Raw genomic sequence first — 116,327 nt, 5'->3', positions numbered from 1 at the left:
TTTGTGCCAATCAAACGCGCGCGTGGTGTTCAGGCATTCACGCGTTGATTAACGACACGCGCGACCATCCATTATGCTTATGAAACGCCCCAAAACTACCCGAATCCATTTTCCCAATGCCATTAAATTCTGATCCGCTGACCAGCGACCCTCTGCTCCGGAAAAGGGACCATAATCTGCCACCGGAGAGAGAGCCAGCTCGCTTTTCGCACCGCTGGTTGTTTATTTCATTGCGCACCATTTTGTATTTTTTGTTTTGTTTGGTTTCATTTGCTTGTCGAAGTTTTGCAGCGCGCTACGAAAAATGACAGCGTTGTACTAGCATCCCAGGCGGTGGTGAAAGAATTTTGCGGTTGTTTATAGATACCGGCAACCGGGAATGATGGATGGCGCTTGCACCTGGCACATTCCGCATCGAATTTATGCGTTTTTTTTCCCGCCCGTTCCGGAAGCACACCGAGAGCTCGAGACCTGGCTTGAGGCGAGCAAAATAGGGCAGAAATAAAAGATGACAAAGCGACGAAAAAAAGCACACACACACACACACACTGCGCTAGGATTGATGTTTGCTTTCTGCGCGCTTATCGTTCAGGTTCGTGACCTTCGGAAAAGCGCGCGCCCGCGCGCGACCTAACGGTTACGCTGGGTGCCTAGTTTCCAGCGCCAACTTGGACGTGATTTCGAGGAAGCATCCGCGTGCTGTCACGCGTACCCGATGCAGCTGCCATCCCATCATCTAATTGCAGTGGGCTTCGAGATCAAAGAATGCGGAAAATGTAATATCTCCCCACCCGGGTGCGGCAGGGTTTTGCACAACTTCCTTCCGGCGCACGAACGGGCACGAGTAGCTGCCAAATAGTAAGCCGTCCCGGTTGGAGAGTTCGTGAGGGAACCGGGCTGGGAGTTTCTTAATTTCGAAGAAACTCCCATCAGCCTACATTTGAGTGTGTGTTTGTAGTTAATTTGATTCAACCATACCGGCCCCAACCGTCAGCGTTATGGCACATCACAAGCACACCACTATAATCGCACCCTTACCGCATGGTGCACACTCACGGCAACCATTCATTAAGCTGGCTCCTGTGTGTCCTGCGATCAAAGTCACTTCCACCCGAAAGGCTCTTGGGTTCGAGGGCAGTACGCAAACTAACTCAAATTAGATCATTTGCGTATGGGCGGCTTTTTAGGGACGTGACAAACAACGACAAAACCGGAAGGCCGGAAGTCGAACGTGTCTGGGCGGAAAATTTTGCCCCCTCACCCACATGCTCTCGGGCGGTCACGGTTGCCAAGGGCACTTTTCACAGTGGCCTGTGGTTCGGTTCGATTATTTTGGTTGGCCGTCGTTCCCCGGGGGATTGTGTAACTAAACCGTGGAGGTCGAGCATGTGAACTTGCACCACAAATGGCAAATGGCCACACTCCGGGAGCGGAAGGTACGAACTGATCGAGACATAAAGTTGAACGTTTGCCAAATCGTTTTTCGGCCGTTTTTCCTCGCGTTTGCGGATGCTGCCAATGTCAGCAGCCCTGTTCGAGTACGGCCGGCCTGGAATGGACTCTTGTCGAGGAGAAAAACTCCACCAATTTAGCAGCAGCTTTCTTCTGGGGCTTGTAACACAAACCGGAAGTTCACTTCCGTCGGAGTACCAGCACTTCATTAGGAACGTGTACATGTGTTTGAAGCATTGATAATGCGAAAAATAATCACTCGAAAAATTCCATTTCCAGTTCCACCGTGTTCGCGGGGGTGTGTGCTTTGAAGTTCCCATCGATTGCATTGTTTGCAACCTCTTTCGTCCGCGTGATGCAGTGCCACGAGACTTTGCTTGGGACATCAAATAAAGGCGGATTTTTTTAAACCCCTATAAGCACACAACCCTCGCGGTTCGTATGGCGCATAACTTCAGCAAGAGTTTAGCTCCTGCGAATGTCACGATCCGTCGCACCCATGTTGCACCAAGATGGTTGAGTTCAACTTTGTTCCGTCGCGTGCTGTGAAGGATTGCTTAGCTCTCAAGCTATTGGGTCTTTAATCCTCGTCCTAGTGCGGTTCTTGAGAAAATCACCACCATTCACCACACAACCAATATGTCTCGATGAACTGACAAACTCGTTCATTGAATCCCTACTGAGATCGAGTAATTGGAAACAAAGTGTTATAAGTGATTTTGTTTTCTCCGCGTTAATGTCTGGTATTAAATTAGTTTGCTTGGGTTTCTTTTTCATGCATCACACCCACACCACATCCAGTTGTTTATGAGCAATGGCTTTTATGTGTAACTTTAATATCTGCTTAAATTCGCTATCAAACAACCTCAACTGTGGCTGTTTTCTGACGAAAGGTTATTTGGCCCTTTTGAGCGCTACCTTACGGGTGTTTGGTTTCAGCTGATAGAAATAGATCTAAAATAATTGATTTGTCTCGCTTGTTTGGCTTGGGATAGCAACGTCAGCGCTCGCGAATGTTTCGTCGCTCCGACAGCTCGATTCAGCATCCGTGGAACTAAAAACCTAAAGCTTCTAGAGCAGCTTATTTCTCGCTCACACCGGTTGCGATCGGTTGACGTACGGGTTACACGGATCAGGAAGGAAAAACAACCGCTGTTTGGTTCGCGGAAAGCACGCACTTATCGTACCATCGCGCGCGCTAGCAAACTTCTCGATTTTTCGCGGGTGAGCTCGAAAAAAAAGATGAAAAGAATCGCCTCGCAAAACGAATCGTAATCGTTTAATCAAAAACAAAGCTTAGCTTGAACAAAAAAAGGTGCAACATTTATTGGGAAACAAGGGTGGAAGGAAACCTGGTGCGGTGGTACGTTTTTGGGGTAAACAAGCGCCTATTTTGGAATGGGACGGATGCTGTGCAGGACTTGCGCAGGATCGATGGTATGATAAGAAAGCAGGTCAGCAGGGCAATGAACAGAATGGGCAGGTTCAGGCTTCTTGTTGACCAAATTTCCCAGCCACCGGTGTTGCGATAATTGCTACCTAGTAATTTCGAAAAACGTCTTAAGGACTTTACACACAAGTGAGAAAAAAATATTAGCTATTTAAAAAAAACCCGCTTAAAGATGCACCCGCTGTACATCCGGCAAGCAAGCAAGTTGCCTGAAGGTGCCGGCGGTCAGTGTGATCCCACAAAGATGCTCGGATTTTTTTGTCTGACTGTACAAAGGCCCGATTTCCACCAGCTTCCGGTGGGCACGTGGCACCCGTTACCGATCCGAACCGTGGGTGCTCATCTCAAACAGGCACAGACACACACACATTGCGGTCGAATTACTCGCGACAAAAGAGTAATCCTAAACGCTTTCGGCACCGGACCCAGCCCCAAAAACACACAATGCGCGGGCTGAGCGTGAAACCGAAGCCGATCGCGGTTTCGATAAATGTGCAACACGCGGCTCGCATGGTAAATGCAATGCTGTCAGGCTGGCCCGCTGCGGGTTACTTAATGTAACGCACGCCACACGAAACCGGTTGCGGTCGACGGTGCATGTGGCCCTGGTGTACCGTACTCGGCTTGAAACTGGACCCGCGCCCGTTGGCCTAAGGTCGAAGCTGCATCGTCTTCCGGTTCGGTTGAGCTTCTTCCACACGAGAACAGCACCCACCTTGGGCGGGAGATAAACCGCAGGCATTCATTATGCAATCACAACAATCACCCACGGCCCACCTGTCTCACTCGATGTCACCGCTGGAAGGCTGGTCGCCAGGCAGGCGACATTGTTTGCGACGATTTGGCGTACGGACCGTACCGGAGACCGGAAACTTACTGCGTGTTTGAGGCGTCTGCGATTGCAGAGGTTTCGGTTCCACCGGAAGTGGTTGCTTAGCCTTTAGCTCCACATATGCTGCAAAGTTTCACCTTTGCGGCTCTGGTTTTCAGTTTGTGCACGGTTTCGATTGCTTCACTCACGCACTTCCACAAGCAACCGGAAGGGGATGCTCCCGAACGAGCACCAGGTTCGTCCTTTGCCACGCGGTTTTGCGCGCGTACACTTTTCACAAGGACGCGCTCGGTAAACCCCCACCAACCGGCACACGAGTAATTTAATGGAAACAAAAAAAAACCCGTTCCGCGAGATCGAAACGGAAAGCGCACGTTTTTCCGGGAGTTCACAGGACGGACGTGGTGGACACGGTCACCACGCGGATGACAATCCACTAAGCGACCGGCGGATGGTTGCAGAATCCCTAACCCCGAGGGTGAGCACAAAACACACCCGGGACCCGTCGATGTGGACGATGTTCGCGCTCCGAGCGCCGGTTGCAGATTGACGATGGAAAATTGCCCTTTTAGGTCGAGCCTGCTCTAACTCGAACGCGACGCGACGCGCCGTGACGAGTTCGTCCTCCAGCGAAGTGGTTCGGGTCTCGGCTTCGGGATCGGATTCCACCGAACACCCTGAGTTGGGTGGGGGTGGCTCGCATTCGGCCCTTCGGATTTTCCACCCCACAAGGGCGCGGAAGACGGATTGGACAGGGGGTTTGTTGTTATAGTATTTTCCCTTCCTACTGCCACCCACTGGCTATAGGAGGGAGGGGAGGGGGGGGGGGGTCAGGGAAAAACCCACGAGCCCATTTTCGTCCGACGCCACAGGTTGGCTTTCGGAAGGGTGGTTTGATGGGAAAAGTTGACGATTGTTTTGTACCGACGAGTTCGTCCATCCTGGAGGCCGGATAGTTGCGTGTCTCGCCGAACAAAACCGAGCCTTTGTGGGTGGGGTCTTTTTCTTCTTCTTCTTTTCTCTCTCTCCTTTTCATCGCGTTTTTTCGCCAACCACCCCCCCCCCCCCCGCACCCCACCAACGCCCTCGTGGAAAGGGTTCGATCGGGCTCGGCTCAGCTGGTTTGAATTCGCGCCAGCACGTGTTGCATTTGTTCGCCAGCGTTCGGGTAGAAAAAAGTTTCGCGGCTCTCGGCTGGGAGTGGAAACTTGAGATGGTAAAATCTTACCCACGGAAACTTTACACCCAAAAATGAATCAAGCAAAAACACCCAAAAACAGAAAGAAAAGGTACCCTTTGCGAGAGAAAACGGTCAGGTTATTGGGTGCTTTTTTTTGTTGCTTGTTTTAAACGCTGCTGAAAGCGGGAAATATCGTAACCGTCGGAACCAATCGGTGGGCGAATGTTGTCACCCACTCCGCGTGAGGAGGTGGGTTTTTTTTCTTTGCTTTTACTTTACTTTTACATCTGCCCGGTCTCCATTTCGGCAGCTGTTGTCGTCGACCAGGGACATAACGTTAATTAGCATAAACACGTCCGTGCTTTGCCTACTTCCAGGCGCTTTTGCATTCGTCTGCTGTTGTTCGCGGTCTTGCTGTTAAGCAACAGCAAAAAAGCGGGCCAAGTAAACGGGGTGGCAATGATTTTCCCGCGCACACCACGCGTGTAGTCAATCCTTGGAGTGTGCTCGCTGGATTCGCTTGGGGCTGTCAAATTCTGTGCCGCAGGTTCACCGCAGAACCGTGCGGTTTCACCGATTGATGGGATGGGAAGCTGTGCAAACAAACATATCAGCGGATTTCCAACGCAAAGCAGGCAAGTTTCCACCTAGACAGCCGTAGACACGCGCTTCGGTGGCCAAAGAAAGTCCCTTCAAAGTTTGTGGCGATGCTCTTGGTGCTGGGAGTTCGCATTTCACTACTTGAAGGGTTTGGGGCGTTGAGTGAACTGTGAACAGTGGAGCATTTCCCACCGGCAGCCCGAGTTTGTGGCGTTTTTCCCCAACCCCACCAGGTGGGAATTGGATTATGGAAACGCAAACGCACCTCGCGCACGTGGATGGGGCAAAATTTTAAGCTTGTGCAATAAATTCTACCGCTAAATCGTGCCGTGTAAGCGAAGGCATGCGGCAATTTAATTTCGATCACCACGACCGTACCCACCTGGAATGTGAGATGAGTCGGAAATCGTAATGAAATCATTCCGTTTGCTGTGCCGAATTTAATCTACGCTGCAGTCTGCGGGGCGTGCATTAGCGTGAGCTGGCGCAGGACTCAGCCGAGATGAAAGAGGTTCGCATGGTTTTCCACCATTCGTTGTGATGTTGAATGGGGGTTTGGGTGTTCCGCGATTTCCGCAAGCGAAATATATGGGGCCGATTCTCGAAAGCCACCCGGAGTGGGCCATTTATTTCGCTCGTTCGCTCGGAAAAGTGTGCACGCTAATAAACTGGGCGTAAAGTTACCTGAGCGCAGCCGATCGTATTTAATTATTGCTCGCACAAAATGCGAACCGACTGCTCGCTGGTCGTCGCCATAATGGCTGCCCGGCATAATAAGCTGCGGCATTATCCACTCGAGTAGGAGGCTACCATGAGGCACGTTTGTTTTTGAAAGTTTTTTCCGAGAGCCGAGAGCTCACTTTTGCGCTTTGATGGGATTCTTCGAAGCTCGGTTAACCGGTTAAACGGTGGCTGGGGAGGTGAGTTTTCTGCTTTCCCAACATATCGCAATTACGCGCTACTGATCTGCTGAAGCTCAAAACCCTATTTTGCTGTAATTTGTAGTCATTATGGCAGCGGGAAAGAAGAGAAAGAAAAGAAAGGATAAATAAAACGCACAACCACAAAAGGATCGTCTTTTGGGGAAACTTTTCCCATTGAACCCTTCGCTAATGCAATTTAATCGGGCGAATTAGACGATCTCCGATCCGCTCCCGGCAGCGCTGCGTTAGCGAAATACATTTCGGGGGCAGCATCGGTGTGCTCCGGTGGCGTTTGCCCTCGTAGCTGCGTAGGAAATCTTTCAAAGGTTGCGAGAAAAAGTGGGTTAAAGACGGAGCAGTACGCGAATGGCGTACTACTATCTGCATCGTTGGAACCCGGGCGCGCTCGAGTTCGGTGGAGCCATCTCCTAATCCCCTTCGTTTCGGAAATATAATCAGGCTGGATTGTGATTGATGGGAGAAAAAAAAATCGCCCTTTCAGAACGAATCCCGCGCGTCCTTGGGAGTAAAGTCTGAGTAATTGACCGTGCATGGTCGTGGGGTATTTTGATTTCTTTCCTTTACTTTTCACTCCCCGAATCCACGCGTAATCCAGCGAACGAAACGAATGTCGGATGGCTGGCGAAACGAGCTACATTCAAGCTGGCATGTGTGCTGTGACATGCATGCCTGCGAAATATCAACCAACCCGATGCGATACCGTTCAATTAAAAAGGCATCAAATTTACATGAAGCTGTGCGTGTTGCCTACAACCAGGCGTATTCGGTGAGCCCGACCGACCAATTCCAACGATTACGCTTACCGGCGGGAAGAATGGCTCGATGGCTTAGCTGTTTTATCTGGAATGGGTGCTAATGATCGGTCGCAACGCCACCCTGTAACAGGTTAACAGTTCAAGATTAATGAGGGTCGTAAAAAGCGGTACCTTTGTTAACGGCGGCGCTCGAGCGTGGAAAGCCGCAGGCGATGGAGGCGCCCAGTTCCTCACGACGTCTCCGGTTCGAGAGCGATTCCGGGGAAAAATGGCGAAACCGGACCGAACAATGCTTCTTCCCCCGACCCGAGATGATGATAGTCTTGTCGAAGAATGGCCGGATTACGTAACAAGCAGCCCGGGCAGCCCTTCCTTATTCACGCCCTTGAACGTGTTCAGCTGGGCTCGAATTTGGTGCGTCCACAAAATTGCTACCGACTCGCACAGCAAGCGAGCAATCGACGCGTGAAGACAACCACAGCTGCGGGGATCCCCATTGAGAGGATTTCCCAACATCCTAACCGAAGGAAAGCTCCACTTTTGCACGAGCACTGGCCGCTAGTCGGGTCGCTCGTCACTCGGACAAGGAGGAGATTGTTCGGTGCCCAAGGAGCAGATCGCGACCGGCACCATCATTACGAGGTGATGTCCCTTGACCGGCCATTCGCGCGAGGTGCTACATAATTGAAGCTGCTGCTGGAGCGTTACGGTGTCTTTCCAGCATTTCCAAGCAGCGCACTGTCAACGGAACCCCGATTAGACTCACCCTGCCGTGGCCACCGCACGCTGGCACGTTCGATGGCGTTACGAGGACGCAAACGTCCACAAACGTTACGAAACAGTTCCGCCTCCCAACCCAAGGATGGCTCTAAAACCACGGAGCTTCCTGTTTCGATCGCATCGTGGGCTGCGATTCGGCTTGATTATGACATGTACACTTGAACAGTTGTGCCATTTGCATTCATCCACCGACTACAATGGCCCTCGAAGGTCTGGATCCCTTTCTTCGAGCATGTTTTTCACTTAATAATCTCCTTTTTATATTTACCGTCCTTTCCGTTCCTACCTCTCCGCCCCTCCTTCGGCAGGAGGGGAGGGTGGGATCCTTGCCATCTCCGCGTGGTGCGGAAAAATCTCTCTCTCGCGCGCGCGCATTCTATCTCTCCTGCTTGCGCTGTACGGCCTGCGGGCAGCGCGCGAAACCGGGCTTTCCTTTTCGCGTGTCCTTCGCACCAGCTGGAACGGGATCCATCAGGGGGGCGGTTTCCTTTTCAGGATCTGTAACATTATAATGCGCACTGCTCTGTCACTCGTGGGTGGATTCGACCACCCGCGGGGCCGTCGGAAATGTGGCCACAGAAACGGCCCCTTACAGCAGGCCAGGAAGGCCAGCAGAAATAAAAGAAGAGAGGAAAAAGCCACCCGAATGGAGTCGTGGTGGTGGGACTGTAGCCAGAGCCCTCCCTGTCCCACTCCACCCCCCGGGACCCATCCCCTACACATTGCGCTATTGCGTGTTTGAAGTGATTCTTGAACTGACCTTTCCGCCCGGACACACGGACTGGAAAACTGGCCCAACGGTGGTGAGGGGTGGAAAATCTTTTGGCTTTCAACAATGACGGTCCGGACTGCTGCTAACGCGTCGGAATGCGTGGAACCGTGGCGCCGTATATTGGAAAAGTTTCTTCACCATTCGTCAATGGCGGGAACACCGACGGGGGTGCGAGTACGCATGCATTGCACCTTGCCTACAACGACGGCTCGTTTGAGGCTCGTTATCCACCCCGGTGCCAGGTGATTCGAGCTCGCCCTTAATGGAGGTCGAAGGCGCACAGCGAGCACAGAGGATCTTGGATCGACTGCGAGGAAGGTTGCGGATATTTTAGTGAATTTGAGCTTCGTTTCACTGACGCGATAATTGCAGGCACCGAGACGCAGCCACCGAGAATGGACTCCACGACGCACCGGAACACGGGCAAATAATGTGCCGCCAGGATGGGCTGGGGACCTCTATAAAAGGGGCCGCTATAAAAGAGCACGGAAGCTTGAAATAGCCCGATGGAATCGAGGGGAGCGAAAAAAAGAATGCGGCGAATTTGCTCATGGAATTTTCACATCCTCTCGAGCCTAAGCCGTGCCGGGAGTGTGTGAGGCCATTTTCGGGGGGGAGGGACACACTGGCGCAACGGGCGACACGCGCGGCCAACAGAATGGGATCGTTCATCAATTATTAAAATCAATTTGATATAAGGCACATAATGACTACGCTTTTACTACGTTTCGCTATTACGGTGCAGTGTGGTTGGTTTTCTTTTGGCGGGCGCTTTTTGGCGGGAGGTTAGTTTCAACCGTGAACAATAAGATTTCGCTACCATGGTCCGGGTCGGGGTTGCGGTTGACGGAGTGAGCGAGATCCAGGTCGCCTTTTTCGCGTGCTTTTGGTGCTCGGAAAAAATGCCCGGCAACGGGTTTGTGACTTTGCTTGCGGTGGCGATAGTTCTCGTCCTCGGGTTCCTGCGGGATGGAAAGCCTGGATGGTTGGTTGCAGCGGCATTTCAATTATGTGACCTCCGTGGTGGGATAATTGAACATGAACCGTGGCGGGTGAACGGGCGCGTTCTAGGAGAAAATCGATTCCCGCACGGTTGATTAGCTGTGTGGCGCGTTCAACGGTCTAACGGTCGCGAATGGTTGTTCGAGGAAAAATCTTTTCACGATTCGCTTAAAGCTGCCGAATGGGTGCGAGAAAGCGATTGCGTCCTATTAGGCAGTCAACTTCTTTTTTTACTATTTTACCGTTCGGAGAAAGTTTTTCCTTTTTTTTTTTGCTTTTCCGTTACACCATTACGTGGAGCATGAAGTTTTCAGCAACGTCATTCGCACCATCAATAAGTAATGAGCAGGGGTGAGGTTTATGACCGGGGATCGTGGGACAGGCACTAAGATATGTTCAGTTGCTTCAAAAGCCCGCTTTTCCGGTCGGCCAGCAATTTTCGGACACCGGGCCTGGAATTCGGACACCTTCAATTGACGACCTTCTCATTTATTATGCCTTTTTTTGGGACCTTATCGAGCGAACAGCCATGGATCTTGTTGTGGGATGCTGCGGGTAATTTGAGAGATTAAGCAAATTTGTTTCAAGAATGTGTGTGTTTTTTTTTTCTTCACTGCAGTTTCTTTCCCACCTTACGGGAAGGTGAATCGATAAAATGATTATCAACACACAGCAGCTTAAAGGTATGCTTTTATTTACTACGCTTGAAACCGGGCGTACATTCAAGAGCATCAATACTTAATCGATGTATATAAACTCTCTTTCTCTACCTTTTCGGAGTTTGGAAGGCATTTTTTATTAAAATTATGAACTATTTGTCAGCAAAAATTTTGCAAGTTGTTACATGCACAGTTTTTGTACAGAGCTATGAAAAGCGCTTGTGCGTTGTTAATGAATGTAAGCATACTGTTTTTGGGGAATAATAAAAGTTGTTTTACTGTTTTAAAAATACGTGTTGTCAAATGAAACTAAATTACAGCTTACAAATAACGAAAAGTGACAAACAATTTCCTCTACTAAATGCCACCAAGTTATTCCGCCAAAAACGCGCTTAATTGTACAAATAAAGCAGTACACGCGCTGAGTTAATTTTGTTGACACCTTCACCGTAACGGACGTAATTCAGAAAGTATCGCTAAGGGGGATGGGTGTGATATAACAAATTGCCTATTAGCGTAAACTATCTCGTTTCCCAAATGAGCGTCACCCTTTGATGAGCGAAATCATGCACAATCCGTACCGTAGGTGTCTCTAATGAATGCGAGCACATCGAAACCGCCCTGACGTGGATGGGAATGCGTCAGGAATGGGAACGTATTTCGTTTCGTGAATTATTTCCGGTTAAATTATTTGCCATTTACCACCAGTGGCTGGGGAAACATACGGCAAAACGAACATTCGGCAACAAGCTCACCGGATTGGCGTAACGATGATAACCTTTTCCAGTTAAAAACGGCATGCATAAACGGATCCTAATGACTTGCAGCCAACGGTGACGGGGATGCGAGTTTATCAGCGCCAGTTTCGGGCAGAGCTGATGGGAGGCGTTAGTTTAGCTCGGCGCGAAACTTACACCAGTAACTTTTTCGCTTACCTCAAGCAACCGACGGTGAGAGAGAGAGAGGGAGAGAGAAAGTGAGACCCCGGAGTTGTGTGGATTCCGATTCCGGTCGAGTTTTCCGAGAGATCTCGACACCCTCGGGTGGTTTTTCCGAGGGCAACACGTGAGCAAGCGATATATGTCTGTTGAAACAGTGCGGGACTAATTCCCAAACCACCCGTCCAGCCAGCCACCCACGCCGGTGGTTTCGTAATCAGCGTAATTTGAAAGTGCCCCCAAGCGTGTCTAGTGCAATAATTAACATTTTTGCACATGATCGACCCCAGCGCGACATGTGGCCATTCGTCAGTTGCAGAATCAAGCCAAAACCTTGACCATCGTGCCCTTACGAAAAACCTGACGACAACGAGGCTGAAGAGAAGGTCGATCGACACATGGCCTCAGCAAGCTGTCAGTCGCTGCTGTAATAAGCATCGCTAACGAAACGCCCAGTAGCGCCTGTCCAGGCCACGGACACTAAAGCTATTTTCTGGAAAGCCATCCCGTGCCATGCGCCTCATCGAAAGCTTGTGGGGTTAACGGTCTAATAGACGTGTACAAGCTGTATCGGCACGCGTCGGTGTACTGGCGGTCTGTTGCTGACAAGCCAGGAATTGTTTTATGGTCATCTAGCTTGCCATTACAGCCGGAATGGGCTAAACGAGCGAATGCGCGCCCCGGCTCTCTGCACCATTGGCACCGCAATTTGGTTTATTTTCCCGGAGTTCGTTTTTTTTTCTCTCCTCCCATTGGGTTTCAGTTATACAGGCATCGTGGGTCGGAGAGTGGCATTACAGCAAAATAAAGCGACGCCACGGGTGGTGGAATGGTTTATCGGGCTGAAAACAAAAAAGGATGTACTAACGGCGAGAGGAAAACAAAACTAACATCAACTTTCTGCCACAATTTTGGCTTTTTTTTTGGCAGCTGTCAATGCGCGATCGGTACGGCGAATGGTGATTTGGTTTTTTTCGCATTTAGGCGACTCATTTACGGAGGTGTGTGATTGATTTGTGGATTCGAAGCGACTCCCGTTGCTTTGTGAAAATTGCTCAGGCATATTACGTTGGTTAAGCGTTGCTATCCAGCCTATCAATAACATGTAATAGCTAGTTCCACTATTTAAAAAATAGATGAAAAACCAAACAAAAAACTTGAAACACAGAACCAAATTTTTCAGTAGCAGGGCTGGTGGTTTGAAATTCGACAGATAATTGCTCAAAATTAACCTAACATCTAATGGAGTATTAGAAAGTGTTTGATCTTAGTTTGATTGATTTGTAATTTACGTAAAAGCTAATATAAAGGTAAAGTAATAATTGACGTTTTTTGCTAAGCCAAAATGGAAGAAGCCGGAAATGGTTGGCGGGAAATATAAAACATCCGTTTGAATTACAAACATCTGCCATCTTTTCTGCAACGAATATTAAAATCCTAGCATTTCTTTATTAAAGTAGCGCCAAGTAGTTCATTCCACCGGTGCCATATGCCATTATTATTTATACATTACTAAAAGTACTTCAAACAAGAAAGATATTGAAGGAATGACCATGAGACAATTAATTATAAATATTGCAGGTTTCTCAACACCCGCAATATCAGAAAATGAATTTGTATAACCTTTAAATTGTGCGATTTAATTGCTAAACAGTGCCTTAAAACAAGAGCCGTGTGCTTGTAAAGCTTTGTCAGCTGCTTGAAGTATGGAACGAACTCAGAAGTTGCACATTACGCAATATGCCAGAGTACTGCCAATCAGTGTTGCAGTTGTGCAGATTCTTGCATTTCCGAAGTACAACTATAAGTATGAAACGCTCATACTTGCTCCAAAACGTATAATTTCGCATTAGGTAACCTTCGGATGCATTGCAAGCGTTTCGAGCGGTTAACAAACACATCGTTCCAAGAAATACATCAAAGTGCAAGAATCCGAATACGCAGCTACCCATCAGGTGTTATAATTTCCGTGTGTGCAGAAATGTGTTTAAATGACATATTATTTTGTTATAAACAATGTTAGCTAAATATACACCCTCAAAATGATGCGTCATTTCCTCTACATCTCCTTTAAGTAACTCAAATAATCGATCTCCGTCACGACAAGCAGCATCACTTAAACGCCGAGAGGCACTTTTGTATTGACAATTAAAAAAAATCTGATCAGTTCTGGCAAAGTGCGGCTAAACTTGGAACCCCGCCGGCCCTAGGTGAAATGTGAGTCGGCTAGACGTGTAACGGTGTTCCAGCATTTCCCACTGTCAGTTTCCGGGCTGGGCGGTTCTCGCTTCTGCGGGGAAACCTGAACGGAAGCGATCGTCAACACATTCCACCATCTTCGTATTCGTCAAGTAGTCACGTGTAATGCGTTGAACGAACAACCGTTCAAGAATTTTTTCCCAAACTTCCGCCCCGGCTCGCACCGTGTCACGTGCCGAACTTTCCACCGGCACTTCTCTGTGTCCCTTTTTTTCACTTCTTCGTCGTCCTCTCATTTTCCCAGGTTGCTCCCATCGCAAACGTGAGGGCTTCCGGTTCAGGAACCATTCCACGAACCGTGTCCCACAATCCAGCCCGTGCTGTGCAGAATCCTCCGCCGGAACGTGGCTGGATCGAAATTAGGAAGCGGACGCGTCGCGGAGCAGAATTGGCCCAAGGTGACCAGATACTCACGCGAGCCACGGGCGTAATGTTCCATTGAAAATGTACCGTTCGGTTCGGTGCCAGTTTGCACTCTCGTGTTCCGTTTCGGGGTGTGCGATGTTTTTCCTCAGACAATGGAGGCTTTGCAGGGATTCCTTCGGTGTGAGCTTGCGAAGATGTTTGTTGAGGGCTGTACCAGCGCACAGATGAAGCAGCGCAGGTTTTGGAGTGGTTTGAAACAGTTAACCGTTCCGTAGCCAAGGTGAAGAAGAAGAAACAAATCGTCCGTGGAACCTTATTGTCCGTATAAAGGCGGCAGTGGAAAACGCACAATGGAAAAATTTTCAGGAATTCGCACCGAAAAAAAGGACGAGCATGACGTAGGTTTGCTAATGGTGCACGAACCCAAGTAAGTATTGTGCGGCCATGGTGGGAAAAAATTCACTCAACGGCGCGATGGAAATGAAAATTATCCGTTAACTGTGCCCGGCGCAGGCTCTATTGATCAGCTTTTGCTCGCTTTTACGTCTTGCTATATGAGTTTTGTGGGAAGTTGTACAATATGAATGAGCTGTTTATGGATTACGAATGTTTTGAGGAGTTTGTTTTGGAAGCAAAAAATCTTCAATGATCGAGAATATTCTAAAAAAAACTGTCGATTTCATTGAATCAAAAAAAGAAAAAGACTACGTAACATATTCACGAACCATTTCAAACTTTTAGAATATGAATTCCTCTAGAATTGGCCCATCTCTTCTAACGATTTCATATCCTAAAAAAGATATACAACAGGTTTGAAACTAGTGAAAATTCATAATTGAAAATAGAGATAGTTGCATTATAAATTAAAAATGGAAGAAGATCTAACGCATAAATAACCCATCACCGACTACGTATGTATCGCTTTCATTTCTCTTTAACCACATTGCAGTTATTACATTTCAATCAAATTTGTGTAATTTCCGTTGCTTCTCGTTTCGAAGTTGTCAACAATAATGAAACTAGTCCTCTAAATGGATTCCTAGTTCCTTTCATCACTATATTTACATATTACTTCTATTCCATCGTAAGATAACCTTGTAAACCATGAGAGTAAGCAACTGTTTCTGACGGACTTGGTGTGCTATGGGAGACCTGACCTGCTTATACTGAAAGTATGACAATACACTAACCTACAAAGCAAGCGTTTTGTAGAACAACTATTCAAGATTGACAAAAAAATCGTTACTTTCCATATAACCCAAGGATTTTAAGCCGCTTAACATTCGAATTCAGTCTATCGTGTTTCTTTGGAAAATGTACATGAATCTGAGACCCAAAACAATTTTAGAAACAAATTCTTGAAAATGTCCATATCAGTTAGCGAAATATATGTTTTATAAGCCTAAATATGAAACAATTGTAGGTGTAATCATAATAATTAAAAATTCCAACCGCCCTTTTCGTCAAAATGATCTGTCAAATCAAACCAATAGTAAACAAAGACGGCCATATTCGCGGCTTTGACGTTTGTCATTACGCAAGCCTATTAATTTCCGATGATCTAGTGATGCGCAATATACTGTGAAAAATCTAAGTAAAATTTGTATGAATTTAGAAATTTTAGGTGATAACTCGTGATATGCTTAGAATAAAGTTGTTCTAATAAATAACTTAGTGCAGTGGTATTGATTTGAGTGATTTTGTAGAGTGTCCATCGCGTGACCGGCAGGATTTACCGATCACTATACCATGTGACTATCCTCCGGCAGTAGGTAATTGATGATGTTTCTCTTTGGTGGATGCATCGCGATGCTTTTCGTGAAAATAATGTGTTTGGATTACTTTACGTCAATTTTCAGTGCCATGGTGAGGTTTTATTGATTCTTATATCGAATTGTAGTACTAATTACCACATTTTTCTGCACATTGTATGGCTGACAACAGAACCTCAAAGGACATCGTGGTATTATTATGCATTTTTGCTGCAGTTACTCACAATTCGTGATGCTTTTCTTTATAAAATACATGGAACTGAGTGGTGAGTACCTGTTTTTCTGCTATTAATTGTTGTTTATGTTGATAATAATGTCCTTTTTATTGCCCATTTTCTTTAGTTAGTTTTCGAATGTCCAATTATTTTGTGACAATACCGAAGCAAGATGAAACACAATTCGCTACTTCCTGATTAAAAAATATTGCATTTTTCTAGTACATATCGTAGAAGTCTCGTTTGTGGTGTAACGTTTGTATTACTCACCTTAGCTAAATCACTCGAAATTGTTTAGTCGAATTGTCCTAACGACTTCCTTCTACGTGATTATTGATCTGGAGAGCAAACATGTATGTTTTTTAGTATTGCGTTTTCTTGCAACTCTTAAAACTCCATCCTGCATCCTTGTGATTTTATGCGGGCCTAACATTACTGTTTTGTTCTTCTGTATGTTGAAAGAACTCTCTCTCAAATATACCTTCAACTGGTTTCTTGCACTCTTTCCCATATCTTCTATTTTAAATCTGTCTATTTCTTGTCCTTGTCTTGTCCTGATAACAAATTTGCGATACAATTTGGATTCTCTGTCACCTCTTCAATCCCTCTGTCCTGCCCTAAAGGTAAAGGTCGTCCCGCATATCTCGGGATATCTTTTAAATTAAATGTAATTTTGAGGGTTTTTGTCGATATTCTTTGAGGGAAGTTATATGAGTACCGCAATTTAGCGATCACTGGCTGACACTGCTCAACTTGTTGTAAAGATTAAATAGAAGTATGTGTCCCAAGTTTCCAGCAATTCAATCGTCATTTGAAATTTCTGAATTTTTTTTATTCTTAAAAGAAAGTTGCATGAAAATCCTCCTTTACTTTCCACCGTAAGAGCAGACATATCATAATGCAGTAGATTTGCCAAATTTCTACAAAATAGGTAGTTATTCTTATTTTTGATTTCGATTTTCCTATATTCTGGAAGGAAAGTTGTATGAGAGTCTCCGTCATTTTTGTTGTCAGGGATTTCCGTCATTTTTGTTGAATCGCTATAATTTATTTTATTAAACTGGAACGGTGCTGTAGAATGATCGTATATTAGGGGATGAAACTCATCAGCTTCACGAGTTGTTAGATTAAGCCAGTTTACAGAGTGTCTTAGCTCGACAGTATGAACGTTTGTATACAATTCATGCGTCGTATGCTGGTAATGTAGATTACGAACTATTTTAGAATTCCTGTACACAAATACACAAAGTACTCAAATGATGCGCAGTCAAAATCTGCGAATAATGGTAGAATCCTGTGTGATGAAATTGGTCTTCTTCACAAAGCTTTTGTCGTGTGGAGCGAGAGCATTGTTACGGAATGAAAGGAGACCCCAAAATGGGCTCTTGTAGTGCTCTTATTGGGCATTTTAAAAACACATAGGATTGCAAGTATTACATATATTCTCAGTCTGCTACTGAATGTGATCTTCAAAAATATTGATCATGAACTTGCCTGAAGGATAAGTATAAATGTGTCTATGGACTAACTGAAAATCAATCTAATTTTAGGAATTGACTATGATGATGAATTGTCACGAAAAAAGATGTATCCAAAGTCCAGGCTTTCTTGAGCGATGGGAACAAACGGATCTGAGAAATGTCCGCAATTAAACCCTGTTTTTCAAATATCGTACCATAACCGGCCGATGGTTCCACTGTGTCCGGAAGCTTTTGCTTCGCTAGGAAACCAACCAGAATGTTCGAATTTCGGATTCAACACCCAAACGCAGCGTCGCCCTCTGTACGGTGGCGCTGTACCGGAAGCTCTCCAGCAGCTCCAAAGCGAACACACACTGGAGCTTTCGAAAGCCTCCCGCGAATGAACACCACCCGAGCATACGGAGTACCGGCTCGGTGGAATGAACACGCGCCCAGCGCGAATGTCACCGAACGCCGGCCACGTGCAGACTCGCGGCGTTGGACACGAGTCAGCGCATTCGCCGTAGCGCCGGTGCGTTATCACCTGCCGGATCCGGTTCCTCCGCATGTTCGGTTCGGATCCCGGAAACCCCACCTTTTCGCCGGACCGCTGGGCCGACCACGTGCGAACCAATCACCGCCATGGCCCACCGGGATGAACTCGCGCGCGCGTGAACTCATCAGGAGATGAGCCGTGCCGGGATGCGATTTCTCGTCGAGCGGATCCGGATTGCGTTCATCCCCGCTGTGGTTGGGAACCCGTTGACCTTCTCGGCCCCAACCGTGCGGCTCCCCCCTGCCCAAAACAACAGTCCCGATCAACGGCGGGCGTTCATTCGGCGCCCGGAACCGGCCGGCAGCGTGGTACGCAACGGTTTTTCGGTTCGCGCACCCGACCGGTGCGTTCCACGGCTCAGTTCGTGGCCGCGGCTCAGCCAGTGTGGTTCGGTATTTTCGGCAGCGCTTTGCTTTGCCTTTTCCTATCGTGCTCTCTAGTTGCTCGCTCTCGCTCTCTCCCCCGCATCCGTGTGTTTGCGTTGTGCGTTTGGTTGTACGCGCGTCTCGCTCGTCTGGTCCGGTGGCTTTGGCGGGTTTGCCAGCCGACAGAGCGTCTGGCTGCGTGTGTGCGAGTGTTTGTACCTACCACCGGCAACCAACCAACCCCCCCTGCCCGTGGTGTCTGTGCGTGCGCGTGCGAGAGTGTATTTTTATCCCTGCGTGAGGGGAGCGCGATGGGTAGGGATTTGGAAGACGATGGGATTCGGCGCCGTGGCGTCACGCGGCCGGTGCGCGGGTGATAGCGTGGTCTTGTGCGCCGGTGTCCACTTCCCATCGTCTTGCGGGTCCTTCTTCTCCTTCGACCCCCACGAACCAGACACCGGCTGTCGGCAGAATCGCGATCGCGCTATGGACATCTTATGTTGTGAGCAGATGATCACGCTTTCGCGATCGTCCTCGCCTCGTGACACCCATTAGCAACCCCGTGTGTATGTGTGCTGTTGCTAGTCGCTCATCCCGACGCATTGTCTGGGACCGTGAGAATAGTTTTCCGCTGACAACGTGCGATAAAGCAGCATACCAACCCCCTGATCGAACAGACCGGAGAGAAAAAAATCACACACACACATATGCGAGCGCGCGCATCCGTGTACGATAATAGGGGCCCAAAATTAGAAGACAACGGGGAAATTTCGGCTGGGTTTAGTGCGTGTGCGTGCTGGTTGGGCGATGGTCGGGAAATGGATGAAATGGAAAGAGGAATTGCGAGGGAGGAGACTGCTCCCAAAATCTGAGGCCTTCTTGGGTCTTATCGCGTGGATCGAACCGGACTACTCATCTTACCTGGCACGGGAATGCGATAAAAATGATTCGAAGGAGGGCCAAAGCGACCCATCTCGTTCAATCATGGAATAGCTTTTTTTTTGTTGCATAATTGTTTTTGTTGGTTGACAATATTTACCATCGTGGTGTTGATGTATACGCCCCCATTTGCTTGCACCTTCCGGTTCACCATATTTGAGATAATTTGGGTCGGGATGCGATTTGAAATAAGGCCCATCTGAGGATACTCTCCCAGCAGGCTTTGGTATTAGGATGGTTCTTTGCTCGTCTCGACTTGCCGTTTGTAGTCATCGAACATCCTAGAAGGCCTCGGTTCAATTGTTTCTTCCTATTCCCTAGTGACAGTGCCCTGGTGCATGGTGATCGCGATACAAACGTTGCTCGTGTGAGTAGCGCGCTTAACAGGACGGAGTGCTAGTGGTTCTGTCCTTGTGTGTGTGTTTGTGTGTGTCTGTTCGTGTGCCTTTAACGTCGTACCACATCCCGACCAGTTGTTCCAGCCTGTTGTTGCAGCGGGCGACCTGCGCGAAAGCGATCAGTTTGCCGCCGCCTGGCGCAATGGCGGCCAACAGGTCCGGCCAGCGGGTGGTAGTGGCGAAGCTGCTGCTGCTGCTGTTGCTGCCCCTGCTCGTCACACTCGGAACGGATGCAACCCGCCAGCTACCGACCGTTGTGCAGAGCGAGGTAAGTGCCTGGGCGTGTTCGGAAGGAACGCGAATGCGGGAACGCACAGTGCGTGTCGCGACACTCGCGGAAAAGCAAACAGTGCTGCCCAATGTTGACAGAAGTGGGTTGAAGTGGGTCGCGGGAATGGGAGGGACCGCGTGGCCTCGTCGCACTTGCTGGCGAGCTGGTGCTGGATTTGGAGTACTACACGTCCCCGGCCTCACTCGTGCGTTAGAATGAGAATCTTTGTGGAAAAGGCTCGAGAACAAGTGGGAGCGTTAAAAAGCAAGAAAAAAAAGGTTATCAGGGAGGCCATGCCTTCCATCTGCCAGTGGCTCTCCACGGGTCTCGAGAGTGGCTGTACCAGCGCTCCATAAGGGCTTAAGGGCCGATGCAACAATGCACACCGAAGGGTGCCACACAGCGATCGCTTACCGAGGTGATCCAATTTGGTGACCCCATCGCCTGCCCAGGTTGTGTTTCTTCGCGATGTTTGGCCCCAGCACTTCGGCGCTACGATCTTGATTAAAAAATACACTACAGATTGTACCAACTGCCCGCGCTGGTGACGACGAACTTGTTGATAAGCGAAGCCCGCACGCCTTTGGTGCACAATTTTGTGGATGATGTAACTCGTCCAGAAGAGGAAGCGCGTACACACACGCAAACACACACCTGCATGCCTTTCGTATCGCGCGTCTCGGGTCTCGATAAGAGGTCCGTACCGTGGCGAAGATAAAGCATGGCGGGCGTCACTTTAGGCGTTAGGTGCGTTTTTGTTCGGTGCAGCTTAGGCACACTTGTGGGTTTCCTACATTAAGCTAGGCTTACCAGAAAGCTGTGTGCTCGATTGCAATGTGTTGGATTAATACTTCCTCGTTTACAAAATCAAGAATTTGTACAGCGATGCACTGACTGAAATTTGGAGCCCGAAATAATGTCAGTAGCTCTGAAGAAATATTTTGAGGGTTTCTTAAATGTTTTTAACAGATTGCTGCGAGTTACATGCAATCGTTTGCATTGTTTTGTGAATGTCCTACAGGTTCAATAAAAAACCGTCAAATTTGTTATAATTAGCATTTCCTTAGAACCATGCTAGAACCATGTTTTAAACAGCCTGTTCGAAGGCTAATAATACGTTGCCATGAAATTTAAATTGCTACAAGCCATCGGAGGTTATAAACCTTTAAATCATCGTAAAAGATGGTCCCGTCGTTGTAAGGCTCGCAATGCTGGTAACCGCAAAGAGCACAAGTGACTCCACTAAAAACCGTTCACCTTTGGATGCATTTCGCTGCGGATGAGTTTGCGTTTCGCAGCTGGAATGTCTGCAAACCCGCCTTTGTAGTTGGGAAGCAATGTCTGAAGGGCAAGACACACACCCCAAAATACCCATTTTCTTGGCCCAGCGTTTTATTGCCGCATGGCACCGAAACAGCGTCACCCTCGGTGGACTTCTCTCGGGGCGCAGTAGTCCGTTTGATTTTGTTTTGCTAAAAACCCCCCCAACAGTTTCGGAGAGCGCCAGCACAGAACCTGTTTTCAATTAACACTCTCTCCACCCCGGATCTCTTGGACCCGGCCCTACTGACAAAACCCGGACGGATTCTTCCGCCGAGCCGAGCGTTCGCACGAATTCGTCTGCATCTGGCTGTGGTTTTGTGGTGCGACGCCTGGCCGCCAATCCAATCCGGTGAAGCAATGCGAGAGCCAAGGAATTCGAGATGCCTCAAGGATAAGGTTTCTTCGGACCGATCCCCGAGGTCATCGCCGTACCGTAAGGGCCGTGCGGTTGCGAGCGAGCTGATGGTCAAGCGAAAAGGGGTATAAAAGCCCTTCCACGCAGCTTCCTACGTGGAATCGAACTAGTTCAACGCGAGTGTGCTAGCGGTAAGCGATCAGTCGCCAGCGAAAGTAGCGTCAGCGAGATTGAACCAACCGGATCAAAGCGCGTGGTACCAAAGATGCACGATTTAGCATTCAAAACTCGCCCCAATTGACCCCTTCGAGGGATCGCCACGTGGGATGGGGGAACGACACTCTTCACGACACGGGTGCACCCTTATTTGGTGCGTTTCACACCACGAGCACTGGACAAGGGCAGAAAAAAAACCGAGAGCAATCCTCATCGCTTGCGTCGGCGACAGGCGCTCACACAAAATCCAACTGGCCATTTATTCGTGCCTTATTCGGACACTCCGGATAGGTCGCCCAAATGGTGGCCTAAGGCCCCGGTCCGGCCAACTCCAGGCGCGAGCTGCGTTTGGCGCTAGTCGCGTGTGGTGGTTAAGTTTCACTGCTTCAACAGCAGCTGGCCGTGGCCTTTCGGAGTCGCGGTGTCTTTCATTTCATCGCGTAACCGATCGCTTAATTATCATATTATTACCGGCCGTTTTCCCGCCGGTGTCGGCCACGGAAGCGAACCATGCGGTGTGGTCCGTCCAGACAGGGTGCCAATCAATTCGTTCGATTGTGACGCACTCGAGAAGTGACATTTTTTGGCGCCTTTTCGCCAGAAAAGGGCTTAATGGGTGCGTGGTTGATGTGTGTGCGCCCTGTTGCGATGGTGGAGAACGAAGCCGGGCGGGCGAATGATTGAACGTTTTATTACTATCGCTGGTGTTTCCGTAAAACGCTCGAATTGGTTTCGAAAATAAAATTATGTCATACTCTAGTAGCGGAAAGATGACGGAATGTGGTATAGGAAATTCTCAGAAATCTTACACCAGTCACGCTGCTTGTACTCACGATTGTAAGTGCGCGCCATTCGAAACATGATTCAAACAGTTCTCGTTGAATGGTAATCCAAACAACCTAATCATACATGTCTTGCGAACGGCCCTCGGGCAGCACTTGTTCGACTTTAAGAGGGGCTTTACGGTTTCGAGCATCGTTGGAATTGTTTATCATTCGCCGGTGGTGGTACATTGTTGGTGCATTCATGTCGCGTTCCCTTCTAGGCGATTGAGTAATGGAACAGCTGTTTGAGTGGGCTCCGTTGGAATGATTTCCAATACGATTGTGTCTGCAGATTGCTGATCGCTCGAATGAATCAATTGTGCTTTTTTGTAGCTGTAATGGATAACATATTCTGCCGTCTGTTTGCATAGACATGCGACGGAACCATATGGAAATGAAAATGCGTGCCAATCTCGGCGAATGACGGGCTGAGAAAAATTAACATACCTTACCGATTCGGCTTGGGCAAGGGCAGTTTTTGGCATGGGTTTCATAAATAATTTCTTACGTCGACCGGTTCTTTACAAAGAGCAAAATTTAAGGTCGAGGCGATTTTTGTCAACCCTTTGTTGCGTGTGTTTATAATACAAGCATAGCTTGGGACATGAGAATGTTGATAAAAATTTGAGTGTTGACATGTTCTTGAGTTCTTGATTGTATTTCAATTCTATGCTTTTAACAGTTTATCAGTTAAACAACGATACTTGTTAGTTAAGAACGGTAACAATGCGTAACAAATTTTTATTTAAAAAAATCAGTACAATATTTTGACCTTCCTCCTTACATTGTTTATTTCACGTTTCAAAATTCTGACACCATGTTTGAGCTAAGTCATTAGCGCGTGCATAATTTAAGGAAGCGTGTAGCAAAAATCTCCGCTTGCACCGCTGCGATGTTCGTAGTAAACATTTTATCTGTGCTGCAGAGAGTGATGATTAATTTAAACAACCATAAAAACCGGCGAGATAAGTTTTTAATTCCGGCCAGTCGGTGCGGTTGAGCCGGAGAAAAGTCTGTTGCAGATTTAGTTTACATTTCCTCCCCAAAAATAGACCCCACCTGGCCATATGGGAAAGATTAGTAAAATTAGACGAACGCCGCTGAACAATGCCAGCCACTGGTCAGACCAGCCAAAAAGGACCGCCAATAATTAACATCTTTCACACTTTGCTAATTTATGAAACAGCGCTGATCCGCTTAAGGAAGGCTGATGCCGCCACTGTGTGGTTCGTGGTCGTCGTACAATGGCGTAGGACCTGGTGATGGCAGAATGATGCGTTCCGATTCCGATTTGGCGTTCGAGTGGAGAAAAATTATTCAAGTCTGTTGCAGTTAAAATTTAACCTCCAAACTTAAAGGCGTATCCGTTGTATTAAGTGAATATCAAAACGACATAAACATATGTTTCCTGCCTCGTATAATGGAAGAGATCTTTGATTCAATAGATTGCCCGGTTTAATGTCAATGATGATGTCACAGAGCTTAATTTTAGAGAGATATATATAAGCGCTAATGAAATTCCGAGTAATTTATTGAATGAAAACTGAAATCATTTTCACCCACCGCCGCAGCGTTATGTGTCGCGTTCGTGGCTGAGATGCGATCGGATGTAGGAGGATTGGATAGATTTGGCCGCAGTTTGACCATTTGTGTGGAGAGTTTCTTTTTCTTTTTTTGTTTCATCTCCCTACTCTCCTTCGAAGGCTGGATCGCCTTGACCGTAATGGCATCCAGCCCGTTCTTTGGTCGCTTCTCGGAGGGGTTGTTTGGTGGGCGAAAGTGGCCAGCAGCTTCGTTCCTTCTAGTTTCAGGTTGCTTGTTCGAACAAAACGATATAACTCACCCGTGTTTATCGTCGCGTTGAGCAAAGCTTATCTCCCAAAATCGACAGGTGAGATGAAGCAAAATTTAACACGGCTAAGGAAACCTTCGTACAACATCAGCAAGTTGCACCAAATTTTGATGGCTTTCCCTTGTGCCCACTGAAATCCCTGCGAATCCTCTGCATTGTGTGGTTCCCATCTTTTGGCACGCGATGAATTATTCAACAGATAATTAGATTTTTTTCTCTCTCGTTTTATTTCGTGTCTAATTTTTCCTAATTTGCCTTCCTGGGCGGGGTGGTTGCGTCTGGGCGGCTTGTCTTCTCGCGAATTCTTTTCCCCTTTTCCCTTTTTTTTTCTCGCAGCTTAACGAACATTTAAACCCAGCCAGCCGGCAGGACGGCGGATGTGTATTATGATGAATTTTTTTATAATCGCTCCTCCTAAATTACGCCGGCGAGCGCGTAGTACTGGACGGCAGACGAGCCAGTTAGACATTTATGCTTGGGCTGGTTTTATTGGACGTTGCGTCTTATTTGCGGGCCATTTTGACGGATTAGGCCGATTTTTTTGCTGCCGAGCAGGATGATATTTCTCAGTGCCAGTGTTGCGTTGGTTGTTGGGAAGAAATGGTCCGTTTTACGGTTTGTTGGGAAACTTTTTCTTAGTCTGAGTCGGCCTGCTGGTGGATGACTGTTTAATGGTTGTATGTCGGATTTTTGTATGAATCACGCAGAGGAGAGCTCTTGCTGCTTTTACGAGTTTAATTGTTTATTTTGTATGCACATTTCAGGTACAGGGGGGTTGCATTGGTTGTACGCATAAACGTATATTGTTTGCTTCTTGATTTCGGGCTTCTTCATCCCCTTGTCCAATGACTCGCAGCTTCCAACGGTATCCACCTACGCGTGGGCAAGCAGATACGGCTGAGCACGAATAAATGGGGTTGTATTTTTAAAACGATTATATTTCCCATCCCCAGTCGCGGCGGTGCTAGTTCGCTTCCCAAAAAAAAATAACAACTGATGTGACGTCGATTCGGTCGGATCGAAATTGAAAGGCAGCCAAAGTTTATGCACCCATTTCCCAGTCACATCCCGGAGAGCCTCGCTAGCCATCACTCATTCCGGCCGACCGTTTCGATTACGGGGCTCTAACTCGAATTTATTACCACCGTGACAGCCAAGCGCAACCGAAAGGCGACAGTAGAAAGGGGAGGATAGGATGGTGGCAAACAAATGAACGAAAAATCGTGCGCTTCAAAGGGCAGCCTTTTTTAAGTGGCAGGGCCACGTTTGCCGCCCGATCCGGAGGCGTTTGTGCGTGCTGCGTGGTTCTAATTTATGCACAGACTGCCGATAAATTAGGCAACATAATTAGACGCGATTAATTTGAGCCTTTTATGTTGTACCCCTTTTTTCGGGCAGAGGGCGCGTGGTTTCCCCGCAGTTGTCATGTTATTTGTAGGTGTTGTTTGTTGCAGCGACAGCTTGATGCAGTTGCACTTGTTGATCCGTGCTGATGCTGCGGTGATTGAGCTGCTGAGACTCCTTCCTCACGGTGCGATTGCTTAGGGTATGGCAGTTTCGTAAGCATGCTTGATCGTCGAATCCGTTTAATAGAAGGCATTTCGACGGTCTATTTCGCTCGTGATCTCGTCCGGCAATCGGATTGTGGTGGGACATTTGCATTCCGTGATCGAATTTACGAACGGGCGAGCCATCGCAGACCAAACAGACTGGGGAGTTGTTTATTTATCTTTGCGCTGGGGGGACCTTTTAGTTGCTATTTGCCGGCGGACCACACTGCTTGAGGAAATAAGTTTTTTTATGCTGACGTCATGCTTCCTTCTTCGTAGCCTTGTATTATTCTTATCAACACAGGTTCGTCGTTTCGTTGAACACTCTCGCAGGTGTGTAGTGAGCTGGTGGGAGTAGGAATTCTGAGAAATGATAGAAGTATTGAATTGTCATGCACGAAAAAAATATAGTAAAACGATATTTTTATAAGCTCTGATCGAACAGTTTTTATGTAATCATAAGTAAAAGTTTGTTACTATCTAATCCTTGCATAATCCTTGTCTATTCGTAATAAACTATATAAAATCTTATATTTTTTTTATCGATAAGAAATGATTTACCTCAAATAAGTATTTTTTAGTAATTTTTTTACTCGTACTCATTTATATTTTGATATTGAATTTGTTTGATTTGTTGTGTTATGTTATAGAATTCGTCTTTCGTTGTAAGCATATTAAAATATGGACAGCCTATTTTCATATAGGTATATGTTATTCACTACGACAATTCCTTACTGTCCAATCATATCGGTTTAGACAGGATAGCTCTGATGACGCCAGTACTGTTTCCGGTGTAAGTGTTTCGTTTCATTATTGCATAAATGTTACGAAATCCACCCCGCATCCACGTCACCGCTCATAATCTCACAAGCCACGACACACTCGAACACTTTGACAACTTTGTTCTCGTCCAGTTTGGGCCATTAATCATGCCGCGCAATGAATCAGAGAACAACTCGACGGAGAAGTTGCTGCCAGATTGTTTCCTTAATAATTGCAGCTACCGCACTCGGTGGCTTTACGGTGATAGATGAACCTTTTTTCTACCTTGCCTGATTTTACTTCGCTTTTTTTGTTGTTTCATTTCGCCCGGAAGATGGATTAACGTCGGAACGCCAGTCGGTGCTTTCCCTTGTTCCATTTTTCCGAGCGGGCGTGCATGGAAAATTGTTTGTATTGTTTGTGTTCGTTTTTGTCGAACCCGAGCCTGCGAGACCGGTCGGGGATGCAAACCGACTCATGTTTTGACGCATACACCGCCCCAGAGGGCTATAAACCGACCGGGACCACGGTGTCAGTTCACCGTTGTCGACCGAAGACAGGTCGAGATGAAGTTCGATCCCGAATGTTCGCCCTCTCATGTCGTATGTACGTCGGCACGTTCCGCTCGTTCCCTGGCGGTGAGAATCAATTAATTTTCTGGTTTCGGACCGCTGATAAAGTAGATTATCGTCTCCATCCGCGCCGAGCGGATCGGTGGGCTTCGGTGTTTTTGGTTCCGGGGGCTAAATCATCGCCGCCTAGGGGATGAAGGGTGAGTTTCATCGGTTAAGGGTGCAGCTTTGGCGATGCAACAGCACCGGAGCACAGCGTCTAGGGTGCGCTGAAAACCGGCTCCGTTCATCCGAACGTACGAAGGGAGTTGCCATCCGTAACCCGAGACTTGAGGCTGTGCTGCTGGAACGGTACCGCCGCCTTTTATGATTCCTTCACTGTGCTCGGGATCAAACTCCTCCCGAGAGAGAGCGTTGGGTCGAGACCGATCGATTCCCCTAGAGGTCCCCCAAAACGAGTGTCACGGGTGGGCCCGATTAGATTGATACAATCGATGCCGCCAATTGGCGCGTTCTCTTCTCCTGACGGTGCTTCATTTTGTGGTTGTGGGGAAAATCGGTCGGAAAATTGTTTTCCGACGGCGGAGCGTGACAAAACAGCATATAAAACCATGACCGGGAATGGATTCCATTGGGCCCTGAGGGTCCAGCTGATTGCTTCAAACGCGCGTCCACAATTGACCTCGGTCAATTAGATTGTTATCAGCGTATTATTGGCGTTTTTTTTTCTTCTCGCTGGGATTGTTTACTAGCTCGTAAGAATTAATTATTCAATCATGTCTTACGCAATGGCTAGGAAAACGGGACTCGCGTGGAAGATGCGTTTCGTTTCCTTTTGGTTTTGTTTATGCGGGTCAGATTGTCGAGCGGCGGGTCTGAAATGGAGAGTCAAGTAATGAAACTCCCCAAGACGTTCGTGTTCAAGGGTGTGGTAGATTCGTGCCAAAAAAAATCCAACCTATGAATGTGATGTTAATATTCCTATGATGCGAAGAGAAATGTAAAAATTCTTGCTTTGCCCCTCGGCACTAATTTTCGCCACGCCACACTATCGACATCACGATTGATGGATCACGATTCGAGCCATGACCGTGTGGCTGGCGAACCATCAATCAACGCCATATATCGAACCGTCGGACGTGTGTCGATTGTCTTCGCCGCTAAACGGCAAACCTACGATTGTTTCACATGCAAATATGCTTATAATGCAGCGTAAAATTAAATCGCGCCCGACCCACCGGTGGATTAGCATTTGAAGGCTGCACCCAGCCACGCACGGTGCATAGAGCTCTGGAACATGGCCAATCTGCCGGTCTAACCAACCGGTTTACTTTCTCTTCCCTATGGGGCCAGATTGGAGCAGCAAAAAGCATGCGCATGCATATTTTTTTATGCTGCAGACTGCCTCATGCTCAGCATAGCAGCACAATTACACGCCCATCGCCAGAACCGCCTGGAGTGAGATCGCACTGTTACAGTTTGCATTTGGTGGAGAGCGATCGACCCGGCGCATGTTGAGTCATGGCTTACGTCAACCACAGCCGGATGCTTCGGTTGAGTCGTGGCCACACTGCGCTTGTAACAATGTAAAAAAATATGGAGTCTGTCGTAAAGGAGCGGCCCACAGTCCAGATCGTTCATTAACGAGCGCGTCCCGACGACACAATGCGCGGAGCGATAAAATTAATGACAATAATTTAGCTCTCGCGCATCTCTGGCAAACTGCAGCGCGGTTGGGGGAGTTTGGAAAGGGCTCGTCTCCCAAAAAAGGAATATTTACAACTGCAACATAAATCAACAGGCTGGCTGGGCCGCGTTGAATCCTCCCGTTTCAACAAGCCAGTGCAGTGCCGTTGCAGTTTTATTTGCTTGTGATCGTCTCGTGGGATTTCCCTTTTTTTCTCTCTCTTTGTGAGTGAAGCGTTTTATGATACAAAACAAGAACACGAAAAATGCAGAACGCACCGAGCAGTTTTGGAGCCAATGACGAGTCAGAAAACTGGTGTCGGTGTCAATGCATCATTTGAACTGATGGTTTCGACTGGAGCACGGCGTATCGATCGTCGTTTTCCTCGGCTGACATTTTCGTCAGCAGACCAGGGCTGCAAAAGGGGGAACGTGAAACAAAACAACGCCCGAAACGCCCGAATGGGTTAGCGCAGATTGCGTTCCGAGAGGCCTCAGCAGCCAGGCAAGCCAACAAATATCGCACCACGTCGTCGGGGTGTGTATGCTTGGTTCGAATTTTGGACCTAGGGTTTCCGACATGTCTCCTTCGCCATTACCAGGGAAATCGGTTCGAAGCAAACTGGTCATTTGTTTATTAGTACGAGCGCAAGCAAAACCCGCTCAGCTCGGTTGCAGAGACGGTTGCATGATGTGTGTTCTGGTGCAGAAAAACAGTTGCGATCGGGCCAGCTGCCCGTGGGTGCAGAAGAAGAAAATATTGATTTAAGCTGCAGTCGGCATGTTGGCCGATGACCTAATGGCTAAATTCATCGCCACACCGCTGGTAGATTGTTTATGGGGTCGGAACAGAACTGGCGCTTAAAAGGTCGATTGCGAAGCATGATGAATGATTACTAAAATTTTAAACCTGTGAGAAGCTTAGTCGCGGCGTGCCCGTTTAATATTGCATCATTTTCGGTCGTCATGTGTGGCCGATGACTTATGAGAACTAATATGAACCACTTGTATTAGCTTCGAACTATGTGGAATGTTTGTGTTGTAAATCAGTTAACTGCAAATTGCTATTTTTTAGCATATGATTTGTAAATGTATGTTTTCAGTTATATATATATTTAGATTTCATCTTGATGGAAGCTATTTTTTCATTGGTAATACACAGCGTTCTAGAATGCATTGAGTTTTGGCACTTAAATGTTTCTCTTCTATAGTTTAAAACGGCTCAATCGAGTGAAAGCGTTTGAGATTGTTTTGCGAAAGTAACTATGAAAAAATGTTACAAATACCAAACTTGATACACTTCTCCAACACATCTAGGAGAAGGCAATCACGTCATCACGTCTCCCTTTGGGAAGGCGATTGAGAGCCTTTCACGATGATGTCATGGGACATTCGGCACTCATTTTCGCCGAAGCGCCAAGCGCACGATTTATTTTTCTGTCACTGCGCGGAAGAATGTGTGCTGTGTCTCTGGTTCGGTTCGTCATCGAGCGCGCATATGGGCGCGGTTGGTGTGCTGAAAGTTTTCCCCCGAACTCGGCCCTCTACGGGGAATGCCCTTTTTTCCCGGATGGCACAGTTTCACACGCCACGAAGCGTTCACCGCTCATCAGACCCATTATTTATGGGAGTTGCGGCAGAAACCCAAACGCGCCGTCGTTGTTGCAAACACCCCGCACGATCCTCGATTTGGCACAGTACGGTTTTTTGTTGGTGTGCTGTTGCCTTCTCTTTGTTTCAAATGGCTGCGATCATGAGATCACGTTCCCGATGGAGGACGCATGGGATCGGAAAAACGAAAGTGCACTGCATTGGGAATCCTGGGACCTGCTAAAAGGCTCGACCGACCTCGACACAATGAAGATAAAGCAGATTTAAACGACGTTTCCCGGGACGGGGGTTATTCATAAGAGGGTGCTAATTAACTCGCGCATTCTTAACACCCCGGAGCAGCTCGGATCAAAACACCAGGCAGCTCCATCGGCAATATCGACACTTCTGGATGTGGGTGATGTCGATGCGAAACGTTTATTGTAACGCGCAGCCCGTAGATCATCGCACTTTCTCTCATCGAATGTTTGAAGTGTAACGAATTGGGATACATTAATTTTGTGCCGCCACCTAAAATGGCCTCCCGTGGCGTGTGTTTGGATAGTGCTGATGATTCGTTTATACGACAGAATGCTCCACGGCGAAGGAAACTCTCACTAGTGACATACACGCTCTATGAATTTCGTAACATTTTTCGGTCTCTACATGAACCAGTTGTTCGTGGATTCCATTTTACACGATCGCGGATCGTGGGTTGGATTAAAAAACAAACGCAAAAATCCTCACGATCCAATTTTGGACGGCAATCCCTGGCAATGGAGCTCACCTCGGGCGAGTTAAAATCGTTCCAGAACACAACGTGTTTTTTGTTGTGTTATGTTTATTTCTTTCTCATATACCCAACGCAGGGTGATGCGAGGCGGGCTGTATCTTTTCTCACTCCCTGGGAGGGCAGACTGTTTATTTGTGTGTGGATTAAAAATGTAGCATAATCCCGCGGGTGAACCGCGTTTCCCTAGTCATTTGAGACGAGAAATTCTCGCTCTCTGTCCGGATTTGTTTCGTTGTTTTTCTCCCGAGAACCGGCTGAAATGCCGATCAGCTCCAGTTTTGCAGCGAGCTGATCGTAGGTGTAAAAAGAAACGCAAAACATGCGTGTATAAATTCGTCCGCAAGCGATGTTCACTTTTTGGCACACGAGGCTTGCACACCGGCGTGCTTAGACGATCATCGGTTTTACCCAACCGAGGGAAGTAGGAATGCTTACAAGGGATGCATTTCAGCGCTGTGTTGTGGGAAGTGCTCTCAACATCGCAATCGTGATCTTTAGCAGGCAGCAAGGCACCGGTTGTAAGGGTGAACCATGCAAGCGAGGTGGAGAATGTCGTGTAAATTGCCAAACCCGATGGCTGCAGAAGACGATGGCATCTTTAGCGCATGATGCGGCGTGGTTGACGTGTTTTAATTTATGTTGAGTCAGGATAACATCCGTTTGACGGGAGACGGTGAGAGACGGACAGAGGCGTAGGAGAGGAATTCAAAAGAAGCTTCGTTTATTTTTGGCGTTCACCATACTGTTTCGGGAGACCTGACGACACATGTTGAGAACGAGGCGAGTGTTGTTGGGACACTTTTTTTTATGATTGCTGTTTTGAGCGAACGTGTGAATCATATTTTCGAACGAAAATGAAACCCCATTGTAAATGTTTTGATTCTGTCTGAGAGACGTGAAAGGTTGTGAAAGACGACCGGATACATTTTTTAAGCCGTTCCGGAGTGATCGGTCTGAGATTAAATAGGACTACTTTGAGGTGTTTAACTTTGATTAATGCAAAATATTTTGCTTGTTCAAAAACACACACTTTAGTACGGTTAAGACATGTTGTTAAGCTGTTGGTGTTTTCTGTAACCAAATTTCATTTAACACCAAGTCTTGCTGTTATTTATCACACTCCCCTCTTCCCCATCACACTGCAAGTGAAAAGTTGATGACTTGCCGTTGGGCGCCTTTCTGTGCGCTGCGCATGGGACGCTTGATCGATGTCACTGTGTTCGTGTACATTCCGAACAGATGCAAAACACATGCAACGTTTGTGCAACATGCGCGAAAATATCTGCCTATCGTTGCGAGGAGGTAGAGTCGATCGGTTGGGGGGCGAGGATCCCGGCCTCCGAACATGATAAGCTGAGTGGAAAAGGTATCAAAAACCCCTCGGCGAAAAGAGCGAAGCTTGCCAAAACAATTATTTTGAACAAGGAATTTGTGCGAAACGAGCCGAGAGCTGTCGAGGTCGCTTTGCTGAAGAAGCAAATGGAAATAAAGTAACTGACACGGACAAAAGGACCAATATAGGGGCTCGTAAAAAATTGCACTTTTTGTATAGACGAGTAAATTGCCCAGGATGGAAACTAACATGAATGAATGATCGTTGAAGTGAATTAACGTTGAAATGATTTTTTTTTGTTAGTACTCAGCACCGGAATATTCTTTGCATGGGAATGGTATTTTTTATCGATTAGTTCAATTTTGCTAATTTTAGCACTGTGAATTAACCCTTTGCTATCCTGGCTGAAACAGAAACATACAATGTGGGTATTTTGGTAACAAAATTTGGTTGGATAATAGTTTAAAACAAAAATGGTTTAATAAATACCGTGCCAATATGAAGTAAATTATTACATTATTTGATATTGGATAATCAATGCGATGATCAAGTATTTACGTACCGATGCATGCAATGATTGCTGAAACATTAGCGATTGTTTCGCACGAAGGCTTGCGCTTCCTGGGTAAATGAAATCATAAAACATCTACAATGACGAATGGCAAACAGCATTGATATGCGCCTTCGCCGAGAAGCCAGCCTGCCAGGGGTTGATTTGTTCTCGTCTCGGCGCATTAATCCGTTCGAGCAGCACCAATGTTTGCGATCCGTGTGCTATGTTTGCATTTTTTCGAATCCCACCCCTGCAGAACGATCAAACGAATAATACACCCCTGCGATCGTGGCCGAGAGAGGACATGCACACACGCGTGCGTGTGATGTCATTGGCTGCGACGGCGACGGATGTTCTCGGGCTTCATGTTTTGTTTTTCATTCATTTTTCCTACCTACCCCCTCCCTCCTGGGGGGCCGCTTTACCTCCCACATCCCTCTTTCCATCGCGTTTCGAGAGCCGATTTGGTTTCTTGTTGGCGCGAACAAATTTGCTCACAGCCAACACAGGCATCCGCAACACTGTTGTCGGACACGACACGGCACGTTTCGGTTGTAATTTGCCTCTGGCCCTGTGTGTCCGATGGAAAGCCCGGGGAGCCCTTAAGGGGGGTGTGAGCAAAGACGTTCAAGGTGAAGACGCCGCCACCTAATACGCAAGCGATTAGGAATTCGGACACGCCACTACTGGGCGCCCTCGGGAGGGATATGATGGTGATGAACCGCGAGAGAGCCTTATGAATGGGCCACGGTGGCTAATTGGTATGTGTACGCAGTTTGCTTGTCGGTGGTTGTGTTTTAAAATTTGTTTAATCAGCGGGATTCACCCGACACGTCTTCGCGCGCGCCTCCCAAAAGGCCCGCATGTCTGGGACGCTTCGTCGATTCGGCGATGGCTGCGGTTTTGTTGCCCTCTCGCTGTTACTTGAGAGCTCATCCTGTTGCCGAGGGTCCCGGTTTCTTGCTGGGTCGAACCATGAGGTTGGCCTTGAACACGCGAAACAACCAAACTCAGACGGTTGGACGGTGGGACGCGAGAGAAAAAAAAAATGGCACGCATCGTACGATTCATTAGTCGCGCACCCTTCGGTGGCCACTCGAGTCTCCCGGAAAGTGGCTCGGGAAGTGGCCTGAAAATTGCACCTCTAGTTCCGATGGGAAGAGATAGGCTTGAGACCTTGCTGGCGGGTGCCTTTGGGTGGTATGCACGCAAATATACTCCGAGGCAAGCACGGAATCTTGCCGACCAGACAAACGTAACGAGTAAGCGCTGTGGTGTGGAAAAGCTGGCAGAATGGCCGGCGAGACGGGAAGCAGAACGACAAGACGAGAGCAAGCATATTTGTGAGCTCGGTTCCGTCACTGTTGACACGGGCGTAGTGTTTGTATGTGCATTAATGCACTTTTACGAGACTGCAGCGTCGGGGTTCTCCACGGTTTCGGATGCCTTCGAGGACGCATCTTTCGCGATAATCCGACGAACGAAACGAAAAAGGGAATTAATGGGCAAACGGTGGCGTTACAGTTCGTTGCCATATTTTTGTCACCATCGGAGCGCAGTGGGAAGTAATTATTACCGTGTGTTTGTCAGATAAATATTCTAAGGGTTCTTATTGTGATGAGTTACAATCAATTCTATCAATCAATCAATTATAATAAGAGCAAGAACCATAAAGTGGTTAATGTGTTTAGACTCGATTGAGGCGATTTGCAATAAAATGAATAATGCCCAAGTCCGCTGTAGATTAATCTTCAAAACCGGTTCAGTGAATCATCTCCAGGACGTCCGATCGGACGGAGAAAAGGTCGTAAAATCGTTACCAATTGTTTCTCGAGAACTGTAGACGACCACCGTCGGTGTGCCTTTCAGCTAGGCGCTTCGTTCGTCAGTGCGAAAAATGCATTCGCGACGGTGCGAGAAGCAAGAAGACGACCCCAACGAAACAACAAAGTTGAAGGCTTTTAGCGTGTCGTATTCCTATTCCTTCCCTCGTTTCAGTTTAGCTCTCACTCTCTCTCTCACACACACTTGCTCGCGCTCGTTCGCCCTGCTGTGGTGCTTAAAGAAGGGAAAGGACTCACCGCGGCTGTGCGCTTATGGGCTCTGCACCGGTTACAGCCCGGGCAAAAGAAGAAACCATAAGCATCCTCAATCATTTGCTTGATATCTGTGTCATAACGCGAGAGACCACTTCTGCGATGCTGTGGTGGCCGCTTCGGAAGAGAGGAGGGTGTGCGTTCAAAAAAGAAAAACCGACACACCACACCATGAACACGCTCTCATCTGCGGATTTTTCCGCTTAATTTAACCGCGCATAACGCTAAAGAGCATCGCCGACGGGCATCATCGTCGTCGTCGTCATGGTGACTCAGAGGTCGGCAAAACAGCACGTCTATGGCGCGTAGGCGAAGAACTGTCATAGCTTGCTTATGTACTGTTATATGCAGTCTGGGACTTACAGCCACAGAACCGGTTTGGCGGTGTAGCTTCAGCACACGGTGGGGTTGTTCAGGATGTCGCAGTTTTTTGAAAATCCTTCGTGCATCCTAGCAAGAAGTGTAGAGTGTTGCGTTATTAAGATGTTGTGTCCAATTGGGCTCAATTTGCTTAACTCAAATGACGCCCGCAAATACGCTGCCCCCAGCTTATTTGCAAAAAGTGCATATTTGGAGCGAGACAAAGTACATTTACTCCGATTAGTAGCATCACGCACGCGAGAAGCGCCGATGAAAATCGATTTTGATGGGAAAATTATGCAAACCCCGCCACCGCTTGCAAATAAAACAAAACGCATTCTGGCAGGAGGGTCGCACTGTTGCCGCAGCTCCCGGGAAGGATGGTAATGATGAATAAAATATATTCGCCCTGTTCGCTTGCCCAGCTATCGAAGGTAGGCGTGTGTTTAATATCGCGTCAGGCTGCTGGATGTTGTTCGCCTTTCGATCGCCTGACCGGCGATGCCGTTCGTCGCTTGATGACGCACCAAGTCGGGGGCCTTTAATCCTTTCTCGCCGACGCCACCGCACGGGGAAAGATGAAAAAAGAAAAAAGGTCAGTCCGTGTCAAAACAAGCCCTCGTCTCGGTGGAGAAAGAACAGCGGCCGCTGTGGGCGTGTGAGAGATTTTTGTTTTCGTTCACTCCATCGAAAGGGTTGCGAATCCTGCACGATCAGGTCCCGGGTTTCCTCCGCTCAAGGATCCTTTTTTGCCTGCCCCACGAGATCATCAGTCGTCTGGTGTGTTGTGTCTGCTTCGCGTGCTTGCTAATCGCTCGTTTCTCTGTTCGTTTGCAACGGATCAGAACGGGTTTGCTTTTCGCGCTCTTTCTTCGCCACTCTTCGGTTGCTTCGGTGGCGGCGAATTAATTTCTTTCGCCCTTTCGTAAATCAGCACACCCACGCTCCCACCCCGGCCAGGCGAGTCCCCAGCGTCCCCAAGAAGAAGGTTCCCGTTCTGAATGTGTTATTTTTAGAACCCGTTTGCGGAGCATTGTGCAACGTGTCCTGTTGGTGGATAGCGAAAACACCGTGTGCCGGTTTGCGTTATGTTGACCCGTTCTTAGCTCTCTTCGAACCGGTTGAACGTTAATTTGGCTGTTCCAGGTTGAGTCGAGCGATTCGCATGCGCGGGTGCGAAAGGGAAAATTCGCGGACCTCTCTGCAAGATCAATGCTTGATCGTGCCTTTGAAAAAGGGGCCTCCAAAAATACAACCACAAATAATTGCTAGATCAATAAATCATCCGAGCTTTGCTTTGACCTTTCGTTCGGTATGTTATGTTTCAATTTGTTATTCATATCCCGGCCACGCTTGGCTCATGCTGGCGATTCGCATCGATGGCATCATTCGTTCGTAATTTTGAGTGCCTCCTGGCCGGGATGATGCTGATGTGAACTTGTTGCTCGTACAGTTCTTTAGCTTTGTAAATGTTGCCACTTTTTCGGTTGCAACAAAGATGAAACAAAGCTATCACTTCAAAGAGCAGGCTCGATCGTTACGGGGCGCATTTGCCAATGTGGTTTTTCATTTGCTAGCGGATTTCACCAGCACACGTGTTTCTGTTTTCATGAAAAACCAACCCAAGCACCGTTCGATTGTTCGTTTAAGCGTATCACGACGTTCTGGCGAGATGGCACTGCTCTTCACGAATCCTTTCCCAATCGGTGGATTTGTTTGGTCACACGATCGAGCTCTGCGGAAAATGCTCACGGTTGGAAAGTGGTTCCGTGCATTGATCGCGCCCGGTGTGGGTGTTTGGTTATGGCGTAATGTGGTTCTTATGGTGCTTTGCGAATTACGAATGGGGTGTTTTGTTTGCCGCGCTGAGCACAAACATTGGCACCATACGAAACGCCAAACACTAAAGGAAACTAGCTGGGAAAACATCAAAGCCATCGGTTGATGAGAACGGTTTTCAATTGATGGCGTGCTATCGCAGGGAGGAATCGTGCCGATAAAACAAACTTCCCGATCATTAGGGTCAACGGCAGGGGGCCTACTAACTTGATTCGCCCGGTAGGCGCCCGTTACGGAGTCGTTCGACCAGGGGGCACCATGTGCGATCTATTTTAACGAGCCTTAAATGAAGTGGTAATGAGTTTTTCATTCGCCAACTTGAACGCGAGACTTGGACGCTTGCATGTCGCCGGGAACGTACGAAGAAGCTGATGAACGGCGGTTTGATTCGTGCTGATTGGTTGCCGCAATATTGTGCAATGTGTTTTAAATCGGTGGCACCAATTTCGGTTGATTAACTAACGATGAGGTGATGTGTATTTTGGGTGTGCTGTGTAATTTATAGAAATTTAAACATCTCTGGAACGATGTTACTTTCAGCAAATGCGCGTTTTTATTCTTGTCAAAACACTTACAATAGATTACTAACTAATAAGCATATGCTTTTACCGTAAGCTTCGAAAAGCTTTAGTTTCATTTCAAATTAGATTAAAAAACCAATCTCACCTCGCAAAATATAACAACAAATAGTCCTGCTGTAAATCGAATTTCTTACTCGTGTCCCAGGACGACAGGCTGGACGTGATATTGACTTTCTGCGAATCCGTTCAGTTTGCCAAATAAAACACATTCATCAATCTCAATTAATGATCGAAAACATTACAACGTCCGCAGCACAGTGATGAATGCCTGGGATGCAACCTCCGATGCGTGAGCACACGTACGTCTGGACGCTTCCAACATCCCCGAGAAACCGGGTGGCCGCAATTTGTTGGAGTAAATTTATATGTAAAAGACCTACACCCACCCCTACAACGGGGTCGACCTCTCTCGCACACCATAAAAGTAATTCGCTTGTTGTTATTCCACCAGGCACCCTCCTGAACACCACGATGGGAGAAGGAGAGAAGGATCAGCGACCGCAGGGTGTCAGAATGCCGCGAAGGAAGAAGAAAGACTCGCAAAAAAAATGAGCAACCAAAACTCATTCGATCCAAATTGGAGGCCCGGCCATTTTTTTCCACCCCCAAACCCCATCGCTTTTCCGGCTCGTGTGCTTCCAGCGCACGCTTTTCATTGTCTCCGTTGTTTCGTGGTGTCTGCACGCCGCCACATCGTGTGTGCCTGTGTGCGGTCGGTGACAGATTCCCGATGACCACATCGTACGCCCGAAAGGACGCGCCTCGATGCAATCGACATCAGCCGGTCCCGGGTTTGGGGCTTGACGCGGGTTCCGCTCGTGACGCCGTTGAAGGCATCGCGAATTTTGGTCACGTTTTCCTTGTTAAGTTCTTAAGCTTACCATTTTGGGTTTGCGGGTTCTCTGCCGGTGCTGTGCGCTCGTGCCACTCGTTACGGTTCCTGCGAGGTGCTGCTGCACTCGAGTGGAAGGTTTTTTTTTTATTCGCAGCACCGTAGGCCCCACTGGCCGGCTTCCTTATTTTTTTTTTCATGCGATCCATCGCCTGTCGTACACTTTGGCAAGTGCCTAAAAGATTGCAAAAATGTCCATTGGCGCTTGCCGTCGTGGAAGACAAGAAATCACGAGTCTTCGCGAGGCTCCAGCTATCATTATTCACCGTTCCTGGCTTGGGGAGGACCGGTGGTTGTGGGAAATATATTGAAGAAACGCCATTTTCCGCGCGACGATTACCAGGCTTTGAGCCATCGAGGCTCAGTAACAATGCATAATGCATGCGATCGATCGGCCGTTTGCGGTCTCGGCTGCTGGCCAATAATGCGAGCTAAAGAGTTTAGCAAAAGGCATTGGTTGGGCTTTAAGTTTGAAACCAAAAATCAAACAGGCACACCTAGCCGCGAAATCGTCGGTGGAATCGTTTCTAATAAGATTCTTCACGCGTACGCGTGGCTCGTTTCTACGGAAGAGCTCTCCCAAAAAGCATTTCCTTCTCGGCCACCTTCTTGGCTCGTTCTTCTACGGTCGTTTGGTCTATTACCCTTCTGTCTCAATGCTGCTGGTGCAAACTTTCGGGATTATTTAACGAACGAAGAACTAGCCAAAAAAAAAAGACAACCAAGGCTGAGTTGAAAAGTAAACGACATGAACTGGTTCGTAACGCCCTAATGGAGCTGGGCAAACGAGCGATGAGAGGTCCCTGAGCAGGAGGTAGGGCAATAAATTTTTATTTCCGACCAACTTGAACTTGAGCTCCGCCAGCGAAAGGGGTTCAGCTGCTTTCTGGTGGCTAGGGAAGTGGACGAACCAAACGATCCCGTTCGGAGGGAGAGCTCATTTTGGGGTAGTTAGTGAAAGAAAAATTAAGACCTAAGCTCTTCTCTGACAGTTTCATTCAGGGCAGCGAACGATGAGTTCGTCGTTGTTTATGGCGGGCTCGGAGGTAGAACTAACGCTCGTAGGATCGACACACCTTCTGAACATCCGACTGATGGGACGATACGGCTGATGGGATACTTTTGTAGGCCTTGCTAGAAACCATAGGAATCAGATTACATAATGTGTGATACATATTTAACAATTTTTAATGCATTATTCGAAGCATTATTTCTGTATTTCAATATTGGCATACTACAATAGATGCGATTAGTCACAGATGTCGACGTTAATTTTGTACAAAAAAATAACCTTCTCAAAAGACAATAAAAAATCGGTAAGAAAAAAGGAGCATTAAAAGAAATATATGGAGGCGCCCAGTAATCACAGTAATTGGAAGTGATTAGTGTGGTGAGAGAACTTACACACCTATAATGGAGATAGTTTTGAATCGCGCAGCAAACAACATAACACAGATTTTATCACCATCCTCCGTTGCGCTTCTTCGTGTGGCAGAAAGAACCAAGAACCTTCCATCATCACCGGTTGGCGCTTAATTTATTGGCCACTTTAATTAGAAATCCATCACTCACGCTTGACGGGCGAGGAAGCGACCGTATCATATCTACCACTCAACCGTGAGGTCGGGCCGGGATTTTACGAGTCATTTCATTCGCGGGAAATTGTCCCCCGAAAAACCAAAAAATAAAACGCAACCGAACGGGGGTGCAAAGCTGTTGACAGAACGCGCGCCATATTTTGTTTGCCCAAACCCAACCCCACCGGGGGCGCATTTGAATGCCGGCACGGATTTGCAATTCACGAACGAACGATTTCCGGTTCTCTCGACGCTCTCGATGGTTCGGCAAATTTGATCTTCGATCTCCGGCTCGAGTGGCGATTAGTTTTGGGTGGACACAAACCAACGCCCACTTCTGGGACAAACTAAAATCCCTGCCAACCGCCAATTTTACGACCAATCAACAGCTCGATGGCCATTAACGCGCGTTACGGTGGAAGCCGCCGGTTAGACAAACACCACCATCACCAACAGGATGGTGAAGACCCCGTCAATAGCACGCCAAGCTCTCGGATTTCGGAGTACATGCATCTCTGGGAGGTTCTCAGTGGTTGAGACGCAGCCACCACAACGGGGACATACACAGACCAGCCGGGGTGCGCCTAATTAGGGGAGTCAACTGTAGGGAAATGTTTTTCCTATTTTTTTCCTCCCACACACACACACACACCCACCATCACACGAGATGTGATACGCGCACGGTGCGGTGTTTTGATGAGGCAAATGTTTACCGATCCTCTATTTACCCACGGCCCGGCTCCATTTGAGGCATCATCGTAATCTCGGCCTGCTGCAGGCGTCGCATGCTCTTTTGCACGTCGCCTGCAAAGAGATACGACGACTCATGGAGCCATCGCTCCTTCCGAGGGGGACTGAAAGAAGGCACTTAAACGCGGTTGACCTCGCACCCCAGTCATAAAGTGCACCGTAGTGAGTGAGCAAATTTTGCGCTGCAGAAGGTGAGCTCACCTTGCAGTGCGGCGTGGTTATGTGTTTCGAGGTTTCGCGGGTGGTGGTGGAACCAAACATGATAAACTCACCACCCACCCACCCTCCCTGTCGTCTGGAAGGTCGTCTGAATTCGTGACGCATCGTACGAAAGCACGAGGTGCACTTTGACATTCGTCCAAAAATGGTACATCAGGCTGGTTTTGAAAAATAATCGTTCTACTGATTCGTGATTCCGAGCGTCAAAAACAAGCCGGCAAAAGACGCCCCGGCCGGTGTAGCGATGGTCGAAAACAAAAAAAAAACAGACAACGAAATCATCGATTTGCATAGTGTCGATGTCAGGTGGGCTCTCGAGGTGTCAATGGCAGCAGATAGGATGTTGCTGCTCATGACGCTAGCTCGCTGGCAACGAACACACACCGAACGGAAGCATTCCGATGTCGTCCCAAATTTAGCCATGTAACCTTGGAAAATAAGCTCATCGATGGATCATATCGATGCGCGGAACAGGTTTCGAAGCCACTGGACATTAATGTGATAAGCGCAGGGAAGGGTTGTCATTTGTTTTCCGCTTTCGGTGAATTCGGATGATCATTTAGGAGGCCAGTTATCATAAATCTTATTATGATTCCACCCAATACGGTCGTGTGCGTCGGCCAGCTGACGGGGGTTGATGGTATTTCGAACGAATTCGTGAAACGAACCATCCTGCAGCGTTATTCAATTTATGACATGATCCGGCTAAATGTTTCTCTCAATCCTGAACCAGCAAAGTTGTTTAAGGCTCTGTAAATCTCACTTCGCTTGAGTGGGTAGAACACTCAAAAAGATACATTTCAGCATTAGGTAATACGATATGGTAAAACGAGTATAAGTGGAAAAGCGACGGGAATCGCTTTTGCAAACCCCAACATATTTTGTAATCTTATCACATATTTTTCTTATCAAAATACTACGAAACGCATTTCGTTGGGGGTTTGGTTTTTCATCCCAATGGCTACGATTAGTGTATCTTTTTTTTAATTGTTTTCTTCACTTATCTCGCACCTGAAGGAAATAAATTTAACGCAGCAATGTTACAAGGTTTTCCTGCAAGTTTTCGTAACTACCAGTTCACGCATGAAACAAGAGCTTCATGGTCGTTCCGAGAGGATCCGTCCGCTTGTTTGTATGGCAAACATAAGCGCGTTAACAAATCGAACCGCTCTCATACATACGAGCTGCTAGTTTACTAATCACCGTCCTTGGGATATTGAACGAAATGTGAAGGAAGAAAATACATCCACTTAACCAAACATGCATCGATGGGTGCCGTTTGGTAGCGCCTGAAGCACATGAAAATGGTTATCGTATGGTGGTGTGAAGTTCCTGTGTTCCTCTGCCATCGTAACGAATGCCAAGAGTAGAGGGTGTTGTAGAAAAAAGAGCATAAAGGAAATCTGCAGCGAAATCGATTTTAAGCCACTTGAGAAAATTTTAGCACTTTTTCGAACCATTTTCTCTGCTTCATTTCGGGATCGCGGGATTCAGTAGCGCTATTTTTAAGGCAAATGCGCATTTTATCAGATGCCACAGTATGTTAGTTTTGATTTTTGCTCACCACCCAATCGAGGGCACTTAACATTGCTAGCTTCTAGACCCCCAAAATGCTGACCCAGTGGCGTTAGTTTGACCTCTCAGCTATTAAAATCGAAACACACCGATGAGCGAGTGATAAAATCCACAACCAGCACCACGAGGTTGCATTACATCACGCAGCCATGATGGATGACGTTGAGTCGCGATTCCAACAATATCCCACACCACTATCCTTTCGTTTGGGTGGCTCAGCTTCGGGACCAAACACCTCATGACATCAGCGGTCGACATCTCACCAACACACCCGTAACGGGAGGGAGGCCCATGGCGTGTGAAAGAAAATGTGCGTACGATCGTTAAAAATCATTCGGGAACGGGAGATTTCCCTCGGTTTGCACTCGTGTGCAATTTCCACGGGACCGTATCCATTTCCCTGCACGGCACCGAATGTGCCGAGCAGGCGGCATTTAAGCGGCGCGATCGTTTTGGGTCGACATAATGCCGGTAATAATAATGCCCCGAAGCCGCCGAAGCTTGGTTCTAGTTCTTAATTACGGCTCGTTTAAATGTTGAGTCAGCCGTATGCGGTTTAGTGGCGCGATCAACCCAGGGGAGCGAGCGAGCGATTTGATGGCAGAAGTCAATGGCAATAAATTACGAATATCAAGTGTCGCTTGGGGAGACCAACCATGACATCATCTTACAGCTCGAGCACAGAACTTGGTGGGCCGATATGTGAACGGTCCATTTTTATCCGCCAACAACGCGTGGCTCGATTGCTGGCGCGAGCGTGAACAGGTTATTGGAATACCTTTCCAGATGGTCGACGGATTAATCGAGATTTGCACGTGCAACCGAGCATATGATCGGAAAATACGCACCCCTAGAAATGATCTCCGTGATGACACTTGAAGGTGTTGATTGGAGATTAGTGCGTTCGATCGGAGCTCAAGCTACAAATAAATCGATTGTTGTCCCGCGGGAACGTGAACCTTCCCAACCGACACATACGTGAAAAGGTGCGATTGTTCTCTTTACCCGAATCGGAACGGAACCGGGGCGGATTTGTGAGAAACGTTTACACTAGCGCATCGGCTGGAAGCGTAACAACCTGCCGGAACCTGCCGCCCGTAAGTCAACACCGTCACAAGCCGACAAATCGATCGCCCCGGATGAGGCGTGTATCTTTTCCGGGGCTGCGATTTCCCTGCCGTTTCCGTGCATCCCGCGTGGGGTCACACACATATGCACCCGGATTTCCCGCACTGTTTAAAATAGCGCATGGACGAACTCGCACTATTTATAGCGCCGATTCTCGCGCCCTACATACGGGGCGAGATGTCGGGAAATTTTCTCCACCAGCAGGAGCCGGGACCCCCTACTAGACGGGGCAATGGGTTTGATGAACCTATTCAACAACTCCCTTGCACATCTGAAGCACGGTGCCGACAGAGATGCATCGGGGTTGCACCGAGGGAGGCATCTTCGCACGTGATATGGTCGACACACGAGAGAGAAGCCAATTGATCAGGCCGCGTTATATAGAGAAGCGTGCGCTTCATCACGCGGCCACGATCGCCACTTTGAGGCACTTTATCTCCATTTCGGTGCTGACAAAGTGGCTGCTTCCGGGCGCCCGTTGGGCAGGAACCGGATGCGGGTCGACTCGAACCGAGTGTTGGATGATATCATGCCACTTTGCGACACGGTGTCCAGTGTTGCCATGCGATTTGATTAGCGACGCGCGCGCGCGCCTAACGTCCTTTCCCAACGTTCGCGATCGTCCCGTGCGGCGGAAAATTGTTGTGCCGTGTCAATTTACTTGCAGACCACGCAGCTTTCTTGATCGTGTGTGCGCTCCAACCGATCTGCGTGTCCGGTTCTGATTCGTTCTGTTTGCGTTTTGCATTTACATATATTTCACCGTCGTCGCTTAGTTAACGTCGCCACCGTCGCCGCGGGTGATGATAGGTCGTCCTACGGAGCTGGTCGGTTGGAGGTGTTGGCTTTGTTCATTTGTTTGTCCGTGCTCGGAGTTGTCCATGCGGTTGGGCGAGAGTTGATCCGGATCTTCTTACACAGTGAGGACGAAAAAACAATATTGGATGTTCGCTTACGTGCTGCTTTTTTCCTTAGAAATCCTTGAATAGAATTTATTGAATACTAGTTTGATGAAAACTTTGTACATGTTGATTAATTTAAAAAGACCATTTTTTACACTTCGAAGAAAAATTCGAAAAAGGTAATGAATCATTTTTTTTTAATTTCAAAAATGTGTTTGAGATCGTTATACTTTGCGAAACAAACTCACATTTTCACGGCTTTGTGACAGAAATGAGCAAATGAAATTGAATTGGAATTGAACAACATTCCAAAAGCAAGTAACATTGTATCGGCAAGATATGTATAGATTGTACATGTTGATTGTATCAGTTTGTATCGTCAATTATTTGCTCATCATTTCAATTGACGTGCAATATTGTGCAATCGACTCATCACACCAATTTAGTAAATTCTTTTCCTCTTAGTCCATTCCGCATCGTCCATTTTCCCGTGTATCTTCGAGACAACCGTAATATATATGCCTTTGTTTTAACGGCAGTTTTTATCATAAGGAAAAGCATACAGCAGACACTGTCGTATCATACGTTCATTGTGAATGATTGGCTTCAATTCACGGGGGGCTCAGCAGAACCAATGATGAGCCTGTTCAATTTTGTGCGCCATTATTTCATCTTGTCTTCGAACATAAAACCACGCGTTTGGAGACATTGTATTTTTTGTTGTTCCTTTTTTTCCCCAAGACCGTCCTGGTAGGTCCCGACCAATATCGCCCGTGTGTCGCCTTTCTGTGGGGCACACTGTAAGGGACCGGTATTTTACTTTTCATTCGCAATGCATGCCACTCCTCAGACTCTGCACCATGCTAATCGTCGTGTGCTAGCCGACGCTGCGTATGGCGATTGAGCGTGGAAAAGCTTTTTGCCGTTGTGCAACTCCGTAATGCGTCTACAAATGCTAATCGTAAAAAAAAGTACAGATGTTCCTGGCAGGGGGTGGCTACGAACGGGTGGTGTGAGATTATTTTATGTGCGCCGCCGCCATCCAGTGCTGGGATCAGTGCAAAGAATCGCCGCTGCTGGGGATCGGATGGAGACCGGAGTTTGGGATCGTGGTGTAAAGTCAGAGCTGTAAACCGAACCATATGCGCCGTTTGCCCTTTTTAAGCCTGCCGTTTGGCCCTACGACGAAGGCAAATGGATAAATTATCCATTTTTTTTCTTCTTTGTTTTAATTCCGCAATGGCACCGTTGGTCCATAATTGTCCCATTTGACCTATTTCGACCATGTGTTCTACCACTTAACGAAACTGCATGCAATTCATTCGTTTATACACGTCCCACAGCTCGCGGGTCGTAACGGATGGTGCGTGGATGGCGATTAAAGACGACATCAAATCGAAATATGTTGCGGAGAAAAAAAGACGAGCAGCGCAATAATCGAATGTCTCGTTTGTCACGTGAACAGACTATTTTTGTTTCCTCAAACTATCGCATTTGCGAAAAGGAACACGAAGGAAGAAGTATCATGTCGCTCGTTGTCTCAAGCACCGCTTTGCTTTGATTTCCACCATCGCTTTCCAGCAGCTTGCATCATCATTGTTATTGTTGTTATTATCATTTCGTCCATGTTTACAGTCCATTCACGGCGGGAATTCCTCCCCCACATAAAATGGCTTGCAATTCATTTTCGGAGAAGCATAAAAAAAACAACATAAAGCAACCCCCGACCCAGCAACGGAGCCAACGTGTTGTATTAATGATCCTCAAACGACCGCTTTTGAGACGTGTCCGCGCACCATCCCTTCGCGGTTGGGTGGGGTGGTTTTTCTTCGCTTCGAACGTCGTTTCGCCTCATAAACACCGTGTACGGGAGGCGAGGCGTAGGGCAGACAAAATCATCAAACGGTGGCACATTTTCACCCCCGCCCACGCACTACCCTGGAAAGCCCGGTGTCGCGGTGCTTGCAAACATTAGCAACCATCATCATCCCGTTCTCTCCCAGACATTGATGCTAGTAGCCGCGGGAGTGCAATTGTGCACTTTCCACGGGCTGTTGTTGTTGTTGGTCAAGCAGAGGGCTGTCGTGCATTCTTGATCAGTGCCTCGAGCAGCATGCATTGTGCATTCGCCATGCATCGTCATGGACGGAGCTTTGTGCACGAAGCGCTTCAATCTGTGCACATTTGGATCTCTTACAAGTGCACGCCCAGGCAGCACGATGATGAAGGAGAGAGCCAGATAGATCTCACAAATAAAATTGATATTAATCTGAATCGGTACGACGGCAGTGGATCCAAACATCGCCTGTTTGAGCACTGGTTTTGTGCCGAAAGTGTTTTTCTCAACAAACCAAGCTAATAAAGTTGTTTATCATCAACACCATCCCATCCTTCCATGCTAGGTCGATGTTTCGGACACGCTCCCTTCGCGGTTGCTCTACCCAAAACCCGAAAAGCTCCCAAACCCGGCAGCGTGTTCTTCCATGGCACGTGCGGAAGCAACAGCACGGCTGAAAGTGGCTGGCGAAAGAACCGTCCGCGTCCTGGACCGGCAAGTGTGGCGTTCATTGCCATCGGTTCCGGCCGCACCGTTTCACCTCAGCTGCAAGTCCCCTTCAACGTCGAACGTCATGGCGCACACCTAATAAACGAGCGAAAAATGAGCGCGTCGTGATGCCGGCGGTTAAAATTGCTGTCGCGTGCCCGGAATATTTGATTAAATGTGGCTGTTTCTGGCCACGATCCGCCGCGTCCGGGAGTGGGTGAACGCGGCCAGCGAAAGTATCGGCAAGAAGATGGGTCCTTCAACTTTCGGGAGATGCTTGGGTTGGGGCTTTCGTGCGGGATGCAATCCTGAACCTGAAGGATCCAGTTGTCTTCTCCTTCCCCATTTATTAGTGTTTCACTACCAGCTAGAATAAAGCGACGTCCCGCTTCGTGCGGTCAGTGTGTTGGGGATCGATTTTTGTGCTTGATTTGAAAAAGTTTTTAACTTCGCGAGACACGAGAAATTAACGATGGTTTTTGTCACTTACATCGCTAGACGGCTAGGCGTTTAATTAAACAGAAAAAAAAACTTTCGAACTTTCTTCCTCGTTTTGAATAGCAATGAATATATAAGAAAAATTTTTTTCTCCATTGTACAAAGATTGCTCATTTTCTGTTCTTGTTTTTTTTCGGTTCCAGAATTCACACGACAGCGATCTAGTGTTTGAAGATGACAGACCTAATGTTGATCGGCTGGACATGGAGAATCAGCGAAACCTCCGGTGGTCGATGTCAGCGCAGTCCAAGCCCGCGCTCGAACCCTCCGATGTTTCGCCCGTCTTCGAGGGGCCACTCGGCAGCGATGAGCTGTCCTACGTGTCCGACGATGTCCGTGAACAGGACGACGGCGACTACGACGAAGACGAGAACGAGGAGGACTTTGAAGATGAGCGCGAGAACGAGCTGTCCTCGCCCGGGGACGAACAGGAGCAGAGCTGGTTGATGCGTAGCGTAAAACGCATCAAGCGCAGCTTCGACAGCCTGTGGATTGATTCGAAATCTAGCCAAGGTGGTGACGACACCGAACGGGTGCACAGCAACGGAACCAAGCAGGGCAAACACAAGAAGAAAGCAAAAGGCGACGGAAAGCCCGGAAAAGCGAAAGGCAGCAAGCATCTAACAAAGGAAGAACGCCAGCGCAGACGGGAGCAGAAGGAAGCAAAATCTAACATTGCCACACAGGAACTGGCGGGCGGTTTAGGAACCGGCTCCAAACCTCACGAACGTCTGATCCCGGCGGTAGCTCAAAACTCAATTTCGTCGAGCACGGATAAAGAATTCAAGTTCAGTGCAAGTCGGCTGAAGCGGCATTTTGACGATGGTCCCATCGACAACGAGGGCAGTGGTTTCGATGGATCCGGTGAGCCAGGAACGGGCGACGAGAGCTGGACCTACTGTGAGTCGTTTAGTTGATATTTTGAGAGGGCACATTTTCAATGAGGCACATCGGTTTTGATCCTTTACAGACAAAATGACGATCACGCTGGACGAACCGTTCAGTAACAGCATGCGCGATCCGCACAAAAATGCCGCGATGCTGTCGGAAGTGAAGGCAATCGTCAAGCGGCTGATCGACGATGCGCTGCGGACTGACTTTGTGGTGACAGCGAAACGATTCGAGTAAGTTTTGGGTAGCCCAGTCCCAACAGCTGTGGAAAGCGTTGTGGGGAACCAAAATGAGGGAACCAGCAAAAGTAAACACAGAAGGGGTGCAATTTTAAATTTCATAACACATTTTGCGTCCCTTTGGTGGGGAGCAACAAAAATAAACAGACATTCAAAACAAATACCCGAATGTGAATCCGAACGCGAATAATGAATCGAGCGGGAGAAAATGAACTCACGATTATGCTGTTGCATGCAATATTGCAAGCATACGGCTAAGCTTTCGCGGTGGTTCATCCGTGAGGATAAATTCGATTAAAGTCATCCGTGAGATTAGTCGCCTTCGTGATCTCACGATGAATTTCATTTACGTGTTCATTTTTCTCACTTGCTCTCTCGTGCGCATTTCATGAGGTTCATGCTACGCTCGGGAGTTTCCTTGCGGAATTGTGGCGCAATTTTCCCATGAGCACGTGTTCTTCGGTGAACGTCGAAGAAAACGTGTTACCTCAAATTTAGTGTGGTTGATGGAAATGAGTGTATGAAATTGTTCGGAATGGATGGTGGATAATAAGCGGACACAACATCTTACTGTTGTCGAAAGAACTATAGGCAAAAAGGCAGATTACCGAAAATCATAATTGTTTGTGCTGATAAATTAGTCTAATGCCTATACAGTCAAGTTAAGTGACTCCTTTATGTGTTTATTTGTTTACTTTTAGCCCGTACCCATCCGACAATCGATTGACGCTAATAACGCTAGAACTGAATGCACCGAAGGATTTTAATTTGGACGAAATGGAGGACCGAATCAGAGCCCAGCTTCAAAACGGCCCCTATCAGCTGCGCGCCGATGGTCTTTCGTTGGTGCTAGCCGATGAAGCCGGTAAATCGATCGAATAATCCTTTTCTTAGCAGGTTTAATGTTTTATTGGAGCCCCTAGCGACATCCATACCATCCCTTTTCCAATTTTAGGAGCGTTTGGTTTAGCATACGAGTATGTGTGTATGAGATTGTGTGTCATTTCCAACCTTGATGTATTTATTTTTGAATCCAATGAGTTACCAGAAATATCAATGTCTTCCTCGTTACGCATCACTTGAGGAAACTATACTAGTTCAAGCTTTGTGACCCTCCTTGCGTGGCAGCTCGGTTTATTTTTTTTACTCCTGGTTTCTTGTTTTTGCTAATATACCCCTTGTTCCAACGTGTTTCCCTTCCGATTTCCGGGTTCCATCGCAGGCGTAGGGTCCGATCGTCCTAACTCGATCACGGAAGAGACCATCCTCGATCCGTTCCCAGATCGTACGCACTCCAGCAGCGGTGGTTTCGCAAACGAGGATGAGGAGGAAGAAGATGAAGAGGAATATGCTGAAGAAGATGTCACTGATCGGCCATCCCGCACAGAATCGCCGACTACGAAGAAGACTACCGTGAAGGGGCGCGTGTTAGATTTTGACGACGACGATGCGAACGGTGACCAAGATCACCGTATCCCTGGCAGATTCCCCGTCTTCAGAGAACCAGGCCGTCCTCTCTTCAGAGAACCAGTCCATGCTCCATCGCAAGATTTGTGCCGCGGTGACGATAAAGTTCCTTGTGGCCAGTCCTCCGTGTATATATGCGCGGTACAATGGTGCGACAATACTCCGGACTGTCCGAACGGCGAGGACGAAAACCCCGACGAGTGCCCCCCGAAAAGTTGGTTTTGTTTTATTTTATTCCCCTTTTTCGCTGATATTAACTTGTTTGCTGTTTGTTTCCATCTGCTGGCTTCTGTGGGATGTTCATCCATGTTTCGCTCTCTTCTGTGGCTTTAGTTCTTCGTCTGCTTATTTGCGGTCTTGATTTTGTTACGTCTGCGAAATATCTTTTCAAACCCTCATTTGGGATGCTTTGGTTTTGAACTCATTTCATCTTGTTTTGGGGAAATTAATAACAGAATAATCAAACATTTTTAAATATTGTTCCATCCGTGTGTGTTTGTGCGTGTGTAAGTGTGTGTGTGTGTGATGTAATGTACGCCACCATTGTGTTCATGTTTCATTTACTAACTCAGCTTTCATCTTTTCAACGTTTATGCAACCGTTGGTTGATGCAAGTAAAGCTACTTACATACATTGTGCTGTTCTTCATATTCCACAAATTGAACAAAAAAAAACTAGATAACTCAATCATTAATGAATCAAATTGTATCATCATTGAATCAATTAGGATGTACAATTTACACTTTCCGAGTATTTCATAACTAACTTCTACATCAGTAATTTTGAGTTCTATCATTACGTATGAATTCGAAAATTTTAATTGATTCGGCTATGTACAGATGCAGTTTTCATTACACATCACATTATGGTTGTACGGTGTTACATTGTGTTCATAAATAGTGTATACTCTACTTTATCGATATCAACTATCCGTTTCCAGTTTGTTTGATTGTCATTTTTGTGGTCGTTTCGGTACCATTTTCTTGTGTTTCCTCGCCTCCCCTATGCGTCTGTGCTTGTCTGCGTTTGTTGTTGAAACATGAAGGGCTTTGGAATCATAATTAACCCATCCATTATGTCGCAGAGCGTTCTGATGTCAGAACATCATAAAATAACCGGAGACGATCGTAGAAATAATCAGTACAAAGTGTGATACACGCCTCCGATGGTTTCATCGCGGATTCTAAACTGATTTTCATCGCATATCGCCTTAAAATGAACAAAAAAAAACACGCTTCATCGCATTACGGTTAACATCACAATTGAATTGCTAATGGTTGGTATCGTTTTTATGTGCGTCCGCTCTGTCCCAATAGGTTGTGCAAAGGATGAATTTCTCTGCGATGGAGCTACATGCATTCCGCTTTCCAAGAGGTGCGACGGTGAGTTTGATTGCGGCGATGACCAGGATGAAGCAAACTGTGATAAAAAGGGTGAGTGTTACTTCAGTTTGAATCCATATAATTTAACATATTAAGAGATACGATACGATGTGAGAAAACTGGTTCGAAGTGTTTGCCTCGATTAACACTTGCACACGGGTACTTGTGCCGAAAAGTTCTTTATTGCAACTAGCTCCCACTTCCAAACGACAGGAGGTGTAGGTTTTCTTTTCCATCATATTTTCGATTCATTAAAAACCCACATTCTATTTATGTTTCCGCAACGTGGTTCCACCGTACGAAGGCGTGTGGTTGCGCTCTACTAAATCTGGGTGACTAGTGGACAGTTTTGCTCCTTCAGGGACTGCCCGGGACTCATGAGTACCACCCACCGCGACAGCGTCGGGTGGCGACAGGAGCAAAACGTGGAAAAGGACACGCATAACATCGCATCTTCGTCCCGATGGCGTTGTTCGCACGCAAGGACGAGACGCGGAACATCATCACCCCGTGTACGAGCTTTTCGCTCGAGTGGGCAAAAGTTGACGCCCCATTTTGTGGCGTGTCGTTTGGTGTTCGTTAGCAGCTGCTCCAAGGAACGAGCGTAGGTCGGTTCCGTGAGGCTAGATCTCGTCCCTCGAGCACAAGGGTCGCAAGGGAACGCACAAATTCCCGACCAGCAGCATCCTTCCGGCCCGAGAGTCGAAGTCACTCGAGACGGTGACTTTTCCACCCTCTCGGGGTGCCCTCGCGTGTCTCCGTTTTCGCAGGGAGTGTGTGTGTGTTTGCCGGTTTTTCTTTCGTCCTCTTGTCCTCCTCCGATCGAGCAACCACGGGTCGGTTTCATCGATGCCGGGTCGTGGCGAGAACGCGCTTGGACACCCTTCAAGGCAAGCTCATTGCTCATGGACCACCCGCTGTGCGACTAATGCTACCGACTCTCGCTTCGTGCGAATGACTTTTCCGGTCCGGGTCGTGGGTCGGAATTATTATTACTTTTTTTTTCTCGTCCTCACCACTGCCCCCATGTACGCTCGTGTTAGTTGCGCACGTTACCATTGCGGCACCACGTGAAACGCCCCCCGCTTAAAGGCGGACTCTCCATTCGGTTTGAGCCGAAAACCACTGGGAAAACAAATATTGCTGCCCATTTTTTTATTTTGAATTATTTGGCGTGGTCGGTGGGATGTGCTGAATTTATTTACTTTTCGGTCGTCGTAAATCAAAATCGTGACGCCGTGTGCGGCTGCTTGGAAGAGGCCGGTGTGGGATGAAGAGGTTCATCGCTGCAAGTGGATTTTGCCCACATTAAACCTGGCCATTGCACGTTGCCGTGCACTTGACTTTGGCACGCCGCCGGTAACGATTGCAATCGTGTTCGCATTCTTGGTTTTTCACCCACCCCCATGGTGTAGTCGGATGGTACCGATTGTGGGAGAATTAGTAACAGCTAGTACCGTTCGTTTGAATCGGTTTTTGCAATGGTACACTATTTGAAGTACAAACCGTAGCCTGGCATTTGTTACTGTATTATTCGCACAGAACATTTACGTCAAAGCGCGGTCCCTTTTCAAACTTTGCCTTGCATCCAATAATCTCCCATTGGGGTTGACGCTTCAAAATTCCAATTGGAAATAGAATAGCATCGTGAATGGAAGCGCGAATCTGACACGATTTCCGTGTCCCGCTGCGGTACGTAAGCTTGCCTTCCAATCATGATGGCTGCTGGTAGCCGAAAATCCCATCCCCATACGCTGCTTCGCGTCCATCCGATCCGAGACGGGCTTTTTTCCCCGCTTGGATAGAAGCGTGCCGACGTCAAAAAGTCAATCGAACAAAGGTTGATCAGATTTTGCGTCCGGGTTTGGATTACTGGGTGTGAAATCGGGTACAACAAAGCTAATAAAAAGCTCCCCCAGTACGCTGCACGGGCAGTCGAACGTTGACTAAGGTTCGAAACCTTTTTTTTGTTGACGATATTTTGTGATGCATCATCCCCGTTACATCTAATTCTACCTCAGCGCAACATTGTACATTTTTTTTGTTTTGCCCGATCGTGTCCTTTCCCGACAGCGGCGTGTGTGATCATTTTGGGGCCAACTATTCGCTGCATCGATTTGGCGATTGGTGAAAGTGGAGAAGGATTTAATGTGACAAAAAGCTCCCATATTCATGCGCTTTGCGCTGCCTTGTGCAAGTGAGAAACAGCTGTAAAAGGAGTGAAAAACGAATGAATGAGAGAGCGAGAGAGAGAGAGAGAGAGAGAGAGAGAGAGAGAGAGAGAGCAATGGTAAAAACGCACTGAACCTGCAGGAGGGTAGCTTTTTTTTTAAGTGTGTCAATTTAAAATTCTCCTTGAAGTGCTCCTACCAGGTCGGAATACCTGGATGAAGGTGGCTATCCGGTGATGACGCCGGGTGTCGAAGCTATCACATAAATCCTTCGACACGTGCACGAAGCCATCTGACACCCAGCACCCGTCGAAGGGCGAGCAACGGGTACCACCGTGGGTGTGGGACGTTTCGAGGCCGGTTTGAAAAATGTTTGCTACGACGCGAGAATTCGGCCCATCTTCCTGATCCCTCGGGAGATTTTCCCGTTTTTCCGCGTGGGTGCGAAACGGGAGAAAAACGAATCACCCGGTGCCATTGGGGCAGGTCCGGGTTCACAAAAGCTGCCATTTCACCACCCGGTGATGGTTTGGAGTGAGTAATGTGCGAGGTGCATGTTGGTGAAGAAATAAGAGGGAGAATGTAAAATCACCACAATTCCAACTGGCGCATCTTCGCGAAGGGAATGTGGGTGTTTGCAGAGAAGGGATAGAAAATGTCGCAAATTTATATGCCCTGTGAAGATTCATAGATCAAACATGTTTCATTTACCGCTAACTGCTCGCACGCACCCGACCAGATGCACCCGGAAGTGAGATATGATCGCGCGCTGGCGTTAAGATAGGGCGCTAGGGAGTGCATCGTTTTTTTTCAAAGAGTTCCCGCTCATCTGCGCACCCTGAATGGGGGTCACTTTTCTCAGGACGTACCACAGGCCGTCGCCGTTCGTCATAGATGCATGCAAATGCAGAGTGCAATATACATAACGCTAATTGGTCGAATCTAATTACTGGATGTGCTTGCGCGCGCGTCGGCAGTCTTTTGCTGTGTTTCGGTGCCGTTAAGGGCTTTCGAGGAGATGGGAGCATCGCGAAGCTGTGTGAGACCACTTAAAGTCCCTCCGCGTAGCCTAGAAAGCAACGTGCACGTGAAACGGGTTTAAGTTTGCAAGAAAACAGAACGATGCTGTTAAAAGTCTGACCCGCGGTTCGAGCTCTCGAGTTGCGAGGGAACCATTTGAAGGCTTCACGAATGGAAAGTTGAAAATCGATGCTCGCCTCTCGATTCCTAGAACATAGTTGGTTCGGAGTTGGGAGCGCTTGAAAGGGCTAGGCGCCGTCGGTAGGTTTCAATCGAGCCGCGCTGAACGGCTGACTTGGCGTGCATTAATTTGCAGAAGCATGTCGATCGAAAATCTCCGACTAATCAACGCCGAGATCTTGGGCTACAAGCGCTTTGGGGATTCCATACAGGCGGATCAAGCTTCAGGGCCAGGTGGAATGTGTACGTCTTTTACTGATACAAAAATGTTGTTAGAATTTCAGTTTTTTCGTTTTTAACTGAATAAAACGCGCATTCTCTTTTAAATCATCGAACAGTTGGGCGCTTGTGTAAAAAGACATAGACGAAAGAAAATGAGTAATTTTCATCAGCTAAAATAAGTACAAGTGTACACGAACAATTATAAAGGTCTCACCGGAAAGGACAGGTATTTGTTTTGTCAAGTTTCACAAAATTTCCCGCGAAAGTAAAATGCCAAAGTACTCTCGGGAATCCGTATCCCGGGGCTCATTGGTTTGTCTACATTAGAAACGTTTTCTCTTATGATGTGGGACTAGTGTTTATCCAAGGACGACCCCAACATCGAACCTTTCAAAAAGTTCGTATGCGAGTAAGTGACTACCCGCGGAAGAGGATGAAAGGTGATAATTTAATTAGTGATTTTCCGTCTTTAACGCGTCAGCTTGTTCGGGAAAGAAAAATTGATGGATTACCTTTTGTAAAAAGCTAATAAAAAAAGATATGGTCAGAACAAAAAAACCCGATATATACGCATTAGCTATTGTTTAATTTATTATTTTTTGATTACTTTTCAATTATGATTATTCGTTTTACCCTAGTAACAGTAACAGCAAAGTCCAAAATCAATTGAGCACGAAATCGTACTTTAGGTTTGATAATAAGGCAAACGGTTGTTGATGAGGCATGAACAATAACATGCGTTTGGTATGAATCATGCATATTGCAGCTCATGATAGCCATCTCTCAAATGTGCCGTTCTGGAGATATAAAGCGGTGTTTAAAACACACCGCACGCTTCACATTGCACGGTCCGAGCTATGAAGCGGGGGAGGCAGCACTAGAAATGTAAAACAATGATTGAATTTAGCTATTTCTACACTTGTCCGTCTGTTTGGCTTCGGCCGTTTCCATGACCGAACCGGGCGGATGCAATCGAACAGTTGCGGCTCCCTTTTAGCACACGAAAATAGCCACCATACCGACGACCCGAGACCGTGCCGTTGATGCTGGCTCAACTTTTTCGAGATTTCATAGGTTTCATGCGTTTCATTACCGTTGCCCTGCGATTGCTGCTGATGAGTTATTACGCCATACACCCGCACGGGCGCGTTATAGAATACCAGAGCCAGATAGCCGAGTCCGTTGCCCGGGTGCCGTGTTTTCTGTGCGGGTGTGTTTATTCGAACTGCTGGCGTGTTGGCGGCTGGTTTGCGGGCGCTTTTTCCCTCCGGCTCGGGCGAGATGGGCGGAATTTACTGGCACGAAAATTCGAAATGTCGGTCGGCCAGCCAGCCAGGAGTTGGAATAATTAAACCAAACCGAACGATAAGCATGTAGACAAATATGCTATCTAGAATGTCTATAAAAATGTCATCAAGCCAAATGTCTGCGAGCAGCCCTGTGAGCCACGAACGTGGGGGGTTCCATTTTCTTGGGATGGGAAAAGCGGACGATATCGTGAACGGCACATCTAGCTCCACGCCACGCCACGCGAAGAAGCCCCTTCGCGGCCGATCAGCTCAGCCATAATGCCAATCTGCTGTAATCACGATAGGTTTTGGAAAATTTACTCATAGCCCCCGAATCGTTTTTGGCAAGTTTTGTTTGTTTCTTTTTCTTTTTGTTTTCGGCAACCGGAGCTCACAAATTGGCTCGCGGTGGCAATCGCTTTTTAAAAACTCCCCACCGAACCCAACCGGCTCAGGGGGTATTCGTTTTTGTTTCGTCCGATTTGGGTTTTCGATTGCGTGACTTAAAATATTTATTATGAACCGCACAGAAACTTTAGCCTAGCCCGCTCCGTGTGTGTGTATATGTGTGCGTGCCAGTGCCGTCGCAGGAAGGTCTAAGGTCTTTGGGTATCCGATTTCCCACTTTTCCCGGCAGTCCTGCCCATTTGTGTGAGCGAAATCGCTGTAAGGAAAAACTCATCGAGCAAAACTATTTCCCATGCAAGCGATTGGGCAAGCAAACGGAACACTACGCGCCACTCGGTGGTGTGTGCGCTTTACGGGACGATTCAGAACAAAACCCGGGGAACAATCCAGAAACAAACACCCCACCGGAAAACCCGGATGTGAACCGTTTGACGTGCCGCCGGATGGAAGGGCGGTTTCTCATTATGATGTGCAAATTTTTTGTGTTTTTTTTGTTCTTCGAGCTCGATCATTCATTGCTGGAATGATTTACCTGTTTGCACGCAATTCGCCTTCACCTGGAGAGGATTGTTTGAAGGCAAATCGCTATCGTACGGTTTGCGATGCATTTGGCTCGTATTGACTTAGCGCTAGCGTCGAAGAGGGAATATGAAAATTAATCATCGTAAGCTGCAGGAAAAATACTTTTTTTTTTCTCGCAGTATTGTTGTTTGAAAACGAGTAATCGGAAATACTTCAAAACCCCGCATGTGACCTTTTATGAGCTGCATTTGTTGTTACAGAAAATTAGGCACCCAGTTGGAAGACCTACTTGTCGGTGAGGTCAGTATTTTCGATGTAAAAGCCGTTGCTTTTGGGGGAAAGAGCTCGTGCGAATAAATGCAATTCGTAATCTAGTTTCGAAGAAGGTTGTTACGTGCCGACAATTATGGGATGTAAGTGGATTTTTTTCCTCCAAAAACCGCATGTACCCGAGGGCCGAGAAAACACTCCTAGCTACACATTGGCTGCAGTTCCGATACTAGCTCCACTAGCAGTGGGTGTTTCTCACACCCTTTTCCGGGCTATTAGATTCTCTAAGCACGCTGATATCATCGGCCAACTGGTGGCTGCATATTATTTACATTAAACGACACGATCTCGCCCCGATCGGGTCGATAGCGAGGGCACCGTATTTTTAGTGCGCTTACCGTACCACTCTGGAATGTCCCCCTGTGTGGATGGTGAGGGTGCGCCGATTCAGCTAGTTCCACCGGGCAACAACCCTTCCGTGGGTTAGATCCCACACCCCTTCTGTGCCGGCTGTGCAGAGTGTGATTGGTGGTGAATTGCCGAAATGCGGCCATACCGGTGCGTGCTCCTGACGCATGATTGATACGGCGACGCATGATAGCGCCTCCCGATTGGCAGTTCAATTGGTTCAATTGGGTTCGATTTGGCGCATAAGGCTTGCGGAGCCCGAGTTTAGAATATCAATCTAGCTCCTCGCTGGTGTGGCGGCCCATCTTACGCACCGCCCTCGGGTGGATGTGGAGCCCGAGAGAATCTCATAAAACGGAACATAAAAATGGGTGGCTGGGGGGGGGGGCAAAGAATCGACAATCGATAGCGCGACGCCTGGGTAAATTGGTGTTAAACGTTTTTTTTTTAAACTCGACGCCAGCTCGAAGAGACGCGTGCGTGATAATTTATGATGGTGCAAATTTGCTACAACAGCAAACCACCTCCTCCTCGCTGAATGGGAATGGCCGCGTTGGGATTGGGGGATGAGACCACCGAGAGACGCGAGGAGGTCCGTAAATTCATATATTTGCCTCGTGCCTCGAAAGTTGATGCTAGACGACAACCCCGTTTCTAGCCCGTGAAAGCATAGTTTGATCAATTCCATCGGAACCGTGCCGCCCAATCTCATCCCACTTCCCACCCCATGCGCCCCCATTCATTACGGGTCCGACCTAAGGCAGGCTTAAGGACAGGACACATTTCTCGAGCTCGAGCTCGAGCTGCTGCTCCTTTCAGGCGGGTCGCCGTTGTCAACACACTGCGGCTTGTTTTTTCTTTTTTTTTCATCGCCGACCGCTCATTTGCGGCCACCGAATCCCGAACTGATAAACGTACCGCGGTGTGGCACACGTTTGAGGGGAGAATGAAAAAAAAAGTGAAGGAAAAATGGTGCCACAGGGAGGGTGGCTCGTGACAGGAACCACCCCTCCCGGTTAAGGATGGCGACGGCATGCGAAACGGATTGTCTCCGGTCGGTGGTCGAAACGTGGAATCCCCCACTCCCGGGTGGTGAGGGATGTTATTAAATCGATAATTACATTAAAACCGCGCTCGACGAACCGGACGTCACTGGCGGCGCTCAATGGTGAGGCAAAAATATTAACCCTCTCTGCCGAAATGAAAGAAAAACTAACCTTACTCCTGTTTTGGGTGAATCGGTGCTACACTCAGTGACATTCGGGTCAGGTCCTTTTTTTTATGACTTACTTCACTAAACCTCTCGGACCTTTGAGAGGGAGTCCTGGAGGAGGGAGAGAGTCGTGCAGTTTCTCATCGGCTAATCGTGAGGCCCTGTTTAAAGTGTAGCCTGTCTTTTGCGTCAGGACGATGGAGAGTCTGCCATTTCGAGGCAGCGAACGCGCATCATGCCCACTGGAAATAAATATGCGATGGCTTAATTTATGATACCGGAATAAATTAAATCGCAAATTGAAACGCGGGTGCTGGTGCGTCGCCTAGATGCGGCCGCCATATGTCATCCCCCCTCCCCCTTTCCGCGAGAGAGATACCAATCCTCATCAAGGGTGCTGCACATTGGTTCTGTTTATTATTTCTGTTTGCTCTGGATGGGGCGGGGGAGGGCTTTTTTTGCATCCTCCCTGCCCCTGTGAAAGAATGCATCGCCGTGACTGGCTGCATCCCGGAGTGAGCGGAGGATGAAGGACGAACGGACGGACGGACGGATGGGGTGGTTCAAGGTTTTCGAGACATGCGGAACGATTGAATCACTTGACATTCCTGTGTGTGTGCTCGTTTTTTTTTTGTTTCCCTCATTGCTGCTCGACGAAATCTTTCGCATTTCTTCTCGCAAACATTCAACTGTTTCGTCGTGTGTGGAGGCGACAAGGGATTGCACACATATCCCCCCAGAGCGTTTAGTTTGCGATGGTAGCGCTGCAACGATTTCCACCCTTCGGCACGCTAACGATGGAATGTAAACACAAATCAACGCAACGTTTGCGGCGGGTGGCATCTTTTCGGTTCGTTTAGTGCGCTGCCCTTAGCGCACTCACCACGGGTTCTTTGGATCGGTGTCAGAGTCCTTGCCCTTGAATGGGTATGTTTTTTCGCTGGAATGGTGCGACTTGGTGGCAGGGAAAAAAAGGCACAAAGGTGGAGAAGAAAGAAGACAAAAAAAACAGACATTAAAAACACACCACCATCAGGACAGCAGGAGGCCCCCGCGAGAGATTGAATGCTAATCGTTTGTTGCGCCTCCCAACTGTCGTTAATTTCGCGCCACCCGAAGTATCCTGTCCATCCGAACGGCACTCGGGATATGAGGCGGCCGCGATGTGCGAGCGAGAAAGCGAACACCATCCGTGGTCGAGAGCCGCCGTTCATTTCCGTGGTCACTCCTGAGCGCGCGCGCTGTTCGAGTCGGCGCAACGATAGTAACCCGCGAGTCTGATACTGGTGGCCTAGTGTCGCGCTACTGCACTCGCCCACAGATCAGTTAGTGCCGGAAAATCGGTCGGTGCGGACGCGAACTCGGCGACTGGACCCTTTTCGGTGGGAAGCAAAATCTTCCACAGCATACGCGCGCTGCCAGGAGTGAGTGATCGGTGATCGTACCGCTTGAAGGGACGTGAAAGGACGTGTTGCGAGTTTTCCTGTTTTTCGCTGTTTAGTGTGCAGTGTTCAGTGTCGGGGTGGACGATTTTCCCGCTCGGTAACGACAATCACCCCATTTCGGGTGGTTGTGTTTTCGCCTGACACTTCATTCATCAGACGAGTACGCCCCTTTCATTTATGACCGTTGCAAACAAGCAGCGTCGTTCTCGTGCGTCGTTTCCGTGTGCTTTGCTGTGTATTTGATCGTGTGCACGTGTGTGGACGTGGGTGGATGTGGGGGGGCATAGGAGGACAGTCAGGGACGTGTCATGAGGGCTTACCTCATCTGGGACGAGGGGGTTCCATCTGCTGGACCTGCCGTGTTGCACATTTCTCATCAGAATCGAAGCTGGCAGAAGATGAAAAACGATCAGATGGGCGAGGGCAACCATGTACGATCGTTTTCCCTTCGTGGAAAAGCCATCACTATGGCGGCCATTCCATTGGTTGTTGTGGCATTCCGAACCGATCGGGTTGCGGTAACACCGACCGCCGGAGCTTGAGTTACGAGTTGTGAAACCGTTTTGTGCCTGCTATTGCACAAGAGCCTAACAAACAGGGGCCAGTCAATTTGTGCTGAATGTCGTACAGAAATTGTACGCCTCGAAAATATGCCCTGCCGTTTTTTTCCTTCTTTTCTTCTTATTGTTTCCGACGTTTCCGCCTAACGGGACATGCCTATTTTCCTGACGATCACTTCTAAGGCACAAGAGGATCTAAAAACGGACCCGGACCGGCCTGTTTTGTGCCTGCTGTTATCAGCGTAGCGTATATTCGGGAATGTCCAATGGACCGGTGACCTGGTTCGCTTACATTGACCTTGCCTTTGCTGGTGATAATGCCTTTGCGTAACATCGCTGATTTGCTTTTTCGGCAAGTTGTCGGCCTCGTGGCATGAAATGATTGGCCTCTGGAATCGGGCAGATCCTCACTCTGAAGCCTGACGCCTGAAGCGCAAAAGAGACGCGCCAGAACAAATCACCTCGTTGCATGGTGGCCTTTAGCGTGAACTAAAAATTAAATATATTCATATGACACATCACCTGTTGTTGGCGGCACGATAAGAATCGACCGGCGACTGCATTCGTGCGTTTCCGTAACCATCCTGCGAGCCGCCTACAGTGCATTAACTTCCATTACCGGCTGGTGTCACCCTGCGCTTTTTTGTTATTCTTTGCCACCATTTCCACTATCTGCTACCGGCGTTGCATCGTCAACATTATCGTGCGATGTCATCGCATTCGTTCATTAGCCGTGTGGCCAGGGCGCCGAAGGGTTCTTGCCGTACCGGGCGGAGGTTTTTTTTTAATCCTTCACAGCAGCAGCAGCAGCAGCACCACCGCATCAGCGAGGCGGAATAATGTCGCGCGCGAGAGAAAAATCAAAACAAAAACGTGATTAACAACCTGACCAAACATTTGTCCGCGTCGCCGGGCGGAAGTTGGCGTGTCTCCGTCGCCCTGTGTGCGACGAGCGACGTTTTACTCGAAGACGCTGGTGGTGGATAAAAGTTAAACTTTGTTACCGTTGCACTCGCGAACTGCTCTCGCCGCGTGTATTATGTTCTGTTTTCACTTCCAGCTCACGAGGGGTTTTTTCTTTTGCGCTTTTTCGGCTTTCGGATCATCCACGAAACCGCCCTGCTAAGCGAAACACCCCCGTGGTGTAGGAAAATTTTGGACCACCTCCCCCGTAGAACGACGCCGCGGAAAAGTGGATAAAAAAATGATTAAATTTTGCTGTCAATTTGTTTGCGCCGCTGATTCGACCGTGTGCGCTGAGTAGTCCGGGATGGGCGGAAAATGCCTCTACGGAGGAAGAAATGCACGACGCGCGCTGGTCGACACCGACGAAAGGTGGGGCAAGAAATGCGTCCAAAGGAGGAGACAAAAAAAATGTATATAAATGCAACATCAAAACATGCTCGCGGGTGGTGGTGGTACAGCGAAACGGAAAGCTTTTACTCGCCGCGTTCCGGGTTTTTCCTTCGTTCGATGGGTGGGAAAAACTGTGGGAAGAAATTTGATTTTCCTCCGCGCTGAGTCCGCTCTCGCACGCCAAACGGTATCGCTAATGGTTACTTAGTTGGGGCATGGTTCTACGCGAGTCGTACAGTTGAAGTATGTGCACACTTCTTACGCTGGAAGAACATACGGCGATGGACGGCGGCGATGATGTGTTGCGATGAATGATGGGCTCTTTTGGGAAGGTTGGACCCTTCCGCGGGTTGTAAAAATTGTTGCAAAAATATTTGTGGTTTTATTATGATCGTTTATCATTTCATCTCATCCCTCGCTCTGGGGGGCAGTATGTCCGGAAAATTGCCGTCCTCCTAATTGCTACGGGAAATAAATCACCCCACAAAGTGCACAACATTTTGCAACTTGAACGTTGCCCAACTTTACACATGGACTTTAGAGGCCTCTCGGCTAAGAACAAAAAATAAATAGTACACCCCACAAACACATTCCCCGACGGGTGATGGGTTTGCCTTGCGCCGATAACCTTTCGGCCGATTAACGATGGACCCCGAGCATGGTCGGTGAATAAGGGTTTTTTTTTGTGCGTTCCAACAACTCCACCGATAAGCGTAGGAAGTGCGACTGATCAGTCCCGCCTCTGGAGGCGACCGATCAACGGTTGGTTTCAAACACAAAAACTCTCAATGAACGGCCGGCGTGGCATTAGATCTTCATGTTCGACCCCAGCGCTTGATAGGAGCCAGCCATTATCTCTCGCGTTGGTCCACGCTCGGTTGCTATTTATTATTATTCTCATTTTCACGCCACACAGCGAGAAGGCCGCCCGTCAGGGCCGTATCCTTTTCCAAGGCGCTGCGGGCTCAGAAAGGAAAGCTCGAGAGGCCGGGTGGCAGCCGTGATGTCAAATGTCGGACTGTCGGTGTTCCATTAAAACCAATATACATCCGCCGGAGCGTGCTGATAGCGGTTATGATGCGTTCGCGCTTCTTCCGATTCCAGCATGGAGCAGATTAATTAAATTTAACCTTGCAGGCTCGCACATAGGCCCAGACGGAAAGTAGGTTGGTTTTGAGAGTACATATTTTTTATTTTATTTGCCATCGTGTGTGTTGTCTCATCACAATCCGCCAGGAGATTGGTTTTTGTGTGCTTCGTGTGTCGATTTGGAGGTTTCGAAATGATGAACAACCGTCAGTATGATGCGCATTGGTCGATGCGAAGGGCTGCTAATGAACATGCATCGAGTTTTAATCCACCGCATCTCAGACAATGTGGAGAAATGTGAGTGTGAAGGCTCGAGATGGGCTATTTTGCACAGCCCGTGTAATTGTCTCTTCGATCAATCAACGGGTGAAATAATAAATTAGCTTACCGAGAACCTCTGGCACAAAAAAAAACGTTTTTTTCCCCCAATAAGCTACTTCCTCTGGCCAATGCTGCTGGACGTGTAATGATCCTTAACCCCGGTTTCGGCAAAAAAAAAAGAAAAACTGACACACCATCGATTTTTGAACCGGTGCCACCTGGGCAGACGGTTCGGTGTAAAGGATTCCGTGCAACAACTATCACTGGCACGTCTGCGAGCGAAAATCAGCTTTGTAAGAACCAAGCCAAGCCCAAGCCCTGTCGCGCAGCGTCATCCTTAAGAGGATATTCCGGCACCGTCCCGGAAGTGGCTCCCGAAATAGCGCCACAAAATGCGTCTGCCAACGCACGAGGGCACCCTCAGCAGCCAGCTTTCCCGTCGGAATAATGACATTAAAAAGTTAATGGCCGCGCGGACACTAATTGACTTGAGGACTTCTGGGGAGGGAACGCCGCCACGCGTGGAAAAGGGATGCTGCACGAGGGGTGCGATTTTTAAACATCTTAAAGAAAAACAGTGCCCTTCCACAGCACGGACGAAACGTTGCGCCTGAAAGGCGTCGTTTTTTTCCCCCACTCGATATTCGCTCTTGAATCGGTCGCCCAGTTGCTGCGTGGCGTCCCAATCCAGCTTCCAGCATCATCGTGGGGCAAATATGGCGGAAAATAGCGTGAAGCGGACGCCTGGTACGATCATGACGCACTGCTCGAGATCACTCGCGGTATGCTATTTTCTGCATCAGAGTCACGTACGGCAAAATAGCATCGTGCGGGCACGGACAAAGTGCATCACTGTCACGGTGGCCATGTATTGGCGCCACAAAGTTCGCCGGCTTTAACGTCCGAGATCATCATCAACTGCGGTGGGTCTTGCGGCTGCTACTTGCTGGTGGTCAATGCTCACTGGATATAGATCGATCGAACGCAACGGCGCCAAACCCGACCGACCCCAAGGTCCGGGAGGAATCATAAATTACTCAATTGAAAGTAACGCAAACATTAGAAATGCACTTCAATTCGCGCCACGCCAGGCTCCGTGGAGGGTGGTTGAAATCAACTCACCTCCCCCCCAGCGCCACCAAGAGCACTTTTCCCTGGGATGAATCGGACCGGGTTGTTCCTTGGAGCTCGGTGCTGACGTGGAAAATGCCCGTTGATAAATTAATACAGATTATCTAGCTGCCGCAACTCGCCCCGGAGCAAAGCTGACGAGTTGACGGATGTCCGCACGCCCCCCGTCAGGCCAGGTCACAACCGGAAGAACGGTTCTCGGCCCCTTCCCAGGGTTGCGCGGTTAATTTTTGCCCGCTTTTCTTTTCGCCTCGCCACTTTCACGGAGAGGAAAGATGATTGGCCCAGGCTAAGGATTAGTGTGTCGGGGTCTTAACGAATCCCTCTTTAATGCGGCTGGCTTCAGCCAGCCCGCACACACCGGGTGCTGTGGGTGGCCGTTCGGTCCTAGTCACATCCGGCCCTTTTGCGTGGAAGGGCGGCTCAAAAATTGTGTAAATAATGGAAACTATTAATATTAATTGACCAGCCTGTGGGAGTGGGGGCGAAAAACTATCCACAATCGAGTTCGAGCTCTGGACATTCGCTCATCCAAGGGTTGGATGCTGATGTGCATACGCGTTTATTTTAAGCGACTGGTTGCGAGATCCTGTAATATTGACCGCGTCATGTGCTAGAAACCGGCTGGCTGGGTGGAAGTGACGGAAGCCAAAAATTCATCGCCTGCGAGTGTCTGTGTGTGTGTGTGTCTGTTTGTGAGTGTGTTACGACCGGGAGAGGGCGTTCTATTGTTTCTGGGTGGCCGTTGTTGCTGGGAAACAACCCGGTCGGGGTGCTGCTGTGGCCACCTTCGGTCCATGCTGGTGTGCCGGTGAATCACCCGACGAATCCAGGTCCCAGGTCCCGGGATTGTCCTAAACGACGGGCGTGTTCGGCGCCGCGGTGGATGAAAAATGCATTCCACACGTTGGCAAGCCGCCCTTTGGCTGGCCGTGCTGCTGCTGGCAGTTGTAGGATGCGCTCACGGACAAGGTAAGATGTTTTGTTCTCGAACGTGTGTTTGTGTGGGTATGGAGCAAGTGCAATGTGGTGTATTTAGGGGGTGAAGTTCTGCTGAATTCTGAACAAAAACTAAAAATCTGAAGAGGGTTTTTGTTCATCGCGTTGGTTAAAAAGATGAACACAGCGAGAGTTGATTGGATATGTTTTTCGTTTTCAACTTAACTAGTCAGTTATTCGAAATTTACAGTAGATGACTTATCATGTAAAGGACGAACATGTTTTTTTGTCATAAACATTCTTTAGTTAAAAATTCACTAGTAAATAATAAGCTGAGAAAATGTTACGTTTTTATTAATAATTTTAGACATCGGGACATAGGTGAAGAAAAGAAATGTTTTTACATTGAAATGAATAGTAGCAGTACGAAGCAAGAAATTACATATTTATTAATGAAAAGAAAAATTAATTACATGTGTACAAAAAATTACAAGTTTTCTATTGTAAACAATTATTCCAAATGATTTATTTTCCTGCTTTTATTAATGTCTTTTTCGTTTTGAACGTTATACGCTTTGAAACCCCATATAACGTCGGCATTTAATTTTGAAGAAAATTCGATATTCGATCCACCAGAAACGCTGCTGTTACACTTTAGTTCTACTTCGAATGGTTCCCAACTGAATACGACATACGATTTATAGATTTTGTTCTAACTGTTGCATTAAATTTGATCTTTTTTATTGTCCGGTGTTATATTTCAAAAAAAAATGGCGATGGGTTTCTGATAGGTTAAATGAAAGGCAGTATTATTAGAAGGTTGTTTCCCTGTTCCTCAAAATGCATTCTTTTTATTGCTGGAATCAATTTAAACAGCCTAGTAGCGCACTTCATATAATAATAATAATTTAAGTTGAACCTATAGCTTTCGCAACAACTGCAACACTTCTTCCATGCCGTCAAACAAACTCATCAATAGTAGCGCCCTACTAAAATGCCTTATGGTAAAACCTCACCCAAAACTCAAACTATTCACCGTACCCAGCTCAGGTGTACGGCGGCATTGCATTTCATCCGTCTGTGCATACCGTATGCCGAAATATGGCCGCATCAGGAGGGATATTTTAAGAAATTTCTCCTCCCCGAGGCAGAACGAAAAAGGCTCCCCTACGGTGTGCACTCGCATCTGCCAGCGATTTCGGTGTTCGATTTTTATTGCCCTAATCCCCAACCAGCGTTCAGTCAGCGTTCCTGATGACGCGGTTCAGGGCACTGCAAATGCACATATGCACCACAGAGGGCATGTACTGCAACAAAAGCGCCGGCAAACCATCCCATCCTACGCACCAGCGCACAGACAAACGTTCTCGCTTTTCTGGATGCGTAACGCGATTGAAACGCCGCGTGATGGAAAACAACAGAAATCAAAACAGCGCGCACCTACACGACGGGGTTTGCAACCAACCCACCGCCCGCCTCCCATACTCAGTGGGGGTGCATGAATAATTCAGAGACTGCACCCACACACACACACATGCCAATGGCGCGCGCGTCATCATTGTGGATGGCAGGACTGGCGCCCGAATGGTCACAGTCAAGCGGATCGCTAAGCATCTCTCCGGCGTGTGTCGTGATGGTTTTTTTTTTTTTTTTGGGGGTGTTTTCCACAAGCGACGAGTTATTTTGGGGCACTCTTACCCCAATTGCCTCTGCGCCTACAAGGCAACACTGGAATCCGAGGGCGAATTGGTGCTCATTTCTCAAACTAATCCTTTCTTCGCGCCCCGTGTGTGTGTGGTTTTGACTGGGCACATGGTGATGGGTTTTTAGCGATAGATTTTTGTTTCCGCGGCGGTTCATGTGCAGCAGTTGCATCCAGCGAAGAGTTTGAAAAGGGACACGCGCGTTCGCGGTTCGAGAATAGAGGGGTGAAGTCGAGACGACATCGATGTGTGGAACGACAATTCCGAGTGCAGGCAGCAACATCCCGAAAAAAAGGCCCAGGCGAAATCAATTAAAAATCAAGCCTCTCTATTTTAGTTTCACCTTTTTTTTTTCATTGTTCACCGAATCCTTTCACTCTCTGTGCTATCGATCCGGCGGCTAGTGTTGGCGGTGACCCTATCGGTCAATTTTTTTTCCATTCTCTCTCTTTCTCTCTCTCTCTCTCTCTTCCGGGTCGTTACTAGCACTTTTGCCGGTGCCAAAACAACAACTCCCCCTTTGCACGTGTTTCAATTGCACCAGAAAGCGTGCGGTCTTCATTCTTTTTCTGTTGCCGATGCTACCAATTCGTTACACACGGATTCTCGTCGCCGCCGCTCGATCGCTTACACTATTCGGTGCCTACAAATAGTAGGGGGCCAGTGTGCGGCCAATTTGATGAGCTAACGATTCCGATTCAACGCGCCATTTGTCGCATTTCATTAAAATCACATCACGCCGGTTGCCCTCCCATTTCCATCGCCTCGAGACCCGGGAGGGATTAGTTGTTCTGGTGTTGTAACTTGTCGCACTATCCCTACCGCTAGCTCTCCCCTTATGGCATGGTCACCGTTCCATGCCCATCGACGGCGCCACCATTCCCGTCCGGGGGATCCGAATCCGAATTGTGGGGGAGGGGATATATGGAAAATTCGTTCGCACACTACTCGAATGGAGAACTTGTGAGGGAGGAACTCCGATCTTCGCCACATTTTGGAACTAATTGACATTTTCTATTTCGGTTCGGTTTGAGAGGGCCTGGGAAGGTGGGCCTGGGAAATCCGAGCACCACCGCCGTGGGGGCGTATTCTGTTCGCCCTTCGCCCGCGACGGTAAATGATTAACTTTTCGCGCCATCCGACACCATCATCATCGTCTCGGTTGGCGTCTTCGTCAGTGGCGTTGGAACGTTGCTGTTTTTTTTCCCCCCCAACCAACCATACGAGTAGGCGACCGCCTTCGCCTTGTGTGTGGCGCCGAACCAGCGAGAAAAGCCATATTTATTTTCACACGAATGCAACACCATCACCATCAGTGGCGCGCTCGGAGGCGATCGCTTTTTTGTTTCAAATTTGGGACAGCAAAAATTCCTTCCATCTCCCTCGGGTTTGAGTGCTTCTCGCTATTTATTTATTTTTTTGTTGTTGCCGTTCTTGTTGCTCCTTCCGAATGGGCGGTTTTCGCTGATGGGAAAATGTGCATCGTGATCTAATTTCGAACTTTCCCTCCCACTTTCCCAAGCGACAGGTGTGTGAGGTGGCACTAGCGGGAAGGGGAACTAGCGCCATCTCGTGTCCATTCAAGTTTGATGGCTCCATCGGTCGTCGCGGGTGACCAAACCGCTAATGGATTCCGGATCGACACCCACGAATCCGTGCTCGGGCAGATGCCGAGGGTTGCCTCAATAATTCTTCATTAGTACAGATCAACTTTCGGTCTGTCAACTTTTGCCCGGGTGTGTTTGCCAACTCGCGGGACGAGATGGGAATAATTTAAAGCATATCTTTCAACCCTCGCAGATTGATGCTGCTCGCGCTTGTCATCTTTGGCCTGCGCTGGAAGGTGGCGTGATATGGGGATCCGTTCCGTTTTTATTTTAGTTGCTCCCTGTTCCGGATCGGATGAAGTGCTTAATGCGATCTTTGCCACATCGAATAGTTTTAATTTTATGTTCGTCACATCTCGGCTGCTGGAATGGTGAAAGTTGACGGTGGATTCGTGAAGAGATGGCAAAGCAAACGTTTTAAAATCAAAAAGATTTTTTTTTACCATTTCTTTTTTTCAAACACACCCGTTGGGTAACGTTTTTATGTAGAATGAAAATCCTTTCTTTTCGCCTCGAACAGCTGTGTGGTATTTTTTCGTTGTTGGTGATGCAGTACTGTAAAGTAAAGGGTTACGCCGCCAATCAACCAGAATAACGACTCTAAACAATCCTAACGAATTAAGTCAAAATATCGTATCCGATTACCGGTGGGCGGAAATCGAACGGACGACGGCTTTCACACAAACAACCTGTGATATGCAGCACATTTTTTCCCCCATTTTGCCTTTAGTTGCGTTTCTATGCGACGGGGAGTTTTTTTTTTGTTGCTACCATAAGCATATCCTAATGAGACTCAACAACACCGAATGTTCGTTGTTCATGAAATTCACCGAAGGATTGCAGGATTTCAACTCCGTTCTAGCAGGTGGGGAAAACATGCCAAAAATAAAACCCCCTCTTTGATTGGTAACAAAATGCGAAACAAATGGTTCCCGTAAAACTGTACCGTTAAATTGGAGTTCCGACGAAAGCAATCGTGGCTGTTCTGTTGCTACACTGATTTCCAGCACTGAATCAATTTCCCATCCCCCTAATGAAGTATGTTTTCTTCAGCTGCAACATACATGGGCGAATTGGGAGAAAAAGAAATTGATCCATAGTGCTACACGACGACGATGATGATGATGATGATGATGCTGCTGTTGTTGATGAAGATACAAATGACGTTAACCCTCCCGAAGTGCAGGATAATAGACAAACCTGTCCAGCTGGGCTGGTGTCCGCTCCCCCAGTGAAGTGGGCGTAGAGTGTGGGATGCATTTTCACACCCCCATGCGCTGGAATACACGGAAATGGCTGGGCTCGGTCACGTATTTAATAGAAAATGCAGCAGTCCGTTCGTTCGTTCCATCGTGTTGTGTTTAGGTCGCATCCGAGCGCCCGGGAATAATGATCTAATATTTATTCCATGCTTTCGCTACGACGAATGCACTGACGAAGGTGCGCTGGTGAGGTTGTGTGAGTGAGTGGGTGGGTTTTCGCTTTTCTTCCCGTGCATCGTTGGGACAAAACTTTATCCAATTACTTCCCGACTGGCGACCGTCCTCAGCAAGTTTAGGTTGGCTATCCAATTGGATAAATGGTGCACAGGATTTTCTCTTTTAAAATCACAGCCCTTTAGACCAGGTATGTGGTTCACTAAAAAATCCCCGCTTCAAAAAGATTATTATTTAAAAATCGAATGCAACCACTTCCGTTCGTCGCTCATTTTCATTACGTGCAATGAGCCCGATTTTGGTGTTTTGGTATAATTGATCCAACCATCGCTACTAAAGCACTTCCACTTCCTGGATCATATCCACTCACGGTCGTCGTCTAGACAAGGGAAAACCACCATTACCACGCGACCTAGTAAACAGTTTATCGTGTGCTGTTCGCGGTCTCTTCTCGCTCACCGGGAAAGGACTTCTGTCTGCATACATTCATAATCCTTACGGCGAATCGGTTGCTCGCTCGCGTCCAATTGCACCCACAGTACTGAGGGGCGCTTGATCCTTCCAACGGTTTCGATGATTTGTGGCAGCTTTACGTCGTCTTCCATTGTGACACTCACAGGGCGGCCACATGGATGGGTCGATTAATAGATGGCTCAACGGAAGCCACCCTCGGGACCGAGCAACGGCTGTCACCCCAACCCCCCGAGGGGAGGGAAATCCTTTTGATTTGCATTTAGTCGTCGATAAACAAATGTATTTGATATCCTCTAAAATTGTTTACAGTCACGTTATCGAATGTTCGCGGCGGTCGCACCGGGACCATGTTCGTGTCCGTTCGACCGTCCGTTTCCGGCGCAGGATCCTTCCGGTCGCAGGACATCGATGCTGCTCATTACTTTTTTCCAACCACCCCCCCCCCCCCCCTACCCATTACACGGTGGCTGCTTGGGAAAAAAAAGGAAAAAGGGGCCCCTAGGAAAGTCAAACGACCGCCACGGCCCAGGGCTGCGGTTCACTTATTATTTTTATCCGTTATCCTTAAATACGCGATCCACTATTCGGCATCCGCTTTTCCGGCTGGGTGGAGAGAACAGCGCGTACACGCTGATGTGATTTATAAATGTAGACATTTTAGCTACCGCCGCGAAAAGCACTTAGCGAAGAAAGGAGGTTTTTTTTTGTTCGCGCTCCAACCATTGTAGAGTAGGGCGGTAGATTTGGGTAGGTTTTTTTTTGTGTGTGGTTCCCCGTGTACTACTCGTCCGTGTAGTGCAACGACTGCTGGCAAGGATGGGGTCGTGAAGGATGATTTTTACGACAAATATTCATAATTTTTTTTTCTGCCCTTATCCCGGGGGGGTCGATCGATAGCAACGGTAGCGGTTGGTATGATGACGATAAAGAAGAATTATCATCATTAATGGGACGTGGTTTCGCGGGGAGTTTTGCGTAGATGTTAAGCGACGCGATGTGTTGCTTCCGTTTGTTGAGAAACGAACAGCATATTTGACTCGGAATGTACCGTTTGATCCGCTGTGTTGTGTTGGTATCGTTATTTTTTCATTAAGGTAAATGCTCGTGTACGAGACATATTGAGGCACTACTTAGTGTCTTGATTAAACTGCCGTTTCGATTCAATTCGAAGGTTTATCAATGTTTATTGGATATCCCCATTCGTCACAAAACTACGATTGGAATGGAATTATAACTATTCTTTTCATTGCTAAAAATATTGCTTTCCAAATGTGCTCATTACTTTCCAAATAAATATATATAGCAGATGCAGTTTTAGCGAATAGAGATGAAAATTTCCTACATTGCCTCAATCTTCAATCTAATCACGGTGTGTGCCAATTCGAATCGCTCCTAGAAAAATTCCATATCATCCCATCTCGGGCTTCGACATTCCGAAACAAACTTACGCTGGTAGATTTTTTTTAAATTCACACGAACATTCCTCTCCAACCGTGCAGCAACTCACACTGACGGTGGAACCGCGTCGAAGCGGCATGGATATGCTAATGTCAGCACAGTCAGTCCACCAGGTTGGCACTGTCGCGACCTGGACGGTTCTCGAACGACTTTCCAGGAAGAAACTAGATCAAAGCGGTCGAGCAAATGCGATAATTATTTCTCGCAGTCCCAACGTTCGGTTGGAATCTGCTTTTTCAACGATTTTCGCATATGTGCTGCGCCTGCAACGAGCCTCCTTGGCATCATCCCCTGGCCACCTACGCCACCGAAACCCTTAGCTTGGGGGGGTGTAAACCTGGCTTGGGTTAACGCTTCGCCGGAAGGTTAAAAGCGCAACGTGTGTACCGTACGCGACGATGGCTGGTCGGTGCTGCACTCGGTTTGAAAACAAAAAAAATGATGAGTCGGGAAAAAATCGAAGCACCCTCGCTTATGGGCCTTTCTCCAGATCGCGGCTCATCGTTGCAGTTGCGTTAAAGTAGGTAGCGTAACCGTAAGTGGGCCGTCTAGTGGAAAACAGTTTGTTTGCACTCGAAAATTAAATGACGAACGGCTTCAACAATTCGATCGATCCGCGTCTTCTGGGCAGCTTCTTTTGCGAAGACCGTTAAAGCACCAGACGAACCGGAGTACTAACTCTCGAGAAGTGAGTTGTCTCTGGCGGGTTATTATTATTAACGCTCGTTTAGGGTAGCTCAGCAAAATTTTCTATTTTGGTTTGGGTTTTTTTTTCTTCGTAAGCGTTAAAACGATTGTCTTTTAGGGCTTTATTTTTAGCTTTATACATAATTGTTTAGCCAATGAGTTAGCTCCAATATTCATTTTTATGATTATGGCAATTATGACAATCGAATATTGCTTGTAACAATGTTTAGCATTATTTACACACCAAAATCATCGCCTACTACACACCTTCGTTTGTGCCAGTCAGTCATTAAGTACGAACAGACTTATTCATTACGCTCGAACACTGCTAATGGCGTGATTCCACTCGATTCAATTTGATACAACAACTTCAATGTGGCAATTCTGGCTGACATATTTTCAATATCCTGTCAAACTTCCTGCCTGCTAATGGATTCGGACCGCTTCGTGCATGCATATGCTTATGTGCTTTCAAAATATGAAACAAAATTCGGATTGTTTTACCATTGTGCCACAATCCCATCCTGGAAGGACACGTGAATTTCCGTTCCATTTGCAGCTCGACTCAAAACACTCGTGTTGGAGTGGGGAACAAAGCAGGTGGACCAAACGGTACAAAAACACCCCAGCAAAACTCTTTCAGGCGAGCTTTGGCGGATGTAACAACACGTTACAGGACGGCACTGACAGCGCGCGCGAAACTCGAATCCCCGAAATGCGCTCTAATTGATGAAAAGTTTGAAGCGCAACGACGATTTGCAGCTCACCTCGCATAGTATCGCATTACTACTCCCGTGCCAGCCCGATTCTAAGGTCGGGAACTTTTCAGCACGTCGAGCCCCGGATCCGGTAAACGGACCCTCCCGGCGTGTCCGTATTTTCTAGAGAACAGCCAGCAAGGCTGCTGTGGTGGATGAAAGCTCAGGAAAGAAGTCCTCGGGAAAAGCGCACACACGACACACGAGCATGAGATGGAGCGGACCAAAAAATAAACCACCACCCCAAACACATCCAAACCCAAACCCCCGGTCGGACGGGAGCGCTCGAACAGAAGGGCGTCAGGTTGTGTTTTTTGTTTAAAGCTTCGTTTTTGGCTTGATTGAATTACACCGGCAGCGGAATTGTTCTTTTGACCGTACTTATCTAATGCCGATGTTGAGGTGGCGGGTTGAGTGCACGGACACCTTCCCAGGACCACCGACCATGGCGCCCGGACGTTCGTTTGGTTGTCGATGTTAGTCGGCTTCAACGCTCCGTGAAATAGGACACCATACCCCGCCGTGGTTCGGTCGTCCGCCGAGAGCGAGAAAGTACCGTATTTTCGTGTACGGGGAATGTTTCCGGAACCGGGTGAAAGTTTTGCGATGATCTAACTGACGAATGCGAGCCTTCCGACCAGGACGCATCCTTGTTTCTCTCGGGCTACCGTCAAAACAACAGGTGGGTGAGTACAATGAATCCATTTTTGCATCCTTCCGGTGAGTTAGGTGCATCTACAGGCCGTGTAATCGATTAAAAAATCATAAGAAGCCTACTCTGTGGTATAGACCGGATTAATGACGTGATATTGCTTGCATTCCCAACCACGAACGACCACCGTCAGGTCAAGCAGGATTCAGGATCCAAATTCAAAACAAGTTTTCCGACCAGGTTTCCAGTTCTGGTGCCGTGTTGCATCAGCGTCACGGGTCGAAATTTGAAGACATCCTTCTCGTTCCACGCAAGGCTTCCACCTGGAGGCAATAGTGGGATGAAGCAACGCTCACGATGTACCTGTATCTCTCGATGTTCTGCGGCCATAGCCTCCGCTTTTGTCGACTGAGCCGCGAGTGATGGAAGTATACAGGACGTGGAGTTTGGAACAATTTCGCACACGAGGCAAACTAACGGCGACCGAAAAAATCATCCCTTTCCAACCTCGAGTAGCGTTCGAAAACGCACTGTGTGCTAGAGGTCATTGGCGAGTTGTTCAAAATCTCTCAATCGAAGATATCAATCGATAACACGTTCGCGGCCATCAGTTTGGATGACATGGGTGTCTCCGTTTTTTTTTTTTCGTTGGCTGGCTCGCTTTCCCTTAAAACAGCATCAATCCTAGGGGGCTGAAAGATAACCCGCGCTTGATATCGAATATCAATGGTAAATCGGGCACTATCGGGCTGGCTAGTAGCATCATCGATGAGCGTGTGCTCCAGCAACCAGCTCCTGGTGGAAATGGACGCTCCACGAGATCAGATTGCTTCCGAAGTGGAACTTCACGTGAGTAGCGTGCTGTACTCGAAAGTTTTTGACTAGTTGGTAGGGCGATGGGACCACGTCCTTTTTTTTCGGCTGCAGCACGTTACAAGCCGAAACGTACTTGGCGGCGGAAAGTACCTCTCGTATCCGTCGCGTTCTATCAACTGGTGTGTCACCGTGCACAATAGCGGTGCCATTTGATCGAAGCGAACCGGTGGGTATGGGCGATGGTCGTTCGATTGATCGAGTGTCAAACGATACTAGAGAAGGTGATTGAAAGATTCCCTTATCCTAGGTTACGTTGAATTCAATACGTTACAGGAGTAAAAAAACGGGTCATGTTGAAGGTCGTAATGTGAAGAAACAAAAATTATTGTATATGGTTTCAATTGCACGATAACCTATCCTATAAGATCGGTCATAAAGTGGATAAAAAAACAACAGCGTAGGTGTTGATCGACACTGTTTGACCTTGCGGAATCTCAACCCACCTAAGATGCAGCGATATTTGCATGCTTAAATACCTCGACACACCGATCGCCAAGCCGATTAGTTTAAACGACATTTCGTAAGGGCGAACAAGCGCATTGATATCATCGGTGTTCCAATTAGCAACAATTAGCGCATGCCAGGGCGGCGTGAACCTGCCCTTCGCTAAATATTGGGTCATGGCTCGGTAGCACAATCGCAACACGCTTTCCATGCTGCGAATTGAGCATTTTGCAACTGGTTTCTTGTGGTTATCGATCCAAGCTATTTTTTTTCTTTATTCTGTGTCAGAGTTTTTCTATTGTTTTCATTAACAAAGTTTTATTTTTGTCTTTTTTTAAGACCACTTTTTTTTGATCACTGAATATTTATCTACATTCGACATAAACGTTATGTGATTAACCTGTCTATTTTGGCTATTTGTTTTCATTATTACTATGTTTTCACGGGTTTTAGTATTTTTGTTTTATATTACTTAGGACGGTCGATGACCGTATCCTTTGATTTTAAACTTCTCCTTGTGTTATATGTTACCGAAGCTTGACTTCAGTAAAGTTTTCTCCGTTAAAGATACGATTGCAGCAACGGCTTGATAAGATGTCGATAGCTTTTGGACAAAACCATTCAACGCTTAGTTTTACATTGCCAATTTTAAATTAAGTTTTTATTGACACACAAAAGTGATTGTTTTTTGGAATACGTTTTTTGCGCAATTAGTATGTTTCTAATCGTAAACCATCGTACTAGCTCTCAGTATTTTTTTATTTAAATTGCATATAAGGACAATTTTACAGTTTAAGAAATAAATTGATCGTCAAATTAAACTACAAACTTGTCGTAAACATTATGAATTTCAAAGCTTATCGTTTTTTCTTTAGCATATCTTTTGTCCTTAAGTATAAGAATATACAATTTTGTGCTTAATGGTTTGGTTAGCATTAGATTTGTCAGATACGATAAAAACATACCAAAATCTGGGCGACATTTCCCCCCTAACAAATTGCACCAAAGCCACAACCGCATAATTCGCTTGAAACGGCGGCAGAATCCGGAAAAGGATTTTGCCACAAGCTGCACAAGCTCTCCACTCACGATGTCGTTGGAAAATCCTACCACACACACACACACAAAGTGGCCAAGCGAGTCGGGTCGTTCTACAACCCCCATGGCACGGGCAGTGAGCTTCTTATTACTATTCCGTGCCCATGTAGCCGTCGCCAAAAAGACCCCGAAACAAAACGAATCGGAAACGGGCTGCTAAGCTGCCCACCGGAAGCTCCCACGCGATTGGTATTCGAAGCTGCCGACACCCGCGAAGTGTTGATTGTGTGGCCTTCCGGTCGATTTGGTCGGCCACCAGTCTAACAAGGGAGTTAGATCTCCTTTCGGGAGGAGCTTGAAAATCCACCACGATGAGCTCCGACCGAACTCTGGCGTGGGAACTGGGTGTGGAAAGGCTTTAGAAAAATCACCCCTTACTAACCGTCTACCTTCTTCACTTTTTTTTTCTCCACCAACAGAATGCCGCAACAACGAGTACACTTGTGCGGACGGTAGCTGCATCAGCGAGTCCCATCGCTGTGACGGATATGATCACTGCCCGGATGGTGACGACGAACTCGACTGCAGTAAGTGGTTGCTGGTGGTGCGTTAGTCCCGACCAGATCTGACCGGTTCCTTTCTTCTTTTACATGTCCAGCAACGGATTACCCTGCGTGCGATGAAACGAGCGAATTCCACTGCCAGATCGATGGATCCTGCATCCCAAAAAATGCCGTCTGCGACAACCACGTGGACTGCACGGATGGTGCGGACGAACGAGGATGCGGAGGTAAGTGCTAGTGGCCATCGGTCCATTTGAGACGGCCCACCGACGGTTGACCAACGAAATCGACCACGAGACTCCACGACTCCTTCGTGCGTAAACGTAAGCTTTCCAACTTTTTCGCGCATGCCGCATATTCCTGATTGGAAACTGACCGGAACCAACCACGCCGAAACTCAAGAAAAGGGCAGCAGTAAGGCACGCTTCTTCTGTCCGCTGGGCAAGTTCACGTGCGGTGATCGGTCCTGCGTGTCGATCCTTGGCCGATGCGACGGCAAAGTCGACTGCCCGCGGGATCACGCGGACGAGGATGAATGCCGTAGGTTGCGTTCCATTTTTCCCGTTCGATGACTAATTCCTCACGGAGGGGTTCGCTGGTCAATAAATGTGTGTTTTTCTCCTTCACGCACCCCGGACGCACGCACACTCAACAGCATGCCCGAGGAACACTTGGCAGTGCGATTACGGCCAGTGTATTCCGCTCGAGCAGAAGTGCGACGGAAACATCGACTGTCCGGACGACATATCCGACGAACGGGGCTGTCCCAGTAAGCGTCTCGCCTATTGCCTCGTGCTTTCCCAAGCCAAGGGAGGATGCACACACGTATCATTACCATTGCATTAACCGCTAGTGCACGTAGCGCAGAGTAACAGCATTGGTAGCTTGCTGCATGTCCACTTTTCTGGTAGCCCCATAGTTGTGTTCTTTCCATCCGGTTTGCATGCTTTTTTAAAAGTGGAACACCCACGGAACCGCCACCGGCCACCGGGCAAAGGTAAAACAATCAAACGAACTCCCCCTGGCACGATGATAATCAACCGCGCACTCCTTTTGCTGCACTCCATCTCCATCGGGCTGGGCGAAGGGTTTTCCACGGCTTCCAGGACACGTAGAGAGGACGCTTCGCTTCGATCAATATAATTTAACGCGCCCGCACGAAGGAGACGCGTGTGTTGCATGATTGAATTGAGTGGGTTTTGTGTGGCGGCGGCGGGTAAGCTAAGCCTTAGGGTAGTTTTGGGGATTCACATTTCGATCTATAGGTTCCACGCGATATGATTAGCTGCCCCGGATCCCGAGTGAAGTTGGTGCGTGCCTGTTGTCTGTGCTGTTAGGTTTTTTTTTTTGCTCCTACCAACTATCGGCAGACTAGTGGGGTGGCTCTGCATGGAAGCGAAAAATTGACGAGAAAAAACAACGGACGAAAAATTGGCATGGGAAAATGGAAATACGAAATACGGAAGAAACATACAAAAAAAAAAACGAACCCACGCAAAAATCCCCCACCGGAGGGAATATTAATTGACTTTCGTGCCGGGACTAATGGGGTTTTTCTTTTTTTGCTTTGCGAAGGGTGTTGGGTACGCGTGACGCTTGTGACTGCATCCCCGGCAGTTGCGTTCCCTCTGAAAAGCGGGAAAAACAGCCCCCTCTGTATGCTAGAAAAAAGTGCCCCTTTCGATTGATGGGCTCCCATCTCACTGGCATACGGTTGATTGAAACAGGACGTTTGATACGCATCGTTTAATGAGCTTTTTTTGAGCATGATTCCCCGTAATTCCACGGCGAGGCGTTGTGCCTCTCCCTCACCGTGTGGGTGTTGCGATTTTTCGGACATTTTTGGGGTGCAACTCCCCTCCAAAAAACGATTCACTGGGAATTTTCCACCCCTTTCGAAACACGCAAACGTAGACAAACGAACGCGACCGACGGTGCGGACACACGCAACACGTGCCGTAAATGGCGCGAAAACGCGAACAATTTTTCCGGCCCCATGTCGTCACTAATTCCTCACGTGTTTTAGACCCCCCGCGCCCGTGCTCGATCCGCGAGTTCGAGTGCCGGTGGGACAAGCGGTGTATACCGATCGAGAAAAAATGCGATAAGGTGTATGACTGTGAAGACCGAACCGACGAGCAAGTTTGCGGTAAGTGTGCATTTTTCGCCCACCGTTTGCCCACGTGTGCCTTCCACCCCCCTTACCCATTCCGAGCCGTGATCCTTCCGTTTACGTTTACGCCCACTCGTGTCCTTTGTCCTTTGTCCGTGACCGTGTGTTCTGTGCGTTCGCATTAGGGTTTTGATCCCCACGAGTTTTGATCTGGGGAGCATTTCGTCGTGAGCATCATTTCATCGTCAGAATTTAAATTCCTGCTCTGAAAAGAAGGTCTTGCAATCATGTATTCTTGATCCTTGACATTACATTCTTTGCTGACGCTGTCCATCCAAAGGTGTTGGTTGTAGAGTTAAATAAATGGTGGTGGTGAATGTTATTGATTTGCATCGTTTATTGTCAATTAGATTAAAACATTATAAATATTGATCACCTGCTGTTACTTCCAGGAGTAAGGTTGTAGAATTTCTTTAATGTTATTTTGTTCTTTATGGTAAACAATACCCCAATGCATTAGCGTGTAGATTGTTGTAATATTGTTTCAAATTCGATTCCTCAAGAATCAATTTGTTATTTGCCTCTTAGCTCTCCCTTTGTCCTGTTCCAGTACGTCCTCGGTGTGACTAACAAACTTTTGCGTTGTGACTCTTATTAACACTGCATCCCTGGAACCCGGAGCTGCGCTTGCTCTCTCGCTCGCTTGACCCATATACTAATCTGTGCGATGAATTATTTCTTTCTTTCCCTTCCCCCCAAATCGCCGCTAAACGTTAAACAAAAACGCTACTCACTTGCATGCCGCATGGTTCTTTTTTGCGCAAACAAAAAAATCACCACCAAAACCGTCATCTCTCGTCCCGCGCATGGCCGCGTTCCATCTAAATCTGTCTCGATTTCCACGTGGCGGCGTTCTCGTTCCCGACGGGCACGACGCTGCAGACTGCACCGAGCACGAGTTCCGTTGCGGAAACGGATACTGCATTCCGTTCGTCCAGCGCTGCGATCGCGTGCACCACTGTAACGACCGCTCGGATGAGTTGGGATGCGACTATGCAAGTATGTGATGCCGAAAATATGCACTCTGTCGGAACAGAGCTGGCTCTTTCTCGAGCTTTTTGCGATCGCCCAAGACAAATGGCCCCAGGCCAGTAGCAGCGAGTGTTTGCGTCGAAAAGAAAATGGCGCAAAAGAAAGAAAGCGACAACGCATTACCGAAATATTTTCTTTACATTTACTATCGTTTCTATCACTTATGTTGTTTGCAGCTTTTGTTGAGTATCATTTTCCTACGTTTATTGATACCATTTCGTTTGTATTTGTTTGTTTACATATGCTCCGATCCTATTTTGCGCCTAAACCATAGATCAACGATGCAGCAAGCACGAGTACCAATGTGGTAATGGAAATTGCATTCCCAAGGATGACATGTGCAATGGAATCGACGATTGTGATGATAATACCGACGAAACGGATCCATCTTGCGAAGAGTACATCCAATCGAACTGCGAATCGGACGAGGTGAGGGACGGCCGGGTACCACAAGCTGCAATCTTTGGTTTTGCGGCATTATTCGCTCCTCTTTCTTTTCTTTTCTCATTTTACATTATTATTTTTTTTCTCTCTCTCTTGCGTCCGTCATCCTTCACAACACCCACCGTTCGTTTTCGGTTGTGTCGATTGTAGTATACCTGTTACAATGGTGAATGCATACCGTACTCAAAAGTATGTGACAATCATCCCGATTGCTCGGACAACACCGACGAAATGTCCTGCGGTGGTAAGTGTGGGTCCGCATCGGTCCGCGTTGCGTCTCGTGAAATGAGCATTTCAAGGATCGAAAGAACGCGCACGATCATACAAACGAACGTCCTATCTCAAGCACGCGTCGTGCCCATTGCCTGTGTATGATCTCGTGCATCCAACCTCCTCCTATCTGTTTCATGTGACCGTTTGCTTCCTTTGGCTTCTGTCCGTGCAAAGTTTGAATGTGCCCATATTCATTGCGATCCTTGCGTGCCCATAAGTGTGTTTATGTGTATGTTGCATACATGTTCGCAGCGCCTTTTATGTGTAGTCGTAATCATCTAGTAGCCCGTGTGTATAGCTTTTCTGATCAGCCAAAAAAGGACGATATTTCTGTTACTTGTTGCCCCAAAGGCCAGTAAGAGCTTAGGGTCGTTTTTATCCCATGAAATTAAGTTACGTTATCCATGCAACTTTGACATTTCGGCGTTAGAACGAGACTTAGTTAGAATACAACGTTTTAAAATTACTTATTACTGAAAATGGCATTTGGTAGGAAAATTTGTATCAAATTTTGCCACGAAAAAGGCTACCCTCACATCGGGCTAGTTCCGTAAGGATGAGCTCATCAACCACGCACGACGCACGATTTAGAGCAATCTCTCATCGCAACCAACCATTCTTCCGTAGAACATACCCCACCGTTCAAATCGCTGAGCCGATGTGGCCAGGGCCAGTTCGAATGTAACGACGGCATATGCATTGCGGATTACAAGCACTGTAACGGCATCGTTGACTGCCACGATGAATCCGACGAGACTGGCTGCAACTCTGGTATACATGAACCCCTATTCTCAATACCGTTCTACGGCAGGTTTACGTAGATTATCTTTCTTTCTCTAATTCTACTGGAATGGGCTTTCATAATTGGTATGCCGTATGAGGTGTATTACTTTTAACCAAACTACAACTTTTGTAACCCATAACGGTGGATCCGTTCGGTGGGTGTTTTGTAACCCTTAGTGCTTGGAGTACGGTACAATTAGTAATTTACAAAATTTGAGTTCAGGTGGTTTGCTTTCTGCATGCATGGCACAATATACATCGAGCCGAAGCACACAGCATGTTAGGCAGCTATGAAAAGAATATCGTTTAATGCCTGCTAACAATTCGTCATACCGTTTGTTATGTTCCCTAACATTACTAACATAGCATTCATTCAGCACTGTGGAGGTAAAATTAATCTCACTAATACAATCGATTTCATATCATATTTTTATTCATCAGCATGATAGTCCAAAACAGAGTGCCCCAAAATGTTACCATGCGCAAATCAAGTAACGAAATTAACTTTAACCAAGGTTTCTGACTTGCGGTAGCGTTGAACTTCAACGTGTATAATTGCGCCAATTACAAATGTGGCAGCAGAAATAAAAGGTTTTGGTTTCTTCTGACGAAGGATAGAATACTTTATACCGGTAACAAATCGTAAATCTGTAACGACATTGCTAAAATGGTTACACAATTGTCATTTTTGGCTACAATCAAACGCTTCGCACTAAACGTGATAGTATGGCATACTAACGAACCTGCGACCCAGTGTGACGATGAATGAATAAAGCTCAAAGTTCTGACAGCAGGACTGAGCTTTTTTTCCTTTTCATTTCGCTTGGAAAACATGCTGGAGCAATACAGGGTTGTTCATGACTGATCAACTGTGTAGTCTGTTCCTTTTGGCTAAAATAAGAAATAACAAACCGAATAAATCAAAAACATCAACAGATGAGTGCAGTGCGAACGAGTTCTCGTGCGATGGCCAGTGCTATGAGCTGCGGGTGTACTGCAACGGCATCGCCGATTGTGCCGATGGCAAGGACGAACAGAACTGCATCACCTGCCACGGTGGTGCCTTCCAGTAAGTTGGCCGATGGAAGTGCCTTGAGCCCAGGAGCTCCTTTTGCGAGAGTCCTACGCAAGGGCACACATTGCAGCCTTCCCACAGCCTTCCCGGGTGTACATAGTCCTCACGTTTCGTTCTCTTATCTCTCTCTCCCCACCATTCCCTGCCCGATCGCCAATGGGCTCGCACCACCATCATGTACATATCATACGTATGCTTGCACCCTTCAATGTCGTACATTCTGCCACGTGCACGCACCGCTAACAGTTGCAAGAGTAATCAGTGCATCCTGCCGGAGAACCGTTGCGACGGAGAGGCGCATTGTAGCGACGGTAGTGACGAACATGGCTGTAGTAAGTGTCTATATGGGAATTTTGTGTGTTGTTACTCTTTGGTGCGGTACTAATTTGCCTGCGCAATCGCTCACTAACGCTAGCGAGATTGTTCCGGATCGCGTTTGCTTGTTGCTTTCGTTCTTGTAGTAGATGCTTAACTTACCGTTGTTTGATCTCGCGCGAAACGCCCAACGGGTTGGGGTTCGTTTTTCTGCTAACACACCCACAAACTGCAATAGACGTGTAACTGAATTCCACCATCGCTGTACTATTTGCTTTTCCATTCCGCGCACCCGCAGACAACAATACGAGCTGCAATCGGGGCGAGTGGCAGTGCAGAAACGGCATTTGCATAAACAGTGATTTCCGGTGCGATGGGTCGAGCGATTGCACTGACAACTCGGACGAGGAGGACTGCGAGAATGAAGGTAAGTCTGCTTCGTTAGATCGAGTGCACCGTACGCCGAAGTGTGGCCAGAGTTCCGGGAGCAGCGATGACATTTCGCAGCTTTCTCGTTTCCGGTTCTGCGGCACTTTGCGATCGCATTTGTGAATAACCGCTGCGTATACGTTGAGCTAGTTGCTAACCTTTGTGCGAGAGCTTTTTGTGCTGTTTATGACTAGCTGCACCAATAGTTTTGTTTTCATCTCACTCGCCAAAACACAAGGATATATGGATTAGAGCGCGGTTTCGCGAAGGCGAGTGACAACCACACGAACCGAACCTGCAAAGGACGCGCCCGCGTAAAGCTACTCCGGCAAATTTTAACGATTCGTTTGTTTCTGTTTTCCAATGTTTATCATCGACACAATGTTTCTGATCTGACCTTCCACTGTCTCTGCCCCTTGAAGTACGGCCCAGTGAGCGCTGCCGGGACGATGAATTCTATTGCGATGGCCGGTGCGTCGATGGCGATAGGCGATGCGATGGAAGGCAGGATTGCCACGACGGAACGGATGAGCACGACTGCCCAATGTCCCCGGAGGAACTTGAGGTAGTAACTCTGGGGGGGTGGGTAATTTTTCAGTTCACACAGTCACCTAATACGGCTCCATTACAGCGTTGTCCGGAGCTTGAGTGTCCCGATGGTAGCTGCTTCCTGCATTCGCAACGTTGCAACGGCCGACGAGACTGCGCGGATGGGTACGATGAGCAAAGCTGTCGTAAGTATGCTTTTCAGGCGAATCCTTGCCTCATTTTTGCGTGTGCCGTACTAATACTCCCACAACAATAGTTCATCCCACAACACGATGGGAAGACAGAGCTTGCCATCGAGTTTAGTTCTAGGTCGAAACGAACCGGCAAAATGAACCGGTGCTGCACCCATCTAAGCCTAACCGCTTCTTAACGATCTATTTTTTCTTTCTTTCTCTCCGTCATACTGTCCGCGTGCACGCGTGTGCACTGCGATGCAACCACCTTCTTTCACCTTCTCCGCACTGCCTTCGAAAACCAATTTACTCACCCCACCACCAATGCACCACTAATGCACCCGAGCAGGCACGTGCAATGAGACTGAGTTCACCTGCTTAGATGGGCACTTTTGCATAGACATCTCGCTACGGTGTGACAGTTTCTACGACTGCAAAGACTTCTCCGACGAGCAGAACTGTTTCGGTCAATAGTAGTACCTGTACAATATGAAACTTTCTTTCCTATCTATGTTTTTTGTTTGTGATTTTGCCATGCATATCATACACCCCAAAAAGTTGCCTTTACTTTTACTTTTTTTACTTTTGCGTTTTGATATGATTTACATTTCTTTTTAATATCTTTAGCATAATTGTTATTTTTATCATGCCAATATTTTGTGCATCGATGCCAATTTTGTCACTTTAATGCTGGATATTTTCAAAGTTAAATTTATTTTTTCTTCTGTTAAGCATTCTTTTGTTCTATTTTTCAATCCTTTTAAGCGTCAATTTAGCTTAGATATAGCTTATCGTTTGTTGCTGTCACCTAATGCATGATTTGTAATGGAAAACTTATATCTTCTATTCCATAACATTGCTGCACGAATGCCACTCCTATGAGACTTAATTTTTTCCCTAGTTTCTCGATCGATGGATCCTCACACTCATGTCAAACTATTATAGCCTTGCTCGAGATAATGTATGCAACATTAATTATTGCAGCTTGCCGATCGAACGAATTCACCTGCGGAGACGGCCTGTGCATCCCGAACTATCAACTGTGTGACAGGCGTCAGGACTGTGCCGATGGATCGGACGAACGAAACTGTAAGTGCGCTCGTGAAACTTCTGATCGCGAAACGATCAAGTCTCATATTCACCGTCCTTTTTGCCTATTTCCCTTAGGTTCCTGCGCGAGGAACGAGTTCCAATGCAGTACGGGCAAGTGTATTGATGAGAGCCGGCGCTGCGATCATCGGATCGACTGTTCCGACGGTTCGGACGAAAGAGATTGCAGTAAGTGGACAATGAACATCAATGTTTCAACGTCATTATTATTATTATTATTTTTGGTCACCGGATACACTCCGGAATTCATTTTAATTTCACTTTTACTTTTCTCCTCATTTCACATTTTCGTCCGTGCATCATTTTCTTTTCAACCCATCTTCATGACCAATTATTAACCTTCGCCATTGATTGTGCTGCCCCGGTTGGCATTGCACAGGGCCAGCGTCCTGTAGACCTAACGAATGGATGTGCCAAAGTGGCCAGTGCATCCGGCTCGACCAGCGATGCAATCGCCGGTACGATTGTCGGGATGGTAGTGATGAGTCGAGCTGCTGTAAGTTGCCTCCGTTTTTTTTTTACCCCCAGTAGTCCGTGTGTCCTTCTCGTCCGTTCTCTGTCACAACTCTTTAGGTCCGTTCGTCCTACTGAGACTAATCTGAGTACTTTTCCCTTCGTTTCTGTTCATCTATTCCCTCCGTCCCGGATTCTTTCCTTGGACCAACGATTGACCGAGCAGACAGCTGCGGTCCAAACAAGTTCCGATGTGAGAATGGTCCTTGCATTGCAATGACGATGAAATGTAACGGCCGGGTTGACTGCCCGTACGATACTAGCGATGAACTCGATTGTACTGAAGAATTCCAGAGTAAGTCCAGCACTGGCGGACGGCCTATAATCGGGCTTGTGCGTCGGGTTTGGATGCCTTGAGAGTGGTCGTTTCGCGAACCTAACGCCGGTTTTCGTCTTCGCTGGGTTTTGTTTGTACCCCCCTTCGTACAGCCTAATTTAGTCTAATTTCAATTTAACAGACTACCCACCAGTAGAATCCTGATGACGCTTAATCGAGATTAATCGATTGCACTTTGTACACTGACAACGAATAATGAACAACTGAATGAAAAATAATATTTGAATATTAAACAGATCACATATTGTTTTTAGTTTTGTAATAATCGTACCATGGAAAACAAACAAATTTTACACTTCGCTTCTTCTAAATGGCACATAACACTGCTCGATAATGCGTCAACATTAATTTGAAACAAAGAACCACCCCGAGTGCTCAGAAACATTATGATTCCTCGTCGCAGTTCAACTATCTAACGTTGTGCAACGTCCTTTGACCTATAGATTTGTGTGATCAACAATAACCTCATACTACGTGTGCGCGTCACAAAATTTGCGTACTAAAAATACAACGGTTTAAAAATTTGTGCAAATGTGCGAGTGCGTTTGATCTTGCCCGTTGCATACATAAAATGTCACACCACAGCTTTTCGGATTGTTGGTTTAATTGGCAACACCATTTTACACGTTGAGCATTTTGATTGCTAATATAGCGATGCTAATCGAGTTCTCTTGTGCCTTTCTCTGGTATACAGATGCGCCCCCACCGCCGTTCGATCAGCCGCGACTGAACCTCAAAACCTACCCAGATGAACAAACGATCAAGGAGAGTAAGTATCGCAGTGTAACAAGTAAAAGTTATTCGTAAGACGAGTGTGTATATATGTGACCCTTTGTCCATCCTGCTGTTGCTTTCATTAAGTCCAGCTGTACTTAGATTACAAAAAAAAAGACAAGCCAGTCAATCTTTTTCCTAAAACGACTATCTTCTTTACTCTAACGCTATCTTCTTCCATTTTTATATGCTTTTAATCTATTGCTTAAAATCAAAAGAGGAAATTTTGGAGGGTAAGTTTACCACCAAACGCTGGTGTTGATAAAAGGCGCATGATTTTCTGTTCATACGATCTTTGCACGAAAATATTAGTACCACAACATCGCCGCAAGCATGCACCACACTTTAATTTCACCAAATATTTCATTTCTGTTTTTTTGTTGTAAGAAATATAGCTTAACTCTAAAAGTTTTTTATACCATAAATACAGTTTAATGCCAAAATTCAAATACAAATTTTATAGTAGTAAATTTTTTTAGGTAAAAAACGCCTCATTATCATACATACATAGTGATAAAATTATAACCGTAATATTATTTTATAATCATTCTTCGATTTTTAATACAAAATATATTACATTTACGTTAAAAACTCGCCTCTAAACAAAACGCATTATTCAATGCACGTCAGCTGGGCAGAGTAGTCGATCGTCTATTCGAATTCTGACACATCCGTTATATTTTGCAGGCAATGAAGTGGTCTTCCAGTGTCGCGACGAAGGTCCAATGCACGCCAAAGTTAAATGGGCCCGTCCCAATGGTCAACCTCTGCCTCCCGGCACGCGTGACTTAAACGGACGACTGGAGATACCGAACATTCGGGTAAATTCGACTCCACCGCTGCTTCAACCCGCGCATGTTAACTGAGCATTTCTTCTGTCGTTCCAGATCGATCACAATGGAGAGTACATCTGCGAAGCTGTTGGATATCCAAAGTCGACGCCCGGAAGTAGCAAACTGGTCCACCTGAGTGTTGAACGATGTGAGTAAGGTTTAGTGCCCCTTAACACGAGCAACTAATATTACCGTGTAAGCCTGTTTTTCTATGATCAAATAAGTTTTAATATAAACCATGGTTCGGTTACGCATGCAGCGTGGAATATCAAGTATCGTAAACTTCAGTACGGCGCTTTGAGGTATGGTGCGGTGCCTCATATAGGGTTTACGTTTTATGGTACAGGTAATCTCATTAGGCTTGCGTTTTTCGTTCCGTGTGGAATGATTAAAGTATGATTCGTTTATATTTCATGCCTCCATCATTACGATCAATGAACTCGTGATGTCTTGGAACGCGGTTAGTAGATAGTCGATTCTGTATTATATGATAATTGCGATAAAATTTGCACAATCCTGCCTTCGGGATATCGCTGTCTAGGATTTCCTCGCAGTTAAACTGCATATCATTCATTCGGCATCTCTCACTTCTCTCTTCACACTCATCAGACAACTACCAACGGCCACCAACAGCGTGTGCGGTGAACGAAGCCACCTGCATGAACGGAGACTGTATCCTGAAGTCACAGATCTGCGATGGCAACCGAGACTGTTCTGATGGGTCCGACGAGACCGGTTGCACGCCGCATCCGTGCGAACCGAACCAATTCAAGTGCCGCAACAGCAAGTGCGTACTCAAGACGTGGCTGTGTGATGGCGAACAGGATTGTGGAGACGGTTCGGACGAGGAAAACTGTGCCACCCTATCCCCGAACGCTCCATGCCGGTACGACGAGTTCCAGTGCCGGTCGGGCCAGTGCATCCCTAAATCATTTCAGTGCGACACGCACCCGGACTGTATGGACAAGTCGGACGAGGTTGGCTGCAGTAAGTAGGACGGATGTTCGCCAATGCATCCAGATGATCTCTGATTCTAAAAGCTTATTTTATTTTCTGCTTCTTTTAGTGGCCCCATCGGTGATAAAGCCGCCTCCTCCGTCACTAACAATACCCGCTGGTGGTGTCCTGAACATCACGTGCCATTCAACGGGCGTTCCCGTTCCGTTGATCGTCTGGCGCTTGAACTGGGGCCATGTACCGGAAAAGTGCCAATCGTACAATGACCAGGGTTTCGGTCGGCTAACTTGCCCGGATATGCAACCGATCGACTCTGGTGCGTACTCGTGCGAAATCATCAATACGATTGATACGCTGTTTGTGTCACCGGACACAATCGTCATCGTAGCGGGTAGCGGTCCCGTCTGCCAGCAGGGTTTCTTCAACAACAAGGCCGTCAATCCGACTGATTGCATTAACTGTTTCTGCTTCGGTGTTTCAACCACCTGTAGCAGTGCCGATCTGTACACGTACGCTGTAAGTGTGATTCGGTTGCGTGACAAATGAGTCTTTTCCCTTATTACATTTTCCCTTGAATTCCCTTCATCATCTCAGCTCAAGCCTCCGGTGTCATCGCTAACGATCGTCGGTGTCGAAGGACCGTGGTCCGGGCGAAGGGAGCTCATGGTAGGCGAGTTCGAGAACCATAACCTCACCGCCCAGCGCCATGGTGTCCAGCTGCGCCTAACGAATCTCGTTCCGGGACGACGTGTCCCGTACTATTCGCTACCGGAAGAATACAAGGGCAACCAGCTGAAATCGTACGGTGGATCAATTCGCTACGACGTGGAGTACGATGGCTCCGGGCGTCCTATTAATGCGCCCGACGTGATCCTGAAAGTACGTGAGAAATCGCATCCCATTGCGTTATAAGGACCACCCTTAATTTAGAGCGTTTTTATGTCTTTTTTAGGGAAATGGTATGACCCTGTTTCACTGGCACAAGGGTTCGTTCCGTCCGGACATCAAGAACCACGTTTCGGTTAGTTTACTCCCGAACAATTGGGTGCAAACGGATCGATCACCGGCTAGCCGTGAGGACATCATGATGGCATTGGCCAACATCGACAGCATCCTGATACGCATGCAGTACGTGGACGGTATCGAACGCAACATCGAGCTTGTCAACATTATGATGGATTCGGCAGCGCAGGACGACCGCGGACTAGGATCGGCCTCACTCGTCGAGCAGTGCCGCTGCCCACCGGGCTATCGAGGATTGTCCTGCGAGAGCTGTGACTACGACTACGTGCGCCAGAGCAGCGGTCCCTGGTTGGGCCGTTGTGTGCCACGAGCGGAAGAATGCCGTCCCGGGTACTACGGTGACCCGAACCGAGGCATTCCTTGCTCCCCATGCCCGTGTCCGCAAGCTGGCGATAAGTCACGTGCTCGTACCTGCTATCTTGACAGCCGGGACAACGTGGTTTGCAAGTGCGACCGCGGATACGCCGGCGAACGGTGCATGGAGTGTGATGTGGGCTACGTCGGTAATCCGCTCGGTGAGGGATGCTTCCCACGCCCGGTGTCCAACTGTAACTCTCTCGGAACGGATCGCGTATTGCCGGACGGTCGGTGCTACTGCAAACTGGGCATTGATGGGCAGTACTGCGATCGGTGTGCTAACCACCACTTCCATATGAACGAGAACGGCTGCGTCGGATGTTTCTGCATGGGCGTAACGAACCAGTGCAGCAGTACGACCTGGACGCGTGACACTATCCAGGCGTCATTTGTCGATGGTCGATCGGGTTTCTCGTTGATCTCGGACTACACCAACCCGTCGGTCGTTGCAAATGCGTTGCCAGTTTCAAATAGAGAGATAGTGTACCGCAACTTTGGGGCGAACGACGAAACCTTCTACTGGAGGCTTCCAACACAGTACGTATTGTGAATGGCATTAACAATTAGCTTTAAAAAGTACACAGTTTACATGTCATTAACATCGTGTACGAATTACGTGCTCACACACTCTATTATCTCGTTGCAGGTTCTTGGGCAATAAGTTGACCTCGTTTGGAGGGCATTTGAATTACACGCTGCGCTACACTCCTCATTCTTCGGGAGGTGTTTCGCGCAACAACTCTCCAGATGTCGTGCTGCACAGTGTAAGACAAGCCCTAGCTCATCAAGATTCCTTATTGCTCATTCAAGCTTTTTATTTCGTGCAGGGCAATAAGATCAAGCTACACCATTATCGTGCCAGTCCCATCTCGCCGTTTGGTTCCAGCACCCACGCAGTCCCGATTGTGGAGAGTTTCTGGCAAAACTATGAGGACGGTAACACTGTCAACAGGGAGTATCTGCTTATGGCACTAGCGAACGTTAGTGATATCTTCATCAAGGCAACTTACAACACCGTTTCCAATGAGGCCGCCCTATCACACGTCAGTTTGGACATTGCTCGGGACAGCCCGTACGGTACTGGCGTACGAGCCTGGCCGGTTGAGCAGTGCCAGTGCCCCACGGGACATATTGGGTTGTCTTGCGAGGACTGTGCACCCGGTTACTTCAAGGGCGATTATGGTCTGTATCTCGGTCTATGTGAACCCTGCTCGTGTAATGGCCATTCAGAGGAATGCGATTCACAAACTGGCGATTGTTTGAACTGCCGGGACAATACGTACGGACCCAATTGCGAGCTTTGCCGGCCACCATACGTGGGCAACGCGACCGTCGGTACGCCGTACGACTGTACGCTCAGCGAACCGGATCAGGCTTTCGACTGCCGGGAGTGTGACGTGCGTGGCTTTACTGGGCGCTGTCAACGAGGCTGCGAGTGTAAACAGCTGGTCGAAGGACGTCGCTGCGATCAGTGCCGAGAAGGCTCGTTTGGTTTGGGTGTGCGCCAAGACACCGGTTGCCTGGAATGCTTCTGTTCTGGTGTGACGAAGTCATGTGGCAGCTCGAACTTGTACCGTGAAGAGCTGCCGGTTATCGTGGATACGTTTGACAATAAGGTTACGCTTACCGATCGCAATGGTCGAGTGCTTGTGAACGACAACTTATATGTCAACCCGGGCATCAACGAGATCAGCTACACGTTCCGCGATCGGGAGACATACTACTGGAGTCTCCCGTATGTGGTGCTTGGCAACCAGATCCGATCTTACGGTGCCAATCTTTCGCTAACGCAGCACGTCGAAGGTGGCCGAACGCTTCCCGATCAGGACATCATGCTTATCGGCAATGGCTTGAAGCTAGCGTGGTCCCGCAGCTACTACGATGACGGAGTAAGTACTAGACTGGACGATAATCATTCGAAACCGGCTATAACTGTGTTTGGTGAACCGTTTCAGACCTTCACCGTACCACTGGTCGAACGCGACTGGACTGTAGTCAACCGAAGGACCTCCTATCCGGCCTCTCGAAACGATATGCTTACCGTACTGTCCAATCTCGAGCACATTCTGATCCGTGCGACCACAAAGGAGTCGACTCGGTTGTCGCGCTTGAGCGACATTGCACTGGGAACGGCCATTCCCACACGCTCGATCTACGGCATGGCCGAGGAAGTTGAAATGTGCCGCTGTCCTCCGGGATATCGTGGTTTAAGCTGCGAGGTAAGAGCGAGCTTCCTGGAAACAACTTTAAATGCACGGTCACACGTTACCTTTTTCTCACATTCGTCATTTCGCTAGGAATGTGAGGACCTGCATTATAGGGATATATACGACCGTTCGGCCGGTTTGGGAGTTTGCAAACCGTGTCCGTGTAGTCACGAAAATGCCGAATCTTGCCAGATGAGCGATCGTGGCGTCGTGACGTGCAACTGCAGGGAAGGTTACAGTGGCGACAACTGTGACAACAGTAAGTGTTGATGTTTCGATCCGGAACATAGTGAACATGTCTAATGAACTGGCTACTTCTATCGTTTTGTTTACTCATTTCTCATACTGCCGTACATTGGGATATATTTAACCTTTTTTTGCACTTCTCCCAACGCAACAAAACAGGCTGCGATCGCTTACACTTTTGCATCGCTCCTGCCACTAATAATTTTGAGTTCATAAACTGTACTTTACATGCACTAAAACAAATGCACTAAACGGGGTTACTTGCACGGTGATAAGGTAAATGCACGGGATTTCATCGACTTTCATCCTCATTTTTCTCCCAAACACACATACATACGTCACTACTCACGATCACCACACTGGGAATGCGTCTTCTGTCGACGGACAGATTCAAGGCGTTCCAAGAAAAAGCTGAAAAAGAAACGACCTGCTAACAATATGGCCCCCACCAGGGTTAAATGCATGAACAACGCGTTCGTACTAGAATCGTCAAACGGTAACCACGACTTTTACCAGAAATGCGATAACGACGGCTTGGAAATTGGTGTGATGGTCAAGAGCAAGCGATCGAACGAAGGTGCTCTTTTACATTCTCCTGGCTGGCGCTCAAGGAGTCTGGCCATTTTTTGCGTATAGCTTGTTGAGCTAACCATTGCTTTACTAATTGTTCGAGGGCATAGCAATACTAGTAATCCGATTAACAACTCGTGTTGTGCTTCCAACCCTTAAGCATATAGGTATGCTTTCTCCAGGATAGCTAGGAAATACCGTAATTTTCCTTCTGCTTCTTTGTGGAGGTTCTGTCCACGGTACGATAGTTCATTCCAGCTTCCACGAGTCCTCTGTATTAATCCTTGACTACTACCACAACCTCTGCTTTTACCATAGTCTTTAACGCATTCATAACACAGGTTTTACTTCAATAGAGATGATATTTCAACCTCGATCTTCGATTTTATAAATAACCTCATGCGTGTGACTAACTATGGCAAAGTAGGCGCAACATTAACCACCCAACTTCATCGTAAATTCATGTGGCCCGCTTCAACGCGCACCTCATCTTGATACTTATGTATATTTATTTTTCGATTTCACGCACCTGTACGCCTCCTAAAGAAAACGACACACCTCCCATTGTACCACCCCGAGACCCAGTAATTGAGGTGGTCATCAATGTTCCCACCATCAAGATTGTCGAGATTGGTGACGAGTTCCGGGCCGATTGCCAAGCACACCACGTAGTATCAAAGGTAACGTATGCGACCCATCTTGCGTTCTATGCTAAAAATGCGATAATGTAATCAATCCGTACGCCCTAACACAGATCCCGATTGATGTCCAATGGACCAGAGTTAACGGTCGGTTGCCGGAGCGCGCATACACGGATCGTGGAACGTTGATCATAACCAACGTGCAAATTACCGACGGTGGCTCGTACGTCTGCAAGGCCGGTAGCGGAGCCGATCTGGTACGCAAGGAAGTCACGATCAGTGTTACCGGTAGGTACTGAGGATGGGAACGAAATGTGCCTGTAACAGGAGATTAATTTGCATCCGCTTGTACGGTTTACACAGCACAAACGCCCGTTAAACCGACGGTGCAGGTATCGCAACCATTCATCGACACGGATGAGTATCTTTCGGCGGAAGTACGTTGCACAGCGACCGGTTACCCAACGCCTAGCATCACCTGGGAGCGCGTCGATCAGCCACTGCCATACAACTCCATGACCGAGTACGGTTTGCTACGGTTTACGTCCTTGCGACAGAACGATGCCGGCACGTATCGCTGCATCGCCCGGAACGATGTCGGGGAATCAGACATACTGGTGATGGTGTATGTACGCCCATCTGGTACGCCAACTAGGCCGCCATCGTCCTCGGTCGATGAAGAACGTGTGCAAATCATGCCAAGCAGCTACGACGGACAGCCAGGCGAGCAGGTCCGTCTCATTTGCCAGTGTTCGCCGAATGCACGGGTTACCTGGAGCAAGCAAGGTGAATCACGGCTTCCGGACAACGCGAACGTTCGCAATGAGATCCTGATCATCGAACATGCGTCCCAGGAGAATTCGGGTCGGTACAGCTGTACCGCGTTCTTCCCGAACGGACAAGTCAAAATGTCAACCGTTGATGTGGTGATTTCCGACCGTGGCATGCCTCCATCCTCGAACAAGTAAGTGACTTGTGGCATCGATCGGGATTCGATCAATTTGTGCCGAAATTCCCCATTCAGAGGATTCGTCCACTTATCGCACAATATACGTGTTTGCTTACAGGGTGGCACCTCGCGTGAATCCATTAAACAAAAACTACGTCGTGCTGCAGGGTGCGGACTTCTCGTTGTCCTGCGAAGCGACCGGCACGCCTTTCCCAATTGTGAAATGGACATTGAGTGGCAAACCGTTCGAGAGTAACGTCCAACAAAATGGCAACGTACTGCGCATCTTTAATGCACAACCCAGCAACGGTGGTGTGTACATCTGCGTAGCAAGCAACGAAGAAGGCATGGATCGTGCTTACACCGTCGTGGAAATCGATCGTAAGTTTGAAAACCCATTTGAAAAAGTTCATTAGAAAACAGGGATGTGAAAACAGCAACAAGGGAAAGGAGAGATAATCGAGTGGGTTTTCTAGTGACAACTAACGCTCGCATAAACACTACGCTAATGTATTATCCTTTTACCTTTGCAAGCACTCGAAGCGATTACCGGTAATATTGTGCTACGCGCACAATCGGCAAACATTGCGTTGGCATTCTCCTGTACGATGATTTTGATCGCTTCCGCTTATTTTTTATTCCAGGCCGTGAAAAGCCCGTGCTAGAGATATATCCAAGCGAACCGCAGACGATCAAGGTTGGCGAATCGGTGCGGTTGAGCTGCCGTGCCTCGGCCGGTATACCGTACCCGAAGATATCGTGGGTCCGTAAAGATCGAATGCCATTATCAACGCGCTTCTCGAACGATGCTGAGGGTGTCATCACGTAAGTGTTGAGATTTTCATCTCTGAACGATGGTGTATGGTGTTTTTTATTCTGAACAAAATCACTATCATCCGACAGGCTGCGTGAGGCCACGCTTGAAGACGCCGGTGAGTTCGAGTGTCGTGCGGATAATGTAGCCGGTTCGGCCATCATTGCCACGACCATCGAGGTGTTGCAGCCGCCGATCATCACGCTCGAACCAAACGAGTACCACAAAATCACGGAGAATGACGATTTCACGATACGCTGTACGGCCACGGGTAAACCCGCACCGAAGGTCACCTTGATACCACCGCAGGGAACCATGCGGGTACACTATAAGCAACGTACCGAAGGATTACGAGAGGCCAGTCTGCAACTGCACCGGGCTGAACCGAACGATGCAGGCACATACGAGTGTAAAGCGGAGAACGCGGCAGGTGAAGATTCCCAGTTCCTGACGCTGCAGGTGGACCCGAAACGTGGTGACGTCGGTGGACATGATGACGATTACGATCAGCACTACCGGCCACGTCCTCAACCACCGCGTCCGTTACCACCCGGTCAACCTTCCCGACCGTTAGTCCACACGTACAAGGCTAACCTGGGCGAGATAACGCACCTGGTATGCAACGAGCAATTCATGAATGCCCAAACGGAATGGCGTCGTAGTGACGGACGTCCGCTGCCAAATGGCGCCCAAGTAGAAGGTGGTAGTCTTCGTATCGACAACACAGGTTACGACGCGCAAGGCACGTACGACTGTGTGGTGTTCTCGCCTTCCTTGGAACAAGAAACCATGGTTCGTATAGTTGTGGAAGTAGTTGCACCGCCAAAGATCAGCTTTAGTCCGCCGATGCCGATGACAGTACGCCCAGGCGAGGTGGTGGACATCTTCTGCAATGTTACGGGCGACCCGCCGATTACGGTTCGATGGCACGCGGAACACGGCCGTCTGCCAAATAGTGTGGAAGTGATGGATGAATATTTGCGATTCCACAGTATCGCACCGGAAGACGCTGGACGATACTTCTGCACAGCTTCAAATCGGCACGGCAACACGACGAAAGTCGCCGAAGTGATCGTTAACCGTAAGCATGCTACCTGATCTGTTGCTTAGCTTAAGTATTCTATTATTTTCAAATCTCCTTAGATGTTTTATTCGATGTATGCCCTAGGACATCCATAGAACTCGATTTCTGAGACATCCTTTTTATGTTTTCCTCCATTTGCTTGATACACCTCCAGGAAATGAACTTGTACCACACCCAACAGACAATGGCAAGCGTCATCATGATGTTGCATATGGATCATCCATCCAGCTGGAATGCAAGCCGCCTCCAGATGCTCCCTACGTCAACGTGCAAGTAAGTAATCGTATCCTATGGCAGCCTATTGAATGTCGCAAAAAGCCTTTTTGAACTAATGAGGCGGCTGCTGTTTACTTGCTCGTATGACACTCAGTACGACTGGAGCCGTTTGGATCGACCGCTGCCCCGAGGAACACCGGCCAATAGCAAGATGCTGTATTTCCGTAATGTCGGGGACAACGACGCTGGAACCTACGTGTGTCGCATGACGTACCCGGGAGGCATGGTGTCGCATGATTATGTAACGCTATCCATCAAGGGTAAGAGTACCATCTAAGGAAGCACATTTGAGGACATAGCTCAAATGCCAATAGCAAATAGCAAACCTGATGCTGTAGAGATTAAGGTGGTGGGGGCTTTAAACTGAACAGATACGATTGAACGGACAAACAACCCAACCCTACGGTTATGACATCCAAACACTAGCACAAAATAAGCCACCTGTGCTCTATCCCACACGGTGGCACTAATTGATTGAAACGTTCTACAGAGACCCCAAAAAAAGAGGAACCATTTGGGTTTAAGTGATCCGCTCGTAACGTGATGTCCTTCCCACTCTTTGAAGTGGGGGTAGACTCTTGGTTTCTCTTGAGACTTTTTTTTTTGTCTTCTTCAAATTACTATCACTACCCATTACAATCACTGTTTTATTACAAAATCACTCTTCATTGTAGCACTGCCCGATTGTACCGTAGAAGTAGCTGTAGTAAAGTAGTAAACAGTATCACAAAAGTAATCTATAATCGTAGTTTGCAATAATCACCAATGGGTCGTGTATGGTATTAAAGCCACGCCGTGCTATCCTTTTTTAGTAAACACCCAAACAGGGCTGCGGGTTTTAGATAAATCCATCCCCCCTAGTGCTACAGACTTTCCTTTACTTATTGGCAGAATGGGATGGTTCAGACCGCGTTGCTGAGAGTGTTACATCCCGGCAACGCTGTTTTATTCCCAGTGAATGTAAATAGCAGGTGACGATTCGGGTGCTCATATCTGTTCATGTTTTACTGCCCAAAACAGATGACTGTTGATGCTTGACACTAAGCTATAAAAAAGAAAGTTATATATTTAAAAATGCACGAGTATTTTAGTATTGCCATCCGCGGGGCATATTTACACAAGGTTACCATACTAGCGCGTAAGATTATTAGAACACCCTGGTACATAGAAGCGGAACAATCTAAATTTCTAATTTACTGCCATATCCCTAGAGCCACACAGACAAGCCCATCCCAGGCATGTCCTTTTTTTGTGCCAGCTATAAAGCTTAGCAGATCTTTCAGCAGCAGCTTCCAACTGCCCTGTGAAGGCTGCCAGTTTTGCTGCCACGAAATGCTTCCACCAGCCGTGTACAGCAGGCTTTTACGGTTGTAACACCTTCCATGCCAATTTAGAGAAACAAAAAAAAAGCAAACAAACAAAAAAGGCAAATGCTCACAACAAACACCGAACGCTATAACCACGGGCAAAAACAAAAATTCGGGTTGAAAATCAATAACCGCTAGAACGCGGGATACAGGAGAGGTAGTTCGTAAGAGGTGATTAACAGTAGCTTAGCGTAGCATCGCATGTTCACATCATTACACCGGCACATCAGCGGCCGAATTCTGTATGAATAATAATATGCACCGCACGAAGCGAAGCAGCTTCTGGGGATGTCCTGCAAGCATCGCGAGTCCTGTACGAGTGCCTGAATGTGTGGCTATCCTCGCACATCATTGGCCCGTCTTTTTCCTACCCATGCACATCTACATACATATGCACCAACCACAGCATCCACACTTTCACATTATACATGTCTGAACGTGCGCGCATTTTAACCCAATTGTTATGAAACACCCAATTTACTAACCACCACGATCGAGATGTTGACCACCATTCACTTATGACTTGCAAACGTGCGTGCTATGAACGAGAGAACGAGTGTTAGACACTTCATGCTAGCGAGAAATAATTGGTGAGGGACATAGATAAAGAGAGCAACAGCGATAACCGGACACAAGGTAAACAGGATAACAGAGAGTGGAAACAAAACGAAACGATATAACAAAGTTGGATAATAAAACAACTTACCAAATTACTAATGAGAAACAAAAAAAAGCAACAGCAACAGCAATCCTCTTCAATCTCGTCACTGTATGTGTGCCCGTGTTCCCGCGTATTGTTTTATCTGGAATGAATCGAAGAACAGAATTAGTCTTTCGGCGGGAGGGGGATGATAGGGTCTAACGTTTATTTTCTTATTTTTGTTAAAGTATTAACTCCGTTGCGACCTTTTCTGGAGCCTTAAACAAACAAAAAACAACAAAACATGATACAAGAAGCAGTAGGTTTATTCATTCCCAACGATTTGCGATAGCATATCTCTCGTACATCGCCATCCATTGATTGGAAATGTCTGCAGAATGCTATAACATAGCATAAAGTTGACAGAAACATGTTACGAACATGAAAATGATGCAGGGCAAAAGATCGCCGCCTGTGTGTTCGTATAATTTTTTTTCATCCGTGTACCCCAACGGCTTCCTCTTCTTGATTGGCTCCAAAATCGCAGTACGGGTCAAGGCCTACCTTGCTTGCATTGCGCTTAGCCCCAAAAAGACTTTAGTCAAATCCTGCCGCGTACGGGGGAGGAGGCTCAGACGAGATTCGAACCCGATACTATCCCACTCGTGTGTTCGTGCCGCACGCTAACGCTTCGGCTATCGAGCCTCCCAACAGTTTGTCCGTTTAAATTTCAACCCGATACAAGCATATATCCCCCGGTCGATCAACCTATGCTGCACGCCTTCGGTCGGAAGGAGTAGAATGTCCACTATTCACGTTCAGTTGTTACTAGCATCTGTTGGGTTTGGTTTTGATCGTTTACTGAAAAAAAAAAACAAACTGCGCACTATCGTTTATCCTTACTGTGTTTTGTTTGTATGTGTATGCGCGCGTCCTAGCACGCGCGCGCGCGTGTGTGTGTGTGTTTGTATTTTATGTATTTTCTCTGCCCCATCATCGATCACCATTTTCGCTTGTTGCATCCTGTCCAACCCGCGGAAAAAAAACAAAATGACACGGAAATGCGCGCGTGTGGGTGGAATCACAACCATCACTGTCGGCATGCATCATACTCGCAAACCACCGTGCTGCAGCACGCTTCACCACATGATCATGCTCACACGCATAAAACCGCACCCCATTAAGCTACGTACACACCTGCACCTGCGAATGCACCCAGCCATCTATGCACCTGATGATATGGTAGCGAAAGCGTCCCCATTCGGACGAAGTGCACGCGCATCACGAATACTGCCCAGCTGCCGTTTCCGAGAGCTCCGATTCGAATCACATGGCGCCACAAGGCGGGTCAGACATCAAAATCACAATTCTAAAGTCCACCGCGTGCGTGCGCGCAGTATTGGTGAGCGCATGGGCCTGATCTCTCATCACATCTCATGCAAACAAAAAAAAAACCAAAACAAAACAACACGATGCAAATACTGAATACCGTCTTCATCCCCACCCGTCTTTGTTCGATTCGCGTGACGGTTTTCGCGCGTTTCGGTCGCCTCGGCAGACAGGAACCGTTCGCAGCATCCAACGTGGACGAATTCAGCCACGGACAGACACCCCGTTGATGGTGGGAACCGTGGGAACACGACCACGCACTACTTTATCCACCTGTACTGCTGCGTAGGCGTCATCTACCACTGCTGCACGGAGGCTATGCTGCGGGGACGGTACGGCGGCCATAAGCGATCGACCGAGGTGATCCCGACGGGGATCGCCCAAACCGTGCCCAAGGATATCGGGCATCTTACGACGCGCAAACCAACGCACTATTTCGGTTTGTTATAAACACACACGACTTTTTTATGTTACTCCTTTTGTCTGTTCGCCACCCTCGACAATAGTGCCTATTTTTTAGTAGGGGTTGGGGACATATATAGTTGTCGCCGTGTAGCGTTGCGAGTAGTACTTGTTGACCCCCTCAACCGAGCAATAATGTCGTCCTTGTCCCACCCTTGATGTGTCCTTAGCAAGTTCGACGTTCGACGTCCCGATCTCCGCTGCCGTTTCAAGTGCTTCCGGTCGAGCAGTGTGCCCTTTCGGAGCTCGCAGGCAAAATTCCAATTCTACACCACGACAATTATGGTACAATGTTTCAAAAACATGTTCACCCATCAAAATCGGATCTATCTCTCGCGGAGGCATTCGGCTGTGGCGGTGGAGTATCTATTGTCTGACTTCAACGCTTTTGTGTGTGTGTGTCTCACTCTCTCTCTTGAGTTCTTTCTCCTTCTCTCACTCTCTCTCTCTATGTTTCTCTCGATGTGTAGTCAAGTAGCGAGTGTCCTTGTGTTTAATCGTTCTCATTGTCGCTAGTAGCAAAATGGAGTTGCAGTTTTTTGCAAACAGTTGTCGATCGTAATGCCCACCGTAGTACCGTACTGTGTCGTAGTCCCATCACGCAAGCGATCGTGTACTAATCACTCTTTTGGAGCAGCACCCTTGGCATGAAAATTGGAGTCGTGTGCTTGTCCTTTTTTTGCCAGCACCGGTATATGAGAAAAATCCCTCCCTAGCCCCCTCATGGTCCTTTAACAATGCAGAAGTGCACCCGGGAAACGGTGGCGTATAAGTAGTAGCTTTCCCCACGCTTTCACGGTACTGCTCTTCGACGACGCGTTGTAACCGGTGCATAACCTTTTGTCATCCCCCAATCGACACGCCAACGAAACGAAACTATTCGATGGTATGTAGAACATTTTTAATACGCTCTGTGCTCCGTGTGCTTTCTGTGTTCTCGCGTGTCCTTTACGGTGCATAACCGTTTTTAGCAGCAGTGTTTCGGAATCATGTCCCCTTTCATACATGTTATTTATTTACATTTTGTGAATACGCTTCTGTAGGTATGTGTGTGTGCGTGTGCGCGCGTTGCTATGCATTTTGTAATGTTAACAAAACCATTTTCTATTTTTTAATTATTGTTTTGATTTTTGAAGCAAACACCATCCTGCTGCTAGCGTGTGGAGCTGTTGTGGTCTCAGCTTTCAGTTGCTTTCCTGTTTTATAGCACTTTTCGACATTTTCCGAACATCTTTCCCTTGAAGCGTTATCAAGAAGTTACAGTTTTTCTTAATTTTTCTACTACTCACGAATGACAGCATCCCCTTACGCGTGCGTCCTACATTGAGATGAAGGCACCAAAGCCTTCTTTGATCCATGCGTTACTGCGGATGCGTAACGCGTTTGTTTGCTCCTTGTCCGTTAACCTACTGTGTGACATTTAACAAAACATCATCATTCTCTTTCGTCCTTGCAAGTCGCGTTTACGTACTAATAGAGGAGGGGGGGGGGTCTCTGTGTGCTTTGCTATGATAACGGTTACTAATCCACAAATAGGGCGAGCAAATGGGTTGTGCTAACACGCTTCTTGCCTGACAATCGAGGAAGGGTGTGTTTAACATGTAGCTTAAGGTGTCCGAGCTTGGTCGTCTGGAATTCTAATAATCTGGGAAAAAAACAAATAACATGTGGTAGTGAGCAGCCAACGTTTAAAAAATTTAAAAAAAAAACAACTAAAAACCAATATGAGCCGCAATCAAAAACAAGCTAGAAAGTACAACAAGTAGTCGTGTATGTTATAAAACAATCAAACGACCCGTAACCAAATCCGTCCGTAAAGGCCGGTCGCTGTGGTCCTGGTCGACCTGGTACTTTAACGTTTCGTTTCATTCTATCTCCTTTTGCTGGAACGAATAAAATTCTTACACGTCACTTCGGAACAGCTCCAGAATCGCTACCAGTTCTTCAGCTGCAACCGTCCCGATCGCTGATCCGACCAGGCGAATCGCTCGTAGTCGACTGTAACTCATCCGCCGGAACATCCGTTCCGATCCGCTGGGAAAAGACCAACGGAGACTCGCTACCGTACCACATGCGCGTGAGTATCAGCTTCTTGGGGAGCATTAAGGATCGTCGACAAAAAAAAACACTCTCTTTCACGTTGCTTTATGCTTCAACCATTTGCAGCAAGATGGAAACCGACTCTACATCCAGAATGCACGCGAGGACGACACTGGCACGTACACATGCGTCTGCTACACCGAGGATGGTCTTCGATACATCACGGACTTCCAGCTGGAGGTGGAAGAAAACATGATCCCCGACAGTCTACCGCGCAGTACATCGCGTGTAGAGTTCGCAGAGCGTGGCATGACCGTAAAGCTGCAGTGTAACACGGATCTTCACCCAACGTCCTACCAGTGGTCACGGGTTGATGGAGAACTTCCCACGGATCGGGACACACGCGGAGTACGTTAAACTTCCTTGAACTTGTTGCCTGATGGCCATATGAGGGTGTTGTATTTATCTCTTCTCTACGCTCTCTCTATCCCTCGTAGTCTGTCCTGACACTTACGAACCTGCAGGCTTCGGACGCCGGAAAGTACGTTTGTTCCGCCAAACACGCCGGCCAGTCAGTGAACGTGGTGATCACGCTCGTCGTGAACAACGTGATTCCGTTCTTCCCGCAGTCACCGAGAAGCTACATGGAGTTTAAGTCGTTCGACAACGTGTACTCGAAGTTCTACTTTGAGGTTTCCTTCAAGCCGGAAAAGATGAACGGTCTCATACTGTACAGCTCGCAGCGCCGTCCGAACCAGGACTACATCGCACTATCGCTGCGCAATGGATTCCCACAGTTCCGGTTCAACTTTGACGGCCAGCAGGTGGTGCTGCAACCGGAAAAACCGATCCGCATGGGCGAGTGGCACACGGTTAAGGTGAACCGGGTGCGCAACAATGGATTCCTGCTCGTCGACGACCAAACGCCGGTCAACTTCCCCGAGAAGCTCAAGTTTTATGGGCTTAATCTGGACGATCACCTGTTTATTGGTGGCGTGCCGAACTTCGAGCACGTGCCCTCGTCAGCGATGGAATCGAAGGAAGGCTTCGTTGGTTGTATCAGCCGGTTGAAGCTGAACGAGCGCGAGGTACAGCTGTACCAGGATGCGCTGGAATCCGTGGGCATAACGACGTGCGAACCGTGTGCTGATGATCCGTGTAGTAATGCCGGAACGTGCTTGGAGGCGCAAACCGCCCATGGGTATAGCTGTCTCTGCCGGGATGGGTACACGGGCAAGAACTGCCAGCACGAGGGTGCAGGATGTGGTGAGGACACGTGCGGTGTTGGGCGCTGTGAGGAGATGGATAGCGGACCGGAGTGTTACTGTCCGGTGCACAAAACCGGCGATCGTTGTCAGTACACGGAACACTACACGGATGCGACGCTTGCCTTTAAGGATGGTAGCTATGCGGCGTACGAGTAAGTTGATCAGATGGTCCACCGGGTTACAGCCACGCATTGACGAGCGCTTCCTGTTTTTCCCTATTGCAGCAAATTCCAATCCAAGCGTAGTATTCGGTTCCGCTTCAAGCCCGACTCGCTAGAGAATGGCGTTATGGCTTACGCAGCTGAGCAAGAGCAAGGATACGGTGACTTTATGGCGGTGATTCTGAACAACGGCTTTGTCGAGCTGCGCTACAGTGTAGCCGGAAGTAAGCGTAACATGACCGGAACGCACGCACGGTTTGCTGGATTTTTGACACTCTCATCTACTACCTTCTTTTTCGCAGAAACGAAACCACTGATCGTGCGATCGACGGTGCCAATTCAGGTTGGCCAATGGCACACGGTTTCGGCGGGACGCGTCAAGAGCGGTATCGGATACCTGCAGGTTGATGACGAAGCGGTCATCAACGAAACGGCCAGCCGCAATACGCCGATCTTGCTGAAAACGAAGGTGTACGCCGGTGGCTACGATAAACGATTGTTCCTTAGCCAGGAGATTGGCGTCCGACGAGGATTCGAGGGTTGCATCGCTGAGGTAGTATGACTGAGAACACGTCCGGTCAATTAAGAGACTAGTAATCTAATCTCACTTCCCCTCCTCGACCAGCTGGAAACGTCCGGCAACAAGGTGAACATGATCGACGACATCCGGGACTCGGCGAACGTGTACCATTGTGGGCACGCGGATGCCCACCAACCGGATCCGGGCGCGGATGACGGTCCACTCACGTGTCGCCCGGGACGTGGCGGATACGACTGTGAAACCATCACCGATATCTGCCTCGACCAGAGACCGTGCGAGAACGGTGCCCTCTGTCAAACGCACTCGGGTGGCCAAAATTACACCTGCACCTGCCAGCCAGGATATCTAGGGTTACGGTGCGAAACCGAGTACAAGACGATCGTCGCGTCCCGTTTCAACGGGGACGGTTTCGTCGAGATCAGCTCGGACGCGTTGGAAAAGGGCGAAAACCAGCTAACGACCGAGCTGGCCATCATGTTCAGTGCGTACGAACAAAACGGGCTGCTAATTTGGTACGGACAGCGCAACGACGAGGAGTTCCTTGGCCACGATTACATCGCGCTGGCCATCCAGAACGGGTTCGTCGAGTTGACGATCCGCATGGACGGACAGGAATCGTACGTACGCAATAACGACGTGTACGTGGTCGATAATGAGCGGCACGTGGCCGTCATCCGGCGTGAACGCAACCAGTTCCACCTGCAGGTTGACTCGATGACCGTTCACGGTGAGACGCGTCCAACCGACAAACCGACGATGTTCCTTCCAGGCAACGTTTACATCGGTAAGTAGAATGCCTTCGTGCCTGTTCCGTGGTGTTCTACCCACAACTCACCTTTCGGGGATGATTCCTTCTTTTAGGTGGCGTGCCGGACATCGAGCGTGTCACTGGCAATCGGTACAACGAAAGCTTCAACGGATGCGTATTCAGCGTGGAGAACGTCGAGCACGGCAAAACGATCGAGCTGCGTGATTACGCCATCCGTACGGTCAACGTTGACGTGTGCGATGAGTGAGTACAACCAATCTGCCCTGGTAAACGTGCCACCAATCCAGCGGGAATCGATCACACGATCATCCGCAACAGCGCGATTTGCGAATAGCGCAGTCCACCTGACTTATATTTAACGCCATCTAATGTTTGCTCGCATGCTCACCTTACGGATACGGTCGGTAACTATGCAATCGTTCGCTTCGAACCTAACAATCTAACAATCCACCCGCCGCAGTCCGTCGTGGATTCCTTCCTCGCTTCTTTACACCGATTTCGACGACCTAGACGATGCGCTGGGTCCGTACGAGTTCGATAAAATCGAAGAACCACCGCCGGTGCACATTATCTACCCGCGGCCGTACAACAACGCCCGTCGTGGCCACAGTGCACCACCGGTGGCAAGGATCTGTGCTGGCATGCTCGTACTGCTGCTAGTAACGCATCCCTACCGTTTCCCGTCGATACGCTTCCGTTCGTTATGAAACACAAACGCTTCCAGTGTCCGTTAGTTAGCTGAGCAGTTTTCAGAATTTGGCGCACTTTCGTTTGCCTCGATGGAAAGGCGGACCATCATGTACATACGCGGCCTTCACGTGCGGCTATTCGCGCGATCCTCCCTGTGTATCGTTGTCCATCATTTTTTTGTCCGTTAGAATTCGGGTTGCCCACTCCTTCCAACACGTGGTTAGCGTTGCTTTACTGCGGCGGCACAACCGAACCAAAGGCGGGGCCAGTTCGTGGGAAAGTGTACATATAAAGCTAGACATATCGTAGTCCTGACGGTTCCAACGGTCACTTCGCGACGTCCTGATACACTAAGGAAGCATTATTTAATTAATCATTTGCGATGGAGACTTTGTTAGGGTTAAGTTGAATCGATTGTGCCCTCCAACACCGCTCCGCGAGTTAGTTAACTGGCCTGTTGTTGCTAACCCCGTTGTTGCATGTTTTCCCTTATGTACATATATCCTCGGCGGTGTTAGTCTGCCGCCTCGTTGCTTAAGGACACGTCGTCAATGCACATATCGTTGCAAAAAAAAAAATCAATTTTACAGTTAACTTTGCGAAATACCCTTCCCGCTTCATACCAAGCTCTCTCCACGACGCGTGAAGCTTTTCTTGTTAAAATGAGGCAACAATAATGGATGTACATACGTGTAGTGCGCAAAAGTCCTCGCCTCGCGACGCAGCGGGATAAACTTTGTGTAAGCAAAACAAAAAAACCCTAGTCAAATTTACATCGTAAACGAATGAAGGCAACGAACGCCGCGTGCGTGTGTCGGTTGGTTTCTAGCTAAATCTCAAATCAAACAAGGACGAATATCGAACAACAAGAACAACAACAAACACCAACGAAACCGAGGCGTGGGCGTGTAACTATTAGTAATCTTAATCTCATACCCCTCTTCCATCTAACTCCGTAGACCCAACCTAGGAACGGAACCGCCCGTTGTCTAAGGGCATGGGGCAGTGGCTGTCGTCAAAAGGGATTGCACCTGCCAGCAGCAATGGCCGGTGAGCCCCGGAAACCAGCGCCTGGTGAGTGGCGGCGTGTGGAGCCCAGTTACACACAACACAACGTAGACGTTAAAGAAAAGAAAAAAAAGTAACACATATAGAGGAACAGGAAAACGCACAAACGCATACCCTAAAACGTATGTATCGTATACCTAGAGAAACGCGGGAGATTGTGCGAGCGTAAAAAAGAAAAGAGTTAAGAACCGAAACAAGCAAACAAACAAACAAACAGATAAGCATACAGTAACGCGTACAGTAACGAACAACGAATGTGCCAAATAATTGTAGTATTTATGTAAAGAGAAGGAGAGAAAGAGAGTGAAAGGAAGGAAAAACACAAGAGGGACAAAAAGCACACAGAAAAGGAGCGCACAGTAAAGTCAAGCGCAGGTGGCGTCCGAGTGTCCAAACCAGTGGACCAAAGAAGTGCACCTAATGATTATTGCGCTTTTTTTTTTCTTCTAACATCCTTACACATCCCTTTTGGTCCGTACGATCGGTGCCGCATCATTCGCGTTAGTCCCGCACGCCCGGAAGCCGATATGATGGTGCATGTGCTGGCTTTTGTGACGCTGCGGATGGACACACACAAAAACCACCCTACGTTTGTTGAATATGGTTAGCTGGCTACCGGGCGTCCACGGGTTTGCCGACATCCCGGAATGGGGACGTTTTTTTTTGCTTTAAGGAAACGCAACTGATTTGCAAAGTGTTCATTTCTGGAGAGAGAAAAAACCACCGGACTCACCAGCCGGAAGAGTGGTCGCTAACACGTGAGACGAGGCTTCTCGTTCGCGATCGTAATCTCAAATCGTTCATTTTCTTTTTTCGCGTCACACAACTAATAACTGCCCGAGCCAACACAATGGACTTCAATTCAATTTTACGCTGTAAGTGCTTTCTGTATGTTTATGTTTAAGAGAGACGAAATCAAACTATGACGAAAATATAACCACTTGTGTGAGAGCAAGCTCCTCTGTGGTTTGCGGTGGTAGAGCGCTGGCGTCACAACAGTTTATTTTCCTATCGATTATGACAATAAAAAAAAACCACGATTAGTCAATGTAAAATGACCAGTAAACCAGAGTTGCGCCAAACAGACAGTCGTGAGACAGTATCACCTGGGGAAAGAAAGTACGTGAGTTCATGTGAAAATGAAAGAAACACAGCTATTGAGAAAGCCTTTTTTGGAAGTGAATTCAGTCGATGCACCACGAAACTGTTGAAAATAATGTTCGATGAATTGGTGATATTTTTTCTACGAGAGATACTTCAAACCATTATCACTTATCAGATACTAAAAACAGCTAGAAAATAACATAACATTCTTTCCGTTTATTACTTTAGTGTTCGTTAATTCAGCACTGATAAATCATTAATATTATGAATGAAAGGTATGACCTCTATCTCATACTATTTCCTATCATATCTGTCATATATTTGGTGGAAACTAACAGTAACACTATCTTAAAAATACTGGTAACTATTAAATTATTATTAAATGAAAATCAGTTCACTCTATGTATTGAATGAAGCAAGAATCGTTGAAATATTTGTTGCCTAACATTTTTATAAAACAGGAAGTATATTAAAATACATAAGTGTGTATCACCCACATGGTTGTGATACTATACAGCATTTTTTAACCAAAACTCTGTACAAACTTGTCAACTACTAGGCGCCTCCATTATAATGAAAAAAAAACAGCTTGCGGCATTCTAACGTATGAATGTGACTGGTTGAGAAGCATGAAAAATAAGTTTGCTTATTACTTATGATTCAAACAATTGTTGCTTATTGTTTTTTGATACATTACAGGATTGATTCACAGGCAGTTTTGATTCACAGTCCTACAATTTTGAAAGAAAGTGTCTAAAACTTGTCACCCTTTTTTATTTGTGGTTTGGTAAAATCGTGTCAAAAAACTAAAAACTTTTATTACTTTTTGTTGAGATTTTATGCTAAAAAATGATAATTGGTTCAGTGTTTCAGAAAAATAGTTAAAAACTGTCTGATTGTTTTCAATATCGATAAACTCTATTTTTTTAATTAAAACATAATTTAAATTTTTCGTAGTTGTCTTTCGCCTGAAGCAAGGAATTCTATTCAGAGTCTAATAATAATATTTGGTTTCTTGGCTCTGGTATTCTTTGGTTTCTTTGGTTCCTACTCGCTTCTGCACGATGAACAAACTTTGCACTCTCGTGACTTGAGTCAAAAAGTTCTTTTTTTAAATATTTTAATGACGGCCTGGCCGTGATGTTCTCAAAACTTAATTTCTAGTTCACAAAAACATGATTCATTCATTCTTATTCTATAATTTCGCATAGTCCATGGCTGGTGGGCATTTCTGTCCATCAAAAATTTGTAGTAATCTATTAAAATTTTACGAATTAAACATAAAAGTAAAAAATCGCAACACAAATATTCATGACGAATATATGCATGCTTATTAAAAATGAAGAAATAAATACCAGTGCACAAGGCAAATGAGGAAGAATAAAGTATAAACAAATCTGTGAGGGGGTTAAGCTCAACAAAACCCTTCCAAACCCCCCATAAAAAGCACACGAATCCGTCAATCCGATAGTTTTCAGTCATGCCAAACGCCGGCCTTGTTGCAACAAGTGCACAAAAATCAAGCCCACATGGCTCTCGTCGCTAAGCGGCATCGATTCGGTGTCGGATTTTGAACGCCAAAATCGTCAAGTTTGAATTCGCGAGTAACAAGAGATCATGCGTCGAAGAGGTTGCATGTACCAGCTGGATTTCGTTCCGAACATTTCCCCTCCAAATGTTATCAGTACATATAGCCGATCTTTCCGACACATGATAATCAGCATCCCATCTCGTTTACTTTCGTTTGTTTTCGATCGCATCTACGCACACTGTAGAATCTTATAGAGCGTCTTATCTTGCTGGTCATAATTCGGTCGCAGCATTTTGTCGGTCATAATATATTGTCTGGCTGCTAACATAAAATCCTTTTTCGATACAGATCAAAGCACAGAAATGCATACCATTAGTTTCTGTGATATTAACAACTGTTCGCCATATCATTGAGCATCTTTTTATCACAAAATTATATAAAAAATAGCGGGTTGATCAAACACGGTGTCCAACTAGCACGCATTACTCCATAGTGCACCAATGGTCACCTTCTAAGCTCGCCTGGTACAAAAGTATATAGTAGCTTGTCCTTGTTTCGCTCACGTGATATTTCCGTTATCCGAAATAGTAATCTTTAAGCCCATGGCGCACGCTTTTTATCAGCAGTGCCAAATCTGGTGTCGTTGCGCGTCGTTTTTGCGCTCGTGAATTTCAGATTAAGTGGCTCACGCGGTCGATCGAGAGGATTTCGACGACGGATTTTGAACGCCAAAAGCGACAAATTTGAATTCGCTAGTAACAAGAGATCATGCGTCGAAGAGGTTGCAGGCTAAATATTATGGATTACCCCACCCAATGTTATCAGTACATATCGTCGATCTTTCTGGCGCATGATAATCAGCATCCCATCTCGTTTACTCTCGTTTGCTATCGATCACATATTTCTATGCACACTGTATGATTTTATTGAGCGTCTTATCTTGCTGGTCATAATTTGGTCGCAGTATTTTGCCGGTCATAATAAATTGTCCGACTGCATACATTAAATGTTTTTTTTTTGATACAAAACAAAGTGATTGTACTATGGAGTGATGCGCTAGTTGGACACCGTGTTTGATCAACCCGCTATTTTTAAATAGATTTGTGGTAAAAAGATGCTCAATGATATAGAGAATAATGGCATAAATAACAGAAATTTATCGCACATAGTTTGCTGCTATGTTTTGTATCAAAAAAGCATTTAATGTCCGCAGCCAGACAATTTATTATGACCGACAAAATTCTGCGACTGAATTATGACCAGCAAAATAAGACGCTCAAAAAGATTCTACAGTGTGCGTAGAACATTGCGATCCACAGCGAACGAGAGCGAATGAGATGGGATGCTGATTATCATGCGCCGGAAAGATCGACGATATGTACTGATAACATTTGGAGGGGAAATGTTCGGAACGAAATCCAGCTGGTACATGCAACCTCTTCGACGCATGATCTCTTGTTACTCGCGAATTCAAACTTGACGATTTTGGCGTTCAAAATCCGACACCGAATCCATGCCGCTTAGCGACGAGAGCCATGTGGGCTTGATTTTTGTGCATATTTGTTGCAACAAGGCCGGCGTTTGGCATGACTGTAAACTATCGGATTGACGGATTCGTGTGCTTTTTGTGGGGGGTTTGGAAGGGTAACCGCTTTATAGATATGATTATACTTTATTCTTCCTCATTTGCTTTGGGCACTGGTATTTATTCATTTTTTATGAGGATGCATATATTCGTCATGAATATTTGTGTTGCGATTTTTTACTTTTATGTTTAATTCATAAAATTTTATTAAATTACTACAAATTTTTCATGGATAAGCTTTTTCTATTCGATCATAGGTGGCGCTAATCATTAGTTTTGAAACGTTGCATAATTGAAATGTTTCGCGACATGAAATGTTTCAATTACTAGAACCGAAATTATTCAAACTTTTTCCAACCTTCAACTCCATTATTTCACCATTTATTTGATATGCTCTCCTGTTTCTTTTGCGTCAAATTTGCTCTGTTTTAACCATGCAGTGCGTGAAGTTATTTTATCATTATTAAAGCTTTTTCACATTGAACACTGCAGTGTTTGTCGTTTGAAATGAACAATTCTTTGCGAATATGTGCTCACATAAACCGTTTGAATTACCTGCTAAAATTTTGAATGAAGTTAACTAGAATTTCACATAAACCGAATGCTCAAACCATTATCAATTTTAAATTTTAAGTTATCGAAACAAATCATCAAAAATGTACTGCTGTTACAATACATACGACATTCTCTTTATTTCAAATCATAGATCGACAAAATGCGTTCAGCTATTCACGATTCTAAAATGTCACTACCACCTATAACATCCTTTTATGGCTATTATTTTAAAATCAGTATTTATGTTGAACGTGAGAACTATGAAGTTATTTTAATCATACTTACTTATAGTTGCAATATGGAAGAGCAACGTACAGGTAACTGGGTCTACAATCTTTCACATCTTTCCATCCTTAAAGATTTTAGAAACTACAAGAAATAGAAAAACGACATAAACAATAATACCTAATATCAACATTTCTGCATATAAAACGAACGTAAGTATGAATTCCCTTGCTTATGTTCTAGAGAATTGTTTTCAATGAGATTCTTGAAATGAAATTAAAATTGTATCAATGACACGTTACGCATGTATGAACCTTAGAAGCAAAGCGTTATCTTAACAGCAGTGGTGGGCAACCAAATAGTAACGATCCGATGGATCGGAGTATTCACAAACCATTCTGCAACAGAAATAAAGCATACCTGCTCATTATGACATTTTTCATGCAATTGGCAGTCAACTAAAAACGTGTTTTGTAATCAAATCGAAAACCAGACAATGTCAAACGCTGAAAAATAATGAATAATAAATTCAACATCCTCTAGACGGATTAAAAAAATAACTGCAACGGATCCGGAACGATTCGCTCCTGCATCGAACCGGAGCAAAAATATCTCCCGCGTTCGAAACACCCATCCCTACAGGAACAGCCCAGCATCTGTCAACCTTAAAAGCTAGCAACAATAACATTGGCGTAGTTTGGAAATTTTGTTTTCTTTTTTCACTAAATAAAAGCCTCTTTTGATACGGAACATACATCGCAAACCCAACTTCGAGTAGCTGAGAAACTACGATGCAATAGGAGCAAGTGAAACAGACACAGCACGACGAATTTGATTCACAACGCACTGTTCTTAGGATGGAGCCCCCATACAGCTATTTGCAAGTGGACATACAAGAGCATCCAACACCGATCGAGTTTCCGCCACCGTTCAGCATAGAGGAGTTTAACCTATACCACCACCACCCGTATCCGCCGCATATGAACTATGACAAGAATGCCTTGTATATGAACCAGCTATCGTTTTCGGCTGCCTCCATTCCCAACGGCTCCGCTAGGGGCGCCCACAAAACTAAGGCTCATAACGCCAAACATCAACAACAGCAGCACATGCATCAGCAACAGCAGCAGCAGCAACAGCATCAGCACCAGCACCAGCCTCACCATCCGCAGCCACCACAACAGCATACGCAGCCGCCACAACAACAACAGCAGCAGCAGCAACAACAACAACAGCAGCAGCAGCAGCATTCGTCTCCTTCACCAGCGCATCCTCAGGTACAGAATCCTAATCCCAGCAGGACGAAGGAGCGTAAAGGAACTGCGACGAGCAAGGGATCCCGAGCGCAGTCTGCCGCAATAGCTGCATCGGAGCAAACGAACAATATACTGCCAAAGCAGGAGCCAACTGTACCGGAGGAATCGATCAAAAATCTATCGATAAAACAGCTCATACGCGCGAAGCATACGTTACAGCAACGTATCAAGCGCCAGAACGAATCACCCGAGCAGAAGGCGCTTCGGAGACAGCGGAACGCCGAATTGAACCGACGGCGTCGACAAAACAAAGAGGACATCCGTGTGACTATCGAAAAAACTAAGAACAGGCTGAGGCAGCGGATAAAACGAGAAATCGATCGTATGCTGCGGACGCGCCAGAAACGGGACGATTTCCTGCGCGAGACCTTCGAGCAGATGGCCACCGTGTTTGCCGACACGGACATGGCGCAGTACCAGGAACGGGTCGCCAACGTGCTGTGGGAAATTTCAAAAGGATCTTCCGCGCCCCACGGGAATGAAAGCAGCACCGTGCCGGCGGAGAGGACGGCTTCGTAATCCCCGTTGCCGGATGCGATTAGCTTCAAGAGCGATTGGTTGGTGTACATAGTTCTTCGAGGCTTGTATGAGATTTTAATGTATGGTTCGGAACGGCGATTCTTGTTAAGCGTGAAAATCGAGAAAAAAAATCAGACCTTCAAAACGAGGTCTTTAGAAGCTTTGAACCGCCGGTCTAGCCATCAGTAAGGCATTAGGAAATTTAAAGCTAACGCGTGCCCAAACCAACGATGTGTGGTAGTGTGTAAGAACAAAAAAATGCTAATAGCTCAATGATTTAAAATGAGTAACAACGCGATCAGAATTAGGGACTCGGTTCGTTTCATTGGCGCGCGATGAAACGGTAGACTAGCTGTAGTGCAACAGATATTTAAAAAAACCCAGCTGCTAGCCCCTCGGCAAACACAGCCGTTCATATGAAGTTCAATAAATCGGTGCGGTTGGCACTGCGGTCTGGTTCCCAGCACAATGGAATTGTTGTAAACGGGATAACACTTTTGCCCGTCGATATTTATCTCTGTCCTTCCGTTTGCGGCCACGCGGTGCTCATTAAAGCACAACCGACACGTTCGGTAGTGGAACCGGCAAAAACTGTACCATTGTTA

General features: G+C 47.3%; 2 protein-coding genes across 2 annotated transcripts in view; one reads left to right on the top strand and one right to left on the bottom strand.

The window, feature by feature from the left end:
* Positions 1-19,826: 19,826 nt before the first annotated feature.
* Positions 19,827-109,959, top strand: LOC128722247 (basement membrane-specific heparan sulfate proteoglycan core protein). The gene is made up of 51 exons (XM_053816092.1): positions 19,827-19,962; positions 48,480-49,236; positions 49,307-49,460; positions 50,168-50,331; positions 50,689-51,147; positions 52,250-52,366; positions 78,472-78,579; positions 78,651-78,782; positions 80,582-80,704; positions 81,611-81,727; positions 82,035-82,189; positions 82,355-82,445; positions 83,105-83,248; positions 84,197-84,329; positions 84,582-84,667; positions 84,949-85,077; positions 85,502-85,644; positions 85,711-85,813; positions 86,786-86,890; positions 86,969-87,079; positions 87,291-87,407; positions 87,591-87,719; positions 88,456-88,530; positions 88,754-88,768; positions 89,223-89,356; positions 89,423-89,516; positions 89,978-90,355; positions 90,435-90,841; positions 90,920-91,204; positions 91,278-92,242; positions 92,352-92,469; positions 92,533-93,594; positions 93,661-93,924; positions 94,003-94,175; positions 94,584-94,735; positions 95,275-95,408; positions 95,483-95,657; positions 95,733-96,333; positions 96,437-96,699; positions 96,963-97,143; positions 97,222-98,213; positions 98,371-98,489; positions 98,587-98,752; positions 104,273-104,427; positions 104,517-104,798; positions 104,888-105,810; positions 105,883-106,043; positions 106,122-106,372; positions 106,445-107,144; positions 107,222-107,372; positions 108,779-109,959. Exons 1-51 carry the CDS (start codon positions 19,837-19,839, stop codon positions 108,810-108,812), a joined length of 13,113 nt encoding a protein of 4,370 aa, XP_053672067.1. The 5' UTR covers positions 19,827-19,836; the 3' UTR covers positions 108,813-109,959.
* A 3,830-nt stretch (positions 109,960-113,789) lies between these two features.
* LOC128723775 (uncharacterized) overlaps positions 113,790-116,327 on the bottom strand; it is a 6,946-nt gene continuing 4,408 nt past the window's right edge. The window contains exon 6 of the mRNA XM_053817577.1: positions 113,790-114,031. The gene's annotated coding sequence lies outside the window, so the exon portion shown is untranslated. The remainder of the gene's footprint in view (positions 114,032-116,327) is intronic.

The sequence above is a fragment of the Anopheles nili genome, chromosome 2 (assembly GCF_943737925.1).
Source record: "Anopheles nili chromosome 2, idAnoNiliSN_F5_01, whole genome shotgun sequence".
Taxonomy (NCBI): Eukaryota; Metazoa; Arthropoda; class Insecta; order Diptera; family Culicidae; genus Anopheles; species Anopheles nili.
Note: the sequence above shows the minus strand (reverse complement) of the source record. Positions and strands in the feature narration are given on the sequence as shown.

Bases quoted from the DNA above. Each gene is read 5' to 3' on its own strand.
- LOC128722247 (XM_053816092.1), top strand. From the start codon at position 19,837: ATGGCGGCCAACAGGTCCGGCCAGCGGGTGGTAGTGGCGAAGCTGCTG. The intron at 49,461-50,167 runs GTAAGTTTTGGG...GTTTACTTTTAG, and splicing joins GTGACAGCGAAACGATTCGA to CCCGTACCCATCCGACAATC. The intron at 80,705-81,610 runs GTAAGTGTGCAT...ACGACGCTGCAG, and splicing joins AACCGACGAGCAAGTTTGCG to ACTGCACCGAGCACGAGTTC.